Source organism: Macrotis lagotis, chromosome 1, assembly GCF_037893015.1.
Source record: "Macrotis lagotis isolate mMagLag1 chromosome 1, bilby.v1.9.chrom.fasta, whole genome shotgun sequence".
Taxonomy (NCBI): domain Eukaryota; kingdom Metazoa; phylum Chordata; class Mammalia; order Peramelemorphia; family Peramelidae; genus Macrotis; species Macrotis lagotis.
The window spans coordinates 876,295,410-876,433,683 of record NC_133658.1 but is presented as its reverse complement, the minus strand read 5'-3'; the positions used below and the strand labels follow the sequence as shown (position 1 = coordinate 876,433,683).

General features: G+C 38.8%; 1 protein-coding gene across 3 annotated transcripts; it reads right to left on the bottom strand.

Annotated features, from left to right (window-relative positions):
• Nucleotides 1-23,625: 23,625 nt before the first annotated feature.
• On the bottom strand, nucleotides 23,626-127,428 carry FBXO42 (F-box protein 42). 3 transcript variants are annotated; one of them, XM_074218337.1, is made up of 11 exons: nucleotides 127,240-127,428; nucleotides 88,650-88,732; nucleotides 83,735-84,001; nucleotides 80,753-80,869; nucleotides 66,847-66,981; nucleotides 31,528-31,681; nucleotides 30,345-30,455; nucleotides 28,562-28,658; nucleotides 27,793-27,849; nucleotides 27,158-27,274; nucleotides 23,626-25,046 (listed from the first exon to the last, which is right to left on the bottom strand). In XM_074218337.1, exons 3-11 carry the CDS (start codon nucleotides 83,982-83,984, stop codon nucleotides 23,931-23,933), a joined length of 2,154 nt encoding a protein of 717 aa, XP_074074438.1. In that variant the 5' UTR covers nucleotides 83,985-84,001; nucleotides 88,650-88,732; nucleotides 127,240-127,428; the 3' UTR covers nucleotides 23,626-23,930. The 3 variants fall into 3 exon arrangements, with proteins under 3 accessions (XP_074074438.1, XP_074074437.1, XP_074074439.1); XM_074218336.1 differs by lacking the exon at nucleotides 127,240-127,428 and adding an exon at nucleotides 126,774-127,085; XM_074218338.1 differs by lacking the exon at nucleotides 88,650-88,732 and having other exon boundaries at nucleotides 127,240-127,384.
• Nucleotides 127,429-138,274: the final 10,846 nt, after the last annotated feature.

The window sequence follows — 138,274 nt, the reverse complement described above, 5'->3', positions numbered from 1 at the left end:
GAAATCTATATACATTAAGAGAGAAATGAATATATAGAGATATATGAAGAGACAAATATATATAAAGATATATATATAAAGGGAGAAAGAAATTATATATTGAGATGTAATATTAAGAAAAATATGTATATTAGATAAATATATATTAAAGGAGATATATAGATATATGAAAAAACTATACATTAAGAGAGAAATATATATATAAAGAGATATATATATGAAGAGACAAATATATATAGGGAGATAAATATATATCTATATTAAGGGAGAGAGAAATATATCTTTATTAAGAGAGAGAACTATATTAGAAATATATTAAAGGAGTTATATAGATATATGAAAAGAAATATATACATTAAGAGAAATAAATATATATATTAGATATCTATTAAGGGAGAAAGATATATATAAAAAGAGAAATATATGTAGAGAGAAATATTAAGAGAGATATATAGATATATATGAAAAGAAATATGTATATATTTAGAGAAATAAAGAGACAAATGTAGAGAGAGATATAAAGGGAGATATATAGATATATATGAAAAGAAATGTGTATATCTATTTAGAGAAATATATATATGAAGAGACATATATATAGAGAGAAATATATATGAAGAGAGAAATATATATAAAAATATATTAAGGGAGAGAAATGTGTGTTAAGAAATATATATTAGAGAGATAAATATATATTAAGGGAGATATATAGATATATATGAAAAGAGAAATATATATACATAAAGAGAGAACTAAATATATTAAGGGAGATATATAGATACATATATGAAAAGGGAAATATATATACATTAAGAGAGAAATACATATATTAAGAGATATATATTAAGGGAGAGAGAAATATAAAAAGGTAAATATACTTACATGAAAAGAGAAATATATTAAGAGATAAATATAAAGAAAGATTTATAAAGGGAGATATATAGATATATATGAAGAGAGAAATATAGAGAGAGATAAATATATGAAGAAACAAATATATAGAGAGATATGAAAAGAGAAATGTATATTTGGAGAGAAATATATATATGAAGAGGAGAGAAATTTATATTAGGAGAGATAAATACATATTAAGATATATATATATATATATATATATATATATATATGAAGAGACAGAAATATGTATTAAAAGAGAGAAATATAGAGAGACAGAAAGAGAGAGTGCTTTGACCTTTGTCAGAAAGGTGCTGTCTCTGCTTTTTAGTACATTTGCCATAGCTTTCCTTCCAAGGACCAAACATCTTTCAATTTCATGGCCGTAGAGTACAATAATCAAAGACAGTTCTAAAAGACTTGTGATAGAAAAATATCATCCAATGATTTCTCTCTGATCACATTCAAATTAGATCAATGTATACCATGGAAACAATGTAAAGACTAACAAACTGCCGTGGGGGTGGGGGCAGGGAAGCAAGCATGGGGGGGGATTGTAAAACTCAAAATAAATAAAATCCTTCTAAAAAAAAATACCATCCGTATTCAGAGAGAGAACTATGGAGTTCAAATACAGATCAAAGTTTATCATCTTCAAATTTTAAAAGTCTTATGTATTATATCATTTTTTCTCTGTTTTACCTTCAGTTTGCATTTGATTCTTGTTTCACAACATGATTAATATGAATCTATGTTTAGCTATATAGTGGCAGGATTCATCCAGTTATCACCAATTCGGCAGAAGCAATACCTAATTTTATGTTGAGTTCAGGGAAAGGCATTTGTAATCTACGGTTCTCTCTATGGTGGACACCGAGGCAGCCACCCAATGTGGAAATCACAAATTAACGTTCCTTACTCTTTTTCAACTTCATTTGCACAACAGTGTTTTCTAGGTAACCATAGTAATGTTCATTCAGACCACAGATGAAAAAAATTGTGGACTATGCTCATGATATTTATTCATTTCTTAAAGCTCATTATAACTTTTATGAAATACATTTTAATTCCCTCATTTTTGTTACTTCAGTAAACAAACATACAAAGAGAAAAAAGTGCCATACAGAGGGTGATAAGCTGTCATTTGTTTTCGCTTTGTTTTATGCCCCAAATTTTCCCAAGATACTATGAGTGTAGGGGCAGCTAGTTGGCACAGTGAATAGAGCACCAGCCTTGGAGTCAGGAGTACCTGGGTTCAAATCCGACCCCAGACACTTAATAATTAGCTAGCCGTGTGGCCTTGGACAAGCCACTTAACTCCATTGCCTTGAAAAATCTAAAAAAAAAAAAAAAAAAGATACTATGAGTGTGCTGATGTTTCCAGAATGGTGAAACCAAGGGTTATCTTATTGCCCATTTTGGAAGCCACGGAAGTAGAAGGAAAAAAAAGTGTTAGAATAGGTAGAATGAGTGTTGATTTTACATTATGTTCCAACATTAGCTGCTGTGGTCACTTGAGTGCTTTCACTCCATAAGGATATGTTTACTTCCTGGGAGTAATATTATATAAACTAGTTTTGTGTACCTTATTTGAGTATTAAATGAATGAAATTTAAACTATCTTTTGGTATATCTTTTTGTATACTTAAAACAGTCATTAGGGTAGAGAACAGGTTGTTAATTTATCTGAATCCCATCACTAGTTTACCATAATTACATATGTAGAATCTATATTAGATTTCTTTCTGTTAGGGGGAGAGCTGAGGGGAGAGAGGGAGAAAAATGTAAAATAAAAAAAAAAGTGGTGAAAACTACCATTGAATGTTTTTGGAAAAACAAAACATTTAAGAAAAAAAATTATGGCCATATTCACTGTCTTCAGTGATCTTTGAGCTCAAGAATATAATATCTACTACTCTTCCATTTCTTCTCCCTCTATTTCTCAGTTCAGAGGTTATTCCAACAAGAGAGATGATGAGGGTCTGAACTAGAGAGATATTGTGAAAATAAAAAAGAAGATCTGACAACAAATTAGACAATGAGTGAGGAGAGATCAGAAAGATACTGAGGGTATGATCCTGGGCACCCTGGGAGGATGATGGTGCCTTTGACAATAATAGTAAAGTTGGGAAGAAGGGGAAGGCTGGGGGGAGGGGGTGGGGAAAATGATAATAAATTTTGTTTTTGACATGTTTAGTTTGGAAAGCCTATACAACATCAAGTTCAAGCAGGATATGAAGGAAGAGGGTCACATTGTGAAGAGTGATCATAGAGGATGATTAAGAAAATGTCACTGCTTTTGGCAATGAGATCATGAGTGACTTCGGAGATGACTAGTTCTATAGAGTGACCTTGGAGAAGGTTGTTTCTGTAGAGTGATCCTGGATAAGTTGTTTTTGTAGAGTGATGGGGATGGAAGTCAGATTGCAAGGTACTGGGGGGAGTGAGTAGTAAAGAAGGGACAGTGAGTATAAAAAACTGTCAGCTTATGGCAGTGAAAAGAGAAGTATCAGGATTGTGCTTTGAGGAGTTAGGGTATAAGGAAAGTATTAACTAGTTTAGACCTGAACATGTTTGTAGGTTAGAGGTAAATATTCCCAGTGGAAAAGACATTGGAAATGTATGGGAGAAGGGCTAAATTATGAAGCAGGGCCACAGAGGTGGGAAGGAATGGGTACAAACAGGTGAGAGGGCAGGATAAAGTTGTGCCATAGAGAATAGCCACCTCTTCCACTGAGATTGGAGGGAAGGAGAACATAGATGAGAAGATGGATGAGAATAGCAAGAAGCTGCAGAAATAGGGAGGTGAGAGGGGTTACATAGTTTCAAGAAAGTTCAAGACCAGGTAATCTGATGACAGAGAGGACTGAGGGTAGCTTTGGGGACTTGAGAACTGCTGAAGTATGAGATTGCACAATAGATGTGGTAAAAAATTAAATAGCATAGTTAACTTAACCAGGTCTGCCCAATATTCTTATTTCCTCCAGGGGTGCTTGATACCTGGAGAGTATAAGGATAGGAGTTACCCAGAATTAAGAGAAACTTAGAAAGGGTAGAAGTTTGAGGGTGTCAAATGGGGTTTTTAACCAAGGGAACAACATTTTCAGGGTACTGACAAACATTGCCCCAAATAAACCTTTTTCCCATCTCAGGGCTCCTTCCCTCCTAGCCTCATTCTGATGACTACAATTTTGTCCTGGGGTCTACTTCCTTTGGTGACTGCACCTCTAATTAGTTTCATGCATTCACATAACCTGTGCCCCACCACAAAATTTCCTAATCACAGTTGAGTTTATTGAGGAAATGCAGTGTTCTAGGCTTCTTATTCCCCACTGGCAAGAAGAAGAGCCCCTGGGAGCTGAGATGAATCCAAAATACTGGGGAATGGGGATAGGAAACTATGGATAAACAGGGAGCTCTTGGCTAGCAGTTGGGAGAAAGGGCTAGAATTCTGGGATTGGGCTGAAAATCGAGTAGGATTGCTTTAGGAGGAGATGAATTCTTCATCTTCAAAAGAGTCTGGATGATCACTTGTCAGGGATATTATAGAATTTTCTTGTCTAAGTAGCTTAGAGTGGCTACCCCTTAGATTCTGATACCCTGATCTGATGCTTCCTTTAGCTAGCACTGTGGAAGCTTGCCAAAGAAGACTCAGAAGAGAAAGAGCTCTAAAACCTTAGAAGAGTTATTAAATTTGGATTTATAGATTCCTAAGGAATCTGGGAATAGATTTTAAGGTGTCCCAAGAACTTATAAGAGTTTTTTAAAAAAGAACACCCAAATTTCATCTTTATTTTCACTTACCTCTAACAACTGTTCTTAGCAAACACTTTTTCAACAACCCAAAAGGTGACTCTTCACTTGGATGTCAATAGGCGATCAATGTTGAAATCACACTGATTATATACATTGCAGCCAAAGGTGGAGAAGTTCTATATAGTCAGTTATAAAACAAGACCTGGAACTGATTGTGACTTAGATCATAAGCTTCTTATTGCAAAATTCAGACTTAAATTGATGAAAGTAGGAAAAATCATCAAACAATAGAGATTTGACCTAAGTAACATCCCTTATGAATATGAAGTGGAAATGATGAACAGTTTTAAAGCATTAGATCTGGTAGACAAAATGCCTGTAGAACAATGAATAGAGATTCTCAGTATTGTATAACAGGTAGCAACCAAAAAAAAAATTCTAAAGAAAAAGAGCAAAAAAGCAAAATGGCTGTTGAATGAGGTTCTATAAATAGCTGAGAAAGAAGGAAAATGAAATGGAAAGGAAAAAGGAAAAGATCTACCCAAATGAATGCAGAATTCCAGAGAATAGCACTAAGAGAAAGATCTTAAAGTCACCGATAATCACAGCCATGGTTACTGATCTAGAATCTGACATCCAGGAAAATGAAGTCAAGTGGGCCTTAGGAAGTGTCATTAAGGCTATTGGAGGTGAGAGAAGTACAGTTGAGCTATTTAAATTTGAAAATGATGTTTTTCAGGAGTTACAGTCAGAAAAAGCTGGCAAATTTGGAAAACATAACAGTGTCTATCGAATTGGAAAAAAATCAATTTACATTCCAATCCTAAAGAAGGGCAGTGACAAAGAATGTTCAAGTTACCAAACAATTGTCCCACACCAGCAAGGTTAGATTTAAGATTCTGTAAGGGTAGACTTCAGGACTGAGAATTATCAAAAAAGCAGACTGGTTTTCAAAGAGACAGAGGAACTAGAGACCAAATTGCCAAGATTCACTGGAATATGGAGAAAGCAAGGGAGTTCCTGAAAAATTGCTTTACTACATCAAAGCTTTTGTGTGGATCACAACAAAATGTGGTAAGACTCAAAGACAGGGGAATACTAGGTCATCTCACTTGTCTACTAAGGAATCTGCCTGTGGGTCAAAAAATAGAACCCAGAAAAACTAAGATTTAAGGTTTAAGTTTGAAAAAGGAGTATCACAAGGCTGATTGGTATCACCTAATTTAATTTATTTCATTTACATACAGAGTACTGATTGATGTTTGTCCTTCATTCTTGAAGAAGACCAAGATGTCAGGGAGGTGATGCCATGATATGCACATGAATTGGATTTGAGTGAGGTGGAGGATGTGCTAAGTCACCAGCCTCACTTTCTCCTCCAAAACCATCTGGATCTTTTGACCAGTTATGAATCAGAATGACTGGAGATCCCTGGATGTGAGACAAGTGACTTGTCCAAGGTCACATGGCTAGTAAGTATCTGAGCTCAAATTTGAACTTCAGGTCCTCCTGACTCCAGGGCTGGTACTCTACCCACTGATCAAATGTCAGCTTCTAAATGAAGCCTTTCCTGAATTCCCCGTTACTATTGAGAGCAACACCATCCAAACAGGTACCCAGTCTCTCAACCTGGGAGTCATCCTGGATTTCTCATTATCTTTCATCCCCCAAATCCATGCTGTTTGCCATGATCTCTCTTTTTTTTTAAGGTTTTTGCAAGGCAATGGGGTTAAGTGGCTTGCCCAAGGCCACACAGCTAGGTAATTATTAAGTGTCTGAGACCAGATTTGAACCCAGGTACTCCTGACTCCAGGGCTGGTGCTTTATCCTGCCATGATCTCTTGATATTGTCTTTACAGCATTTCTCCAATATGCTCCCTTCTCTCCTCTGACTCTGCCCCCATTCTAGTGCTGACCCTCATCTCCTCATGCCTTGATTTTTGTGATAGCCTGTTGGTAACTTTGCACAGCCCTGCCTCACTTATAGCCAATTCACTTGCAAATCAAGACATTTCCTTCCAGATATCATTAGTTCTCTTTGAGAACAAAAAACAGACCACAACCTGCTGATGGGTCTGCCTGCCTCAAGTCTCTCCCTACTTCAATTCATCCTCCATTCAGCAACTAAAATGATTTTCCTAAAGCTCAGGTTCAGTCATATCACACTTCCCACCCCACCCCTTACTCTTGAAACTCACCATTCCCACCAGGAAAAAACTACAAAATGCTCTGTTTGGCATTCAAAATCCTTCATAACAATCTCCTCCTACCTTTCCATATTTCTTACACCTTACCTCCATCTTCTCTCTGACCTCCTAGCTCATTCTAGAACAATATCCTCCATATACATTTTCTCTGGCTGACCTCCTTGCAAGAAACTCTGTCTTTCCTGAGCTCTACCTCCTGGCTTCTCTGTTCCCTCAAGTTTCAGCTAAAATACCCCCTGCTTCAAGGAGTCTTTCCTAATCTGTCTTGATTCTAGCACTTTATACTGATTATTTCTTACTTGTCCTGTATATGGCTTTGTACAAGTTTGCTTACATGTTGGCTCCTGCCTTAGACTGGGATCTCCTTATTTCCCCCTCTTTCAAGGCATGGGGAGGGGGTGGTGGAGTAATAGTCTTTTAATTTTTGTTATTGTTCATCATTTTCAGTCATGTCTGACTCTTTGTGACCCCATTTGGGAATTTTCTTGGCAGAGATGCTGTCATAGTTTGTTCTTTCTTTCTCCTGCTCATTGTGCAGATGAGGAAACAGAGGCAAGCAGAGTAAAATGACTTGGTAAGTATCTGAGACCAGATTTAAACTCGGGAAGAGGAGTCTTCCTGACTTCAAGCCAGGACTCTATCCACTGCTCTACCTAGCTGCCCCAGCTTTTTAATGATCATTTAATAAATGCTTGTTGCCTTGAGGTTTCTGATCCCCACCCCCTAGCTGCTTGCACCCTCTCTCCCAAAATTACCTAGGATTTATCTTAGATACATTCTGAAGATACTTTTTTATATTCATGTCATCTTCCCATTAGAATGTAGGCTCTTTGAGGGCAGCACTTAGTTTAGTTTCTGAAATCCCAGAGCTTAATCCAATGACCAGTTTATAGGAGATTCTTAAACTCTTATCATTTGTTATCTTTCAAGGCTCTGACCTTGGCCTTCTCCTTCTTTCTACTCTCCCCCTCCCCTTAGTGATGTCATTCACCCATTTGACTTCCATTATCACCTCTCTGCACCCAAATCTGCTTCTTCCCAGACCTCCAGGCCCCAGGTTTTAATCTACCTTCTGGAAATCCCCTCAGCACCTCACACCCAAAATGCTCACAACTAAAGAATTGCCTTCCTCATCCTGCTTCTCTCCTTCCCCAACTTAACTTTGATTATTGACCCCACCCAGGTACATAACCTCAGAGTCACCTTTACCTTCTCCCTCCACTCCCCAACCAAACAGCTGCCAACTCCTATTGTTTCTACCACCACAATAATGTTTCCACCCCTTCACTCCTACTGTCACCACCCTTGTTTTAGGTCTTCACCTCTTTTCACCTAGAGTATTGCATCTGCTCCTAACTGGTCTTTCTGCTTCCACTCTAGGCCTTCTGAAATCTACCCTCCAAAATTGTTGTTCAACTTATATTGAGAAGCTAGTGAAGGTAGGGTTCTGATCAGGTCACTCCTCTCAAAACCTTTATAGCTCCCTATTGTCTAGCAATTTTAATATGGTTGCTTATTGTCCTTCATTCTCATTGAAGACCAAAATGACATCACTATATTAGAATTAAGTTACAGTGTGTCTGACTGTAGGTGGTCAGACCAATCTGAGCTCTGAATGTTCTACTGTAGGTCGGACACAAATAGTTCATGCGAACCCCTGCGGTGGGTTCTCTAAATGTATGTAGCTCAAGTTTCTTTTGAGTTACTTCAGTTCTGCTTCACTCATAGAGTGTAGCACCCTCTCTGATGAGGGCACACCATGCTGGATGATCCTGTGCCAGTGTCTCTCATGCTGCACAATCAATTCCAAAGTTCTTAAAAACAAAGACCCTGAGAATGTCCCTGTCCCTGTATATCTTCTTCTGACACCCCCCCCCTTTAATGATTGCCCTGTGTCAGTTCTCCATGAAATAGTCTTCTTGGCAAGTGTACATTTGGCATTCAAACAACCCATCAGAATTGTGTTTTTTGTAGTATTGTTTGAATGGTTGGTAGTTTAGCTAGAGAAAGGACCTCTGTGTCTGCTATCTTATCCTACCAGGTGATCTTCAGAATCTTCCCAAGATAATTCAAATTGAAGTGACTTGGTTTCCTGGCATGGTACTGGTAGACTGGAACTTGTTTTTAAGTTTTTGCAAGGCAAACAGGGTTAAGTGGCTTGCCCAAGGTCACACATAAGTAATTATTAAGTGTCCACCTAGCCTCCTGAGACTGGAACTTAATATAGGCTCTTCCTGGATGGTCAGCATTAAAGTATTCACTCAGGCATTGTGCTAAGGGTTGGGAACTGATCAAAAGGTAAAAGCATGATTTCTGATCTCAAGAGGTTCATGTCCTTTTCTTTTATTCAAGGCAATGGGGCTAAGTGACTTGCCCAAGGTCACACAACCAGGTAATTATTAAGTGTCTGAGATCACATTTGAACTCAAATCCTCCTGATTCCAAGGCTGGTGCTGTATCCACTGTGCCACCCAGTTGCCCCAGAGGTTCAATGGGAGAAGACAACATGCAAATAACTTCATTTCAAATAAGATCTATGCTGTGAGAATGGCCACTAATATCCAAGGGTGGAAGATGGAAGAGGATATTTCAGTTTTGTAATCATAGCACCCAAAAAAACACATAGTCTGCATCTAAGAGATGGTTAATTGACTGATACCAATACATCTTCCCAGCAATCAAGGCTTTCCCCAATCTGTTTCCCACCTCTCTGCTCAACTATATCTCATACAAATCTTATGTATTCTATAGACCTAGCAAACTGAATTCTTCTCATCTTGCCCAGATCTTTTCTCTCATTCATGTCTTCCCCCATGTTTGGATAAGCCTCATCTCCTAACTATCCACCTATTTCTTCCAAAAGTCTCAATCAACTCAGATGCCTTTTCCCCCTGTGAAAGTGACTTCCTCAAACTTTCTTTTTTTTCTTCAGATTATAATGAAAGTATGCCTTCTTAAAAAAAAAAGATTTTCCAGTCTTAGCCAACAATCAATTCAGTGAAATTCCTAGTCAACACACACACACACACACACACAAAAGGCTCTTTAAACCTCAAATTTTACTTGTATCTCAAAACAGCTATGGATAAGACACTGGGTTTGGAATCAGAATGACTTTCTGAGTTCAAATCCAGTCTCAGATACTTCCTGGCTCTGTGAACCTTGAGCAAGTCGCTGAACCCCGGTTGCCTCAGCTTTCTCATATGTAAAATGATCTAGAAAAGAAAATGGCAAACCTCACTCCAGTAACCCAGTAACTTTACTAAGAAAACCCCTAAAGTGGTCACGTAGAGTTAGATGCAATTGAAAAGCTTTGAACATCTCAAAAAAATTTTATCAGTACTGAAAACTTATAAGGCAGCTAGGCGGTACAGTAGAGAGCACCAGCCCTGGAGTGGGAGGACCCTGAATAAGTCACTTAACTCTGATTGTCTCCACCCAAAAACCAAAATTTATAGTTGACAATTGTCAGTAGTAAGAGCTCTTGATCTTTTTGTATCTATGAATCCCTTCTCAGAAGAATGTTTGTTACAAAATGTTACAAAGAAAACTAATTCTACTGAAATACAGTTGCCAAAATATTTTTAAAACAAGTCCACAGACACCTGGTTAAGAATGTGTATCCCTGCCCCTGCACCCTTGCATCCCTCAAACTTTAGGATTTGGAGTATTTTCAGATTTTTTCACATGTTTTATTTTAACTTTACAAACATTTACAGATTACTCTCTCTTGTACACAATAAAACCTTTCGGTGAAAGAAATAATATAGTAACTTCACCTGAAAATTTATGTTCCATTTCACATTCGTTGAACCCCCCTTCCCCATCTCTCCAATTAAAAACCAAAAGACAGAAATCTGGTTTTTTTGTCTCTTACTGACTCCAATTTTCCATCATACTTCATCTGCCAGAGTCTCTCCTGAACATCTAACTCAGTCTCTCCTTGGACCAGGATTACTTCTCTTCAAACAATCGATCATTCCTTTACTAAGTGCCTAATCTATGACCAACTCTGTACTGGGTGGATTATAAATTCAATTGGGACCCACTTCAAATCTCTCTTTTTATGGCACATGGCTAGGCACATTTATGGAAGTGAATATAGCTCAGGTGACACCAGGAGTGCTGCCCCCATCCCTGCCCCATCCTCATCTCACTGACACCTGGCTCAGATGGACTCTGACTCATTGGGGGCATCCCTGAGCTATATCTAGAAAGGTTAAGAGACTTGTCAATAAATCACTTAACTAGCTAAAGCAACCAAGTGGCAGAGTGGCTAGAGCATTGGACTTGGAATCAGAAGACGAGTTCAAATCCTGTCTCAGACATTTATTAGTTGTGTGGTTTCAGTTCCCCCATTTATCAAATGGGGATAATAATAACCCCCTATCTCCCAGGGTTATTGTGAAGATTAAATAAGATATTTGTAACACACTTGACCAACCCTATGTTGTGCACTTGTGTTCAATTCTTCATGAATCCATTTGAGGTTTTCTTGGCAAAGATACCAGAGAGATTTGCCATTGCCTTCTCCAGCTTTTTTTTTATAGGCAAACACAATTAAATGACTTACCCAGGATCACCCAGTTAGATTTGATTGGTTGGATTTGAACTCAGAAAGATAAAGTTTCCTGAGTTCAGGCCCTGTACACTATGCACTATAATATTTTCTAGCTGCCCACTCAAAATGCCTTATTAACCTTATAATGCTATGTGAATACTGGCTCTAAAAGCTTGACCTCAGGTCTCTAATCCAATTCCAGCCTTCTTTCTCCCATACCACACTACATTTTTGCTCTCTCTTTTCTCAGGACTTGGCATGGGATGCCTTCTGTGACACAAAAGGTGGGTTCCTCTGGGAAGGAACCATCCTCCTGAGACCTGCCCATGTAGTAGAGGGGTTTTTGCTCTTGTGAGACCATGGATGCATAAAATTGTAAAAGCATAAAAATCTCCTATGTTCCTTCCAACTGAGGCCAGAGGGAGCCAGGAGAGAGATTTGGTATTTCTTTCCCTCAATATGTCCTCTGGGAAACTCAGGAAAGGGAGATAGAGATACAAGTTTGAGAGCCAAAAAAATCCCCTGCAGACTTGGGAAGACTCTCAGCTCAATTTGGCTAGTGACACCAAGAATTATCATTTCCACCAGGATTCCTTGGAATGGTACAGAGTCTATCCTGAGATTTGGGGAGACGAGGAGTCAGAATAGTGGTGGTGACCCAGCTTAGGGGCTGCTTCTCCACAGACCACTTACCTGGTCTCTTGGCTTCCTCCCCTGACCTTTGTGTCTCTTATTGATGTAGGTTTGGAGCCAGAGGACTAGCCTCTGTGACCCTAGATAAATTTTCCTATGATTATGGACCTCATCTCCTTCTTTGATAAAATAAGGGACTCCCATGGTCCCTTCTAGCTCTAAATCTATGATCTTGTGATGGTCTAGCCCATGTCTCTGGAATCTGGGACACCCCTGGCCTAAGCCAAAAATGGTTCTTTTCTCAAAGCAGGGAACAGATGGGTTCCCAATCTCAGACCTGGAAGAGCCAAGAAGACTTGGCCAAGACACTTAGGCAGTGATGGTTACACAGGCACAGCAGATACCCCAAGCCAGAAATGTTACATAGGAGCTTTCCCAAGTCTGAGACTGCCATCAGCTAGGAGAGAAGGCAAAATAAAGCCTGCTGTCTCCACCCCTTGATTTATCATTTTTCAGAAGGGGAGAAAAAGGGACAGATTCAGAAGTATCAGGTTTGAGTTCTGGGACTAATCTTAAGCCAGTCTCTTTACCTAGAGGAGCCTTAACTTCCTCTTCAGAAAAATGTAAATGAGTCCTGCCTACTTAACAAGAGAGTTCAAAGGAGACTATATACTGGAGAGCTTCTCATGGCTACAAGGAGATTTCTTCACTGTGAGATGCCATAGTATAATGACTACTGGGTTGAAAGGAAAGAGATTTATGTTCTAGTCCTGTATCTACTAATGAGTGATGCAAAGGGCAGGTCCCTTCTCTTCACTGAGCTTCAGTTTCCCCTTCTGATAAAAAGTAAGCTCTGAGGACAGGGGCTGATTCTTTTTTATCTTTTCTCTTAATAATTATTGAGTGATTGCTTAAATATGTAAAATGAACTATTTGGACTAGATGCCCAGGAAGAGCCCTTTCTCTGACACTTTCTGCAGTGACCTTACATCATGATGGAATGAGTAGTGAGCTTGAGCCCAGATGTGTCCGGTCCAATGCAGTCTCAGACATTTCCTGGCAGAGACCCTTAAGTTAAACCACAAGCTCTCCAAGCCTCAGTCACCCCTCTGCTGAATGAGGATAATCATAGTGGCACACACAGTTGCCTTGATTATTTTTAAATTAAATCTGTTAGGACTGAAGTTGAAAACAATTCCTGGGGTGCCCCCATGTGGCTATTTGGGGAACTTCTGCTTGGCCCCTGATGTTTTTTTCTAAACTTTTCCCATGAGAGCTTGCATCATCTGAATTTTTTGTACTTTTTCCAAATTAAAAAATCAAGCATAAAATGCTCAGCAGATGGGAAGTTTGACCTTGACTCTGCCTTCCTCTTCTTGTCTTTCCTGGCACAAGGTAAGAAGGTCAATCCCTGCTGTCTCATATCTGAAGAAACCTAACTCCAGCTAGTGTCCTTGGTCCTAGTCATTTACGCATTTGATGTGACATAAGGGACCTCAGACGAGCTGTCCTTTCCTCAAGGGCCCCTGAAGACAAATGAGACTGGTTTGGCTGTGTGTGTGTGTGTGTGTGTGTGTGTGTGTGTGTGTGTGTGGACAGCCTAGACCATCACTAGCACAAGGCAAACTACCAGATGGATTGTGTGACCTTGGGTAATATCACTTTGAGCTAAATGTTTCCAGGTCACACTTTCATACTCTGTAAAATTAGGAGACTGGGCTAGATTTCTAAGGTCCCTCCCAGGTTTGATCCTGAATGTAAAACCTCTCTACTGGCCCATGCCTAAAGCACTCACATAAGGGAGGGAATACATATAGATGCACATTTGTATTAATGATTTAAAGGCATAACTATCAAGTTTAAATTTGCAGATTCCACACAATTAGGAAATCTAACCATCTCAAAAGATGACTTGGGATCCAATGAATCTAATGGGCTTGAATATTGGGCCAAATCAAATAATAGGAACATTAGTAGATGATAAGTTTTACATTTGAATTTTTAAAAAAATATATTGATAGTTTTTCTTTTTTGAGGCAATCCAGGCTAAGTGACTTGCCCAAGGTCACACAGTAAGTGTTAAGGATCTGAGGCCACATTTGAACTCAAATCCTCTTGATTCCAGGGTCAATGTCCTCTCTCATTAAGCATCCCAGCTATCCATTCCCTCTAGACTCTACCTCTGATTTTCTGACTTCAAAATCATACCTTAGTAACTGTCTCCTCCTAGAATTTACTCCAGCATCTTGTGTCATCTTGCATTGGAATACCCAACTATCCCTGTGGCTGTTTTATTGTTGTTTAATCATTTTTCAGTTGTGTCTTACCCCATGACCTCATTTGGGATTTTCCTGGCAAAGATACTGGAATGATTTGTTATTTCCTTCCTTACCTCTGAGTTCTTCTTAGAACTTCCATTTTGTCAGGGAGTCCAAACTGATCTGTTACAAATTTCTGGATTTCAGAACCATATCCTATAGAAACCTTCACTCCTTTCCACTTTTTCCACTCTTTTTTGTTTGTAGTTTTCCCTCATCAGAGTGTAACCTTGAGGGCAGAGAATTTTCTTTCTTTTGTTTTTTTCCCAATAGCACTGCATAAATAATAAATGTTTAATAAACATTTATGTTCAATATTATTTTTCCAATCCCATTCTTGAGGGGTATTATTAAAATAAGTTTGTCTTGTACATATTAGCAGAGAAGACCCTTGACTGAGCTTGGAGGACTGGTATAAAATTCAGTAAGATTATAAAATGCCAAAATGTTTGCATTATCTGATATCTGTAATCAGGGCAGGACCCTTACTAATTAGCTTTGGCTCTAGAGGTATAAACAAACAAAATTAAGAAATTTACTAAATGTCTTTCCCTATTTTAATTAGGCTCCCCTCCCCATTTTTATTCATAGATTTACATAAATCATGGAATTTTAAAACTGGGGGGAAAAATATTAAAGATCAGTCTATAATCTAATCCAACCTCCATATTTTCTACAAGTAAATAGACCCAGAAAACTCATAATTAACTATGAGTCAGGATTCTCTTTGCTCAGTTCTGTATATGACTCCAAGTCCAGTTCCAGACAATTTGTCTTTGAACACAAATTCTAGAGGGCAAGAATTGCCAATGCCATCTTCCCCCCGCCCGGGTGCAGCATGAATTAAATATTTAATAAGTGTTTGTGGATGTTGGCTTAACACAGTCTTTGCTTCTGAAGCCCACAAAAGTTCATGAATACACAGGACAGGAAGTCCCAGGATTTGATCAAACAAGACTCACTTTTCCTAAACTCTCCGTTTTTCCATTTCTCAGGCAGTGACAGCTTTCTTCCTCCAACTGTTTCCCTTCTGTGCCCACAGAGAGCTCAGAGAGCCATTACTCCTACAGGAATTTAATACATCTTCATATAACCCCAATTTACAAAGCCTTAAGAATGAGGCAGTCCTGGCATCTTCTAAAGATTTGCCCTCGCCCACTGTGCTTCTTGGAACTGGCTTAGTTTCCAAAGTGTCTAGTTTTGCAGTGTCTTATCAGTTGGTTTTTTTTTTCCTTTTTCAACAACGAATGGTCTGAATTTTATTTGAAAGTGTTAGAATTTAAATATTGAAGTAATTTCTCTGACGGTTTTATGATAAAGAATACTATCTATCCCAACAACAGAGCTGATGGTGTCTGAATACAGACTGAAGCAGAATTTTTTCTCACTTTATTTTTCTTGAGGTTTCTCTTTCTTTAGGGGGAGGTAGTTATGTTTACTTTTACAACATGACTATTGTAGTAATGTTTTTTTATGGCTACGTCTTAACCTACACCAAGTAACTTGCTTTCTCAATGGGGGAGGGGGAAATGGGGTGGGAGAAAAGGAGAATTTGAAATTCAAGGTTTTGGAAGTAAATGCTGAAATTTGATTTTGCATGTTGTATCTAGTGGGGGTAAAATTAAAATGAATAAAATAAAAAAAAGAAAGTCTTAGAATTAATATGCAATCATATGCCATTGTTTTAAGACCAAGCAATTCTAATCTAACTTTACCAGACCCGAAGATAGAATAATTTTCACCCAGTATTCACCAAGAAGGCCATGTGGTGTAGTGGAAAGTGCCTTCAGTTTGGAGCCAAAAGTATTGCCTTTGAATCCCTGCTCTGACTTTTCAAGCAGTGGGAAGACAAGATTGGAAGGCAAAGGACTTTTCAGATAAATCTATATATCCTGGAGCAAGTTATATTACCTCTCCACCCCACCCCCTCAGTTTCTTTATCTATGAAATAAGTGGGTTGGATGAAATGTTCTCAAGTCTCTTCTAGCTCTAAAGCCATGATCTCATCATTCCATTTGTGTAACCTTGGGAGTCACTTGAGAAATGCATAATGTAAACTAGAAAGAAAGTATAGTCATTGTGGTCATCATCAGTCTTTGTAGCAAGTTCAATCAAATCTGAGTTCAAATCAAGTCTCAGAAACTCATTAGCTGGGTGACCCTGTTTGCCTCAGTTTCTTCATCTGTAGAATGAGCTGGAGAAGGAAATGGCAAAGCATTCCAGTATATCTGCCAACAAAACTCAAATGGGGCCATGAAGAGTCAGATAAGACGGAAAAATGAACAAGTTTTGAAAAAGGGCTTTCCTAACAACTATTTAGGATCACAGTAACAGGTTAAAATAAGAGAAGACATATCCAGGGCACTGGAACTCTTACCCAGACCTCTTAACTCCAATATACCTGTTCACTTCAGCATGTTCTCTTAGCTTTGACTACAATCTAAACCTAAGCCATTGGAGAAAGAAAAGCTTGGATTGTAGTTCAAAAAACATTCCTAGAGGAGTCACGATATATGTGTTCTAGTTAGAAGGCTAAGAGATCTTTATGTAAGTCAGACTCTAAACTTTAGAGACTAAAGTCTCAGTTTCATCATACATAAAATGACGCACAAGCACTATCTACTTCACCGCTTTGGGTTAGTTGGTTTGTTCAAGTTTTGTGTATTCCTTATTTACTTCTCTGGGTGTTTTTTCCATGAGTAAAATGGAAACTTCTTGAGAGCAGGAATGATTTTTATTTTTGTATTTAGACCTCTAGCTCCAAACATTCCTAGGCACAGTGTACATGATTAAGGATCTTTGAATTGAATTCCTGGTACTGTTGGACCAGAGAAATTCACCCATCTTGATGACTCTCCTGGGACAGAGGGATCTTATTTATTGAACAATGCCAATTCTGTAGCCCCTGCCGGCTCTCAATAGGCATACCTTCTAGTCTTGACTCTGTGCTTCTGAATGCCTAAATCTTGGTGGGAAGCAGAGCCATAACTAGGAATGCCTAGGCTCTGGGGAAACTCTACTAGGGATAGGGTGGGGTGTGTAGGGAATGGTACCAGAAACCTTCTTACATCAGGACAGCGGACTAGCTCTCAAGGTCCAATTCATAGATGAACTACTGCTCCTAGGAGTAATAGTAATATTTAAATAGCGATAATTATACAGCAGACACTGAGCTAAGTACTTTACAATTATCTCATTTTATCCTCACAACAGCCTTGGATATTTGTGTGTATATGTGTATTATCACCTCTTTACAGAGGAGGAGACTGAAGCAAAGGTGAAGTGACTTGCCCAGGATGATTCGGTTGAGTTCAGTGAGGCTGGATATGAACTCAAACCTTCCTGACTCTAGGTTCAAAGCTTCATCCTCAGCACCTTTCAGTTGCCTCCCTCCTTCCCCAATTTTCCCCTGCTTCCATCCCCTAGCTGAATTGTTCTTGTTACAAACACAGCTACTATTCAGAATTGGAACGAAGCTTAGGGATAAAATCCAACACTATTTTAAATGAGGAAACTGTTAAATTTTTCTGTGTCCAGCTGCTATTTCCAGAATGGGAACTGGTAAAAGAGATGATGGGGAGACAGCAAGAGTACTGGGCTTGGGGTCGAGGATCTAGGCTTTTATTCAGTCTCTGCCACTTTACACATCATGTGACCTGAGGGAGACCCTCGTTTCCTGATCTGTGAAATATGGGGGACATGCCTAACATGCTAGGCAGTAAAGAGACACAGACATACATCAGCTGGCATGTTGGTGAGGTTTTGGAGACCTAACCACTCAGTGAAATGGCAAGAGGCAAGAGATTTGGGGCTTCTTGGAGTGACCTCTTACCACAAGTTCAAGGCTTCCCCCTCCCACCTGATATGCTCTATTCTATACCCTCGGCCCAGCATAGCCATTGTTTCTCCTCCTCACCCTCTCAATCCCAATTCAGATATTCTCTCCTCTATGAACAACAGTCTGTCTTCCCCATTCACACTAACAAAGAACTTTGGGTACATCTCTCTAAAGCAGTTATCAAAGTCTATAGTTATGGCCTGAATACAAAATAAATGGTGTGCGTGTGTGTGTGTGTTTAGGGGGAACGTATCTAACTCCACATATTTATTTCAGAACACCAGAACCAATAATTTACAAATATTTTCAGTCTCTTTTAGGTTTTGACCACACAGCTAGGTAATTACTGTCTGAGGCTGGATTTGAGATCAGGTAGTCCTGACTCCAGGTTGGTGCTCTGTGCCACCTAGCTGCCCCCTCAGTCTTATAGAAAAGGGTCTCTGGGCTGTTTTTGAATAAGCCCCCACATAGCGGCAGACATATGACTTCTGGACTATCTAGGACTCTCTTCATCACATCCCTTTGCCTGGTATGTTCCTCCCCTTCCTCTTGGGGATAGTCTATCTCCATTAAATTATAAGCTCCTTGAAGGCAGGCTCATTTTTTTTTTACCCCATTATTTGTCTCTGTAGTGCTTAGCTAGAGCCTAGTGCAGAGTAAAAAATTAATAGATGTTTATTGGCCTACTCTTCCCTGGTGCAGCCAGACCCTCATCCCTCTTGTTGGATTACTGCCATTCTCTGCCACGAGTCACTGTTCTGATCCATCCTCTGTAACTGTATCTATTTCCTTTCTCAATAAACTTCGGGTGCTCCCCTATCCTCTGGGGATCCTCCTGGAGCTCCTCCTCCAGGACCATTACAAATTCCTCTGGATGGCACACCAGGTACTACCCAACCCACCATTGCAGCCTCACTAGGCAAGTTCCCATCCAGTTCCACTGGCCTTTTTCTGTTTCTCCCCCATGCATTCAAGGTTAGACTTTCCAACTCTCCTCCTATGGCCCTCCTCCACCAGTCTCCTTCAAGACTGAGTCCTTTTTACACAAAGCCTTCCCCAATTCCACCAGCTTCAGTGTCTTCCCTTGCCAAATCACTCTGAATGGTTATCCATCATGTATCAATCTAGATATGTAAGCTCCTAGACCCGTTGTGTTTACTGCACTTTCATCTTGTATCTAGCACTTAAAACAGCACCATTATTTGTTGGTCAACCTTGTTCTAGGTCGTACCAGGATATAGAGAAGTACAGCATACCCTGATATCAGGGGTCCTTATTCTAATGCCCACATCATCTCTCAGATATTCTCCAAAGGGGCAGCCCTGAAGCTTGGAATCCCCCAGTTCTTTAAGGGTGATTGTTCTGGACAGAGATGAAGGACTCACAACTCTTTTCCTCATCCCAGCAGACTCAATGTTCCTTCAACAAACAGCTGTGAAGTCAGTGGAAATGCTTAACTTCAATTGCTCTCATGATATCCAAAACTCTACAAGCTTTTGCTTACAAATAATACAAAATGGTCTTTGGTTTTATAGAGGGCCCGGGAAGGAATTCAACCCCTACTGACCAGTGTAGAGGGGGTGACCCTGCCGTGCTGGTCCTCAGGCCACAGGTAGAATCAGGGAGTCAGATGGCTCTGCCAACTAGAAGGGTATGCCAGGTCTTCAGCCCCAACAGCAGTCCAGAACAGCCCAAGTCAACTCCATACTATGAAGGGAGGAGGGCCTTCAGTGTAATAAAAATAAATGGAAACTTCTCTCCATAGTTCCTTTTTATTTGTTAAATTGCTAAAAATTCGTCAGGGAAACATGAACAAAAAATGAAACTGACACCGATTTAAATCGCAATGAAGTCACTCCTCCGCTTGTGTGCCCAAAATGACTCTCCCAGGGCGAGTCATCTGGTGGCCTGAGCTGTACAGGAAAATGTACAGCACCAGCTATAGGAGAGCTCGCCTTGTGGGCCCTGACACAGGCGCCCCAGCTGGCGGGAGGGCAATGGAATGGGCAGAGAAGTCAACGCCAACAGTTCTCTCCCCTTTTACAAGGAACCACTGTGGGAGTCACTAACTGGTAACCATGCAGAACATGCCTTCTGCAACACATGGTGGGAGGGAGCTGGGGAAGAAGCAGAGCAGGAGACGGGAAGAGAGAAGTCCTGACTTCCTCCAATTTGGGCTGGGGGTTGTTGTGACCCTTTCAGCTGACTTAGGAGCTGGCAAGAGATCACACAGGATGCAAAGCAGCATATATCACCATGCCTGGATCACCACAGGGACAAGGACAGATGGAATGTCACTTGTAGGGGGAAGGAAAGAAGTGAAGCAGAAAGAGACTGAGACAGGTAAAGGGAAGGTATTCATTCTCCACTTACTAGAAGCTTTTTGAATCCAAAGTTCACTGGCCCTTCAAGTTAATAAAACAAAATGTATAAGTCTCAATGCCATTCTTAGGTTACTTTTTTTTATAGTTTCATCTTTTGCTGTAAACCTCAAGCATCCAAAAACAAAGTTATGCAAACAACAGAAGCCTGGGGAAAAAGGTAAGACCAGCTTTGTCTTAAAAGAAAAAAAGGGAGGGGAAGGGAAGGGGAATCTTGTTTCTATGTAGACATATTCTCTGCTCTTCTCCAAAGAGGCAAAATTCCCACTACCCCTATTTGGAAGAACAATGGAGATGTGCAACCAAACCTTCCCACCCTCAACCTCTTCCCAAAACCCATGCTGCATATTTTAAGTAGGATGAAAGAGTTTAAAGTCTTGTCCATGGGAAGGTGGGAACATACTAAAAATCTTGCTACAGAGTCAATGAGGTGAATTTCAAAGTCAATGTGATGCCGGGAATCTTGAAGGCACTCTTGCAGGAATGGAAGGGGTTAAAGCTTCAAGTATAGCTTCAAATTTATCTTAAATATTTAAATACTGATAAATATTCATTTTAGGTGCTCCTGAGGTGTGTTTAAAAAGAAGTTTTGTCTCATTGTTCTCAGTTGATCTTAAGACAAAATTGGCGCAGATAGGTTGAGACAGAGTGACGGTGAAGTCTCCTCTAGCTGAGACTCTGTCCAATGCACCATGGAGACACTCGCCTCGGCTCATCCACCTGATGCGCCACTACTACATGTGGCTTTTAAGTGGTCCTGAGGAGACAACCATCTTGGCTATGTTGGTTTTCTGTTCACACTGTCCAGCTTGACCAGGCTCAAGTTTCTTGACCAGCCCCCGATGACCCTTGACAATGGTGCTGTTGGAGTTTGCCAGCAACCTGATGAAAGGAACATTAAGCAGGTATCCCCTAGTCGATACCAGACTGATGTGTGGGGACAAGGAAGGTGACTTGAAGAGCTGCAAAGGCTGGGTTTTGTTTTTGATAGTGTGTGCCACACCACATACCTTCAGATTCCAAAGGAACCAAGGTAACTTTCTGAGGCAGGAGTAATCCATCCATCCATCCATCCATCCATCCATCCATCCAACACACACACACACACACACACACACACACACACACACACACACACACACACAACCTCTACCCTCCCATTCCACCACCACCACCAAACACCCCTTACCCATCCTTTGACTGTCTCTTCTCTGTGGATATAGGAGCATATAGACCAGTTAGAAATTCAACAGAGCAGTTATGGGGTTTCTTTTAAAGGTGTGATTTTTAACCCTTCTTGGAGATTCCTGCCTCCCCGCCACCCCACTCCTTATCCTCTAGATACTGAATTATGTTTAAATAGGGAACTGGGTGTGGAGACAACTGCTCACAAACACAATTTCATGGATAAAGTTGTTCTCTATTAAGTAACCATGGCTAAATTACTATTCTTTTAGTGTATATATTTTCAATTTGACTGGAGATCCCACACAATCTAACAGTCCTTGCCAAATAGGAACTGAAAAAAGCCCCTCAACAGGTTATCTGGGGGAGATGCATGCTGAGCTTTAATTAGTCAGGTAATACAAGAAGTAGGCACAAGTGAGGATTATTCGGTTTGGATGGAACAGCTTCTCAGACACACATGTCCCGCTGATGGGAAACTTGGTTCCTAATGGGACCTGGCAACAGAAGAGCTTTTCTACCAGCACCAGACGTTACAGGTTGGGGGGCAGTGAGAAAGGAAGATTTTGTCTACTGTACCATGAGAAAAAAAGAGAACCCTTTTTCATCAAATAAATTCCAAGGGTTGGCTAAAAACCAAGCCCCCAGAACTAGCATAAGTCAAGTCTCTTTGATCAACTGCATTTGGGAAATTCAAAAAAGATTAAAGGGGGAGGGAGCAATTCTTCATTAAAAAAAAATCAGATTTGAAATGTTGGGGGAGGGGAACATTTCTTTTTCCATCAGATGATAAAATCACTAGCAATTAGCCTGATGCCATGAAAGTAAGATTTTTGCCAGGACTTCCTGTGTCCAGGTAATGGTTTTAGAGACCGGCCAAGTATCCCATCTACCTGGGAATACTTTATCTCAGAAAAGAATGAGCAAAGTGCCCCTGCAGCACATGACTGATGCTGATGCTGTCTTGCATGACTGAGCTGGGCAGAGCTTCCTATCCAGGTGTCACAGTGGGCTTCATCAGAGCTACCACTTGAATGGAATCTCATCTGATAGCAAACCAAAAAACACAGCTGAACGAGAAAGGACCAAAACAATTTCTGGAAAAGGCTCCTTTCCTATCACCCTAGTAAGACAAACCTTCTCTGAGAATGAGAACTATCTACCCTCCATCTTCTTATATCCTTTACAAATATGGTTGAATACATCTGATGCTTATTGGAAGAAAAAAAAATGTGGAGAAAAAGCAATTTTAAGGTGCTAAAGATATCTTCTGTGTAAAGCCTCTCATGATTCAAAGCACCTCTGAATCCTACACTGGCTTGCTAAGGATGCTGGGAAAAAACCAAGTGCCCCCAAATAGTTCTGAGCAATATGTCATCGTCTTAGGCTTTCAAGCTTCAATTTTACCTTCATCAGCAAAGTGTTGATGTGTAGGGTTTTAAACACCCCCAAATACCCACATTTGCATAGAAATCCTATAAGAGGGAAAGGCAGCTTCCACAAGACTGACATTTTAAGGAAGATCAATGGTGGGGGACGCGGGTTTTGGCAGCTCACAACCAAATATGAGAGATCTCATCATCAGAAACAAGTGACTGAGTCTAAGCACATTGTTCTAAGGTAATTCTCGCCCAGATACAGCACAATGCACCCCCCCTCGCCACCTAAGACCCCGAGTCTGGCCCTGCAGGTCCTTCTCTATCAGGGGACAGAAGCTCACGGCACCCCTCTTGCACCTCTTCTTACCTGGGACTCTTCAGCTCTCTTGGAAGAGAACTGATATTAGGTGACCTGTTCCCTAAATACTTGGTCTAATTACCAGCAGAATAGAAAAAGGCAGCAGAGCCTCTGCTAAAACACAGCAACGATTTTATCTGAACCAGCATGGAGATTTCTCCCCTTTTTGTAAACAGAGTTGGCTATAGAATATAGATATAGATATAGATATAGATATAGATATTTTATATACTTTGTTTTTTAAATGGGGATCTGACCCTAGCCCAGAGCGAGCATTAGATTGGGAATTGGGATTTTGGTTTGTGGGGCTATGTAATTCTTGGTTTGCCCAATTCACAGTTTGAATGCCTGCATGACAGTGTAAAATTCAAAATTAAAAGCCACAGAAAGGAAAAAGGTTCAAAACCAAGTTTTGCCATATTATCTTTTTGCTCGCACAAAGTACAAGGCATTTGTTTTGGGATAGTACTTCACATTCTGTTTCTTGTCCATGAGGCCACCAAAAATGATGAGTTCCCCCCTGCCTTGGACCACTGTGTGCAGACTGGTCTCGGGCGGGCCAACCACAGAAGTGCTGTTAAAGACTTTCCATTTCACGCGCCCCTTCTCCTTAGTGTCTTTAATGTCTAACACATACATCTGCATGGGCTTGCAGTTCATACTCTGGTACAAGGGCTTGCCAACGTTCAGAGACTGTGGTGGATGGTGGCCCAAGCGCCGGGCAATAGGAGGTAAGGAGTGCCCATCCCCCTGGGCAGGCCCTGGGCGAGGAATGGGCACTGTCTCCACGCTGCTCACACTCTGGCTCCCTGGGGACCCAGGGGAAGACACCAGTGGAGGACTCAGCGCTGCAGGGGCTGGTGGGCCCTTAGAGGAAAGGGCCTTGACAGCTTCCAGGCTCCGTCGGAGAGCGCCTGGGGACACCGCTCCGGTGAGAGCACTGGCCATGTGGGGAGGTGTGTGGACTCCATTTGTTTGCTCTGGAGGATTCCGCACACTCCCCACAACTGTCCTGGCGTCCATGCTGTCCATCTGACTGCCGCTAGAAGCGGGTTTTAGATCCCAATTCAGATCCATCGATCCCAATCTTAGGTCTTTCTGATCTGGTAGGGATCCTCGTCGGGGAGCCAGAGAAAGTCCCATCTTTAGGTCATAGCCTTCGGTTGATGATGGGGTACTGGGAGAGATGGCCTGAACAGGGCTGTCCAGGGAGGCCCCACCAACTGCTGCTGCTCCTGGGGATAAGTTTCCCCCATTGAGCACAGGTGAGCCATCCCCCCTGGCAGGGGAGAGGCTCCCTTCCCGGGATCCTGATGGGGTCTGCCTCGGGGCCCTGGGGCGTAAGGTTCCCCAACGACCATTGACACAAGGCGCTTCATCCATATTCCTTACTGGAGACTGGGAGCGATATTCTCGAGTTTCAGGAACCAGAGCCGGTGGTGTGGCACTGATGGGAGATGGGCGGGAGTTCAGACTCGGGCTGAGCGGGGCTCTGCCACTGGGGGCCTGGCTAAAAACCACCACACACTGGCCCACCTGCAAGACAAAAAGACAGTTAGGAGCTCTGCTCCTGTACACATCATTGTCTATGGTAAACAAAAAGGATACCCCAACTTTAATATTAAATATTAAAATCATACTATCAAAAATGTTAAATGAGAAGCAGGTCATATCTTTCATAACTATGGATAGGAGATACATTCTTTTTTTAAAAATTTTATTTATTTAAGGCAATGGGGTTAAGTGACTTGCCCAAGGTCACACAACCAGGCCATTATCAAGTGTCTGAGCTGGTGCTCTATCCATTGTGCCACCTAGCTGCCCTAGGAGAGAAACTCTTAACCAAGGAAGGGTCAGAGACAATTGCAAAAGAAAAATAGATGAATTCAGTTAAAGGAAACTAAAATGCTTCTTATCAAACAAATTAATGTACTTAGAATGAGAAGGGAAGAAGTCAAATGGGGAAAAAAAATCTGTATCAAATTTCCCATATAATAGTTTGATATACTAGATAAATAAACAACCAACATATCTATAAAAAACTAAGAGAGATCCCCAATAATCAAAAGATATAAACAACTTTAAAAAAAAATTCAGAGGCAGCTAGGTGGCACAGTGGGTAGAGCACTGGCCCTGGAGTCAGGAGTATCTGAGTTCAAATCCAGCCTCAGACACTTAAATTTCAAACTTTTTAACAATTATGTGAAAGAATCACTAGTAATAAGAAAAATGAGAATCAAAACCCTGAAGTTTCATTTCATTCCCAACGAACTGGTAAAGATGACAAAAGATGGAGGGCAGCTAGGTAGTCCAATGGATAGTAGAACACCAGTCCTAGAGTCAGGAGGACCTGAGTTCAAATCCAACCTCAGACACTTAATAATTGCTTAGCTGTGTGACCTTGGGCAAGTCACTTAATCCCATTGCCTTAAATTTTAAAAAAGATGACAAAAGATGGGAACAGTCAATGTTGGAGGAGTTGTGGGAAGACAGGCATACTAGTGCACTGTTGGTGGAGCTATGAATCAGCACCACAAACTCTAGTGGAAAACATATGTAATTATGCAAATAAATTGACTAAAATATCCATACCCCTTGACTCAGAGATTCTACTACTAGGCATTATCCCCAAGGAAATCACTAAGAAGACATTCCCATTTAGACCACAATATTTATAGCAGGACTTTCTGCGGAAGCAAAGGAATTGGGTAACAAAGCAGATACATTTAGATTAGAGAATGGCTAAACTGTGGTAATGAATAAGTTGGCTAATTACTATGCTTGAAAAATGACAAACATAAAGAAGAATGAAAAGTTTTACATGGACCAATGCTAAATAACATCAACAGCATCAACACAGTAATATACACAATGATTATAGCAATGTAAATGGAAAGAACCACCAACCAAAACCCACCAAAAGTGAAGGTTGCAAAAATCATAAATAATAATAAAGGTTTTAACGATTAGAGATGAGAAGACATCTCCAATATACTCCTTTGCAGAGATTACAAGGGCAAGTTGATTAGTTTTATTGTTTTTCTTTTTCTTTTTGTGTTCCATTAAAAACATTCTTTGTAATTGGCATAGATCTGTGGGTAGGGAAGGAGAAGGAATACTGGGAGAAATTATGGTGATATTAAAAACAAAAGGCAAGAGACAAAATTTTAAGAAGGCAGTGGGTTCCTTTTCCTTGGAGGTTTTCAAGCAGAAGTTGAATGACCACTTAAAAGGATACTGTAGAAGAGAATATCGACAGGGCTAGGGCTGCCCAACCTTATGCACGATATATTTAGATTTGCCATTTTAGTAAGAGCTCTTGTGGTAGCTCGACTTCATTTACTAAAGCATTTAGTAAACCCCCAGGCGGCTGCATAAAAATGGCCCTGTAGGCCACATGATTTGGACAGCCCTGGTCCAGGCTCTGAGGGTCTTTGGCACTGCACTTTTGAAATACATGCTCTTTCCTGAGTGCATATGCTCTCTCAGATCCCACTGTAGGAAATCAGAGCAGTGTCTATAGTTCAACCACTGTAGGACTGGGATGAGTACCCCTCTATTTACCAAGTTAGGGAGAGACTCCCTTACAGCGCTGAGACACTGGGTTCTCTAGCACCTGACAAGCCAACCTCCCTTCCCAGGCTTACCCGGCAGGCTGGGTGGCACCACAGCTCAGGGGCTCCATGGTCTTCATTCTCTACCCTGAGGGGCTGCCAGGTCCAGGGACTGGAGTGCATGTGCAGTAACCAAGCATCCTTAAACAACTGTAAGGAAAAACCTGAACATCACTTCAGCTCAGGCTCCATGTGGGCTATTTCATGAAGAGGTCCCAGGGATACAGCGCTAAGGGATAGGTTTTCACAAAAACCCACAGCTATGACTTATGAATGAAAGATGATCAAAATTTCAAGTCCTGCCCAATTCCACAAATACCTTCAAAATACCTATTGTATACAAAACACTGCTCAGCAGTCCCAAGTACAGGATGAAAAGAGGCAGTCGTCCAGGTATGATTGAAGTGCCATCCACTATCACCCCCTTTTCTTGCATATTCTAACTTTAAAAGAGCCCTAGAGACACAGGAGGGGATGTCCTATGGACCAGGTGTCCTGGACACCAACCTCAGTATCTTCCAGTCAGGGCTCTGCCAGCTATTGCCTCCCTGCCTCTAAGCTGTCAGGGAAGCCCCACAGGGAAGGTTCTCTCAGTGGTCTGGGGTCAAGGAAACATTTCCAAAGGGTTATAGAAGCAGTGGGTTCTGAGAATTGTGCTCTTTACTTACTGCATTTGGGCCACCACAGCCTCCAAGAATCAGGATAGTTTCATCATCTATGACAATCTGGAAGAACCAAAGGAAGGCAGGAAAAGAAGAAATTTAAAATAATCTTATAAACGCACAATTATCTGCCTTATGCCTTAGAGGTATGTACTTAATACTCAAACCACCCCCCAAGCAGAACATCTGACCACTCTGGTTGCTGGTATCTCCAAAAGTTCCCCATAATTATAAAATTTTTAATTATTTAATATAACAGAATACTGGTGATTCACTTGATTACAGAATCCCAGAACTTCAAAGTTGGATGGGCCTCTGAGGCCTTCACAATTAACATGTACCCAAAAGCAATCTGTACGACAGTGTCCCTGACAAGGTCATTTTTGCTATTCAAAAAGGGAAACTAGGAAATTTTTCCTTACATTGGAGTGAACTATGCCTCCTTATAACCATTTTTGGGGGTTTGGTCATATATTAAAATAGAAATACACATCACATACAATGAATGAAGTGTCTCTTGCCAAAAATAATAAGTGAACCCAAGGCTTTAGGAAAGGCAAAATCCACACCAACTATAAATAAGCGAGATCCATCAGGAGCTGAAAATTTAATGCAAGCAGAAGAGAACAATGAATTCTCCTCAGCTGGAGGCATAATAAAATTGTGTGGTAGCTGCTTCAAGATGCCCTTCCCCTCCCCATGACTTCCTCCACCCTTGTTCCCAACCAAAATATGCTGTAGAACCTGTTGAAGAATAACTGTAACTACTAGGCACCTGAGACTGGCCACCTCGAGGGTGAGGGCTGGGGCCAGAGACATTAGGCTTAGACCAAGCCCACTGCTCCAGGTCGAGGACCCAAACATCATTGCTCCTAGAAGATAAGAACACAATCAAAAGCTGATCATACAAGGCCATGCAGAGTCCCTCGTACTAGCTAGTAGAATGAGTGGGACCAACCTCCCTGAGCAAGACTGTTACAGGTGGGCATCTCTGTGGAGCACAGGGAGCCAGAGCTAGGAGAATAGTTAGAGAATATGTGTACAATCCTCAACATGTTTCAGAGGTGGAAAAGGAGGTTGGAAGGAATAGCCCTTTTTTCTGGGGTCACTCGGCCAGGAAGTAGCAGAGGCAAGACTAGGCCCTCAGCCTCTTGGCCTCCAGTCCAGCCATCTCTCCATGACGTGAAGTTGCCTCTTTCTGGAATAAGGTTATCATTAACTAATACCTAAAGGAACTTATCCAAGAGCAGGATAAATGAAGAATCCCAATTAAAAGTTTTTTGAAAGAATCCAAACTATTTTCTTTTCAAGGCAAAGATCAGAAGAAAGAAAATGAAAACAGCCAGACACCAGGATTCAATGACTTCTTCCTTGAGGAGGAAAACAAAGACAATTTCTCAAAAACTGAAGAAGGTCAAGAGGTTGGCCTACAGCAAGCAACAATTTCAATTTTGTTAATAATAGTTATAGAGAATAGAGAATTCATAGGATCAGAGAATTAAATGGAATTTTAGAGGTCATCTATACAAATCCTCATTTTACTAGAGAAGAGTTGGTGACTCACTCAAAGCCACATTGGTATCCAGTGGTAGGTCTAAAATTTGAACTTGAGTCCTGACTCCAAATTCCCTCAATTGCATTATATTACATTCTTCTTTTTAATGTCAAATAACTTTCCTGAATACATAAGGATGAGCTGAATCACCTCTCCAAGAGTTGGTTCAACATGTAAAGATAGGGAGTGTGCCTGCCTTGGGTGACATTCAGGGGGGCACAACTGTTTCTAGAATGGTCTGACTCTTGGAAAGTTCACCACAGACCACCAGGCAGAGTCGCTGACCAGCTCCTGGAAGCCAGTAATGCAAAGAATGACACGAAAAGATGCCGTTGTCTCTTGGCCTGAGCCCAGACACTGCATGCAGCAATCGGGAAGAGGAGCCCTGCGAAGCTTGTGCAAACGCACAGTTGGTAACTGCTTTTGCTGCCTTTTGGCTTCACTGATCTGGATCATCAGCTGCCCTGTCTTTTAAAGTCATATCCACACTCTACCCTCTCTGCTCCCCATGAAACCTCCCAGCTGCTCACAATTTATTTCAGGATTAAAGGTAGTAATCACTTATTTTTTTCATTACAAGCAAGTATATGGATCAAACTGCTCTTTTTTTATTTTTAAATCTGTATTTTGTTTTTATGTCATCTTTAAATATGCACAGAGACACACAGATTTAACCAGAATACACAGGGGAGGAGATGATGCCCCAGGTCAGGCCTTACTGAGTCTGGGCTCCCGCCCAAGTGGTAACACAGGGCTTTCTGCATGTCCAGGAGGCACTTAATAAATGAACTGACCCATCCGTGCTCTCTGCCCCATGGTCCTCCAGTCCTTACTGCACTAAACCAGAAAAATCCCAAAGATTACTGAGGACTCTGAGGGTCCACTGTCCCTGACCCCTAGAGCTCTAGGCAGTGGACTCCCCTCAGGTCTTTACACCCAAAGCCAAGATCCGACATATGCTTTCGAGTCATTATGACAGACAAAACAAGCTGTACATACTTACATTTGCCGAGATCCTAAAGAACCTCCAAAGACAATCATCTTGTCCTCTATTACACAGGAAGAGTGGCCTGCCATAGGGGGTGGTCCATGCGTTGTCACTATGCAGTTCCACCTATTGAAATATAACAGAAAGGTATCAGGATATCTAGTTTAGATACCAGAAGCGAGTCATCTTAATAGCAGATAGGCTGCTCCCCAATTCTACAGTGCCATATTCCTTAAACCTAAATCTAAATTCTCACTGTAGGAAGTACATATGAAACATCCATATAGCTAGTTCCCAATGCCTTCGACCTGGTTTGCTGCATGAGTCCTACAATAAACAAAGAGCAATTTTTCCTCATTTTACTTCAGTGAACCAATCACAAAACAGCTAACAAGCATTCCTGTGGAAGAGCCTATGCTTAGTATCTTAGTATTTGCTTCATTCCAGAGAAAGGAAATTGTTTTTATTTGGTAAGGAAAAACATTTTCAAGCTGTTAGGAGTCTAGGAAAATATAGGAGGGATTAAGGATTCATCTATTTTACAAATTGCAAGATTCTCAAGGTACAAGGCACACAAAACTAAGAGCAGAACCGAGTTTTATAAATTATTTCAGGACTAAAAGTAATAATAATTCCTATTTTTTCCATTACAAGAAATTTTTACTAAGGAAAATCATTGTTCTTTTTTTATTTTTAAATTTGAATTTTGTTTTTATATATCTTTATTTATGAATATACTTCTTTCCCTTCCAAGCAAACTAATCTTTATGACACAGAAGAAAAATTGGAGGGTGGATGAGGGGATGAAGGAAGGGAATGGGTAGTTCAGCAAAATTAACAGACATATCAGCTGACAATACAAAGTAATGTTCCCACACACAGTTTTTGACCTCTACCAGGAAGGGTGTGAATCTCATCTCTTCTTTGAGGACAGCATCAGCTCTGCTTTTATTCTGGCCATGTACATAGCTGTACTCATTCTAGCTTATCATTTTTCTGGGTACTGGCGATTTTACTGTATTAGTTCATATAAGTGTTTCCGAACTCCTCTGATTTCTTCATATCTATAATTTCTTATGTAAAGAAATATTCCATTAATTCAAGTACCAAAATTTGTTTAGTCTTTCCTCACTGCTAAAATTTTCAGAGGAAGAGGCTCCTGGCTTTTCATCAAAAGCTCTCTTAATGCAAGGCTTACCAATTTTTAGAGGGTGAATAAGTGTGTATTTCATCAAAGAACCTCTCAGGCTGGTGCAGGGGATAAGGGCTGGGCCGTGTCCAGCCCCCAAACAACACAAGCAGGTCCTTGTAGACCACTAGAGTAGCTCCAGCTTTAGGGGAGGGATAAGATCCTAGAAGGAGTCAAAGACATTATGGTTAGAGAACAATGTCTTCTCATAAAAAGTGTTCAACCTGCTCATGAATCATCTTGCCCTGAAGAAGGAAAAATAGAACTAATACCATCAAGTCCAGAAAGCAGGGAGACAAAAGTGAGTTTTGATGTTCCGAGAGAAAACTCAAACTGCCTATCTTCATGATGGCCCAAAGCTTGAAAATAGATCTCATTTATGGGCAAAACATCTGTCAGTTGGTGATAGGAAATTACTAGCTTTCTAACACAACTCTTAAAATGACTGCTTTGGTACTAAGAAAAAAAACAACAATCAACTCAAAACATCTAGTAACATTTTGTCTATGGAGGTCAGAGTTAAAATACTAACACAGCTAGCTTTCACATCAAAATGAAACATAGGAAAGTAAAAATGTTACATATTTTATTTTCAAAAAATATAAAATATTTAACTATATTATCATATTCAATATGGAATAAGAATGATTAAGAGGGCAGGTGATGGGGATCCGGGATAGGACACAGACCAGGGACACTTGCATCTTACATGGTTCAAGGCAATCACTGCCCAACTTCCAAAACAAGGGAGAAATTTGCACAAATTGCTTCATAAATCAACGTTAACACCAAGCAATAAAGAACAGAGTAAGCAGAAAGGGATAAATCTTATAACACATAGGTCTCAGGGATCAGAGTAGATGCTCTTCATTTGTAATTGATCTATCAACTTTGGGTATAATGATCATCCTTTTAAAACAAAATCTTGCTGGGGGTTTCCCCCCTTGAAATAATCAACAAGGTTTCTCTTTTGTAAGAAATAACAAGGAAAGTAATGCTCTCTAAGACAGAGGTGTCACTCCAGAACTCAGAAAGATTAAAATGTACTTGGGAAATGTTTAATAAAATAAAAAAAATATATACTACAACATAGATAATGTTAATTTGCCGTTTCTGAAGTTACTATGGTGCCTGTAGGTCCTATTTGAGCCTGACTGCTAAACCATTTCTTAGTTTGTTCATGATATCAGTAAAATTTGTCTGAATTTGTCATAACTGTCCAGTTAAGAATCTTCTAAATTAATACTTCAATTAAATTACCTCCAAAGAATCAGACAACTGTAGTAGAGAATGAGGAAGGATGGACATGCAAAGGAAGGGGATGCCCTTCTGTCTACATTGTGGCATGGTAATCAGTGATCCCATCCCACTGGTCCCATTGTCAATCAACAGTTCTAAGACTAGTTGGGGCATTTACAGGCATGAATTCTCAATGCCTATTTACTACTGAGGAATCCTCAAAGCAGATTACTGGTGTTCTTCTGGCATCAGTCTAGGTAGGTTCCTGAGAACTATTTTTCCCCCCTCAAATCTCTTCAGATATGACATTTCCAATATACGAAGAAAATCCAACAGACAGATCTAATGATTATGGCTCTGAACCCCCCCCCCCCCCCACAAAATTTTTTCTGGACTACTAAGAAGCTAGCCTAACTATTCATGTTTTCACCACTAGCCACAATTCCTATGTATAGGAAAAGCTATGTAAAGTCAAAACCATGGTAGTATATAGCATTCCATGTCTTGTACTGTAGTATCTAGGCATCATATTCTGGGAGGGACACTGAAACTGAAGCATCTTTGTTGGAGGGAGGCAAGCATGGGGAAGAGTGAGAAGCAAACACCAGGCTTCCATGACTGGAGGGAGCACAGATGTCTAAGCCTAAAGAAGAGCATAATAAATGCCCTTAACATTGGAAAAACTGCAAAGTAGAATCACTCAACAAGCACCAGGTACTGTGCTAACAGCCAGGAAAACAAAGACAAGAGTAAAGCAGTCCCTCTCTTTGAATGGTGGACATTATAATGGAAGAGACAACAGTGACTTATTGTAGCACATATGGAATACATACAAAAGGAATACAAGGCAGTTTGGAGCAGGACACACATGGTCATGGAATCAGGAAAGACTTCATGCAGAAGGTGGGATAAACAAGAATTTCACTCCCCAACCCAGGACTTTTCTTCAAACCCATTCAGTCTCTCTTATCCCAGGTTCCCTGCTCTAAAACAGCCTCATGGAATTAGAGAATATTAGGTTTGAAAGGGAGATTGGAATATAGAACAGACAATATCAGGTGGGGGTGGGTGGGAGAATGTTAAGATCAACTAATCTACCCTCCTTCAATTTTACAAGTTGGGAGACTGAGGCTCAGAGAGGGGAAAGTCACCCAAAGTCACATAGGCATGAGTGGGAGAACTGGGAGAAGAAACAGATTTTCTGATTCAGTGCAAAGGTTTTACAGAAGAAAGTCCAAAAGATAGGAAGGAGAAAGGATGGGGAATAAAAGGCCTCCCCACCAAGGGGTTTTCCTTAATCCAGCTTCTTTTTCCTTTCCTCTGGCCCAAAGGTAAAGTCGGAAAGGGGAAGAGGCATGAATATGCAGAATTGTATGATTTTTTTTAGAGCTCAAAGGGATGGTTTATGAGAATATGTAACAATGTAAAATTTTCAAGGGCAAGGGACTTTTTGGTTTTTTTATCCCTACCACCTAAGATATTACCTTACAATTAGTAGGTGCTTAATAAATATGCTTGCCAATTGGAAAAAAAAAAACCAAGAATTTCACAAGTTGATGGGAAAAGTCCCTTCCGTGCAAGAAGGAAAACAAGTGAAAAGGCAGAGACCGAGCTGGCATGTGCTGTGTACGAGCAGCAAGGAGGCCAGGCCAGCTGGAGTCCAGGTACAGGGTCCATGGGGTACCTGACTCCTCTGCACCACCAGAAGGGTTCAGGCAGAAGAGAAATGACATGAGTGTCTGATCAATGTACATTAGAGGTCCCCTCTAATTCTGGAAAATTAGAACTGAAAGGAAAAAGTGTACAAAATAAAGTGAGAGCAACCAGCAATCACAATTCATGGTTGCCAAAGGGAATAAATGGAAAGGCTTTAAAACAAGTGCACTGACACCTACACAATATTCATAGAATTGCCTCCAGACCCCTACAGTAAAATTTTTCATAATATGTTTTAAGATATCTCTCATATATTAATGATGAATTCCCTATCTGGTTTATTTACCCCTTCCAACTCTGCAGTTCTTCTGAAATCATCTTTCCTCAAGGGGAGCTCTCCCAAAATGCCAATTCTTAATGTTCTAGCTACCATAAAGGGAAATGAACAGAACTTTGAAATGCAAGTGGGTGTCATGGAAGGAAGGTGTGATGAGAGAATCATCTACAAGGTTTGCCTTGGCAGAGAAGCCATTCTGGAGACTTCATTGTTCCAGGGTGATAAGAATTAAACTACCAATGTGACTTCCTGGTTTTCCAGAGCATAAAAGGACCAGATGATGTACCTGAATCAACGCACTCTTCTTGTTTTTTATTTTCTTTTTGCCGTTACAAGGCAGTGGGGTTAAGTGACTTGCCCAAGGTCACACAGCCAAGTAACAATTAAATGTCTGAGGTTGGATTTGAACTCAGGTTTTCCTGACTCCAGGGTTTTATCCACTGTGCCACCTAGCTGCCCCTCACCACATTCTTTTTTTTTTTAGGTTTTTGCAAAGCAAATGGGGTTAAGTGGTTTGCCCAAGGCCACAGAGCTAGATAATTATTAAGTGGCTGAGATTGGATTTGAACCCAGGTACTCCTGACTCCAGGGATGGTGCTTTATCCACTGTGCCACCTAGCCTCCCCCAACACATTCTTCTAACCAAATAACCTGTGTTGTACCCCATGAATATCCTTTCTGTGGTATTGTTAAATAAAGTGCTTTTTATTAAATGTTACACAGTCTAGGGTGCCTCATTTTCTTCTAATTCTGAGCCCAAAGCATCAGATTGTACTGAGTCAGGCCTGGTTCCAGAAAATGAAAGAAAAGCAAAGAACAGATAAGGTATGGTAACAAAATAAAATTGCCAAAGGCTCTTTCTAATTTAAAACATTCCTTTGGAATAAAGAATTTTTAATTTTAGGCTACTGAAAGGGGAAAGACCACAAAAACATGAAAAGGCTCAAGAAAATAAAGTTGATTAAAAAATACATATACTATATAAAATATTTATATATTATACTAACATGATGCAGAACATTAATAATATACATATATGTTTGTGTTCACACATACACATATACTTTACATGTCTACACATGAAGTAAATGGTAAAGTCACAAAAAATTGGACACAACTAAAAAAAGATTGAACAAAAATATTCTAGAATATTTAAATCACATTGGAGAAAATAAGAGCAAAATCAGAAAAATATATCACACTTGCTTTATTTTAATTCTAAATGGCAAAAATATTTAATAAGTGACTAGTTATAGTAAAACGATGGCAGATATGGACAACATACTAAAAAGCAGGCAATTCCTCGTTAACAAAAGTCCCTATAATCAAAACTATGGTTTTTCTGGTAAAATATATGGATGGTTGTGAAAGTTGAATAAATACTTTCAAATTGTGGTAGAGAAGACTTTTAAGAGTCCATTGGACAGCAAGAAGATCAAATCAAATTAAAGAAATTAATTCAGGTTATTCACTGGAAGATCAGAAGATAGTGAAGCTGAAACTTATTGAAACAGACCCTAATGTTGGAAAAAGACTGAAGGCAAAAGGAAAAGTAGGCTAAAAAGGATGAGAAGGATGGATAATGTCCGTGGAGACAACAACCATGAGCTTGGAAAGACGTTTAAGAGATAGGAAGAGAGCAGGTCCTAGTGTGCTGTGGTTCAGAGTCACAATTAGTTAGATATGACATGACTGAACAACATCAACAACAAAAGAGGAATAGTTCCAAAAATCTCAATGCAATTTTAAGCACCAAGAATTTGGGGACACTTAGTATACAGAATCAATTTGATATAATCATTACTATTCCTACAGTTTGAAGAGTTTGAGAGAGACAGATAGACAGACTGTGTATCTACATCTCTTCGGGCATATTAGCCAATCTGAGAGGTGTGAGGTGTTACTGCATATCTTTTAACCTTTTATCAATTGGGGCATGACTTGTATTCCTAAATAAATTTGACTCAGTTCTCTATATGAAAAATGAGTTCTTTTCTGAGTCAAATTTATTTAAGAATACAAATCATGCCCCAATTGATAAAAGGTTGAAAGATAGGAACAGGAAGTTTTCAGATGAAGAAATCAAAACTATCTATAGAAATATGAATAAGTTCTCTAAATCATTTTTGACTAGAGGAATGCAAATTAAAACTGTAGTAACACCTCATACCTATCAGTTTGGCTAATATGAAAAAAAGGGAAATGATAAATGTTGAAGAGGATGTGAGAAAATTGAAATAATAATGCCCTGGTGATAGAATTGTGAATGGATTCAACCAATGTGGAAAGTGATTTCAAACTGCCCAAAGAGCTATCAAACTGTCGATTCTTTGATCCAGCAATACTACTAGGTCTGTATCCCAAAGAGATCAGAAAAAAGGGAAAAGAATCTACATGGGCAAACTATTTATAGTAACCCTTTTCATAGTGGCAACATAGTAGAAATTGATGCACTTCTAAAACCTTAAATAAGATAGGCACAAAAGTAAATTTAATTATAGAAAATCTGGGTAGTTCTGACCTTTCCCATCTTTTGGTGACCTTGTTCCAATTTGCTTTTCTTAGTAACACTGGGAGATTAAATATACTTTTTCTTCAAACTAAGACTGACTAGTTATATTCTGAACTTTCTGTACAAAGACTGCTAAAGTGACTTGTGCTGATCATATAATACTCAACATGTAGCAATCTCAATGATCCACTTTTGAGATAAGGTTTTCCTCAAAACAAAACCTTTTTTAGAAAGAAGGTAAAAAAAGTAGGTGGTGATGGTTCTTCTCAATGATCCAAAATAGAAACAATCTCAAACATGCTGCATTTCCAAAAGTGGTCATAACAACTCTGACTCTACATTATTTCATCTTATTCCAAGTCATTGTCTGAGCTGCCATCAGGACATCAAAGTTAAATTAAATCTTTTTCTAAGTCTGTGCTGGTCAAACACCAGCTGAGATACAAAGCTAGAGAATGTCCTTGTGTGAATCAAATGATGTAATTTCTATGTTCTCTCAACATCAGCTTAAGTTTGAGAGGTTTATCACTTTGTTGGCCATGGCATGAGTCATCTTATTGGCACCCTCAACTGTTAAAAAAGATTTTCCATAGGAAGCTTTAAAATCAGTCCAGTGACTTCACTAGCATTATTCATATTATTATCACAGATTCACTGAGCTACATCAAGGAAATTGTACCTAAAATCAAGAGACCCACTAAACTAAAAACAAACAAAAAAAAAATCAGGAAATATAAATCTTCTCAATGAGGATTTTGAGAGAAATAAAGAGAATAACATCCACAACCATATAACAACAGGCACCGTGCTAAGCACTGAGTCTATAAAGGGAGAAAATGGTTTCTGCCTTCAAGAAGGTCATAGTCCAAGGAGGAGAAAACAGGCAAACAACTATATGCACCCAACTCATAAACAATACCAATATGAACTGATTTTGGGGGAATGGCACCGGTGGGTAGGGAAGAACTGGGAAAAATCTATTATAGAAGGTGGGCACTGGGAGATGGAGCACAGAATGCAAGGTGCGCTGATCGAGAATGGGGAGGAGAGGAAGGGCCTTATTTTCTCTTTGGTATTGGAGACACCAGGCAGTTGCTGGAATTTACTTATTTGAGGGAAGCAAGGTTAAGAGGGCACTTTAGGCAGATCATTTTGGCAGGTGAATGGAATAGGCAGACTTTAGGCCAGGAGGTGAACCAGGGGGGCATCTGTCAATCTCAGATGTGAGGTAACTAGGCTTACCCCAGGGTGACAACAGTGTGAGTGGAGTAAAGGAGACAAACCTGAGAGAACTTGTGGAGATAGAAATAACAAGACTAGGCAAAAGACTAGATATATGGAGAGTGTGAAGAGAGATGGGTCAAGCACTCTTGTGTGCCTGGATGTTGAGATAAGAATAATTGGAAGTTGGAAGAAGGAAGGGTTTGGAGAAAAATGATTAATTATTCTGTTTTGAACATATTGGGGAAAGTCTTAGGGGTTGGATAAACAGACCTGAGTATCATCTAATACTAGGCAGCATTTCTATGGCTCTGAAAGGTTTGAAGAGCATTTTACATAATGATCCATTTAGTCTCACAGCCATCCTGTGAGACAAATGGCATTATTACCTTCATTTTACAGAAGAGAAAACAGGTACAGAGAGGTTCAATGACTTACCTAGGGTCACACAGCTACTGAATGCCTTAGGCTGGGTTGGAACCCAGTCTTCTTGACTCCAAGACCACCTAACTGCCTATCAGTAGAGATGATAATCAAACCCATGGTAGTTGAGAAAATCACCAATGAGACACTACAGAGGGAGAAGAGCTTAACGGAGAACACCCTTGGTTAGTGAATGTGCCCTAGACAATGCTGTTCAGTCAACTTGGTCATGTCCGCTTCTTCATGACCCCATTGGAGTTTTCTTGGCAAAGAAATTGGAGAGGCTTGCCATTTCCTTCTCCAGCTTATTTTGCAAATGAGAAAACTGAGGCAAACAGAGATAGTGATCTAATGATGAAGATATAGCAAAGGAGGCCAAGCAGGAATCATCAACTAGATAAGAAGACAACAGAAGTGCACAGAGCCACACAAATTTAGAAGAAAGTAACCAGATGACAGAACTCTCCCGGCAGAGAGGTCAAGAAAGATATGGATTGAGGCCATTATATTTAGCAACTGAGAGATTATTAGTAACTCAGGAAAGAACATTTTCAGTTGAATGATGAGATCAGAAGCCAGACTTCAAAGGATTTAGGAGGAAGAAGAGGCACTAATTCAAGAAAACTCTGTAAAGGAGTTCAGCCATAAAAGGGAGCAAAGGTACAAGATAATAGTTTGCAGGAGTGGTTGGAATGAGGGTTTTCTGTATTTATAAAGACAGGGGAGACAAAGATGTGTTTGTAGACAGAAAGGAAGCAGTCAGTGGTTGGGGCAATATTAAATATTAGTGAGAGGGAAGGGATGATAGCACAATCTGCTGGAGGAGACAGAATACAATCACATGTGCTTGTAGAGGGATTTGCCTTGGGAAGGAAAAAAACTAACTCTTCATGTGAGACAGAAGTGAAGGAGAAAGGAAGTGGGGAAGAGGACTGGGAGATGAAGAAGGGAGAAAACACATCTCAGTGAATGGCCTCCATTGTTTTTTATTGTAGTGTGAAGCAAGATTCTCAGTAAGTGTGTGGGAAGAAAGGGATGCTTCTATAGAAAGCTTGAGGAGGGAGGTAAAGGTTTAGAATAGCAGCTATTGGGCAGCTAGGTGGCACAGTGGATAGAGCACCAGCCCTGGAGTCAGGAGTACCTGAGTTCAAATCTGGCCTCAGGCACTTAATCATCACCTAGCTGTGTGGCCTTGGGCAAGCCACTTAACCCCACTGCCTTGCAAAAAAAAAAGAATAGCGACTATGGTAAATGGGGTAGTGAATGGGGTAAGGAGGGGAAAAAATACTGTCTTGGTCCAGTAAGTGTCCAATTAAGATTATGTAACATAAATTTGTTATACTAGAATTAGTTGACTATTCCATTTTCCCCTTGTACTATTCCCATTTTACAGACAAGGAAATAAGTTCTGGGGAAAGAAAAAAACCAAGAAATGATGTATCCAAGATCACAAAGAAAATATGTATCTGAGGTCAGATTTTAACCCAGATCTCATCTAACACTCTTTTTAATGATCTCTGAATCATAACTGGAAGGAACCTCAATGATCATCAATCAATAAACATCTATTAAGCCCTACTATGGGCTTAGGCACTGTGTCAAGCCTTGGGGATACAAAAGGAGGCCTAGGGAGGGGGAGGGGAGGGGGGAGAGAGAGAGAGAGAGAGACAATGGTATAATTAGATGCAAAGGATAAAGAGTAAACATAATACCCTCTCCCCCCAAAAAATATAGACCCGCATGAGTTATAAAGGAAAGAGAAAAAAAATTAAAATTAAAACAACAACAATAATAATAGGGACAGCCAGGTGGCACAGTGGACGGGGCACTGGCCCTGGAGCCAGAAGCACCTGAGCCAAAATCTGGCCCCAGACACCCAACAATCACCCAGCTGTGTGACCCCGGGCAAACCACCCCAGCCCCATTGCCCTGCAAAAACAAACCAAAAAAAACCCCAACAACAAAAAAGACCCAAAATAAAATATAATAATAATAATTAATAAATAATAATAATAATAATAATAATAGGGACAGCCAGGTGGCACAGTGGACAGAGCACCAGCCCTGGAGCCAGGAGCACCTGGGGCCAAATCCAGCCTCAAGACACCCAACTGTGTGGACCCAGGCAACCCCCCCCCAAAAATAATAATAAAACAAAATGTGCTCCAGTCTGTGTTCCAACACCTCCAGCTCTGTCAGGTGGATCACATTCTTTATGGTAAGTCCATCACAAAAGCTACTTCCATATTTTTCCACCATTGCCATTGCTGATTGCAACTCCCTCAATTCATACCTCCCCACTACCATATACTGTATTTTCTTTCTCCTTTCACTCTGTCCCTCTTCTTAAATGTGCTATAGGGTAGCTGAGTGGCACAGCAGCAGATCCCCAGGCCCTCAGAGACTGCATACCACCCCTTAGGCCCAGCATCCACCCGGCCCTATGGTCCCAGACAGGCCATCCAATCCCAGTCCCTTGCAAGAAGTAAAAAAGAAAATGTGTTATATCTGGGTTTTTTTTTTTAGGTTTTTGCAAGGCAAATGGGGTTAAGTGGCTTGCCCAAGGCCACACAGCTAGGTAATTAAGTGTCTGAGACCAGATTTGAACCCAGGTACTCCTGACTCCAGGGACGGTGCTTTATCTACTGCGCCACCTAGACGCCTGAAAATGTGTTATATCTGACCACCCCCCCCACAGTTCATCCTCTGCTCCATCACTCACATCCCCCCCTTTCCCCTGTCCCCCACCTCTCTCCTTCTTACTCCAGATGTCTATACTCCATTGAGTATACATACTGTTTCCTCTCCTAGCCACCTCTGATGAGAGTGAAGGTTCCCTCATCCCCACCTTGCCTTCCTCCCTTCCATATCATTGCAATAGCTCATTGTAATTAAAAAAATCTTATTATATGAAATATCATAGCCTATTCCACCTCTCCTTTTTCTGTCTCCCATTACATTTTCCTTTTAGCCATTGACTCCATTTTTACACTATATTATATCTTCAAATTCAGCTCTCTCCCGTGCTTCATCTATAAAAGCTCCTTCTACCTGCTCTATTAAATGAGAAGGTTGATGTGAGTACTATCAGTATCATTTTCTATGCAGGAATACATGTAGATCATCATTATTAAATTATTAAATTCCTCATTATTTTTCCCTTCTCCTCCAATTTCTATACTTCACCTGAGTCCTGTATTTAAAGATCGAACCTTCTGTTCAGCTCTGGCCATTCCAACAGGAACACTTGAAATTCCCCTGGTTCATTGAAAGTCCATCTTTTTCCCTGGAAGAGGACATTTGCTGGGTAGTTTATTCTCGGTTGCATTCTAAGCTCTTTTGCCTTCTGGTATATTATATTCCAAGCCCTACAAGCCTTTAATGTAGTTGCTGCTAAGTCCTGTGTGATTCTGACTGCAGCTCCATGATATTTGAATTGTGTCCTTCTGGCTGCTTGTAATATTTTCTCTTTGACTTGGGAGTCCTGGAACTTGGCTATAATATTGCTAGGGTTGGTTTTTGTTGGATCTCTTTCTCAGGGAGATTGGTAGATTCTTTCAATTTCTATTTTGCCCTCTGCTTCTAGGATATCAGGGCAATTCCCCTGTAGTAATTCTTTGAAAATGATGTCAAGGCTCTTTTCCTGAACATGACTTTCAGGTATTCCAATAATTTTTAAATTATCTTTCCTGAAACTGTTTTCCATATCAGTTGTTTTTTCAATGAGATGTTTTACATTTTCTTCTAATTTTTCATTCTTTTGGTTTTGAAGTATTGTGTCTTGATTTCTTGTAAAATCAGCAGCATCCCTCAGTTCCATTCTACATCTGAAGGATTTGTTTTCCTCAGAGAGCTTTCTTATCTCCTTTTCCATATGGCCAATTCTGCTTTTTTTTTTTTAGGCTTTTGCAAGGCAAATGGGGTTAAGTGGCTTGCCCAAGGCCACACAGCTAGGTAATTATTAAGTGTCTGAGACCACATTTGAACCCAGGTACTCCTGACTCCAGGGCTGGTGCTCCATCCACTACGCCACTTGGCTGCCCCCCAATTCTGCTTTTTAAAGCATTCTTCTCCTCAATAACTTTTTGAACTGTTGCTGGTTTTTAACATGTTATTTTCTTCAGCATTTTTTTGGATCTCCTTGACTAAGCTGCTGACTTCTTTTTTTCATCTTTTCTTTGAGCTCTATCATAGCCTGAACCCAATTTCTGTTTTTCTTGGAGTCTTTAGATGAAGGAGCTTGTACTTCCTCATCTTCTGACTGAGTACTTTGATCCCTCTTGGGAATCATAGACAAAGTATTTCTCAATGGTGTTCCTCTTTTTTCTCTGCTTACTCATTTCTCCAGCCTGTGCCTGGTTTGGGGGTAGGTACTTCCTGAGCTTTTGAGTATTATTGGGATACCCCCCAGGATCTCCGTGTGTGAGGCTCTGTCTTCCCTCCTGATCTGTGAATGACCACAAGCACACCCCTCTGCAACGAGGCTGAGGTGAGGGGGATGGGACCCTGCTGTTCTATGGGAGGCCTAGACTGTGATCAGGACCTGAATGTGGTCAGAGCCCCAGAGTCCTGTTCCAGGGACAGAGGACAGAACTCGGCAGTCTCTCTTCATTCCCCTCCCTAGGCTCAGCACTCACACCTGGAGGCTCCTGCTTACAGCTCACCTGACCTGGGCTGCCAGGCTGCTGCTCGCTGAGTGCCCTGAAGGCTGGGCTTCAGTGCTTGCTCTGGCAGAGGTCCCCACTGATCTTCCAAGTTGTGCCCGATGCTCCCCAGGGTGTAGAACAGGAAGCTGGCCCCCCCTGCCATAAGCCACAGCTCCCAACGCCCTGGGGCTGCCTCTGGGAGGCTGAAGTCCCTTCACTCTGGTGGCCGCCCCCTAACCCTGTGGAGTGGAGCCTTTCCGCTCTTTTCCAGGTTACCTTGGGCTGGAGAACTGCCTCACTGGATCCCTCTGTGGGTTCTGTCTCTCGAAAATTCAATTAGAGTCCTTATTTTATAAGTTCGGAAATATCAGAGAGAACACCTAAGAGACAATCCTCTCCTGTCACCATTTTGGCTCTGACCCCCCCCCCCCCCCCGTACCTAGAATATTGGTGTTAAAAGAGAGTGGTTTCTGCAACCTAAGAGTCACTGAAAACTCCCCCCAATTTGACAGTTGAAAATGGCAAGAATGTATAATGAGTTTTATTGCTTTTTACAAAAAAAGCCCATCTTCTTAGCACTTGTAGTTGTTTCCTAAGGCTACAAATTGTGAAGCAATATGGTCTCATCGCAAATGCAGTTGAACCATGGGTCAATAAAATGACTGATGATGTGTGTGAGGTAGCCACTTTGGCACTGAGGAATTTCTCTTATGTGATGACACCAAGAATATGTATGACTAGAAAAGGGGTTGGGTTCCTTATAGAAAAAGAGCTTGCAGGTAGGTAACCTGAATATTACTTTTTTGTGTACACAGAACATGAAAAGGCTCAGAAGAAAACTTCCAATGAGCATGCTGTAAGAGTGAAGGTGAGTGCTCACATCAGTGAGAGCCCAAATACATCCATATAATGTCTTTAACTTTGTTTTAGAAATGAAATGTGAAAAAAAAAACTTAAAAAGAAATGAAATGTGTTTCCTAGAAAATCAAGGGAACAGTCCTACATGAGTCAGCCGATAATGATAGGGTCTAAGAACTGGACAGTTAGAGAGTCTACCTAAGTACACAAAGGGTAGACGATACAGGAATGATTCTAAACAGTGTGACTCATCCCTGGGTGTTCCACTAGAAAGCACTGAACTGATATTTGCTGAATCCCATATAATTAAAATGGAAACAGCTAGCCCCAAGTGCAGAGGATGGGAGACAAGCTTTGCTATAAGTTCCTTTGGCTGTTGCCAGGAGATAAAAGGACATTATTCTTTCTGATGATTTTAAACTACCAAAAATATATGTTGGAGGAATTTTACAAAATATTTAAAACTTAAAAGGAAACTTGGAAAGGCTATAATTCAACTCCATCATTTTACAAATGGGAAAATAAAAGCCTAGAAGACTTAAGTAATTTAGCATTAAGGTTACACCTAGTAGCAGAACTAGAATTCAAACTTAGGCCTTTTCACCCCTAAATCCAAGTATTTTTTGTAAACAGAGCATTGGCCTATAACATTCTCACTTGACTAGATTAAAATGTAATTGGGAAATATTTAATAATTATATCCTGAACTTCAGTGTCACCATACTAATTCTTTTTAGTCAGGATTTTGTTTGCTTATTCTTCCAGCCCACTTCTTGACTTTGGATTTTATGTTAGTATTGGGCTCTGCACACTTCTTATGCAGGAGGGAGACAGGATATCTGAATTGAGCTTCTGCCTTCTTATATCCTTCTGCTTTCAGAGCTACAGATGGAGACTTGCAAGGTTTCAGTCCCCCCAAAGGGGTGTGAGGCTGGTGGAGTCCTACTCATTGATCTGGTTTGAGCTCTTCAGGTTCCACCCCAGGTCTGAATTTCTTGATGTGTTTCTGGTTCGGAGTTTCAGCAGGCTGACTCTGCCACAACTGATCTGCTAAAAGCCTCCTCAAGTCCAGAGCACCTGGGATGCTGGCTCTCCCATCGTCTGAAACGCTGCCCCCTACACCAGGAATCAGAGCACCCACAGAGTTACTCTTTGGCTTTCAGAACTTGTTCCAGGCTAAGTACACAGCTAGGGTCACCAGCCCTGGATCCAAGACTCAGCCCAGGGAGGTGGGTTCCTGAGATCTCTTTCTGACACCAATGTCTTTCAGACCACTGCATCCACACACTCCTGGTCAAACCCACTATTCAGAGTCCACAGATTTCTCTATCAGTTTTCCTAAGCTACTGTGGACTGGAGCAATGACTGCTGTGACTTCCTGGCTCTTCCAATAAGAATTCAGTCTGGTGTATTCTTCAGATCACTGAGAGGAGACTGGGAGGAGATCTAGACTCTAATGCTTTCTCTTACTCTAATATCTTGGCTCTGCCTCTCCATGTGTATTTCCAAAAATATATCCCAATAAAAAATTGATTTTTAGCCTGAAAGCTGTGGAATCTTTATAGGGCTTCAAAACCATCCCTGCTTTTCTCCAATACTAAATCTTTTTATATCAATGATTTTCATAGTGTCAATGAACATTTATTTGAAAGTTTCTTGAGGTAAGAGTGACTTAAAAAAAAAGTCTACTTTCTTGGTATCATTGTCTATATTTGAGAAGAAATGAACACAGAACAATAAAAGCTTTGGGGATAAAAATCAATTTAAAATAATCCACAATCTGTTTTGTGTGGTTCCTAATTCATTGGAAATGTAACAGAGATAAGGCTGAGTGATAGAGGTGAAATACTGATAGAACCTAGGCTGTGTTTCAAGAAAATTTTCCACCAAACATTAGTCTCTGTGAAATGTAATAATGATGGTTTGGTTTTGCTAGCCTGTAAATACAACAGTTCAGAGACAAGAAAGTCAAATAATTCTGAGAAAGCATTTTTTTAGAATACATTTATATCAGAACTTGAAAATGTGTTAGAAAAAGCAACAGCAGAGGGCATAAGATAAAACGGCTTCTAGTTCCTAGGGAATTAAATGCTAGTTAAGACACAACTCAGAAAACAATAGAGCTCTTAAGGGAAAATTCTAAGTTAACAATTTAGCTATTAGGCATGGGGGAGTACATATCATTCTCTCTCAAGAGTCACAAATCATTTATTAGTTAGATAAGAGACATGGAATCATCTCCTGGAAGGGAATCAAAGAACAATTCACCTATTTCAATTTGCTTCCTTTACAGGTGAAGCCCTCTAATAGAAGGAATCTTTAGTCAATCAGTCAGTAAATCCTTAGAAGTGCCTATGATGTGCCAACTGCTTTGAGCATTAGGGATATATAAGACATAATAAGCAAGGACCCCTCCAGGAGCTCACAGTCTATTGGAGGAGATGACGTGAACATAAGTCATAGACAACACAAGAGGAAAAAGGGATGCCTCAGGATTCAAAGGAGTTGAAAAAGGTTCATGTAGAAAGGAGCCAGAGAAGGCAAAAGACAGTGATGACAAGGGAAATAGCCAGGAAAGCATCTGGAGCTAGGAGATGAAATGTTTTGTTCAAGAACCAGGTCAGGGTCACAGGCAGCAGTGAATGGCAGAGGAAAGATCCTGTAGACAAGGGGTTGGAGCAGAGAACAGAACAACACTGGGAGGGTGGAAGGGACCTGTAGCCTAGTGAGGGGGATCTGTCCATTAGGAAAGTCACCTGGATGAAAGAGTGGAGTATGGGCTAATACAGCAGGCAGAACCACCAGCAGGTTAGTGGAGGATCTAGGCATGGAGATATGAAGGACTGCACGAGAGGGATGGCAATGACAGAAGGGAGGGGAGGGGAGGGCTTAGAGAGGTTATTTTAATCCTCAAATGCTCTTAGAATGCTTACCTGGATCCTTTCAAGTTTTCTTTAAAATGATTTTATATTCCATTATTTCTATTTACTATATTAAACAATTAAAATAAATAATTATCTGTTTTAAGACTGTCCAAATCAATTTATGTTCTTAAAGTAGCATTGCCTTTGGCCATTATCTGTCACTACCTGCCAAGTCAGTCAAATTGTTACTATGCACTTTCTGAGCTCTTTTGTTCATGTAGCAATAGATCCACAGCATTACATTTCTACATAAAAGTACTGTAATCTGAGTATTTCATTTCTAACATATTTCAATTTTTCATTTCTGGTCACTTTTTAAAAATAGTTCAGAACTGATTATGTCCCATATATTTTTCTCATTATTATTCTTTCTTTTTGCTAATTCTGATCTTTACCCTGATAAATTAGTGGTTTTGCTGTCAGGAATAACTTCTAAATTAGAAAATATTCTTTTCTTGTCTTAAAATAGATTTCACCTTAAGTTATTTGGTGCTTGTCTGATTCTTTTCTCAAAGAAAGTGTTCATGACATCAAGATATGGACTTTCTGTGTAGTCTACAAGTCTTTGGCTGTTAGTATCCCACCCACCCCCCTTTTGTAATTGAATCATGCTTTCTCATGAGCTTTATTTTTCATCTTCATCTTTTTTCATTTTGCACTGAAGTCATGAGGTATCAGAATATATGGAGGTCTTGAAGAAAGAGGAAAGTTGAAATTAAATTCAGCATGCATCTAGGCTAGTACTGGAGCCAGCTGAAATTTGCTCACAAGAGCCAAATGTTAAATTTTCAGTATGAGCATCTACATTCACAAATCGGGGCTTGGTTTATTGTTCTGTGGATTGTCAAGGTTTAAGAAAACAGAACATAGTAATAATGCAGATGGAACTTAAGTATGTTGTACTTACACTCCTCACCCAGGAGCATCTGTCATTATACCTCCAGCTGTCTCATCAGAATTCCTTAGAGAGGCAAAAAATATGTGCAGTTGATTTTATCATACATCCAAAAACAACATGAAACATTTATGTCATGGGATCATCAGTCATCTCATATTATAGTAATGACATGTATTTGCAAAATGTCTACCATGAAATAATTTCAATTTGTGTACCAACACTAGTTGTGGAGCACAAAAAATTCTATGAAATCAATAAAATCTTCCCAAGTTGCACAGACGTGAATTTTTAATAACATTATTGGTCTCAATTTTTTAAAATCCAAATCCTAGTTAATAGAATTTCATTGAATTCAATATAAAATGTGGAGTTACTTGGCCATACAAGAATGTATGAAGGGCGGGGTGGCGTAGTGGAGTAGTGGATAAAGCACAGGCCTTGGAGTCAGGAGGAGTACCTGGGTTCAAACCCAGTCTCAGACACTTAATAATTACCTAGCTGTGTGGCCTTGGGCAAGCCACTTAACCCCATTTGCCTTGAAAAAAACCTTAAAAAAAAAAGAATGTATGAAGAAAAAAGAATCTCTTTTTCAAAAGATAAGCACTTTCTAATTATCACTTAGAAGCTAAAACTAGAAATGACTTTAAAAAAACCAGTTTAGAAACATCAATTTTCTAGGGCCACAATCAAATATATTGCATACTATTATTATCTTCATTAAATTGGTAGTTGCAATAACAAAAATTCACTGTGATCATTAATACAATTGGGGGGGGCTGTCTCCCTTCTCAATTAAATTTCATGAGGGAGGGGAAGCTCTAGTTGTTGATTCTACTTCTTAGAATTCTCCTAAATCCTCTTCAATATAGCCGATCCCAAGGTCATCATTGAACCGTAACTACCCTCTTCTCCAAAGTTATCAATGCTCTTATCATTGTCAAATATAATGACTTTTTTTTAATGCTCATCCTTCTTGTCCTCTAAGGATTCACTTTCTCCTTTTGGATATTTTTCTCATTGGGTTTTCTGAATTTGCTCTCTTGGGTTCTTCTTCCTATTTAAAATAGCCTTCTCTTCATTCAGGTCATTTCATAACTCTAGGGAGGCCCCTAAGCTCTGTTCTAGAGTCTCTTCTCTCTATCACCTCCCAAGCTATGGTAGAGCCTTCCAAGCTTCTACTGGTCTAATCACTTGGCACACTGTATTGAACTCTAGTAGTGATGTCATTCATTTCAATCCTCTTCAAGAATTGAGAACAACCAACGAACCATACTATCTCACTTTTTATTCTCTTCAACTACCATCTCTGCATGATTCTCATCTATTTATCCAGTTAGTTTCTCTCCTGAGCTGCAGTCCTGCATCATCAACTGCTTGTTAGACATTTCAACTTGATGAAAGTTCTATAGGGACTTCAAACTCAACATATCCACAAGTGGAACACATTGCTTTTTCCCAAAACCAATCTTTTGAAGTCCTCTATTACTGATAAGCAATTATCAATCTTTTCCACCTAAGTTTGGCAACCTTAATGTCATCCCTGATTCTTCTCTCATCCTTCCTGAATCCACATAGCTTATCAGTGGCTGAGTCTTGTGACTTCTTTCTTCCCTTTTCTCATTAACATTTTCTCCTTGTAATTCACATAGTCAGCATTTTAATTCAAGGCCCTCAACAGTCCTCCCCTGGACCACTGCAATAATTGCTATGAGGACTCACCTCAAGTTTCTTCCTACTCCAATTCATCCTAGCTACTAAAGTGACTTCGTGTGGTGTCTCATGTAGTATGGGTTTGATGTCTCAAAACTCCCTCTTCTAAACTTCTATGGACTCCTAATACTAAGAGGATCAAACAAAAAGCCCTCCATTTGACATTCACAGTCCATCACAACCTGGCCCCTTTCTAGTCTTCCCTCCTCTAACTCCAGGGTCTGCTCACCCTGGCCTACTGGCTCTTCCTCACAAGATAATACATCACTGTGTCTTTGTACTGAATGTCCAACATGCCTGCAATAGTTTTCCTCTGAGAACCCTAGGGAATGTTAGAAACAATAAAACCCCATGAACTGATGAAGATCTTGAGCCCACTCCCTTTCTCCATCACACCATGTTACTGGCAACAAAAGTATGCTAGCAGACCCAAGGAAGGGCCCAAATCACCAACACCCTCCTTTTCCAGTGCCTTGGAGATCTGAGCTCAAGGTTTCACAAGTTTGGGGGGGGGGGGGATGTGATGACCAGTGTTCTATGCTTCAAAAGATCTCTTGAGGGAGGAGGAAGAACAGAGAAAAAGAAGGAGGACACATGTCTGAGTCTGAACAAAAAAGCTCAATTCCGTATCCCAACCACCCAGAGCATTGGAAATTCAAACTATTGAAATCAACCAAGTAGTTCTCTGAACTACCAGCACTGGGTGAGAGAACTGAGGAAGCAGGATACTACATGGGGAGGCTAGGCAATACTCCACTAAACCTGAAGAAAAGAACCCAACATTCCACTGGGGTCAGTTCTGTCTGCTCCAAAGTCTTCTGGGGCAGAGACTTCGTCTGGTAACAATGAATTGCCCAGGATGGAAAGAGATCCAGTCCACTGGAAAACTATCAAGAAGCAGGAAGAATCAGAAAGTAAGCGATGAGGGAAAATTAGGGGAGGAAAGACTCAAATTACTAAAGATCCCAAGAAGAAAACTCAATGCTCTCAAACATAAGCAGGGAAATTAACAAAGATGCCATTATGAGTTCCAGATATAGAAAATAAATCCAGGCATCTATAAATAAATACTACAAAACAACCCTTGATGAGACAGAGGACCTTGTGGAATTTAAAAAGAACACAGAACCACAACCTGTTGCTTTTGAGTGGTTCAAAAGAGAAATGAAAACTATGAGAGCAGAATTTATGGTCTAGATAACAAAAATAATGAGAAGAATGGAAAAGTTTGAATCTGTTATGGTAAATCTTACCAAGGAAACACAAGAAAGAACAACTGGAAAAGCAAATATGCAGAAGTGAAGGTCAGCGTAGAAGAGAAGCAAAAATTATTAATATTAAAAGAAAATATGTTCTCTGTCCATGTACAGTAATTTCAAAAACAGGATGTATATGGAAAACCTAAAGATCATAGGTCTCCTGAATATGAAGATATGTCAAGAAAGCTGAACACTATAATACCGCCCCCCCAAAAAGAGAGAACTATTCAAAAATTCTAAACAGTTATTGCCATCAACGTCCTTGGCACTGTCAAATAGTGCAACATTAGGAATGGATGTAGTTTTACTAGTGGAAATAACATCAAAGAGGATGAATGAACACATGGTTTGCTGCTGTTTCCTAAAAACCAATAGGATAGTACTTTTTTATCTGACTCAGAAGTGAAACTTGTTCCATATATGGTCTGTCCTATTAACATGTGACTCCTACTAGAAAGTAGTTGACTTGCTTTTCTATTTGTATCCTCAGTGATTAGCGCAGTGCTTTGTATAAAATGTTATCTCAGTATTATCTGATAAATTTTTAAATTTTAGCTGTTGGATGCCAGAGGACAGGAGTTCAAATCCAGCCTCAGACTCCTGACAGTTACTGTGTGACCTTGGGTGAGTCACTTCCCTCTGACTGCCTAGCCTCCAGTCCTCCTGATTCCTATCTGGCCACTGGATTCAGATGGCTCTGGAGAAGCCATTATGTGTTTGTCATCACCTCACTTCCCCTTGACAATGAAGGACAAACATTTTCATTATGTACATACAAAGGAGGTGCTAAAAAAATTTTTTTTTGCAAAATTGAATGAAAATTGTTTACAGATAAAAAATGGTGCTAATCTGGCATTTTAAGCAAGGGTTCAAAGAAAAATCTCCCTTTCCTAAAAGGCCCAACTCAGTTGCTACCTTGTCTTTAAGTCTTTCCCCATCTCTGACCTCTCTAACATCCCCACATTTCTCATAGCCCTTTGCCACCATCATTTGTGCTAATCTCTCTCTGTAGAATTTTGTAGTTATTTGCATAGAGGTAACCCTCTCCCCTGTATGGTGAGTTCCTTATGGGCAGGAACTATATTGCTTTTTCCACCTTCCTTGCCCGGTGATCAACACTGGGCCTTACACCCAAAGGGCATTTAATAAATATCTGCTGAAAGAAAAGTCGGTCAGTCCTACTTAGTGGAGAAAGACCAGGGTCAGCTTGATGTAGTTCCATCTTGTTACCTGGCCTATTTGGCTCTCCTCAGTTTATCCAAACTTTTCAGTTGAGTCTTTTCACATATGAGCAAGCTGTCACATGTTCATTACACTGAAAAATCAAGCTTGCTCTCAGGGAAAAGGTAGGACACAGAATGGTGCATATTATAAACTATCAGACACATTAGGATATTAGATTTTGCTTAATTGTGTTTTTTTTGGTAACAACAGAGTCATTTGAGGTCAAAGAATATATTAGATAATGAGTGGGTATGAAAAATAGAAGGAGAAATCAATAAAACATTTTTTAAACAATAGAAATCCATATGTATGTTGAAAAGGTTCCAGTGTCCATTTACAGAGTAAAATATCTGCAATAGATAACGTGTTGGGTCCAAAGTCAAGGAAACCTGAGGTCAAACCCAGCCTCAGATACTCACCTGCAATGTAGCATTAGGCAAGTTCTTGCCTGACTCAGTGTTTTCATCTTTAAATTGGTGATAATAATAGCACCCAACTTCCACAGTTGCTACAAGGATTAAATGAGAAAATATTTGCAAAGTGCTTTGTAAACCTTAAAGAGCTACCTAAATACTATCAATCAGTAGCAGCATCTAGAACTGCTCTGGCTCCATTTCCAATCAGGGCAAAGGGCCTGATGGATCTCCTTGGTTCATAGAATAATACTTTCCCCAGTCTCAGTAAATGGAGATATGTGGGAAAATCAGTTATCAGCTAAACAGGTAAAGACAAGACTCCATACTATGCATACATGGTCTAGAAGGGAGCTAACAACACAACAAAGAACACAAACTCTTCTTTTTTAATTTAACCCAATTCTTGTGTCTTTGTCATAATTATCAGTACACAAAAGTACTTGCTTTTTAAGCCCAAGATCCTCACAGAATACCAAGAAACAGTATTTCAAGACATAACATCTTAAGGAAAACAAGTCATGTCTTTAAAATTAAGTATAAGCACAAACATAATACCTTTGAAAACTTTCTTTTTAGGGATCACAGATAATTTCATTATTCAAATCCTGAACCATTGATCAATATAAAACACATAGATCAGATATTTCTAGTTGTGTTGTTTTGCAAATGTTCTGTTCCCTTAAGGCTTTTTAAAGGTAGAAGATGTTTCTAATCCTTATCTAACTTCCACAGAAGTAAAAGATTATCTGGATCTATATAGTCTTCTCTTCTGGAAGCAAAAGTGAAATTAAATTGCCTACCACAAGGCGGGAGAGAAGGAGAGAAAGAGAGGCAGAAAGAGAGAAGCAGAGAAAGAGAGGCAGAGAGAGAGAATCATAGAGAGACACAACATCTTCCCCACATCTCAAATTGCAATATTAACTCATCACCTTGGTTATTTCCTGCTGTAACCGCTCCCTAAAACATTTAAATGATGGAAGGAGAGCAATGTTGCACACAGCAATGTTGCTATGGCTAATTAAGGAGTTGAGGGAATTAAGAAAGGGGGTTATCAAATTTATCCATTCCAGGTCCTCATTAGCCTAAAGATGTGCAAGGCCAGAAAGTAGAAATAACTGTTAGGCTACAGTGAATTCAAATATAAAAACTGATTTGTGGGTAAAAGATGTTATGTGCTCCTGAATATATCAATTCAACCTATACTCCCACAAGCAACTTGATGAAATATTGGACTTACTGTCTTTTTAGTCATTGTATTGAGATAAATATTTTCTCAGGAGAAAAGAAAAATCAAATGCCAGAAAAGTGTAAAGCCACATTTTGAGGAATGGTTTGGGCATAGAATATACAGGAAATTTGAAGTTATGGTGCCCAGAGCAACTATAACAACCATAAAGCATGTTTACAGTGAATTCCAATTACAGAGATCTTGAGGAACTAAAACTGCCTTTAAAAATACCAGGGGCAGGGCGGCTAGGTGGCATAGTGGATAAAGCCCTGGAGTCAGGAGTACCTGGGTTCAAATCCGGTCTCAGACACTTAATAATTACCTAGCTGTGTGGCCTTGGGCAAGCCACTTAACCTCATTTGCCTTGCAACCCCCCCCAAAAAAAGGGGCACTCAGCTCTTGATTTATGGACACAACCAAAAAGCAGGGAGCAATGTCTTCAAAGGGGACTTCCAGGCCTTCTACCTACAGAACAAGCAAAGTACATGTGAAAACATTTCCCCCCCTCAAGATAACACTTCCTTATGTCATTCGAAAAGTAGCCAGGACACCATATCCCCCAACCCTCTTCTCCAGAGTCCAAGACTACACAGACATACTGCCCAGATCCTCCCTCTTTATTGTGTCCCAATGGTAGGAATGCCTTGGAATTCAATTCAACTGGGCAAAGCCCTGTGTTAAGTATAATTGGCTCTGAAAATTGGCTGAAGGTGGCCCTGGGGAAATGAGAGCTTTGCTTTCATTGACAGACAGTCATTTACCAGTTAAAAGGTATCTTAGCCACATTATCCATCTATGCCTCATGAAAATCCTGTGAGAGAGGAAATATTTGTTCTCTCTGTTTTGCAGATGAAGAAACTGAGCTCTCAAGAGGGAAGGGGACCTGCCCACCACCACAGTGGCCTGAGCCTCAGGCCCTTGGCTGCTTAACAGGGTCAAAATCCTCCCATGCAAGTGACCACCAGGCAAGCCTCCACCAAGAAAGAGATCCAAAGTGTGTTGCTCCATCTGATCCCAGCTTCTTACTTTTTTTTTTAAGTGTTTGTAGGCAATGGGGTTAAGTGGCTTGCCGAAGATCACAGTTAGGTAATTATTAAGTGTCTGAGGCTGGATTTGAACTCAAGTCCTCCTGACTCCAGGGTCTGTGCTCTATCCCAGCATCTTATCTTAAAAAAAAATTCAACAGTATTTTGTTTTGAAGGGTGAGAGATAAAAAGAGTTATGTTCCAATTTCATTTGAATCAACTAAAACCTTGGGGAGCAAGGGTAAGGCATCTTGAAGGAGGCGGGGCTTGGAGGCAGGAAGGTCTGGACTCAAGCCTTCCTTTTGACACCTACAAAACTGGGCTTGTCCAATTCTCAGGCATAGTCTTAAATTTTCTTCCAAAACTCAAAAGTCAACAGGTTACTTTGAATTCACTAAACCACATTAGACCCAGGGATTCACTATTACAAAAAAGGGTCATTAAGACAATTCTTAGGTGCACATCAAGGTCAGTGGAGCAAGCTCCCACTAGCATTGAAGCACTGTGTTTTTGGAATGTCCATACAACTGTCTACCAAGAACTTTTTAAATAACATTTTTGAAAGCTGTTATAAATATCCTGAAAAAATCTAAAGAAAAAATACAATAAAAATAAAAACACCAGTCCACACTTCTGATCTGAAGCTCAGGACATTCACATTTTTTCTGGTGCCTCAGGACAAGCAAAGAGTATCTTCCAAACAGCAGCAAAAATGGTCTAGTTCTGGAAAGTGACCAGTTTAACTCTCAGTTCTTCTCCATGTCAACTCTTTCCTTCGTCACTATCAATATGGGTGAATCCTCTTTGAAGAGCCAAAGTCTAGCAAATGGGAGAAATTCCTGTAATCTCTGAGAAATCCATGCAGAAGAATATTCTCTCAGATTTCTAAGTATGACAAGGTTGAAGCAACACTTATCACTCCCTCCTGACTAAAGTCCACTTGGTAACCCAGTGTGACGTGATTTTTGCTTTTCCAAGGAAAAAGAAAAACAATCCCCAAAACAATCCATGATAAAGCAAGATGATGAAGTTTCAGAAAATCTATTCTCAGTCAAATGTCAGGAGTCTCCCCTCCTCATGCTGGCTGTGTGTGAGCTTGGGCCAGGCACCAGGCCATCAGCTAGAAGAGGGTTGGACCAGGTGGTTCCTAAGGTCCTTCCAGGCCTAAGCCTCATGACACATTGGAAAGAGTCCTAGATCCAAGGCAGACAGCCTAAGCTCTCAAGCCAGCTTTGACACAGTAGTCACTTACTGATCTGTGGGAACTTATTTTACAAGGATTTCTTCCAAGTGAAAAACAGAAGAGACAGATGGTAGAATCAAAATTTTTAAATCCTTAAGGTAAGTCTGTAATGTAATTGATCCCAGAGGCTATAATTATAAGAGGATATATTTCAGGACTGGGGAGGTGAGACTGCCATCTCTTACTACAAAGGGACAGAAAGCACAAGGGAAAAGCAAAGCACATCGTAAAGGAAATGAGACTGAATGCAAAAACCAACCCATATGTGGTTTAGTCAACCTGAATGTGCAAAGTATCAGGAAAACTATGTGTGTAAAAAGAAACTCAGGCAAAAAAGCAGAATCCCAGAACTTTTCTCCAGAAGAAATCAAATTTTAAAAACATGAAATAATCTACCCTCAAATGAAAGCAGATATCTGTTAAACCAATAAAACGATTAATCCTTCATTCCTCTCAAAGTCCTGATCAAACATTCACCCAGGAGGCTCAGTTTTTATTTTTCCTATAAAAGATAAGATCTGGAAAAACCTTGAGAAGCTGGTTTCCCACCAGTTGTTTGAAGAATGTAAATACAGGTAATGAAGGGATTACAGCCAGGTACTACTGACCTCCAAAATGGACATGAATGGTACCCAAAGCTGTTGAATTTGCTCAGGGACATTTCCATGTAGTTGCTGGGGGTGGGGAGGGGAATAAAGAGGGCAGAAGTGATCAAACATCCACCATGTTAGCCCTAGAAATAGCAACCTTCCTTTCCCAGTTGGTTGGGACAAATTTTAGGGCATAGAATTAAACTATTAAATCCAAGCATCATTTGGAATATATTGGAATAAAATACCATATAAAATGGAAGTTTCCTGATGGTTTTATAGCAGCAGGAGAAACACAGAACCAAAGAAAAAGGTATTGCAGTGGATAGAGCACTGGCCCTAGAGTAAGATTTGAGTTAATATCTGACCTCAGACACTTAATAATTGCCTAGCTGTGTGACTCTGGGAAAGTTACTTAACCCCATTGCTTTGCAAAAAAAAAAAAAAAAGAGTATTTGTGGCAGTTAGGTGGGGCAATGGATACAGCACCAGACCTGGAGTCAGGAGAACCTCAAATCCAGCCTCAGACACTTAATAATTGCCTAGCTGTGTGTCCTTAGGCAAGTCACTTAACCCCATTGCCTTAAATAAATTTTTTTTAAAAAAAAGAATCTCCTTGTTAAGGTGGTAAGGAAAGATGACCACAGCTTTAGGATCCCAAAGGGAAGGGGTTTAAGTGAAGATCATGCCTTAATCTTAGTGCAGGGCTGGGCTTTCATCTAAGAGATGGGCACACTTTACAGGCATGCACCAAAAAAGATGTGAAAATTAGACCTATGAAAAAGTGTTAAAGGAATGTTAGATGTCACTAGGATAAGAGGGAGTGATGGAAAGAACACCAGCCTTAAAATGGAAAGAGAGGACATCTGCATTTCAGTTTTTACCTTTATATGACTGCATCTCAGTTTCCTCTATTCTATAAAATTCTTCTATCTATAAAAAAGGGGATACTACTGCTTATCCTTTATATAAGGAATGAGAAAACCAATGAGCACTATAAATAGAAGATTATTAATATTTTAATATGTTGGAATATATTTAAAATACAACCATCCTGAGGGTGGAGACACTTTGCTGTTTTCCCTGTGTATCTTCAGACTCTCAATCTTTCACTAGGGTCATAATCAAAGCCTTTTCCAAGAAAATGGAACCTACCAGTTAATTAAAATTAAATAGTTAACTTTGGGACCACAGAATTTTAGAATCTTAGAGGTTAATCTAATCTATCTTTTATTAGGAAAACTAGAAAGCATATGTTCAAAGTTACACAGTAAGCTTAGAGTAGAAGTTGACAAATAGCATCTCATCTAGATGAGTTTTCCCTCCTTTGAGTGAACTGCTCTATAAGAAAGGTGCTGAACCAGAAATAAATACTGTATGGATTGAAGGGGGGGGGGGGGGGGGAAGAAAGTGGGGAAAAAAGAACCAAATCTTGAGAATGAAAGCTCACAAGGAAAAATATAGTAGGAAAGCTGGCTCTTCTCCCACAACTAGTAAACTCAGATGATGGCTTAAACTTTATAGGCTATTTTATTACTTATATAACATTCTGTGGAAAGTTTTAAATTAGCTCCCTTTTTGAGAAAAAGCTAAAAGTCAATTTTTTTTTAATTGGAAAAACCTTACAAGTGCTCCATATCAAATACAGATATCAAATGTTCACTTTGGAACTTAATCATTTCCAATAATAAGAAGTGTTTAGCATAAAAGAAAATTACTGGCTATCAATCAAATACATAGAATTTTTCTCAGTCTAGAGAAAGAGAAATGCATAGTCCTGGCAGCAGTTGATAAGTGTTCTTTCATCATCACTTTCCAAGGTTTTCACACATTCTGTTCTCCATAACCCATTAAACAGGCTGAATCTAAACAACATCTTTATTTACATAAGAGGGAAAAGAGAAGTAGAGAAGTGCAGATATGATCAGGGAGGTCAAAACTGCTTACAAAATGGTTTGACAGTCAAATGTATACAGTTGAACATGGAAAAATTTCCATACTTTCACAGGCAACATTTTCCAGCATGAAATCAGATTATCTTTGAATAGCTACAAAGTGTTATTAATGCTAATAAAATTATCTATTCTTCTCAAAATACACCCCTAGTACTTAGTAATCGGGACTTCCTAGTTCATGAAATGTTTTCCCTTCAGAAATCAACTGTAATTAATCTAATTTTTTATTTAAAAATCCAGGTGGAAAGAATCATACCACATACCAAGATTTTGATGAATTAACATTTGGAAGATATTGAGAGCAAGAACCTTTGAAGAGCACACCTAGGCTTTGAATTTCTGTGATTCTGAAACAATTTCTCTGAGATTTGTTTGGGCTCAAAAATAATACTTTTGGCCAAATCCAATGGCCAAGACTTATCTCTTCCAATAACTGGTCATGTGTGCTGCCGAGGCAAAGCTAATGACTGAATGGCTGTGGACTTAAAGTGTTGATTTATTTTTGAAAATAGAAATAAAGGGAGTGGCTAGGTGGCGCAGTGGATAGAGCACCAGCCTTGGAGTCAGGAGTACCTGAGTTCAAATCTAACCTCAGACACCTAATAATTACCTAGCTGTGGGCCTTGGGCAAGCCACTTAACCCCACTGCCTTGCAAAAAAAAAAAAAAAGAAAAGAAATAAAAACATCACATAAATGAAAATATACAACTGTCTGCAGATAGGTTTTTATTGATCTGTTTAACTTCTATTTTCCTGGACTATAAAATTCAAAGTTAAAACACGTTCAACTTTCATATCATAAATCACAACATTCAAAAGTTGGAAGGGATCTAGTCCAAATTGTACCTTTTCCAAGTCATGAGTGTAGCCAAGGCTGAGATTTTTATGGCTATTTCTTCTCAAAGGGATAGGATCTGGAAATGCTAGTTATTGAGATACTAAAGTGAAAAGGAGGGTTTCCTGCCCACAGTCTTGTGAGGAGTCTTTATAAACTCATTCATTCAATAAGCATCTATCTTCCATGCAGATGCTAATGATTTTTATTAAAGAAGAGATCCATGGGGCGGCTAAGTGGGGCAGTGGATAGAGCACCAGCCCTGAAGTCAGGAGTACCTGGAGTCAGGAGTACCTAAGTTCAAATATGGCCTCAACCACTAAATAATTACCTAGCTATGTGGCCTTGGGCAAGCCACTTAACCCCATTGCCTCACAAAACTAAAAAACAAACAAAATGAGTAGATCCATGTTACTCAGTCCCCTCTCAAACTTCAGAGCCTCCTTATTTATAACAGGATGAAATAGAAATTTTTTAAATATCTTAAAAGATTCTCTACAGCCTGGCCCATTCCTGCCTTTCCAGTTTTCTGATATTTTACATTCCTTCACATATTCTAATAATTCAATGTCCCTGGTTCTCCAGAATGCTCCTCATTCATGACATTCTATCTCCTAATGAGGAATATAGGAGTGTTTGGGTTCCACAAGAAGGTGAAGAGAGAATTATTAGTTTACATTACAAAGACTGGGGTCAGCCTGTATAGTTGCCCATGGGCAGGTAGTAAATTAAGACAAAAGACTCAGCTTCACCTGATCAAAAAAACCTAAGATTAGGCCAGGTCTGCCCACCTAGTTCTGAGTTAACTAGGGTCTACTTCCTTCTCCTCTGTGCATGCTCAAGGAGGTAGTGGTTCTTGCTCATTAGTATTGAGCAAGGAGGGGAATAACATAAAGAAGTGAATTATATCAATTAGATTGTGACCCCAGCCAAACAAAGACTGAGAAGAAGGGGCAGGAACAAAAACTTTTAGAATGCATATAAGACCTAACATTTCTGGGATTCCTCACCCCACTCCCGGTAGAGAGGTGTGTCATTTATTAAGATGTCTCAATAGGGGCAGCTAGGTGGATAAAGCACCGGCCTTGAAGTCAGGAGTACCTGGGTTCAAACCCAGTCTCAGACACTTAATAATTACCTAGCTGTGTGGTCTTGGGCAAGCCATTTAACCCCGTTTGCCTTACAAAAAAAAAAAAAAGATGTCTCAATAAAAACCATTTAAATCACTCCATACTAAGTATTCATGAGCAATTTATAACATCCTGATTTCCAGACCTTCACAATGGACTGCAATCTCCTCCTCACCTTGCTGTCTTAGAATTTAGAATTAAGACTGTCTTAGAATTAAGACTCATCTCAAATAGAATCTTTTAGAAAAGTTGTTTCTGCTGGAGTCTTCCCTTCATCTATTCTTTTGGTAGGCAGATAAAGATAGACAGACAGATCATCTGTATCTCTTTATATTTAGATATAAGTTCTTTTTTTTATTTGCTATTTTATTTTTCCAATTACAAGTTATGTTAGTTTTTCAACATTCATCCAACTTGCATATTTATAAATTATACATTTTTCTAATGCCCTCCCCTTGGCAGCAAACAATCTGATAAAAGTTGTATATGTACTTTTGTGTTTAACATATTTACATATTAGTCATTTTGCATATGAGTGATTAGCAAAAGAAAGAACCATGGGATAAGAAGGAAAACAGAAAGTTTTTAAAATGGTGAACATAGTATCCATTTAGATTCTGGGGTTTTGTTGTTTTTTATTTGGATGTGGATGGCATTGTCCATAAAGGTCTCTCAGGTTTGTCCTAAATCTCTGAACTGCTGAGAGGAGCTGCGTCAACCATGATAATTGATTAATTCGCAATGTTGTTAGTGTGTTATAACTTCTTTTATTTGAGGGCTAATGTTTTTGCTTCAACACAATGTCTGATATTTGCTTGTTGATCTATTGATGTATTTCTGGCATATGTCAAACACCATGTGAGGAACTGAGTGAGTCGTTGTTTAGGTAAAAGAGCCTCTGTCTTCATGAACCTTACAATCTAGGTCAGGGATAAGACCAAATCATAACTGAGGAAGGTAACATCTGATACTAAAATGACACTTTTAAGATATACACAATCTTCAATGGAAGCTTTACATATATTATTTCATTTTATGCTCATAGCAGTGAAATGGGTGCCATGCAGATGGCGAGAACCAGAACTGAGTTATAAGATGGAGGTTCACTCAAGGTTTACTTGATCCCAGTATTTGCCACTTGGGTCAGTCAAATGGGACTAAAATTCAATTCAATCTTGAAGCACACACATCACTTGGATGCAGCAAACCTGGCTTCCAGTCCCATTTCCCCTTCATCACCATTTACTAGCTGTGTAGGCAAATTACTGACCCTCCACAGATTACAGTTATCTAATCTATAAAGCAGTTCAAGAACTAGAGCAGATGATTTCTTAGGGTTTGTTTCTGTTCTGAGATACGAGATTCTATGATTCCCCAATATAAAACAAAAGAAAAAACAGGATCAAGAGCAAAAGCTAAAATACAAACTCATCTTGGTTAAATCCATTATAGTTACATCCTAGCAAGAACCATAAGTCTATTTGAAGAATGACCAGATAGAACAAAGTTCACAGATTTAGTGGTAGAAATTATATCAGAGGTCATTCAGTAAAACTCCATTACCAAACAAAAAGAAAACAGATTCAAAAATGTTAAGAGACTTGATTAAGGTCTTGATTGGTATCTACTAAATGGCTCAGATTCCAAACCCAGAACTTTTTCCCAAAAGAGACCTGAAAGACCCAGCTATTTTACATATCAGTCACAAGACTTTAAGCAAGTCATCAAATTCTGCATAGCAGATCTGAATTAAGAAACTTGCTTTAATCTAAAACCACTTCCCTTCTCACTCTTTATTTTCTGGACTCAGACTCCTTCATTTGATGGCAATGCCTCCCTGGTCTGCTTCCAGTACTGACTGCACTTTCACTCACATTCCTGACTCACACTCTCCTTGCTTTCCATGACCACTTTCAGACTTTCCCTCTGTGACCATCACTAGTAACAAGCTATCTGCCTTTGAGATAGGAACAATCCATTTTTTCATTTACATAGTTATACTCTCAACTCCCCAAAAATTCTAGTTTCTCAATCTATTCAAATTCTATTCTATTGTAATTCAGATCCACAGAGACAGCCATACCTTTCATCTTGCCATCCCCCACAAGTATTCCAATTCCAAGTGGTAAACAATGAAATTCCTTTATCTGATCATAACCTTCTATCAACTCTATCCTTCCTTTTGCTCAACATCCCCTAAACCTGTTCTTCAACCTCCCCATGACCTCCAATCCCTCCACCCCCTCAGTTCTTTCCCTTGGCCCTCTTCCCTAGTTGTATCTCTGGGTAAATCACTTCAAACCTGTACTATCCCTACACTCAAGTCCTTTGCCCCTTTGTCCTGTCACTAAAAACACTTTGAAGTAATCCCATTATTCTTCTCTCCCAATTCCTGTGTCACTGAAGTGAGTTGGGAGAAAAGTCATGAGGCCCAGTTGATTTTGTCCATTGCAAATTGATGCCATATAATCTGAATTGGACCCTCCCTCCTTTTAAACCTACTCAATCAATTTGTAGGAAAAGAAATGAGAATTTATCTCAAAGGTGATTTCAAATTTTTCCAGCAAACCTCAAGCTTCCCAGGATGTTTCTCCTTCTTAGCTGAGCTCCTTCCCTCACATTTCATTTAAAATGCTTAAAGAACTGAAACCATGAGCCAAGAACTCCTTCTTCTCTTTTCCACTCTATTACCTCTCCTAGTGTTTAAGTCTTCTCTCTGAACTCATCTAACATCCCTGTGCAGTCCTAGTCTCTTTCCTGAGCCCCAATCACCCCTCAGATCCAACGTCTCTCCTCCCCTTCCCTAGTGCCCCCTGTTCTTGAGTGCAATACCAGGAGGCATCTTCACCAGCCCTTGCTCCATAAGACATAAAGCCTCTTCTGCCACTGAAGGCAGTTTACAGCTCAGCACCACACTGCGATCCATGAGAAGGTGCCTTACTCTTCCTAGGGGCTGATGCATCTGAACCAGTGCTCCAGCTCTCCACTACAGACACGGCTCTGGAGGAGACCTTTGCTTTCTATTTTATGTTGTCAACCTACTTTAAGCTTCCCTCTCAGGATGTGAGATCCTTTAAAGCACTGACTGTGTTTCTGCCTTTCTTCATATTCCTGAAGGAGCACTTAATGCCATTGACTAATTTTTGAGAATCAAGTGATAATGTGAAAATGTCTCATGTGTGGAAAAGTGTAATACAATTCTTAAGTTATTGTATTTTAAATCTTTTGTCATCATTGATCTCATTCTTACTTTTTATGATGAGGTTCAGATTACAAGAGTTTGAGGATAAGTGACTTTCTATTTAGTGTTCTTTGAAACATTGTAGAGGGGCGGCTAGGTGGCATAGTGGATAAAGCACCGGCCCGGCCCTGGAGTCAGGAGTACCTGGGTTCAAATCTGGTCTCAGACACTTAATAATTACCTAGCTGTGTGGCCTTGGGCAAGCCACTTAACCCCATTTGCCTTGCAAAAATCCTAAAAAAAAAACAAAAAAAAAAAAAAAAAAACCCACAACACTGAAGAGTTGGAAAAAATGCCTGCTTTTTGTAGTACCTGAAAGAGAATTTGGGGATGTAATCTCATCTTCCCTAGTCTCACTGAATTCATTACTGAAAAAACTCCTCTAAAACAGATTAACTGAATCATTCTATTCCCACATGATCTTGATCTATTCTGCTAGTGTTCTATAATTTGAAACTTTTTCATTTCATATAGTTTGGAGATTATAAATACTTTATGTGCTATAAAAACAAGTTTCTTAAATTTTTATGGATCAGTTAGATCTAGACAAATGGGGTAATGGTTCTGATTGTGATGATTTTTCCAATTCCAATATGGTTTACTTAATGAATTCTCAGAAAACATGGTTTTTATTTGTAATATGAAATTTATCCAGGGCAGTGAGCTACTGGTATACTATCAGTTATCTAATCATTCTTTATAGACATCCAATAAATGCTAAATTTTTGCAGCCTACAAAGATATGTTGCATAATTTTCATAATTGTATTGCATAATCTACTTTATTATTATCTCATGCTCATCTTTTTTCAATAGGATTCTACTAAGATAATTGTTATTATTTCATCATTCTTCTGGCTCTTTCACATACCCTGATACCAACTTAATCCCCTGTTCTGGGCCTCAAAGATGATCTGATCCAACTCCTTCATTGGGCAGATGATGAAACTATGATCTCCAGCTTTAACAATCTATGAATTTACAAATTAATAAAGCAAATACTACCAAGGCCATCTAGGAACTTGGTGGTGTTAATGTCTCTACTAAGACTTCATGTTTCCCATCAAAGGAGCCCACCCTTGGTTTTAGCATGTCAACTCCACTAAACCAACTCTGCTTTTGAAGATCAAGTACTTAATCTATCTGCTGGTATTATGGAGAAGAAGGTGCACCAAGAAACAACATAAGAAGTCTGTGGGAGTCCCCTCCCCACTCTCAGCACCAAACCCAGTGAGTCACACTCATCACAGGCAGATCAACAACTGCATTTTGTTCAGAAGGAGTCACTGACGTCTCAGGTCAGAATTGATTTTGGTCAGCACTCATGACAGCATACAGAAACATTTCCTCAGGGAATCTTCTCATGGGATTGCTGTCTGAATGATATTCTCACAGGACTATTTTCTAACAATGTTACTGATTAATAAAGAAGAAATTTCAAAGGTTCAATTTAGAGAATGGAGGTTCTAAATATGGATAAAGAGAGTCTCAGGGAAGAAAAGAAGAAAAAGAGGGAAGGAGGGAAAGAAGGAAGAAAGAAAAAGGAAGATGAAAATATCCACTTATTTAACACCTACTAGGAGCTCGGGGCTAAGCACTCTGAAAATGTGACCTCAATGCACTGGCTCACCCAGAGACACTGTACTTCTAGACCTTAAATGAAGGTCTAGAAAATGAGTGCTAGCAGATCTCTTTGAAGCACCCACTCCCCAGGGAGTGCTGTCTAAAGCTGCAGACAGAAAGGGGGAGAGGGGGGAGATGACTCAAATCTTTGCTTCTTCCTTCTCATTTGCCTCCAGTTCCCAGCCCAGATCTGGCTCACCTCTTCTGAGTCTTCTCTTAGTCTCCTTGCCTCCAGTTTCTCTTCCCTGATCCATCATTGCCCTCACACAGCCTGGTACTCCCCCTTCCCCTTCCACCTACCCCCCCCTATTTTTCTGACCTCTCTAACTTTTCTTGTCATAGTCAAGAGTAGCATGTTATGAATAAAGGGCTGGCTTAGAGATCGAAGACCTGGGTTCAAATCCCAGCTCTGCCATTGACCATTGGTGTAGTGATAGGAGCAAGCCCCTTAATCTTCCTGTGTCTTTGTTTCCTTATCTAAGAAATGAAGAGAGTGCCCTACAACACCCTGAGTTCCTCTAAGTCCTCAACTCCTAAAGGAGATAGACTGGGTCCTTTTCCTTCTCCTCTTCCTCGGGCCTTACTTCTAGGAGTCATCTGAGAGACAGTGTGATGGAATTGAACAAAACATTAAAACTAAATGATGTTCAAGCCAAGGAGGAAAAAGTCTGAGTCTTTTTGCTGAAATCTTGGCCCAAAGGGGCTCTGTGGCAGGAAGAAACCTGCTGCGAAATATTCCCACACTCAGCCTCTTAAAGAAAGACAAGCAGAGACAAGTCCCTCGGCACTCCCCAAAGATCTGGGCTCCCAACAACCCAAGACACTCAGAGATCTTAGCCCTGAGACAAGAGCACCTGTCAGCCGGCGAGGGTTCTCACGGCTCTGTCATTTGAGGCCCAACACAAAGCAGTATTACATACCCATAAAAGACCTTGAGAAAACAAGATTGTCTTCACACAACAGTCGAGAAATCCTGGCAAAGACCCAGTGTTCAAGATAAAATTGTGAATTTATCCATACAAAAATTCAGCAGGTAAATCATTCCTGGACAAAGCTGCTCTAAGGAAAAACCTACAGCCTGCAGAGTTGTAGGAGGTCCCCACAAGTGATACTAAAGTCACTGTGCCATCTCTCACCTGAAGCCAGAGGTCGGATCCACTCTTTACTATTGAGATCAAGTCTCCAGAGGTCATTGAAGGCAGCATTGCAGCTGCTCTGGGTGCAGCCTCCAAAGACATACATGGATTGATTAGCATCATAGTAACAAGCACCTAGAAAGAGAAAAGAGAGAACAAAGATAAGAAAATATTGTTTCTCTCTACAAGTAACCAGTCCTGGAGCATACTTCAAGGACAGAACTGGAATTCTAGACCTAATGTTAAAATTGTATTCAGAAAAAGAAAACAGATACCTTTCTCTTTATCTTTAAATACACACAAATTTCCTGGAAAATGCATCTCCAGCTCAGGAAACCTCATTTATGCTATTCACATGAATTTTAATGACTTCCCACTATTGAGAACTTCAGAGCTTCACAAAGGTATCAAATTTATTTAAACACCAAGCAAGGCTACATAGTGATTCCTGAAACAGATAAACACTACCGCCAAGGAAGCATCAGAACATAACTTAATAGCTTCCAAAGATAGCATTTTGTATGTCCCTTTTGACTGGCCAGAAAGTACAAAAAAATGACAGTCCATGAATGTCAGACCGGAAAGGACCAAAGACATCATCCTCATGCTAAAAATAGGGGAATGAGCAAGGAGGAAAGGTGGGGCAAGCAGTAAAAGTGAGATCTTTAGTCAAAAGCTCCTGACTCGCTGTTTCAGCAAGTCATTTCTCTCCTGGGACCAACTATAAAATGCAAGAGGAATGTCCATAGTCAAGTGTCAAGAGTACTGTCCTGGTTCTACCACCTCCTTCCTTTGTGTCCTTTTAATATAAGTTCCTCAACATCTCTGGGATGCAGGTGATTTTTCTATAAAATGAAACAAACTAGACCTCTCAATCTAACTCTATTATCCTAAATGAAGGACAGCCCCATCTTTTTGAAAAATCTTCCTTTGAAAAACATATACACTGGTGACCCAAATTATTAACAAGAGAAACAAGACCATTTTAAAATAAGTCCTGTGGAACTGTTTATCTGTCAAATCTATGGAGAGGAGAATTTATGATCAAAGAAGAGTTAGAGAACATTATGAAATACAAATATGGATAAGTTTGATACACTAAATAGAAAGGGCTTTGCACAAACAAAACCATTACAACCAAGATTAAAAGGAAAATAGAAAGCTGGGAAACATTTTTACAGTCTATGTTTCAGATAAAGGCCTCATTTCTAAAATATATAGAGAATTGAGTGAAATTTATTAAGACTACAAGTCATTCCCCATTTGATAAATGGTCAAAGGACATTACAAGCAATTTTTAGATAAATTAAAGCTATAGTCATATTAAAAAGAATGCTCCAAGTCACTATTAGAGAAATGCAAATTAAAGTTCTCTGAGGTACCACCTCACCCCTATCAGATTGGCTAATATGACAGAAAAATGATAAACAATGGAAGGGATGTTGGAAAACCAGGACACTAATGCATTCTTGGTGGAATTGTGAACTGATTAAAATCATTCTGGAGAGCAATTTGGAACTATGCCCAAATGGTAATAAAAATGTGCATACCCTTTGATCCAGCAAAGCCACTACTAAGTCTATATCACAAAGTGATAAAAGAAAAAGGAAAAAAAGATCCATACATACAAGAATATTCATAGCAGTTCTTTTTGGGTTGGCAAAGAATTTAAAACTAAGGGGATGGGGGCAACTAGGTGGCACAGTGGATAGAGCACCGGCCCTGGAGTCAGGAGTACCTGAGTTCAAATCTGACCTCAGACACTTAATAATTACTTAGCCGTGTGGCCTTGGGCAAGCCACTTAACCCCATTGTCTAGCAAAAACCTAAAAAAAAAAAAAAAAAAAAAAAAAAAAAAAAAAACCTAAGGGGATGCCCATCAACTGGGGAATGGCTGAACAAGTTGTGGTATACAAATGTAATAAAAATTAAGGTGGATTTCAAAAATACCTGGAAAGACATGAACTGATGCTAAGTGAAGTGCGCAGAACCAGGAGAATATTGTTTACCTTAACAATATTGTGTGATGACCAAGTGTGACAGACTTAGCTCTTCTCAGTAGTAAAGTGATCAAAGACAATTCTAAAAGACCTGTGTTGGAAAATACTCATCCGTATTCAGAAAAAGAACTATGGAATATGAATGTAGATCACATATATTTTCACCCTTTTAATTTTTTTCTTTTTGCAAGGCAAATGGGGTTAAGTGGCTTGCCCAAGGCCACACAGCTAGGTAATTATTAAGTGTCTGAGGCCAGATTTGAACTCAGGTACTCCTGACTCCAGGGCCGGTGCTCTATCCACTGGGCCACCTAGCTGCCCCTCTTTTAAATTTTTTTTTGCTATTTTTTCTCATGGTTTTTCTTTTCTTGTTCTGATTCTTCTTTCAAAGTGTAACTATTATGGAAATATGTATAACATAATAGTATATGTATAACCTATATCAGATTACTTGCTATTGTAGGTTGTGAGGAAAGGAGAGAAGGGAGAAAATTTCACAAAAATGAATAATGAAAATTATCCTTACATGTAAGTGGAAAAAGAATTAAAAATAATCAAATTAAAAATCAATCCTGCAAGGCTGTCACACATTTAGACCAGTGGAAAGACCCTGGAAACTAGAGGGCTGTGTAACTGACCACTAAAGAGCAGGTGGTAGAATAGTTGGTTCAAATAGTCACAAAGGCCCTAAGAAGGTTTTAAGTCACCTTGGTCTGTTTACTAGAACTTACCAGAAAACCAATGGAGCCCAAAGACCTGGATCTGAGTTTTTCTATTAACTAGCTGAATAACCACAAACTTTCTACACCTATTTCCTCTTCTATTAAATGGGGTTAAAAATACCTATAAAAGGATAGCATAGCATAACAGAGGACCAGCCTTGAAAAGTCAGGAATACCTGACTTTGAGTCAGGTTCTGTAACCATATACAAAATTAAGTTATTTTTAATGGCCTAGACATTTTCTAAAACTGTAAGGTACAAAGACTTTCCACAATGGGTGTTGCCTTCACCAGTAAAAGCAGAGACCAATACCTGGAACCTCTTAAAAAAGAGGGGGGGAGAGGTGAAGAGAGAGAGACAGACAGAGACACCTTGGGCCCCAAGGAAGATATTTTCAGTGGCACTTTTCTATAATTGCAAAACATTGGAAACAATGGAAAGAACAATCACAAGTACATAACCAAAAAAGAAATCAAAAGGGAATGAATGATGCAAGATTATGTATAATAAGAATGGCTTAAAAGATAAGCTATGAGAAGATGCTCCCAAATCACACCTTCATGGAAGGGAAAGGTTCACAAGTGTTACACAATGAATGTGATTTTATATTTTTTCAAAGTATTGCTCAGTTGTACTGATTTTTTCCCCCTTTTTGTCTTGAAAAAATATTGTTATATGAGATGGCTCTCTGGAAATGAGAATGAAGAGAGATTATTAAAGATAGCTATGATGATGTAAAAAAACAACAGAAAAAAATTTTTAAATCTACTACTTCCCCCATAGACTTGTAGGCACTTCATAAACATTAATGTATTACAGAAATGAGAAGTCATATTTTTATTACCACTGAAAAGTAAAATTTTTATGGCAGATGTTAAGGCCCATCTATATCTATATCTATGAACTACATATAACAAAAAAAGAGGCAATAGCTCTGGGAAAGATTACACTCCTACTAAGCAGAAGGAAAGAAGTTTGGCCGCAGTCAGTTAATAGGTATGGGAATAAAGCTTCACAGCACTTTCTCACTAGAAGTCTCATTTATTCATTATCCTTTGGAATGTAGAATGTGTACATCAGGGTTATATTCAAACTCTTAAGATGTCAAGAGAAGTGAAAGGCATAAACCTTTCTTCCTTCCTTATTTGCTCATATCACCAGGAAAATTAAAAACTGTGGATGTAACTAGATCAGAACAGTTAGGGGTTAAATAAAAGGAAAGGGGAAAGGGAAGAAAGCAGAGGTTCAATGGACTATGGCTTTAATGACCAGGAAAAAAACCCTCTTTGGACAGAATCTGTTTAGCAAGTCAAAGCTTCTTAGACTTACTTGAGACTCTAGAACCATTTATTCAACTTTAGATAAAGAAAAAGCATTCCATTGATTTTTACTTACCAAATGCCACTACCATAATTCTTTACTTACATGAATGACCCTTTCTAACTCAACCCATCCACCAGATCCCTTCAGTAATTCTTGAACTAGTAAGGCAAGTCAACATACTAGGATGAATTAGAGGCAATAAAACAGTGTGGTTAGTCACATATACAATAACCTCACTCAATAGGGGAAGTAGTTAAACCTTTATTGTTGAGAAGTCTCCTTTTGTTTGGCTTGAAGTTTGTCAAGTAAATCAATTATAATGTAAGGGCAATTAGGGCTGCTGGCTCATCATTGAACCATTCAAAAGGAACCTTGGATTTGTAGGTGTGAAACATTATCTGTTCATCCACAGGTCCATTTCTTGGTTCAAGCTCCAGACTTAAATCAATCTTCCCAACATTAGACCCCCATTTCCAAATAGGGCATTTCAATCTGGATGTCTCACAGCAACCCTAAACTCAACAGGTTAACATTTCCTGCTAAATCTGATTTCTCCTGAATATTTCTCCCTATAAGTACCATCATTCACTCATTTTTTCCAACCAAGAAACCTGGGGGGGGGGGGGGGGGGGGCAGTGTCCTCCCTTTTCCTTAAAACACCTGATACATGCAATCCGAATATAGTAAGTCTTTAATAAATGTTTACCTGACTGTAAAGGATGAAAGTCCTAGCAATTCCTCTAATCATAACTTAAGTGTTAGTAAGTATTAGTAATATTGATGTTAGAAAGCATTGGTCCAGTAAAAAGGATGCTTCTTACTTGGATAGGTCAAATTCAATCTCAATTAACAGGCCTGGAATCCTAGTGGCTTGAATTCAGAGTCTTTTATAAAGGTAACTAAGCCTGACAGTAAGATAAGATTGCTTTAACTCAGACCAATTAGTACCTTGAATAAAAGGTATTCATTTTCCCATGGTAATTCTAATGGAATTTGAAGATAGCTCTCCCAAATGGTTTAGCAGTCTTTTCATAGCCTGTGAAATTATAATCTGTATCTTCAATATCACATTTTGCACACAATCAAAATTTTAAAAACTGTTCATCTTTTGCTTCCTCAAAAATCAAGTCTTGGGGGCAGCTAGGTGGCACAGTGGATAAAGCAGCAGTGGATAAAGCACTGGCCCTGGAGTCAGGAGTACCTGGGTTCAAATCCGGTCTCAGACACTTAATTACCTAGCTGTGTGGTCTTGGGCAAGCCATTTAACTCTATTTGCCTTGCAAAAAAAAAAAACCCTAAAAAAAAAATTCCTTGAGGAAATTTAAAAAAAAAATCAAGTCTTGGCTTGATACTTCCTTCAACCAGCAAGAAAGTACAGAGCCTTTATTTTTCCAAGAGGTGGCTAACATTCTTCTCCTCTATTTGGGTTGAAAACCCGGTCAGTCATCCAGCCAGGACCCATGACGTCCTTACAGCATGTATTTTTAATCCTATACGAAAATAAAACAATCAGCATTTTCCTGACTCTCTGAGCAAACAAAGGTTTCTGGAAGAGGAAGGCACAGTCCAATGAATGTGAGGACTAATGGGATTGACATAGCAAGTTTCACATACTGCATTTTCAATGACTAGCAGCCATCCATCAACAGAGTTAAAAAAAGGAAGAAAGTCATTTTAAACAGCTCTGTTTAACAATTTGAACATAATAGAATGAAGAGCCAGATAACCACCACTAATAAGCTTAACTATTTATAGGAAATAAATATTAACAGTGTTATGTTTCTTAAAAAAAAAATCTAAACAGGGGGCAGCTGGGTGGCGTAGTGGATAGAGCACCGGCCCTGGAGTCAGGAGTACTTGAATTCAAATATGGCCTCAGACACTCAATAATTAGCTGTGTGGCCTTGGGCAAGCCACTTAACCCCATTGCCTTGCTCCCCCCCAAAAAAAATCTAAATATCTTGTTTGTAGGAGGGAAAAGGACTGCAAAATTTAAATAGATCTTAACAATCTCAGTACAAAAACTATCATGTATTTGATATCAAAAAATGTGAAAGTTCAAATTCACTCAACTAAATAGAACATTTTTTCCTTTCATATTCTATTCCAAGACCAGACCTCTGGCACATGTTATAAAGAATTTCCACAAGATAATACAATATGGGTGTATAATTTAGCATGGTATAATGGAAAAAATGATGGCTTGGTGTTGCAGTCAGAGGACCTGGGTTTAAATACTATCGGATTACTTTGGGCAAATCATTTAACTTCCTTAGAACTCTTTCCTCTTTTATACTGAAAGTTAGACAAATGACACTTTGAAGTATGAACCATCTAGGGCAGAATCAATATAACTTACTAAGCAACAATTTCCAAGAATAAACGAGAAAGGCAAAGAAAAAGTTCTAACTACTCAGTGTATCTTTTCTATTCTTTTCTTTGTAAAGCAAACCCACATCTTGCTTTCAATAGGTTCTTTTCAGAGTAACCCTGGCTTCTTCAAACATCATAACTACAAAAGGCAATCTTCAACAATTCTCCCTCCAGAATGTATCCAAAGATTTATGTGATTACTCACACTGCAAAACTTATTAATATTGTAATTACTTCATACATGTCTAATGCCTTTACACTTAACTAAATCATCTTCTACTCTGGTATTCTATATGGTATTTATTATATATTTAGTATATAATTACATTTACTAAATTACATAAACATGACTTTTGACACTCAAGATGTTAAATCCTTTCTCTTTTCCTCACTGACTGTATAGAAATGTTCTCAGGCATTCATCTTTTCACTCCAAATATGAAGCTCTCATGAGTCTTGCACCCAGGCAGACATTTATAATAAATATGGAATGACACAAAGAAAAGGCAGGGTTAATTATTCAGTGTGGTCCTGTTGCTTACTGCAAGTCCAAGCCTTGGTGAATGAATAAACAAGTATGCAAAAATTGAATCCTCTCCTTTCTTTCAAAGCAGGAAAGGCTGTAGAATTTATAGGTCTCTGAGCTAATCTAGGCAGCCTTTATTTAAGGACATCATGAATTGTGCAACTCACAAAAAAAGCAATTAAAAAAACAGTCTTTCCAAAATGACAGAAGGGTCCCTCTAAGTCAAAGGACCCTAAAGTTTCTTTTCTGAACAATGACATGAAATTGCTGGGTGGATGTAGTTGCTAATCACCCATTCTTTCACACATTACAAAGACTACTCACTGTAACAAGGAGTGGGAAATGAGCCGAATAAAAGATAATTTATGGCAGCTCCTCTCAGTCAGCATCAGAAAAGAGAACAGCAGGGCTATGTGCCATAGAAAAACAAAACAAATGCCATTTGAGATGAAACTAATCTGAATTTTGTCTTTGGTAATAGTATTCATTTACAGAGGTTATCAATGTCATCTAAATATTGCTAGTTTTTCTTAAACTGGTAAAGAGTTGTTAATCCTGACTTTTATCAAAGCATTCTTGTAAATCAGTTTTCAGTACCAATTAGGGGATAAGGCTGCACTATGACAAGAGTACACAGCACTAGGATCCAAAAGATTAAGTTACTGAAGTCTCTGTACTCATTCCCCTTTTTTTTTAATTAGGAATGACAGAAGGAACTAATTTAGGATCTAATTTAGGAACTAATCTAAAAATCATTTCTAAAGGTTCTTCCATTCGTGATATTCCATAAGTCTCCAAGTTTTATAAACTGACTTCCTGTTATATGAAGTAACTTCTTATTTGACCTCAGACTATTTTCTGAAGCTTCACGGGCAGACTTTCAGTTCTAGAACTTTGCAAACAAGTTCATGTTCAATCTTTTTTGCACAGTTCCCCATTTGTCTCCATCCAATGCTAAAGTGCTATTTGTTTTAGTCTTTTTTCCCTAAGGAAATTCCCCCAATTCCTTGATCATTGTAGCTGCCTTCCTTTAAGGCAAAGCTTATCAACCTGAGGTCTGTGAATTTGACTTTTAAAAAACATTCTGGAAACCATATATCAACACAGTGGAGGTCCTTTGTAGTTCTATGCATTTTATTTTATAAATTTAAAAACACAATTCTGAGAAGAGTCCTAGGCATCACCAGCCTACCAAAATGATGTGTATTACCAAAAAGATTACAAATCCCTATCCTAAATCTTGACCTTCTCCAGCTCCAAATCAGTCTGTAGGGACCTGACAGTCATGGAAGAGTTGATACAACAGGACTTTGTATATTTAAAGTAACAGCTAGCATTCATATAGGACTTTCAAGTTTGCAAAACACTTTAAAAATATTTTCTCAACTTTTCTTCACAACCACACTGTGAAGCAGATGTTATTATTGTGTCTATTTTACAGATAAGGCAACTAACACTAAGAGAATTAAATGACTTGGCCAAGATCACACAGTTAGGAAACATTTGGAAGAGACCTGAAATGATATTTGTCTTTCATTTTCCAAGAAGACCATGACATCAGGGAGGTGATGTCATGACAAACATGTGAAATGGATTTGAGTGAGGGGGTGCTGGGCTAGGTCAACAGCCTCAATTTCTCTTACAGAGCTGTCTAGGTCCAGTGACCAGAGGAGGAATCAGGATGACTGGAGATGGCCCTGATTGTGAGGCTGACTTGCCCAAGGTCACACAGCTAGTAAGAGTCAAGTGTCTGTGGCCAAATCTGAACTGGTGCCCTCCTGACTCCAATCCAGTGCTCTATTTACTGCACCACCTAACTGCCTATGAAATCAATAAAGTCAATACGAAGAAGCAACAAAACTCTGGTTGCACATAAATGTCAACATTAGACTCAAAATACTAAAATTAAAGAATATTCTTCTTTCCTTTAGTCATCAAAAAACAAATTTTTGTAAACTTTTTTTTTCTTTTGAGGGGAGTGGGGGGAGTTTTCTTGGATCTGTTGCATCCAAATAAAATTTACTAGTAAACTGCTATTTTTAAACAATGTATTTAACCATAGCTAACTCTCTGGGCCTTAATCAATAAAATGGGGGGGGGGGCAGGGAAGGGGAAAATTGGTCTAAGATTTCTAAGGGTTCTCCCTGGTTTAAAATGGTTTCAATACTCATTTACAATCAAGCTCACAGGCTCCATTTAGACCTGTTTGCAACCCAAGTTCTAGATATCTCCTTGACATTTCTCTCCATGCCATTTATGAACCAGACTATTTCATTATATATTCCATCTTCCAAAACACAAATAAAAATTTTAAATGGTATTGGTTCCAGCAGGACTCCCTGGATGATTGTAGAGTTAACCTGTCTCCATCTAAAGAAATACCTGTCTCTATGATTATTTCCCAGTTGATTGATTATGCTGTGTTTTACTAACTGTAGAAAAATTTATTTCCCTTTAACTCTAGAAAGTTATTGTTGTGTGTGTGTGTGTGTTTAGGTTTTTGCAAGGCAATGGGGTTAAGTGGCTTGCCCAAGGCCACACAGCAAGGTAATTCTTAAGTGTCTGAGGCCAAATTTGCACTCAGGTACTCTAGATTCCAGGGCTGGTGCTCTACCCACTGCGCCACCTAGCCACCCCTAATGTTTTTCTAAAGAAATCTTTGGTCCGAAATCTTTTCAAAGACATTCTAAAGAGTCTAAACTTCACTGATTCCTCTTTTTATTTACCATTTCCTAGAACTCTGAAAGGTTAATACAGCACTTATTTTACAAAAAATTGTTACCTTTGCCTCAAAAGATTATGCTTAAGCAATGACTGTTTCTATTTTTTTTTAGTTTTTTTTTTTTAAGGCAAACGGGGTTAAGTGGCTTGCCCAAGGCCACACAGCTAGGAAATTATTAAGTATCTGAGACTGGATTTGAACCCAGGTACTTCTGACTCCAGGGCCAGTGCTTTATCCACTACGCCACCTAGCCGCCCCTATTTTTTTTTTAATTATAGGTTCTAATAACTCACCAAATATGAAAGAGATCCACTCATGTACAGTTCCTGGGATCCTCTGAAGCTCTTCTCTTGGAAAAGAGGCACACTTATCAATCCCTCTGACACAGTGGTCATTTGTATAATTTATGTTAAGTCTCCTAATTTTCCCTTTTAGGTCTTCCAATTCCATTCAAGTCCTATTGGAATGCCTGCCTAAGGTCTGGAGGGGATTATGGACTCTCAAAGATAAGGCCAGTGAAAGGCAGATCCTATCACACTGGAGAGATGAGCACCACAAGGGAAATCCACCTGCAACCTAGGGGTCATCTTAGCTAACTGAGAAGCGGCTAATCACCAGAAAGCAGCCACTTACTTCTCCTCAGCCACAAGGATGTGTGAAGAGTTTATTAAGCTGTAGCAAGATTGTGAAATGTATTGGTAGAAGAGGGACCCACAATAATGAAATGATAACTCCTAAAGAATAATTCCTTCAAAAATCTGAAATGGAGGTCAATTTGTTGTGGTTTATTTAATTTTATCATGTCTAAAAGGGGCAGCTAGGTGGTACAGTAGATAAAGCACTGGCCTTGGAGTCAGGGGGACACAAGTTTCAATCCACCCTCAAACACTTGCCACACAGGTAGTAACCTGTGTGATCTTGGGCAAGTCACTTAACCCTCCATTCAGGGCCATCTCCAATTATCCTGGTTCATATCTGGCCACTGGATCTAGAAAGCTCTGAAAGAGAAAGTGAGGTTGGTGACCTAATAGAACACCCTGCACTCCAATCCAATTCATGTGCTTGTAATGGCATCACCTCCCTGATGTCATTGTCTTCTTCAAGAATAAAGGATAAACGTCATCGTCATCATCATCATCATCATCATCATCTCAGGTCATCTAGGGTTCTCTAACTGAATTGCCATATTTGCTTTCCCTACAAGTATCTTATTTACCAGTTTGGGGGATCCCTTGGAAAGCATTCTTCATGTCTGCTGATATGAAGCTGCTGATCAGCTGCCCTGGACGCTAAAAAGGGAAATAATACCAGGAGGGAATCAGGTCACATGGGATCAGATTAAAACCCAGACTTTTGGAAGATGAGGACATTTGGGGCATTTCACCCCTGCCAGTCTCACCTTCCTCATTTGTAAATTTATATGAGATACAAGTACTATTTGCTTCACAGGATCACTGAAAGGAAATTACTTTGTAAACCTTGGATACAACAGAGCCATGAGGTGAGTTATTTCTGCTCTCATTCTATCAGTATAGTAAGAGACCAACAGTCTAACTAAATTTTCCAACTAAAATTTTCCAAAATATTCATGTCTATCTTTTTCTAACTTTTGTCATCTTACTGTTTAGGAAAAAAACTAAAAGTATACTGTCAATTATGAAAAATATTGGCAACAGCCTATTATATCTCTTCTTTTCCCCTCTCCCAAAAATAAAACTGACTCTTATTATGACAGGTAATTCAGAGGGGCATGTCTGCACCCACTTCCTCTACTAGTAAACTGGCCTTGAAGTCAGGACATCTGGGATCAAATACAATTTCACCTATATTTCACATAAATGACAGTGAGCAAGGTTGGATTTAACAGCTTTGAGAGTCTGTTCCATCTCTAAAGCTACTCTCAATTAAATTCAATCTATCTCCTTTCTAACCAATATACACTACAGTCTGAAGCACTGATAAACCAGACCATCTCTAGAGGAGTATATCCAAGTAACTAAGGGTCCTGGCAGCCAAGTCACAAGACAGCAGCTGAAAAAACTACAGTTCTTCAGGCTGAAGACTGACAGGGAACATGCCAAGTTGTCTTGATGCTTCTGAAGCACCGTTATATGAAAGGGAGAAAAAAATCTGCTTGTCTCATGGGGTAGAACAAAGGGGAAGCTGCTGAGAGGCAAATTTCAGTCTGATATGAGAGAAAATGCCCCATTTTGTCCAAAAGTAAAAGACTACTTTTGGAGTTGGTAAGTACCAAAATACTGAAGATTTTCTAGAAAAAAACTGAAAGTTCACCACTAGCCCAGAATACTACAAAGGTTATTTCTGCTCAAATATAAGTTGGATTAAAGGATCCTCAGAAGTCCTTCCTAGTTCTAAGATTATTTAAGGCCCATATGCTGTTTATTTAACTGCTCTCTTCACCCAGTCCTTCTGTCCCACTCAATATTTAACACGCTTCCTCCCCAAGGACCAGCAAATTTCTGTCCCATACCTCAGAAGGTTTCAAAAGCAGGGGAAGGGGAGGGTAAGCAAGGGAAGGCTACTCAAGGAAAAGGGAGGATGAGAAGTTTTACAATGGAACCACAGAAGAAAGAATAAAAAAAATTCCTAGCCTTATAAAGCTACATGTTTCTTCATGGGTCATCTGGTATAATTTTGAAGATGACCCATGAAGAAACACCATGAAGCTTTATAAGGCTAGGAGTTTTTGCTAAATGTTTCTGGGTTCTAGATTCATTTAATAAATCATGTCTAAAAGGGTATGAAACATTTAGGATTTTGGAAGGCTCATATCCTAAAATACACTAAGAGTTTATTTACATATTTAAGACAAAACTCTGTTCCCAAGAGAATTAATAACCAACAGGGCTAAAAGCAGAATGGGACAGAGAAGAGAATATGGAATACTTGACTCCATTTCTTAGAGCAACATAACCTGATTTTTCAATTTTGTTTCCTAAGTATGGATAATAAGAATAACTAAATCTAATTCTTCTTATCAATGTCTATGAATAACCTATGATTTGCTTAAAAGATGAAAAGAGTAGCCTTACTTGCTAATGACCAGAAAATCAATTAATTGATCAAAAAGGTTTTATTGAGCGCTTACAATGTCCCTACCACAGTGCTAGGAAAAACAGGTATACATCTTTTGGATTCTTTGTCTTATGTGATTCCACAAAAAATTGACTAATTCTTTACTTCAGAATCTAAGCTTGCTCCCTCCTCTGCCAAGAAATTCAAGACTTAAATATTTTTTCAAAACAGTAACTTAGTTCCATATGCCTTCAAGAAAAAATATCATCTGTATACAAAAATGTATATATAAAATTCTCATATATACTAAATAAAATACTAAAGATTTATTAGCTTTAACTACAATAATTTCATTCAAAATTTAATAAATATAATACACAAAATGACTTCTTTCCCCCAAAGTATATTATAGCACTGAAGCTCTAAAAATGAAGACTATAGTTCTCACTCATAAAAATACCAGAATCCATATGGGTACTCACAGATGCTTAGGAAATGGTAAAGATTTAAATCAAGTTTTCTCCACTACACTCTTCTTCTAGCAGAGTTCACAAATGTTACCTTATACAATTTGAGGCTTCCTAATACTTCTATGTTCCTGTCTAGTCTGTTCTACAACTCTTGACAAAGTTCTATAAGTAGACCACAGAGTTCTGAGGATCACTAACTAATCAGCTCTGGTTCATATGAAGTTCTGATTAGGGATCATTCCTTATTTATAGATTATCTAGTTCAAGTTTACTTTTAACTACTTTTAAATTTCACTTATACTCTTCTCTTTGTATAGTCAAAACCTTAATGTTGATTCAGTTCTATTCAGCAGTTGCTTCTAAACATACCTTAGTGACTGTATTAAACTTTGTTTACATAAAAAAGCCTCAAAAATATCCTCAAATATGTTCTTTGTATTTTGTCAATGTTTATAATGGGAAAGGTTTTAAAATCTTAAACAACTAAACCTATAAGCTCTTCAGCAGAAAAGTACTAGGGGAGTCCATGAAACAAATGGAGCATGTCACTGAAGTAAAGCAAAAGAAGGGAAAGTCAGGCACATGGTCTTTTTTCACTCAACAAAAACAGAAAGTTCTCGTTTCATGTGCTCCTTACTATAAACAAAACCTGTAAACTGAGGCAGCCTCTGGAACAACATTAAATTCTAGAAAAGGAAGCACTATTCTCTTATTTTTTTTAGTTAAGGACTTACTATGTGAGAACCGTTGAGTGATGGGGGTTCCAGGATAGGGATAGGTTCGACTCTCCCACTGAATGTTTCCCTCCTGGACAGCTTTAATAAAGCCATGATAACACTGGTGGGCCACACCTGTAGACAAATGAAGGGAAATACTTCAGTGGATATATAACATGACTTAAATTCAAAGATACATAATAGAATTTTAACATGATTAAGACTATTAATCATTTAGCTGAACTTCCTTCCTTGTTTCTACATCTAAGAAATTGAACTCAAAAAAACTTGAGCAATTTCCCAAGTTCAAAGTTAGTTAAAATGAAAGATAGGACTAAGTCAAAAATATCCTGACCCTCCTCATCATTAGGACTGAGAAATGAAAATAAATAAAAAAGACTGAGAAGTGATAGAATTGTGAGGAAACACAAATTACCTTTTTAAGAAGTCCACATTTTCCATCGCTACTAAGGATGAATCTAGAGAAAATGTGTGTAAACTAGATTTGTCAGTGGTAAAAATGTAAACCCTAGACTTTAAGACAGCAAATTTCAAAATGTTCAGTGAAAAGTAGGAGCCCTAGTCTAAATCTAAAAGAGAAGATGGCTCAAAAGGGATAGAATTTCAAAAACAAATGCCTGAATTCTCAGATGAAGAGATCAGGGCTATCTATAGTGATATGAAAAATTGCTCTACATCATTGATTCAAGAAATGCAAATTAAAATATCTCTGAGGTACCACCTCACACCTCTCAGACTGGCCAATATGACCAGAAAGGACAATGATCAATGTTGGAGGGGATGTGGGAAATCTGGGACACTAATACTTTGTTAGTGGAACTGTGAACTCATCCAACCTATCTGGAGAGCAATTTGGAATTATACCCAAAGGGCAATAAAACTGTGCATACCCTTTGATCTAGCAATACCACTAGAGATCATGAAAAGAGGCAAAAATCCCAGATATACAAAAATATTCATAGCAGCTCTTTCTGTAGTAGCAAAGGATTGTTGGAATGCCCATCAACTGAGGAATGGCTGAGCAAATTGTGGTATATGTATGTTATGGATCACTACTGTTCTATAAGAAATCATGAGGAAGGGCAGCTAGGTGGTACGGTGGATAGAGCACCAGCCCTGGAGTCAGAAGGACCTGAGTTCAAATCCGACCACAGATGCTTAATAATTATCTAGCTGAGTGACTTTGGGCAAATCAATTTACCCCAATGCCTTGCAAAAACAAAAAAGAAAAAAAATCATGACAGATGGGACTTCAGAAAAGCCTGGAAAGACTTGCAAGAGCTGATGCTGAGTGGAATGAGCAGAACCAGAAGAACACTATACACCATGACAGCAACATGGGGGTGATGACCAATCATGATGAACTCACTCATTTCAGCAGTACAATAATCAAAGACAATTCTGAAAAATTGGTGATGGGAAAATACCATCCATATCCAGAGAAGGAACTGTGGAGTTTAAATGAAAACCAAATATTTTTATCTTCAATTTTTTTAAAGTTGATTTATGTATGTCTTTTTTTTTGTTTTCTTTCTTCCATTTGGATTTGATTCTTTCTCACAACATGATCAATATGGTTCTTTGTCTAGCATTGTTATAAATGTAGAGTCTATATCAGATTGCCTTCTGTCAGGGGGAGGGGAAAGGGAAGGGACGGAGGGAGAAAAATGCAAAACTCAAAATCTTGAAAAAATAAAATGACTGGTAAAAACTACTGTTGCATGTAGTTGGAAAAACAAAAAAATAAAATATTAAAAAAAAAGCCTGATATTCATGGCATATCTTAGGAACTAGGACTTCTCAGGTTTTTTCTAACTCTGAAATTCTTTAACTCTCTATATATACCAGAAGGAGACTACATCAGAAACTGTGACACCCTACTAAACTCAAAAGAACAAGAAGCTAGCTGACCTGGATCTTGACTTAAGATGATGAGAATCTCAAAACAATTTCCCACTTCAAAGACAGTGAAAAAAAACTGTCACCCATAGCAGGATTTCAAAGTTTCCTTTCTTTCTGGGAGGCTGAGTTTAACAGATATAATAAATTAAGATTCTGCTGCCTTAAAGGATATTTAGAGCCCCCCCATCAAAATGACAACAACTCCATGCACATCCATCTTGTCTCATTATTTCCCAAATTCCTTTTAAGGGGAAAGCTAGATTTTTCCCATTTCCAAGCCAATACCCTCCTTTGGTGCCCTCTTTTCTCACAACCACCGAGACACAAGGGGGTAAGTCTCGCTAGATCTGTCCTTGGCTGTCCATAGAAACCCAATGCCTGGGACACCTGGGCAGGACAATAGCTGAACTACATGTCTTAGGACTGTTTGCTGCTCCTTGGAGAATGCTCTCCCACAGCCTTTTAACTGCCATGCTCATGCTTTGATGCAGTAAGTTGGCTTGTTTCAATATTAATTCATCTGATCTTGCTAAGCCACATTGAACAAAGGGGGTCTGGGAACCACTGGATATTAAACGATACAAAATTTTGAGTTAGTGGGAAAGTAGGAGGAAAACAGAAGGCAGGAACATGTCTAACCATCATGACATAGTGAATAGGCTGCTTTTCTTCATGTTGATGAAATGATCTTTGACAGTGAAGAACAGGGTCTAAGTTGGAATTGACAATGTTCAATTTATCCCTAACTTTACTCACTGAAAGAAATGTACAATTTATCAGATCAAGCTGTTTCTTCCCCCTTTTTGGGTCTCGGTTTTCTCATCTATAAAATTGGATTCAATGATCTCCAAGGTCTCTTCCAGTTTCTAATTCAAGAGTTTCTTATGTCTAATACTACCCAGACTGAATCAATACTGAATAAATTGCTCACAGGTCTAGCCTATGGATGGAAAGAAAATATGTAACTGAAGAGACCAAATAAATTAAGAGTCAACAGTACCTGACACTGAAATTTTTAAATGAAAGACAGATTTGCAAGGATCTAATTGAGTATGTTTTTGGTAGCAAAGATCATACCTTTGATAAGTCGGTACCACTGTTTGCAGACAAGAGCTGAGGTTTTGTGCTCCTGATAGGGTGAGAGAAAAGACAGGATATACTCCAGAACCTCTTCAGGTAGCTCAGACATAGACCTGTTATGTCTTGTCTCCTCAACCTCCAGTTCAGGGCGGGGTTCCTCATCTTGCTCCATTGTACCCTCCACTCCAGCTTCTTCTTGGTCCACAGCCATGAAGCTGTCATCCTCACTGTCCGAGGAACTGGCCATGGCATTCCCCTTGACAACTGCAATGAGAAAAGTCAGTTAAATACACAGTTGTATTCTGGAACAGCTCTTATATGAGTCAAAGTCATAGCTTTGAAATTAGTTTTATTTTTTAAACAGTTTTATTCAGGCAATTTTCAGATGAAGAAATTAAAGCTATTCATGGTCATGAAAAAATACTCTAAATCACTATTAGAGGACTGCAAATTAAAACTCTGAGGCACTACCTTACATTATTAGTTAATATGACAGCAAATTTGATTGACTAATAAGACAGAGAAGGGAAATGATAAATGTTGTAAATGTTGGAGAAAGATGTGAGGGAAACTGGAACATTAATACACTGTTGGTAGAGTTGTGAACTGATCCAACAGTCTGGAGAGCACTTTGGAACTATGTCCAAAAGTCTGTAAAACTGCAAATCCTCTGAACCAGAAATGCTACTGCTAAGTCTGTATCCCAAAGAGATCATAAAAAAGGGGAAAGGACCCATATATACAAAAATATTTATAGCAGCTTTTTTATAGAGGCAAAGAATTGGAATCTGAGGGGAATGTCATCAATTGGGGAATGAGTGAACAAATTGTGGTATATGAATGTAATGGAATACTATTGTTCTCTAAGAAATCAAAAGCAGGTAGATTTCAGAAATACCTTGAAAAACTTACATGAACTGACGCTGAGTGCACTGAACAGAACCAGAAGAACAATGTACACATGAACAGCAACACTGTGTAATGATCAATTAATAATGGTCTTAGCTACAGTGATCAAAGACAATTCCAAAAAACTTGTTATAGAAAATGCCATCCACATCTAGAGAAAACCCTATGGAGTCTGAATACAGACCAAAGCATACTATTTTCACTTTCTCTCCTTTCACTTTGTTTTTTCATTTTTCTTTCTCATGGTTTTTTCCCCTTTAGTTCTGATTCTTCTTTCACAATATGACTAATATAGAAATATGTTTAACATAACTGTACATGTATAACCTATAACAGACTGCTCACTGTCTTGGGAAGGGACAAGGAAAGAGAGAATAATGTGAAGTTCAAAATTTTTTTTTCAAAATCTGATTTTTCTTCCACAGCATGATTAATATGGGAATATGTTTAACATGATTGGGAATGTTCACCCTATATCAAATCATATGCTGTCTTAAGAGAGAGGGAAGGGAAGGGAGGAGGGAGAAACTTTTACAAAGACGAACAAAGTAAACTATCTCTACAGGTAATTGGAAAACTGGACACTGGAAATACTATATTAAAAAATACTACATAAAAAAAAGTTTTATTTATATTTTTCCCACTTGGCTTATACACAGCTTCACTTTGCACTTTGAAATTTAAAATCTATATTAGGAATCAAAGAATCAGTGACGACTTCTGAATGAATTTCACCAAAAATCAGTTACTCTGGGTTAAATAAGACTTTAATGCCTGACACAGTTCTCCAGCAACACTTCTAAGGAAAGGACTAAAGAAAGAGGTGGCAAAAGAATCATCTTCCACCTTACCTTGGCTGGTGGAAAGGGTATATGTGCCTAAAGACTATGTGGGGAGAGGAGATGGGGATAACAGTCAGCATTCTGCCTTTTGCCTATACTTCCTCACAGAAAACAAGCATACTCAATGTACTAGAGTGTATTACTGTTTCTAATACACTCAGAAAATGTCAACCACAAAATAATCCAATCACAAGATATTTTAATCACAAGATCATAAGATTTAGAGCTAAAAGAAAACTTGGAGATCATCTAGTACATGGTCCTTATTGTACTGATGAGGAAAATGAAGCCCAGAAAAATTCATACAGGTATAATAACTACAGAGCCAGAATTCAAACCCAATTCTAATTAATAGAGGGGATTGATTTAACTCCAAATCTAATTCTTTTTCCATTACACCATATTGTGTCTAAACAATATTTACTTACTGAAACCAAATAAAGACTCTTAAAGATAAAAGTACTTCAGGTAATTTTTCTACCATGCTTACACAATCTTATAATGGAATTACAGGAAAGGTCAGGGACATGACCAAGATGGTCCCTTTAAGAATGGTGACAAGGTAGAATAGAGTAATGACCCTGGATTCAGGAGAACCTGAGTTCAAGTCCAGTCTCAGACTCTGAACACTTACTGTGTGACTCTGGATCACTTAATGTCAACTGCCTCAAAAAAAAAAAAAAAGAATGGGGGGCAACTAGGTGCTGCAGTAGATAGAGCACCAACCCTGGAATCAGGAGGACTTAAGTTCAAATGTGATCTCAGATACTTAATAATTGCCTAGCTGTGCAACCTTGGGCAAGTCACTTAACCCCATTGCCTTAAATAAAAAAAAAAAAAGAACGGTGGCTGCTTATCTGTTTCTTATTTTATAACTCCCAAACTACCTTGCAAAATGAGGAAACTTTTCTTCCTTGAGCTTGAAGCTATGATACTAATAAATGACAGCATCACAATTCAAACACAGGCACATACAGTAACAAGGATCATTATGTAAGCAAGATGCATACATACAGGAATGAAATCCCCAATCAATGTGTACATCCTGTCTAAAAACCTGCTCCAAGTCAAAAGAAAACCCTTGAAAATGCCCTTCCAACAAAAGAGAATGTAGATTTTTTCATCTGCAATTACAGAAGTGGCAATGTGACTCCTGATCTATGAAATTTGGACTAAAAATCATTGCTAAGGTCTCATTCAGGATTAGATACCATGATTTACTGCTTCTTATGTCTTAACATAGTTCCTAAGGCACCATGCAACATGAATAGTGCATATAATGTTAATTATATATAATAAAAAATTTCTCTAAGATTTTCACTTTAATGCTACCTTGAGTATCAAAATATTGTGGAAAGGACATAGAATATGGAATCAGAGAACCTATGTTTGAATTGTGATGCTGCCATTTATTACCTGAAGTTTGGATAATCACTTAACCTCTTGAAGCCTCAGTTTCTTTAAAATGAAATCAATAGGGGCAGCTAGGTGATGCAGTAGATAGAGCAACAGCCCTGGAGCTCAAATACGGCCTCAGACACTTAATAATTGCATTGCTGTGTGACCTTGAGCAAGTCACTTAATCCCACTGCCTTGCAAAAATGGAAAAAAAAATCTATAAAATGAAATAGCTGAAAGAGATGACCTCCAAATCCATGATTCTCTTGATTGGAATTTTACTGTTTTTCACTAGTGAACTTTAAAAAACTCAATCTCAAAAGATTTAGAGTTTTAAAATAAACCTCAAAGATATGTCATGACTCTTGAACAGGGATTCTTAATTTGTTTTGTGCCGTGAACTCTTTGGGAGTTTAGGGACACCTTTACAGAATAAAATTTTTTAAATATGTAAAATAAAAAGAAAGTGAAAACCAATTATCTTAAAAACAACAATAAGTTCATGGGTCCCCATAGGAATCCCTTCACTAAAATGGCAATTTTGTTCCTCCATTTATATAAAAATATTTAAATAACGGTCTTACACAAAGCTGCCACAAAAAGAATATTGAGATGCACCCAAATGCATGACTCTGAAATTTTATGGTCAACAATAATTTACACAGCACTCCATTTTGAATCCACTGATTAAATCATGAAATTATTTCTTACACTCAGAAGATACATAAGACATTCTGATGCTGTGAGTTATGAATTTCCTTTGTTTTCTCCAAATTGTACAAAAAGTCGCCAGTAAAAAAGACACTGCATTTAAGATCTTTAATTGACTAACCTGATGCATGTGATTTTGTGATTGTTATGCCAAGTTTAATAGTGGACTCCCTTCTGAGACAGAGGCAGATAAACAAAGCTCTGACCTAGATCCACACATTCCAGGTTCAGACTCTTCTGCCCCTGACTCATGTCAGCAACTGCGTAACTTTCCTCTACCTCTGCAAAATAATTTCCTGCCTAATTAATAAATGTTATGCTACAAATTAAATATTATCTGTACTGAAGAGCTTTTGAATATTTTGAAGAAGAATGGATGATTCAAGGAAATATTCAATTTAAAGAAACTGGGAATAGATTCACTTCATTGTGAAAAGTAACAAGATGCTGGTGGTCTCTAAGAATTGATTCAATCATTTGGAAGTAATCTGAAATTATGCTTTTACAAAATGACAAATCTGGTCCCTTTGACCCAGAGATCCTACTACTATACCCCAAAGAGGTACAACAAAACATTTATAGCAGTATTATCTGTGATAGCAAAGAACTAGAAACAAAATAGATGACTATTTATTTTGGAGAAATAGTGAAATAAACTTTGATAAATAAATGTAATGGAACATTATTGTATAGCAAGGTGACACAGTAAATAGTGCTGGGTTTAGGGTCAGGGAGACTTGGGTTCCGATTCCACCTCAGATAATTCCTACCTGTGTGACTCTAAGCATGTCACCTCTTCTACCCTCAGTGCTCCCATCTGTAAAATGGGGATAATAATAGCTCATCCCTCTCAGGGTCATTGTAAGGATCAAATGAGATAACCTAGGTATAGCATGTCAAACTTTAAAGAAATATATAAAAGTGAGCAACTACTACTCTATGTAAGGAATGTAAAGAACACAAAAAAAGTATGGGAAACCATCTATGAACTGCTGTAAACTGAAGTACAGAGAACCATAATATAACAATAAAAACTATGATAAAATGAATACCTGCAATTATAATGACCACGTTTAGTCCAGAAAAAGAGAAGCAAATGGAAAGGCTTTCCTTTCTTCTTTGCAGTGGTGAGAGCCTGTGGGTGTGGAATACAACACATATTATCTGACTTTGTTTTGCAGGCCTGCTTTGTTATGCTTTATTATAAAAATATGACTTACAGGTGAAGGGAATGGGAGAAAGTGTAGCTGATGAAAAATCAAAAGTTATTAATGAATTCTAATTCTAAAAGAGTTAGTTTCTCCTGTTACCCACATCTTGCTAAATGTGTGCTTTGATATCTGTTCAAAAGGTATAGAATGTGAAGTTCTAACATGGGGAAAAAAAAAAAAGAAAACACACACACACCAAAAAAAACTCTGCACTTTCCCCTGCTCTGTACCAAACAACTGTTTTAGAAACTGTCTCTTCCCAGGTCCAGTGACTGCAGCTGTTCACCTTGCAGACACCAGGACTACAAGGGGTTTTTTAGAGATAATCTGGAGTAATTCTTCGAAAAGGAGGCGGAGGCCACCAGGGCAGAGAGGCAAGCTGCACAGAGAACACCCTCCCCTCAACTATGACAAAGGTTGCCTAGTGAAGCCATAGCTCAAGAGGCCAGCAGAGAGGCAGTGGGTAGGTGCAGCTCCCACAGGGGAAGGAGGATGCACACATGGAAGAGATTCCTAGCTTAAGCTCTTATTCCTGCTAATTTGGCACTCAGCAAGATTGCTCACATGTTGCTGAAGACTGCATGTATTACCAGCACCTTCTGCACTCTATTCACCTTGTCCAAGATCTCGCAATGGCAAAATCGAGACTTCCAGAACCATGGAAGGAATCTGAGTAGCACTGTGGTCCAATAGATACGTCAAAAAAAAATTCTTTCTACAGCATAATCACCAAATTGTTGCCTACACTTTGCTTAAAGACCTCCTTTCTCTGAAGGAGGACCATTCTACTTTAGAATAGTTCTAAATGGGGGGCAGCTAGGTGGCACAGTAGATACAACACCAGCCCTAGAGTCAGGATGTGAGTTCAAATCCAGCCTCAGACAGTTAATACTTATTTAGCTGTGCAACCTTGGACAAGTCACTTAACCCCATGCCTTAAATAGATAAATTAAAATTTTTTAAAATTTTTAAAAAAGAATAGTTCTGAATTGTTGAAAAGTTTTTAGCTTCTATCAAGCCTAAATTTAGCTGAATTTCTTGATTCACAGTAGAAAATTCTTTCCACTCCATAATGCTGCCTCTTGAATATCTACACATATTAGAATTTTAGAAAAAGCCTTTCTGGAGGGAGGGAGGGAGGTAACAGATCCACCCTGTACACAAATGAGTATGATTCAAGATACTATATAATGAAGGCAAAGTTGAGATCCAGAAAAAGTAGGAAAAAATGAAGAGATCACTTTCACAGCAAAGGCCCTCAAGAGAAGGCTTCAGAAGTGTTTTCTGAATTGAGTCTTAAAGAAAGAAAAAAAAGAATTTCAACAAAGAACTTCTATAAACTAAAAGAGTTCAAAGGAAAAGATGACTTAGAGCTAGAAGGATCAAGAGAAAATATTACATGATATGTAAGCCGGGTTTTGAAGAAGAGGTAGAATTTCATTCCCAGAAGAGGAGACAGAAGTAAATTCTCCAAAAGAAGGGGGGCTTTTTTCTTTTAAGGAAGGAGATTTCAATGAATCTTAAATTAAAAACCACTAACTACTCTACTATGGAAACACTGTCACTTAGAACACAGCTGCTGTTCTTCACAGAGTAAAAAAGTAAGAGACACAGTCTCTTAGCAGGTGTTTCACCAAAAGCCCAGATTGTTTCATACATAATCTACTGTAACAGAAGCACTCCAAATCTGGAGGCTGCTAAACTACCAGCAGTCAATGTTATGACAAAGGGAATCTGGAAATAGAACAATTTGGCATGATTTCTGTTATTATTAGCAAACTGCTAGATACTTAATAGACAGAGATGTATCCCTAAACTTTTTGTTTTTAATAACAAAAATCAACTATAGTTGAGTATTTCCAAATGGCTAAAATTCTATTGTATTTCCTCTGGTTGTCAGTTCTACTGTAAAGGAAAAGCAAAATATATGCTCCAAATACCTGATTTGAGCTCTTGGTTTATTATTAGTTAGCATTTTACACAATGAATTGCTTTTATTTTCTCAGCTGTGGATCAAAACTACTATCTTGAGTTTTTGTCTCTGCTGCTGCCAGGTAAGGAATGCTTTTGGATAGAAGCCCCCCATCCTAAACTTAATGAACTCTACACTCCCCCTGCTTTTGAATTCTTTGCCCCCTTGTCCTATCACCATTCTTATCTTTTTTTTTTTTTGGCAAGGCAAAGGGGTTAAGTGGCTTGCCCAAGGCCACACAGCTAGGTAATTATCAAGTGCCTGAGGTCACATTTGAACTCCTGACTCCAGGGCCAGTGCTCTATCCACTGCGCCACCTAGCTGCCCCACCATTCTTATCTTTAAAAAATGTCAGATCTCATTTCTTCCACTATCCAACTCTTCCACTTTTACTCATAAATTGAAGGAAACAAGAGATTTCTCCATTTCACTGACTGAATACCTCACAAATCCATATTCATCCAACCTCAATTGAGTCCTGCAGTCCTCAACTGCAGCTAAGTATCCCCTACCTTATCTTCACCACCTTCACCTATCCTAAACTGAAAATTTTGCCTCTTACTTCACTGTAAAAATTTGAGATAATTCAACACTGGCTCCCTCTTCTCCCACTTCCTACAACTTAAATCCCCTTTCTTCCTTTCCCCAAGTCTTTGAAGGAAGTAACTGTTCTCTATGGCCCCATCAATATCTCTCTATATATGCATTTGATCCCCTTCCCTCTCAAGGTCTTCTGCAGTTCAGTCATCCCAAATCTTCCATCTCCCTCATCAACTAGTTCCTTCTCTATTTGTTTAAACATGCCAACTCTGCCCCATCTTTCAAAAATCTTCACTAGACTCTACCATGCTTCAAGCTGTAAATCCAAAAACTCTCCAAACTCGTTAAAAAATTGTGTCTATTCGGGGCAGCTAGGTGGCGCAGTGGATAGAGCACCGGCCCTGGAGTCAGGAGTACCTGGGTTCAAATCCAGTCTTAGACATTTAATGATTACCTAGCTGTGTGGCCTTGGGCAAGCTACTTAACCCCATTTGCCTTGCAAAAAAAAAAAATAAAATAAAAAAAATAAAAAAAAATTGTGTCTATTCATCCTATACTTTCTCTCTTCAACTTCCTGCAATACTAATTTCAACGGAATCTCAACTGAAACTGTTCTCTCCAAAGTTAGCAAAGATCTTTTAATGGTCAAATTTCATCATTTCTTCCCAGGCTCTAATCCTTCCTACCCATCTACTTACTACTTTTGACACCACTGAACACCCTCCTCCTAAATACTTTGTCCTCTCTGGATTTTCATTCCTATCTGGTTTATCTCCTACGTATTTGATCACTCCTTTTCAACTTCTCATCATCTACACTACAATCTTAGGCTTTTAGGTCTCTTCTCTTCTACACAAGACATACTTAACCTTTGTGCCATGGATCCTTTTGATAATCTAGTGTAGCTTGGGAACTCTTTCTCAGAATTATGTTTTTAAATGCATAAAATAAAACAAAATTACAAAGGAAACCAAATGTATTGAAATACATTTTAACAATTCTTTCATGGGCTAGAGATGATATCAAAATGGTAATTTAGGAGTAGCAGCCCAACTGAACTCTCTCAACATTCCCCTCCAAATCACTTTAACATAACCTCAAATCAAATTTTAAAGTAGTAAAACCAACAAAAAGTTCAGAATGTAATATTTTTCTGACCTAAGAAAACTTAAGAGATAAAGAGGAAAAGTCAGTAGCACCAGGGTGGAGGCCTATCCAGAGCCTATCCCAATCAAGAAATACACTGGAAAAATAAGAAAACAACAACAAAAAAATTTGACCATAAAAAGCTACTACCTTAGCAGGTAAGACCAAGTCATAAACTCAGAAAAATAGCCACCCAAAGAACTTCAAAGAAAAATGCTAACTGGACCCAAGCCCAACAAGAATTCCTGGAAGAGATAAGGAAAGAGATAATAACTGATGAATAACTTACAGAAATGAGAATAATGCAAGAAATGAAAAGAGAATTAACAGCTAGGTTTAAAAAAAGGGAACAAGGGGTGGCTAGGGGCACAGTGAAAAAAACACCAGCCCTGGAGTCAGGAATACCTGAGGTCAAATCCAGCCCCAGACACTTAATAATTACCTATTTGTTGTGGCCCTGGGCAAGCTACTTAACCCCATTGCCTTGCAAAAATCTTAAAAAAAAAAAACTGAAAAAAAGGGAACAAAAAACCTGAAGACAATAACACCTTAAAAACCAGAATTGGTTGAACTGGTCAAATGGCAAAAAAGACAAAAATACACTAAAAAAGGAACTCTTTAAATAGCAAAATAGATAAAATAGGAAAAAAGTACAAAAATGCACTAAGAAAATAACTCCTGGGGGAGCAGAGCCAAGATGGCAACTAGAGGGGATCACATCTTAGGCGCTCTCTTATAAAACTTATAAACTAAGGACTCTAACTAAATTTTCGAGAGACAGAACCCACAGAGGGACCCAGTGAAGCAGTTCTCCTACTCAAGGTAACCTGGAAAAGATCAGAAAGCCGCTGCTCTCAGGGGTTGGAGGGGCGGCCTGCCAGAGCAAAAGAACTTTAGCCTCCCAGAGGCAGCCCCAGGTGTGCTGGGAGCCCGTGGCTCACAGCAGCTGGGGAGTTTCCTGACCTACACCCTGGGGAGCACCCGGCACAAAGTGGGGAAACAGTGGGGGACATCTGCCAGAGTGAGCTCAGGGCACACAGAAAGCAGCGAGCAGAGAGCAGCAGCGTGACCAAGGCAGTCCCAATCCAGGGCATGAGCCCATTGAGCTAAAGGAGGGGAGTGAAGAGACAGAGACTGCAGAGCTCTGTCCTCTGCCCCTGGAACAGAAAGCTGGGGTTCTGACCACATTCAGATCCTGATCACAGTCTAGGCCCCCCCCCACAGAACAGCAGGGCTCCCCCCATCTCAGCCCCGTGGCAGAGGGGGGCACTTATGGTCATTCATTCACAGACCAGGAGGGAGGACAGAGCCTCACACACTGAGATCCTAGCCGGGTGGCTAGGTGGCACAGTGGATAAAGCACCGGCCCTGGAGTCAGGAGTACCTGGGTTCAAATCTGGTCTCAGACACTTAATAAATACCTAGCTGTGTGGCCTTGGGCAAGCCACTTAACCTCATTTGCCTTGCAAAAAAAAAAAAACACCCTAAAAAAAAGTTACTGAGGAGAAGAATGCTTTAAAAAGCAGAATTGGCCAGATGGAAAAAGAGATAAGAAAGCTCTCTGAGGAAAACAAATCCTTCAGACAAAGAATAGAACTCTGGGAGATTGATGAATTTACCAGAAATCAGGAATCAATACTTCAAAACCAAAAGAATGAAAAATTAGAAGAAAATGTAAAACATCTCACTGTAAAAACAACTGATATGGAAAAACAGATTTAGGAAAGATAATTTAAAAATTATTGGAATACCTGAAAGGCATGATCAGGAAGCCTTGACATCATTTTCAAAGAATTACTACAGGAAAACTGCCCTGATATTCTAGAAGCTAAGGGCAAAATAGAAATGGAGAGAATCCACAGATCCCCCTGAGAAAGAGATCCAACAAAAACCAACCCTAGCAATATTATAGCCAAGTTCCAGAACTCCCAAGTAAAAGAGAAAATATTACAAGAAGCCAGAAGGACACAGTTCAAATATCATGGAGCTGCAGTCAGGATCACATAGGACTTAGCAGAAACTACATTAAAAGCTTGTAGGGCTTGGAATATAATATACCAGAAGGCAAAAGAAGTTTAGAATGCAACCGAGAATCAACTACCCAGCAAAACTGAATGTCCTCTTCCAGGGAAAAAGATGGACTTTCAATGAACCAGGGGAATTTCAAATGTTCCTGTTGGAATGGCCAGAGCTGAACAGAAGGTTTGATATTCAAATACAGGACTCAGGTGAAGCATAGAGATTGGAGAAGGGGAAAATATGAGGGACTTAATGATGATGAACTGCATGCATTCATGTATAGAAAAATGACACTGATAATACTCATATGAACCTTCTCAATTAACAGAGCAGGTAGAAGGAGCTTTTATAGATGAAGCACAGGAGAAAGCTGAATTTGAAGATAAAATATGGTGTAAAAATAGAGTCAATAGAAAAAAGGGAAATGTAATGGGAGAAAGAAAAAGAAGAGGGGGAACAGGCCAAGATATTTCATATAATAAGACTTTTCTTTATTACAATGAGCTATTGCAATGATATGGAAGGGGGGAAGGCAAGGGGGAAATGAGGGAATCTTCACTCTCATCAGAGGTGGCTAGGAGAGGAAACAGCATATATACTCAATGGGGTATAGGCATCTGGAGTAAGAAGGGGGGGGGGACAGGGGGAAGGGGGGGTGATGTGAGGGATGGAGGAGAGGATGGACCATGGGGGGAGAGTGGTCATATATGACGCATTTTCTTTTTTACTTCTTGCAAGGGGCTGGGATTGGATGGCCTGTCCAGGACCATTGGCCCCAGAGCCAGGGATCTGTCTGCTGCGCCACTCAGCTACCCTACAGCAGAGTCAGAGTGAAAGGAGAGAGAAAATATAGTACATGAAAGTGGAGAAATACAAAAGGAGGGAGCTGCGATCAGCAATGGCAATGGTGGAAAAATATGGAAGTAACTTTTGTGACAGACTTATAATGTGATCCACCTGCAACAGAGTTGGTGGTGTTGGAACACAGACTAAAGCACATTTTTTATTATTATTTGGGGGTGCAGGGCAAATGGGGCTGGGTGGCCTGCCTGGGCCGCATAGCAGAGTGATTGTTTGCGTGTCTGAGGCTGGATTCGGACCCGGGTGCTCCTGGCTCAAGGGCCATTGCTCTGTCCACCACCCAGCCACCCCTACTATTATTACTATTTTATTTTAGGTCTTTTTTTTTTTTGGTTTATGCAGGGCAGTGGGGTTGGAATGGCTTGCACATCACACAGCTGGGTGATTGTTGGGTGTACAGGGCCGGATATGGGCTTGGGTGCTTCTCGCTCCAAGGCTGGTGCTCCGTCCACTGCGCCACCTGGCCATACCTACAACTAGTAGTATTATTTTTTTAATTTTAATTTTTTTTCTCTCCCCTTCACTTTATTGCTCAAGTGAGTCTATATTTTTTGGAGGGAGGGGGTATTTTGTTTACTCTTAAACAAGAATATTTTATTAATGTATAAAAAAATTGTACAAAATGAGAATAAATAAATATTAAATTAAATGTGAAAAAAGAAAATAACTCCTTAAAAATCTGAAATGGCCAAATAGAAGCTAATGGCTCCTTAATACATCAAGAAACAATAAAGCAGGGGCGGCTAGGTGGCGCAGTAGATAAAGCACTGGTCTTGGAGTCAGGAGTACCTGAGTTCAAATCCAGCCTCAGACACTTAATAATTATGAAGCCGTGTGGCCTTGGGCAAGCCACTTAACCCCATTGCCTCGCAAAAACTAAAAATAAATAAATAAATAAATGGATAAGTGGATGAATGAATGAATGAATGAATAGCTAGATGGATAAATAAATAAATATAAGAAATGATAAAGCAAAGACAAAAGAATGAAAAAATAGAAGAAAATGTGAAATATCATTAGAAAAAAATAACTGACCTAGAAAAGACTGAGGAAGAATAATTTAGGAATGACTTAACTACCTGAAAACCATGATCAAAGAATAGTTCAAGAAATTATCTAGGAAAAACTGCCCCATATCTTAGATCCAGAGTAAAATAGAAACTGAAAGATCACATCCTGAAAGAGATCCCAAAATGAAAATCCCCAGGAAAATTACAGCAAAATTCTCAAGCTAACAGGTCAAAGAGAAAATACTTCAGGCAGCAAGAAACAATTCAAAAGTCATGAAACCACAATCAGGATTACATAAGATTTAGGGGCTTCCCCATTAAAGGAACAGAGGGCTTGGAATATGATAGTCTAGAAAGCATAGAAGCTAGAATTTCAATCAAGAATCATCTTTGTCCAAATACTTCTCCCGTTCTTTATAGGTTCTTTCTGACAGCAAGTTTGTTTTCAATAGATAAAAACAGAAATCACAAATATTTCTAACTCTTACTTTGAATTGACAACAGTATTCCCTGACCTCAAAAAGAAGAGAAGATAGAAAAGATAACATTCTCAATCAAGAAGAAATTCATTAAGAAATAACTACCAGGAATTCTGCTATAATGAAAATATGGGTTCCTAAGAAGCATCACACTATGTTAACTCATTCAATAAAAACCACATGAACTTATTGGGGAATAAGGACAGGGACACAATGCTCGAAAATTTCATGTGACACATTAAAAAAAAAGATAAGAACTTAATTTTAAAAAGCATAATTTTATATATTAAGCAATTAAGAACTACACAAATGTACAATCAATTGGGTCTCTTAGCTTGACAAAACCCCAAAGTTAACTTGTAAAAATAGATATCTGAAAGGTTGTAGTTTATAAGTTAGTATAAAGTGGAGCAATTTTCTTAGTTCTTTCACTATTTCTCAAGGAAGCAATTCAACTGAAGTAAACTCAAAATTTACTAAAGCATTTAGTAAACCCACAGACAGGCTGCATAAAATCACACTGCAGTCTGCATCCTCAGATCACATTTTGGACAGCCCTGTTCTAGGCCTAGATTCATTCTCACCCCCTCATATTCTCTTCAATATATATATTAGTCATGCTGTAAAAGAAGAATGAGAAGAAAAAGAAAAAACATGAGAAAGAAAAACAAAAGGCAAATGTAAAAAGTGAAAATAGTATGCTTTGGTCTGCATTCAGGCTCTATAGTTTTTCCACTGGATGTGGATGGCATTTTCCAACACAAGTCTTTTAAAATTGTCTCTGATCATTGTGTTGCTGAGAAGAGCTAAATCTATCATAGTTTTTCATCACATGATGTTGCTGTTAATGTGTATAATGTTTTCCTGGTTCAGTATCAGTTCATGTTAAGTGTTCCAGGTTCTAACAGAACAATATTACTCCATCACATTCATATACTACAACTTGTTCAGCCATTCCCCAATTGATGGGCATTACCTCCAATTTCCAATTCTTTGCCAGTTTGGATTCATTTTCACTGCTACTTCCAGATTCACAAGTCATGGTGGGAGAACTGGACACTTGACTCCCCAGATATACTACACCAAGCTCTCCAGCTACCACCATCACTCAGTCTTTCCCATCCCCTTGGGCTTAGGTTTTTCTACTGTCTTGCTCAACAACTTCAATGCTTGGTTTAGAAATATAAATGAAATTCAAATGAAAGTGAGGCAGGATCTGAGAAGGAAGATAGGATCAATGAAGAATAATCATAATATATCTAAATAGAAATTGATGAATGGGATATTTTGTGAAGAGAAATTAAAAGAAAAAGAAGAAAGAGTGACTGGAATCTCAGAGAGGGGGAAATGGAGTGGAAATAGCTGGTTTCAAATACAGATCATTAATGTTAAGCACACTCATCTTTAACCTCCTTGTAGGGAGTGAAGGGGAGATAGGGAAATGTATAAGGCAACAGGATGGAAGAAAATTCACAATGAAGGGGTGTGATGAGGCCAAAAGACACAAATCTCTACAAATCAGTCCATGAAGCATCCATAGTCATAAGCAAAGGCCTGGTGGTCACTCATCAGAGCAAGCATTGTTTAAACAGAAACTGAAGTAGGATATTTCTAAATTTCTTGCAGAAATCTATGTGATTCTTAGAACTGTAGAATGTTCCTTGTGACAAGATCAATGCATCTCACAAGCATGCTTTTCCTTTATTTGAGACAGAATGGGGAAAGAGTCTAACCTAAAGAACTTATTATAGGGGCAGCTAGGTGGCACAGTGGATAAAGCACCGGCCCTGGAGTCAGAAGTACCTAGGTTCAAATCCGGTCTCAGACACTTAATAATTACCTAGCTGTGTGGCCTTGGGCAAGTCACTTAACCCCACTGCCTTGCAAAAACCTAAAGAAAAAAGAAAAGAAAGAAAGAAGAAGAAGAAGAAGAAAAGGGTGGGGGGCCAGCTAGGTGGCCCAGGGGATAAAGCACTGGCCCTGGAGTCAGGAGTACCTGAGTTCAAATCCAGTCTCAGACACTTAATAATTACCTAGCTGTGTGGCCTTGGGCAAGTCACTTAACCCCACTGCCTTGCAAAAACCTAAAGAAAAAAGAAAAGAAAACAAAGAAAAGGGGGGGGGGTTAATGATAATATCTAGAAAAAGCTACTGTAAAAAAGTCATCAGGGGAGGCTAGGTGGTGTAGTGGATAAAGCACCAGCCTTGGAGTCAGGAGTACCTGGGTTCAAATCTGGTCTCAGACACTGAATAATTACCTAGCTGTGTGGCCTTGGGCAAGCCACTTAACCCCATTTGCCTTGCAAAAATCTAAAAAAACAAACAAAAAAAAGTCATCAAAACTTTTAAAATATTTTTTATATTCTATATTTTCATCTAAAGATTTGGGTTTTGTTTTAATCCAGAGGACACAATCAATCTTAGCCTTTTTATATACATTCACCAGTTATTCTCCCATTAGCAACCTCCCTTCAAAACTTCTCAATTTCATGTGGCCTTCCTGCAATTTATACTGACTCTTCCAATAAAAATATGCCATCTTTTGGAGTCAATGGGTGATAAAAGAAAGTACTGGGAAGAAGAGAAAGGAGAAGAAGGGGCTAAGATATTTTACATAAGAGTCAAGAAAAAGCTTTTACAATGGAGTGGAACAGGGGAAGGTAAGGGGGAATGAGGGAGCCTTCATTCTCATCAGAAATGGCTCAGAGAGGAAATACCATATACACTTAATAGGGTATAGAAATCTATCTTACCCTAGAGAAAAATGAAAAGAAAGGAATGGGATAAGGGGTAACGGGGGAGAGAAGGGGGGGAGTAGGTGATAGAAGGGAGGGAAGACTGTGGGAGAGGGTACTCAGATACAACACACTTCTAAACAGGGACAGGATGAAAGGAGAGAGAGAATGGAATAGATGAGTTAGAGAGGAACAGAGTGAAGGGAAATACAGCTAGTGATAGCAAATGTGGGGAAAATATTGAAGCAACTTCTCTGGTGGCTATGATGGGGATGGCAACTCAACTCATCCCAGAGACAGAGCCATTGGAATCTGAACACAGACTGAAATACACTTTTTCTCTCTCTCGCTATTCTTGAGGTTTCTCTCTCATAACAAGATTATTGTAATAATATAAAATAAACAAAAAATAAAATAAATAAAAATGTGTCATCTTTCATGCACTAAATTAGAGTTGAGGTGCAGCTGGTGGCACAGTGGATAGAGCACCGACCCTGGAGTCAGGAGAACCTGAGTTCAAATCCAATCTCAGACACTTAATAATTACCTAGTTGTGTGACACTGGGCAAGTCAATTAACCCCATTGCCTTGCATAGATAGATAGACAGACAGACAGATAGATAGATATGAATGAATAAATAAACAAACAAATAAATAGGCGCTGATACACTGCTGTTTGAGGTTGTTCTACCAGGAGTAGACTGCTTTCAATCATTTACTCAAGGAGCCCAATTTGGTACAAGTTTGTGAGGTTTTTTTTTTCCTGTGGGTAAAAGTAAGTGGCCTAAAGACTGGGCTCCTAAATACTGCCTTGACCAAATGAATTATCTCTAGAAACTGGAAAATAAGGAATTTGAAAAATCACACAAAAGTTCCAAAGGGCATTTAGATGCCTAAATAATGAGTCTCCATACTAAAATGCATATTTGGGGCAATTGTGATGCTCCATAATTGACAAGTAAGTACCAGAATCTACAGATCATTCCAATTATTTCCTTATAGGAATTTGCAAACTGCCAGCCAGCTAAATGAAAAACTTCCACCAATGGCTAATCACTGAGAGAAATCAGATAAGAGGGAGCCCAAAGCAATTAAGTACAAATGTTAGGAAATCTGGTCAGGGTACAAATAAAAAGATGTTATTCTACTGAAGTTCCATCCATCTCTAAAAATCCTCTGTTCTCATGATAAATATCACTAAGTCAAAATTTCCAAATCCCAATATCAAAAGTTCAAAATTATTGTGAGACAGACCATACCAAAATTCTCAACCATTCTAAGTCAATCCTGAGATTCAATCTATGGCCTACAACAGTTTTAACAGGACAAAGTGATTTGGATTCATTCTACTTGACAGATCATAATTTTAATTTTCAAATTTTAATCACAACATTCACCTCTCCCTACTATCCAGACAGCATTCTTCAAATGGAAAACATTCCCAAGTTTATTTACCAATCTCCCAATACCCAAAGGGAAAGAAACAGAGGTCTATAACTTAAAACTTAACTTATAAGTCATTTTCATTCTCCATATGCAATGAAATTAGATCCCAATCAGATTTTATAGTACACATACACATACACACCACTTCAATCTTAAGTCTCTTATTTAAAGTCCATTCCCCTCATCTTAGACAATTATAACTTTTCTATGAACCTCTGCCAGAAAACACAAAATGGGGTCAGTCCTGCAAAAAATCTGATCAGGACACCCATCTTATTATCCCTTTCTCTCTACTGACAGTCACCTCTCTAGAGCATGCTCAAACCTCTTCACACCTGAGTGATTGAGATAGTCTACTAGAGAGTCTGTCTGTAAGTCTCAAGTCTCTCCCTATTCAGTTACCAAAGTGGTTTTCCTAAAATGGAACATCTGATGATGTTACCCTTCACCCGCAACCCCAGTAAACTCCAGTAGCTTATCACCTCCAGCATCAAATGCAAAGTCCAGTTTGACATTCAAACCCTACTTCCTACCTTTTCAGTTTTCTTACATTTTACTCCCTACAATGTACTCTTCAATAGAGTGCACTGGCCTCCTGGCTGTTCCACAAATAAGGCAATCCATTTCTCATCTTTGCTTTTTCTCTGGTTGTCCCCAATGCCCAGAATGTTCTCCTCCTCCTAATCTCTGCCTACTGGTTTCTTTAACATTCCAACTAAAAGTCCTTCTTCTATGGATCCCTCTGAATTCTGATGTATTCTCTCTGGTAATTATTTCCTGTTTATCCTATTTATAGTTTGCTTGTACATTTTTGTTTATCGTCTCTCCCATTAAGATTGTGCGCTCTCTGAAGGTAGGAATTGTCTTTTGCCCCATGTATCTCAAGCTTTTGACATTGATCTGGCACAAAGAATCCACCTAAGAAAAATGTTTACTAACTGAATTGAACTGTCATAGGAACTTCAAATTCGTTTTTGAGCACTCTTTTGCTCTGCAGGTATAGATTATTTTGTACATAGTCTACAAAACTATTTGTTATGATAATATTTAGCAAATATGTAGCAAAAAATTTCTTGCTTATAAATAGCAATAGTTAGGTCCAACTATAAATATTAATATTTATACAGCTTCAGTGTTCTTGAAATACCAAGAAAGGCAGTGTATAAAGGCATTGTGTGACAGTACTATATCAAAACCAAGAAGGAAAGCCTACAATTAAGCCCCAGCATGGAGTCCCTTGCTTTGTTCTCACAACTCATGAATATAATACCAAGCAAATGTTAAGATGGCTTACACTAATTTCCTGCATGAACTTTCTAAAACTCAAATAAAATATAATTTTCTAATCCAAAATATCCCTTAAATGAAAATAATTAAAACAATCACATAAAATACAGAAAGGGGTTGAAGGAAAGTTAGCTGCAACAACAGAGCTGCTGTGGACAGAAATGCGCCCACCATTTTAAAAGGTTTGAAGAAAGTGCAGAATATTGATCATTGAAGACTTCTCAATCTGTAGAAAATTTGATCTGTTGATTTAACATACCATTTTAAAAAAAATCCATTAAAACTTGGTTTTTCTCTCTCATTTCCAAAAACCATTTCCAAAAAATAAATTGATTTTTCTGGGATCAATAAAATGAACAGCAATAAAGAAAAAAGGATTAGAGTAACAGAAGAACAGATAAAGGTAAAATTTTACTGCTTTTTTTGGCATGATGCAATAAATGGGGCCATAAGCACTGTTATCTTAAATGAGACTGAATGAAGTCAATTTTGAAAATGTCCTTTTTCAAATCAGCAAGAAGTAATATTCTTCATTTTCTCATGAGAGAGGAAAGAAGCCTCAATTTGGACTCAAAAGGCTTGGGTTCAAATATAGGATCTCAGGCAACTCACCAACTCCCAGGGCTTCAACTGTAAGAGTGATAATGATATTGGCTTGGATGGTTTTACTTTATCGTGGTCATTAAGGAGAAACTATTAAAATGATCTATTTATATCAGTTATCTTATTCTTAAATCAAAAGGTGCTAAAAAATAAATTTAAGAGGACTAAGATGCTCTTTTCTTAAAGTCTATAAATATGACCAGGACTCCCCCATTTTCCTTGCATCCATCTTTCCCTAAAGTTATCATATTGCATCTCCTCTCCTTTTCACAGCCAAAGAATCGGAAAGGGTGGTTTCTACTTCACTGCTTTCATTTCCTCACTTACCACTCCTTTCTCTATCTCTTTCCATCCATCTTCCAAACCCACCAAACTTATAAACTGCTCTTCCCAAAGTTACCAACTATCTAAACTGCTAAAGTCACTGGCCTTTTCTAATCCTTACCACCCCCTTTTCTCAACCATGCCCTCTCCTTTTGGCTTCCCTTTTTTCTCTTTTCTTTTTGATGACAGACACCAACTTTCCAGCGACCTTGCTTCAAAATCCTAGCATTATCCTGGACTACACCCTTTCCCTTTTCTCTCAGTTGCCAATCCACTGGCAAATCTTGCTAATTCTACTGCTGCAACATCTCCTGCATGTCTCTTCTCTCCAGGAATATAGCTTTCTAGCCCTCTTGTTCAGGCTAGAATTTTCATTCATAACCTCTTCACCTGAACTACTGCAAGCCTTTGAAAACATTTTCTCCCCAACCCATTCTCAAGACAGTAGTCAAATGGATATTCCTAAAACATAGATCTGATCATGTCATCCTACTCACTTATTAAAAACATCTTTAATGACTTCCTATTGTGTCTAGAATAAAATACAAAATCCTCAACTAAACGCTTCAAGATTTCCACAATCTAGATTCTATCTACCTTTCTGGTCTTGTTTCATATTATTCCACTTCTCACGGTCTCCTGCCACAGTCAATCAAGCCTGCCAGAAGTTACCAGTAATTGCCATGACATTGCATAACTTTTCATAAGTAGTCCCTAGTAGCCAGAATACATTCTCTCCTTCCCTCCACATAACAGATATCCAGCTATATCTCAGGTTGTCTCCTATAGAATGCTTTGCTAATCTTCAAATTGTGAGTGATCCCTCTTCTTGGACTTACTCTGAATTTATTTACATACTTATTGCATTTACCAGTAAATATAAATTCCATGAAAATATAAATTATTTTTTTCTTCTTTGTATCCACACCTGGGTACAGTGCTTTGCAGATAAGTTACTTAGCAAAACTTTGTTGAAATGGATTTTTATACACATTAACTTAACAGACTGAGAATAACCTACATCAAGTCATTCATAAAAAAAAAAAAACACATTTCTGCAAAATTATACTTTGGTTGGGAGGTTAATTCATTTGTCCAGCTTTAGAGCAGAAAAGGTCAGCTAGTCTAATCCCAAACACGGATCAGAGAGGGGACTGATTTGCCCAAGGTTATAAGTTGGTAAATGACAGAGACAGGGTGAAGTCTTAATTTAGAATCCTCTCTATTGCCCCCCAAGTGGTTAAGAATCCTGATACTTAACACAACAACTTCAGTTCCTATTTAACAAGTAACATATGTCAGGAGTCCTAAATTCAAATTCTAGTATCCATCAAAATTACCAGATTTCAGGGAAAATGTGACAAACTCTCAATTGTATGGTACAGAACTACACCAGAAATTTCAGCAAAAAAGTATTTTTGTTCATCTCTACTGAGTAAAAGTTAAGCTCAAGCCTGCTTAAGACTGAAAAGAGTAGGGGCAGCTAGGTGGCGTAGTAGATAAAGCACCAGCCCTGGAGTCAGGAGTACCTGGGTTCAAATCCATTCTCAAACACTTAATAATTACCTAGCTGTGTGGCCTTGGGCAAGCCACTTAACCCCGTTTGCCTTGCAAAAACCTTAAAAAAAAAAAAGACTGAAAAGAGTAAAACAGAGTGGATCAATTAGATGCTGCTACCAAACTGAAAGATGGAATTGGAAAGAAAAAAGGTGTCCCTTTTAAATTGATTCTAAAGTTATGACTAATATTCTTCCAGGACTTTGCTGGTAATTTGGAGGAAAAGGCTATTAGTATAGTCTATTCTAAACAACCTATTTTAATATAACCTTTATAGCAACCCACATATAAGAACAGCATCAGATAAAAATAAGCTCCCTTCCCCCACCAAACCAATGTGTTCCGTATTACTATTCTAGGTTACAACTTAATGAACTCTAAAATTAAGTTCTCTGCAGTGCCCACAACCAAAACTGATATAGAGTCAGAAAACTCCTCAACAATTTGGACACAATAAATTTAAAATAAAGATTACCCCTAAGCTTTTAACTGCTATCTTTTCCCTTGTAATTTGTATCAAGCTGCATAAAGAGAGGTGAAAGAACTACAATACCAAGCAGTAGAAATTAGAAATTCTCTAGACAGAACTGTATTAAGTACCACTCAAGAATACTACTTGTCAAAAGACATTCAGGAACAAGAATGCAAATGATGACTCTTTGGAGAAAAGCAGTCATACACAGGTCAGACGAGGCAAATCAGATCTCTCAAGCACTGAAAAGAAATATTTTAAACATATTCTCATAAGTCCTATGGGATTCTGGAGTCAGTCAAACTGTTACATCTGCCCTTCCAGTTCATCTCACTCCAGCTCTGAATAAACATTCATAAGCACCCTGATGCCCCAAAATTAATTTGTTTTTACAGATGTTGCAATGACAAAAGAAATACATTTGTCCAATTTTATTACATTTATCAAGGTCAAGGACAAGCAATAAAAACCTTTAAAAAATTGCTGCTGCAGTGGAGAATGCCATCTGTATCCAGATAAAGAGCCGAGGACTTTGAAACAAAGTTCAAGGACTATTCCCTTTAATTTAGGAAAAAAACCAGATATCTTATTGTCTGATCTTGTTATCTCTTAGACTTTTTGTCTCTTCCTTAAGGATGTGATTTTTCTCTCATCACACTCAATTTGGATCAATGTACAACATGGAAACAAAATAAAGGCTGACAGATTGCTTTCTGTGTGTGGGGGAAGTAAGATTGCGGGGAAAATTGTAAAACTCAAATAATAACTTTAATAAAAAAATAAATAAAATAAAATAAATTGCTGCAGCAAGAATCTTCAACATCATGAAGTTCCAAAAGCAGACAACATATTTTCCAATTCATGGTCTCCAGAACCTCACCCAAGGTCCTTAACAAAACCCTGAATTAAATTTAATGTAGGAAATGCCGTTCTGAAGAAATAGCAAGAGGTGCTACAATTTACAAAGGCTAGAAACAATTTCCACCTCTTCCAATAAACTATATTTGAAAAACTATTTTAAAAAAGAAAAATAATGTTTAACTAGCATATTAAAACTATAGCCTTTCACTTTTCTAAGATTACTTCATTATGAAAGTCTCCAACTGCTACCATTACCAAAAAAAAATCAAATTTTATGCTAAAGACAGAAAAACAGATTCTATTTTTCCTTCTATTCCCAACATTGCTAAAATAACTCTTTTGATATTGTCACTAGTAAATGAAAACATGTTTCTGTTTGACAATGTTTATCAATCTCACAGCAGGAAGTCAGGTTCATTAAACCCTTTTATTTATTAAATAATAAAACAAACTGAAAAATTAAATGAGAAGCATCATGATGCTTTCCAATAAGTATGGAAAATTAAGCATTATCTATTATTCTGAACAAGTCAGCAGGATATAACAATGTGCTAATAGTTCTTTGCCCACTGTAAGCATTTCATCACATTAATGTAAGTGTGATAATAAGTGTCCATGTAAGGTTGATTCCAGCAACTAGTTTATTCCTGCTAAGGAGAATCAGATCCAAAACAGATCCCCCTTATTGAATCCTCTACCTTTTGAAGGATGGAACGTTCACTCAGGCAATTCAAGAAGTTACAGGCTACTTTACTCTCCTTTACTCTCCTCTCTGCTACTCTATTCTATTCTCTTAGTAGAGAGAAAAAGTTCAGCTTTTGGATAATTGAAATCCCTCAACACTACTTTATCATTCCTCTTGTGGACATTTTTTTTTTTTTAGTTTTTGCTAGGCAATGGGGTTAAGTGGCTTACCCAAGGCCACACAGCTAGGTAATTATTAATTGTCTGAGACCGGATTTGAACCCAGGTACTCCTGACTCCAGGGCCGGTGCTTTATCCACTGCGCCACCTAGCCGCCCTGGACATGTTTTCTAAGTGTAGAATAGAACCTGTCATCTACTAATAAATGAGGAATTTAGAAATCTCCTGTACTATGCAGTATATTCCAATTATACCATATTATTATATTCCAAATGGAATTATTATATCTATACCATATTCCAATTAAACTGACTTTAACCCCCAAGGTTTTCTGTCATGCTTTCTCTCCAAAATCCTGGATTTCTTCACTTAATAAATCTTTTTAATATACAGTGCTATTCCAATTCCCTGTTTTTACCTATTCTGGTTCCTCTACGGCATATCCATTCAGAGCCATACTCCAATCATATATTTTATCTCACCAAGTTTCAGTGATAACTAAAAGAGTGAAATCTGCCTTTCTGCATTAGGACTTCTGACTACTCTTCCATTTTGCCTAAATAACAGGAATTTGCATATAGATAATTGATGTCATGGGTTTTTACTGTTGATTCCTTTCTTGAATTTTGTTTCCTCTCATGTGACAAATAAATCCTTCAAAGATAATTTAATATTGTACCTCCATGTCAGAAATCTGAATTGTTTAACATAAGCCATTCTAATATCTTAGACAACTGGAAACAACTGGCTTATCAAATGGGTAACTGCTAAACAAATTCTACTATATGAATGTAGTACAATATTACTGTGTTTTAAGAAATGACAAACATGATGAATACAGAGAAGTATGGAAAGATTTACATGACCAGATGCAAAATTGAGATAAACAGAGACGGAAAAATATACATAATGACTACAATGTAACATGAGAAACCAACTTGACTACAAAGAGATATGAAAAGATATTTGTAGAAGTTTAGGCTAGAGGGGTATCCACAGTCAAGTTAACAACAATGTTTTCATTGCACTGATTGGTTTTGCTAATCTTTTTCTTTTATTAAAAAGGTTTTTTGTTCTAAGATTGGGATGAGGAATACTGAGGGGAAATCTAGTGATACAAAAACAAAAAATATCAACAACAATCTTTTTTTTTAACACAAGGAAAGCATAACTGTAAATCATGGCCCTAGAGAAGACACAAGGAAATATAACAACTTCCTTGTGTTAAAAAGATAGGGACAGGGCAGCTAGGTGGCACAGTGGATAGAGCACCGGCCCTGGAGTCAGGAGTACCTGGGTTCAAATCCGGTCTCAGACACATAATAATTACCTAGCTGTGTGCCCTTGGCAAGTCACTTAACCCCACTGCCTTGTAAAAAAAAACTTAAAGAAAAAAGAAGCAAAAAAAAAATAGGGAACTATGTATGCTACATACAATGCCAGAAGCAGTTGGTATGTCAGTTGGATTTGCTTGATATTTTTCCTCCTCTTTACTACATTTGAAGATGACTGGGTTGGAGAAAAGGAAGATATTAGAAGTGGAATGTAAAAAGAAGAGGAATCAGTAAATTATTTTCTAATCTATCTGCCTCCAAAACATTATATGGCATGACTATAACATTAGAAGATACTGACTAATACTCTTTCCTTTTGCATTTGGAAAAGTATTGTCTCTCCACTACAGTGTGAACTCTTTGAGAACAAGGACTGTCATTTTAAAATTGTAAACCTTGTATTTAGTAGTGTGCTTAAAAATTCAAATGACTAACAGGTAGGCAAAATACAAAATTTCACTGATTACAAAAATTCTTCTGATGCAATAAATCCCAATACAAAGGGTTCCCCTGAATCTCCTTTTCCTTATTTGTAGATTAAGAAGTTTAGACTAGATGACTTCTGAGGTCCCTTCCAAATTGTTATCTATAGTTCTATGACACACACGCATATATATATATATATATATATATTTAAGCTCCTATAAAATTTCTTGATAGATCACATAAGATCACAGATTAAGAGATGGATGGGATCATATAAGTCTTCTAGTCTACCATGTAATCACAATGATAACAGTTGAACAATCTTTAGCATCTGAATACCTAGTAAGGCATAAAATGAGGATAGCAAATAACAACATCCTACATAAAATTCAAGCCAAACAAAGCATCCCAGTAATTGGAGAAATTCTCCTTATGTTCTTATTTGCAGGTAACATAATGATGCAAATCAAGTTCTAGAATACTAGGTTAGCAGTATCTAGAGGAAAAAAATCAAACATATAATCCCCAAATTACTACACACCCATCAGTGCAAATCATGGAGAAAAGCACTACAGAAGGGGGAATGGGGCCCAGAATTGGAATGTATAAGTTTGTCCCATTTGGGAAACTTTTAATGATGCTAAGTCATCACTGCTGTTGCAAAATTCCATCTCTTTAACATAATATTATCTCCAGAATGCTATCTAGATAATGCTATCTATATACACAAATCACAGCACATGCAACTTTATAAGAATCAAAATTTTGAGACTAAAGATGCAAGGAAATATGCCTATTGTTGCTGTTTACTAGTAAGTTTCTGTTTACCAATAATGGATTTACATATAAAGTTTTATAAAAGACATCAAGAGGGGTGGCTAGGTGGCTCAGTGGATAGAGCACCGGCCCTGGAGTTAGGAGTACCTGAGGTCAAATCCGGCCTCAGAAGACACTTTAGAATTACCTAGTTGTGTGGTCTTGGGCAAGCCAATTAACCCAATTTGCCTTGCAAAAACCTAAATAATAATAATAATAATAATAACAACAAGAACACAGGATCATAGATTTAAAGCTGGAAGAGAGTTGACACCATCTCAATTCCCTCAATGAGGAAAATGAGTCACAGAAGAAGTAAGCATCAGAAATGATATCTGAACCCAGATCCTCTGACTCAAGAGCCAATGTGCTTTCCATTGTGCCAAAAGCAGGTGGGCTGATCCCAATGAGTAAAGGGCTAACAGCCTAACAATGCTACACACTGGTATGCACAAAGTATTAAAAAACAAAAGACCACCTCAAACACATGAGCAGATTGTTCAGTGAAGGATTTATGAAATACGAGAACTGCACAGAATAAGAAGGTGTAAACAAACTGCCATCTATGTCAGAGGTAGAGGTAGTGCACACATCAAGTAGAAGAATTCATAAAGTCATTAAAGTAAAGAACATGAAATAAGCCTTAAAACTGAATATTTCTCTATGTTAATTTTTTATCAGTACTTATTTCACTGGAGGGGAACTTTTTCTCCTTACTTTTTCTCAACATTCACAATAAAAAGATAAAAGATAATGTGTCAACCTTTCTCAATAGTCTGGCCTTCAACAATGTTCACAATACCTTATGTAGTACTTCAAGATGCCTGATGTTCTATTTCTGAATAGGCATTTTTTTTAGGAGGAAAGGAAAACCTTCGTAATAAAATATTTGCTGGTTAGCTTTATAAATTACTACTTCCAGGCAGCTAGGTGGCGCAGTGGATAGAATACCAGTTCTGGAGTCAGGAGGAACTGAGTTCAAATTTGACCTTAAGACACTTAATAATTACCTGGCTGTGTGACCTTGGGCAAATCACTTAACCCCATTGCCTTGCCAAAAATAATCCCAAATAAATAAATGAATGAATTACTGCTTCCTATCTCAAAGAACTATATGGGTTTTTTAAAGAATTATATGGTTTTCAAGATAAGATCCAAATGGATACAGGATTTAGACATAAAAAAACAATATTATAAGCAAATTAGAAAATCAAGGACTAGTTTACCTGTCAGATCTATGGAAAGGGAAGCAATTTATGACTAAGGAAGAGATGGAGAACATCATCAAGAACAAACTAGATGATTTCAATTACATTAAATTAAAAAGCTTTTGCACAGATAAAACCACTGTAACCAAGATTAAAAGAAAGGTAGTAAACTGGCAAACAATCTTTACAACTAATGATTCTGACAAAGGACTCATTTCTAAAATATACAGAAAACTGAGTCATATTTAAAAAAAAAGCCATTTCCCAGTTGACAAATGGTCAAAGGATATGCAAAGGCAATTTACAGATGAAGAGATCAAAGCAATCCATAGCCATGTGAAAAATTGCTCTAAATCATTAATTATTAGAGAAATGCAAATTAAAGCTTCTCTGAGATACCACCTCACACCTCTCAGACTGGTCAATATGACCAGAAAGGATAATGAGCAATGTTGGAAGGGTTGTGGGAAATCTGGGACACTATTACACTGTTGGTGGAGTTGTGAGCTCATCCAACCTTTCTGAAGAGCACTTTGGAATTATGCCCAAAGGGCAACAAAAATGTGCATACCTTTTGATCTAGCAATATCACTACTGGATCTATACCCCTGAAGAGATGATGAAAAAGGGTAAAAACATCACTTGTACAAAAATATTTATAGCAGCCCTGTTTGTGGTGGCAAAGAATTGGAAATCAAGTAAAAGTCCTTCAATTGGGGAATGGCTTAGCAAACTGTGGTCTATGTATGTCATGGAACACTACTGTTCTATTAGAAACCAAGAGGGATGGGAATTCTGGGAAGCCTGGAGGGATCTGCATGAACTGATGCTGAGCTAGATGAGCAGAACCAGAAAAACACTGTACACCCTTAACAGCAGCATGGGGGTAATGATCAACCTTTTTGGACTTGCTCATTCCATCAGTGCAATAATCAGGGATAATTTTGGGCTATCTGCAATGGAAAATATCATCTGTATACAGATAAAGAACTGTGGAGTTTGAACAAAGTTCAAGGATTATTCCCTTTAATTTAGGGGGAAAAAACTGATATCTTATTGTCTGATCTTGTTATCTCTTATAATTTTGTTTCTTCCTTAAGGATATGATTTCTCTCTCATCACACTCAATTTAGATCAATGTACAACATGGAAACAATGTAAAGACTGACAAATTGCTTTCTGTGGGGAGGGAAGTAAGACTGGGGGAAAATCTGTAAAACTCAAAATAAATAAAATCTTTAATAAAGGCCTAAAGAAAAGAATTATATGGTTTTACTTAGCATATGCCTAAAGACTTCTGGAAATAAAGAAAATTATTCCTTAACAAACGTAAGTCTTACAACTAAACTAAAATCAGAGAATGAAATACCTCCAGATATTCAGGGTGAACTGGAATGATTTTAAAAATATGTATTGGGGTGGCTAGGTGGCATAGTGGATAAAACACTGGACTTGGAGTCAGGAGTACCTGGGTTCAAATCCGGTCTCCGACACTTAATAATTACCTAGCTGTGTGGCCTTGGGCAAGCCACTTAACCCCATTTGCCTTGCAAAAACCTTAAAAAAAAAATGTATTGCATATATTTAGACAGGGAACTAATTCAACAGGCTTCTGACTAATCATCCTAAACCAAGATCAAAAAATGTGCTATCTTATTTATACTGAGAAAACACTATTGAAATACAATCACCAAACTCAATTCTTTGGGCCAAAATTTTTAAACAATACTATAATCAGTATTATCAGAGAATTTGAGAAATTCCTGAGTCCTCTCTGCTGGTTTTACAGTTATTATGACTTCAAAACATATTAACAAGTTAAATTAACTACAAAAATGATAATCAAAATTAAAATAACGTGCATACTTTTCTATGTAAAACAATGACCAAGGAGCTTCAAATCTTCTAAAAAACAACAGAATGTTCAACAAATAGTAAAAAATAAAATGTTTTAAAATTTTTCTCCATATTAAAATTTATCTCCAACAGAAACAAACAACAAAATTAGAAGAAAAATCATCAAAGGAGTTTTTATTTCAAATAACTCCAGAAACAAATAAACCCTCAGGAAGATATGACCAGTTCTTTGTTTTTGATTCTAGTATAAGAATTTCAAGGATTGGGCAGACAAAGAGAATTCTTACTTATCTCTTTATAAAGACTACCTTAACATTTGTTGCTGGAGCACTAACAATTTTCCTTTAAAAACAATTTAAACCATTATCAAAGTTAAAAGATATTATCATTCCTTTCTGTGAAGAAGACATAAATTGTATCTGGTGAACATACTTTTAAGGAGGATTACTTGTTAGTGTCATTTTTTTTTTAGGTTTTTGCAAGGCAAATGGGGTTAAATGGCTTGCCCAAGGCCACACAGCTAGGTAATTATTAAGTGTCTGAGACTGGATTTGAACTCAGGTCCTCCTGACTCTAGGGCCGGTGCTCTATCCACTGCACCACCTAGCCGCCCCTGTCATTTTTGTTTAAAAATGTATCAATAATTTTAAGTTTAAAAACAATGTTGCAAGTTCATGTATGTTATAGCTTTCCTTTTAAAAGTAAATAATTGGGGGGGGGGGGCGGAGCCAAGATGGAGACATGAAGGGATGGAGTCTTAGGAGCTCTCTGATAAAAACTCATAAACTAAGGATTCTAACTAAACTTTCGAGAGACTGAACCCACAAAGGGACCCAGTGAGGCAGTTCTCCTACTCAAAGTAACTTGGAAAAGAGGAGCCCCCAGGGCATGAGCCCATTGAGCTGAGGGAGGGGAGTGAAGAGAGAGAGACTGCCCAGCTCTGTCCTCTGCCCCTGGAACAGGACTCTGGGGCTCTGACCATATTCAGATCCTGATCCCAGTCTAGCCCCCCCCCATAGAACAACAGGGCGCCCCCACCTTGGCCCCGTGGCAGAGGTGGGGCACTTATGGTCATTCACAGACCAGAAGAGAGGACAAAACCTCACACACTGAGACCCTTGTGGGAGTGTCCCAAAAGCTCAGGAAGCACCCCCCAAAACAGGCTTAGGCTGGGAAAATGAACAAGCAAAGAAACAAGAGGAAGACCATTGAGAAATATTTTGCAAATGAGCCCAAGAAGGACCAAAATACTCAGTCTGAAGATGAGGAAGCACAAGCTCCTGCATCTAAAGACTCCCAAGAAAAACAGAAATTGGGCTCAGGCTATGATAAAGCTCAAAAAAGACTCTGAAAATCAAATGAGGGAGTTGGAAGAAAAACTGGGAAAAAGAAAGGAGAGAGATGCAGGAAAAACATGAAAATGAAGTCAACAGCTTAGTCAAGGAAATCCAAAAAAATGCTGAAGAAAACAGCATGCTAAAAATCAGCTTAGATAAAATGGATAAAACAGTTCAAAAAGTTATTGAGGAGAAGAATGCTTTAAAAAGCAAAATTGGCCAGATGGAAAAAGAGATAACAAAACTCTCTGAGGAGGACAAATCCTTCAGACAAAGAATAGAATTCAGGGAGATTGATGAATTTACCAGAAATCAGGAATCGTATAATACTTCAAAACCAAAAAAATGAAAAATTAGAAGAAAATGTGAAATATCTCATTGAAAAAACAACTGATATACAAAACAGACTTAGGAAAGATAATTTAAAAATTATTGGAATACCTGAAAGGCATGATCAGGAAAACAGCCTTGACATCATTTTCAAAGAATTACTACAGGAAAATTGCCCTAATATTCTAGAAGCAGAGGGCAAAATAGAAATGGAGAGAATCCACAGATCCCCCTGAGAAAGAGATCCAACAAAAACCAACCCTAGCAATATTATAGCCAAGTTCCAGAACTCCCAAGTAAAAGAGAAAATATTACAAGAAGCCAGAAGGACACAGTTCAAATATCGTGGAGCTGCAGTCAGGATCACATAGGACTTAGCAGAAACTACATTAAAAGCTTGTAGGGCTTGGAATATAATATACCAGAAGGCAAAAGAGTTTAGAATTCAACCAAGAATCAACTACCCATCAAAACTGAATGTCCTCTTCCAGGGAAAAAGATGGACTTTCAATGAACCAGGGAAATTTCAAAGGTTCCTTTTGGAATGGCCAGAGCTGAACAGAAGGTTTGATCTTCAGATATAGGACTCAGGTGAAGCATGGAGATTGGAGGAGAGGGGGGAAATATGAGGGACTTAATGAGGATGAACTGCATGTATAGAAAAATGATACTGATAATATTCATATGAACCATTTCAGTTAATAGAGCAGGTAGAGGGAGCTTTTATAGTTGAAGCACAGGAGAAAACTGAATTCGAAGATAAAATATGGTGTAAATATGGAGTCAATAGGGAAAAAAGGGAAATGGAATGGGAGAAAGAAAAAGGAGAGGGGGAATAGTCCAAGATATTTCACATAATAAGATTTTTTTTTTATTACAATGAGCTATTGCAATGATATGGAAGGGGGTAAGGCAAGGGGGAATGAGGGAACCTTTGCTCTCATCAGAGATGGCTAGGAGAGGAAACAGCAAATATACTCAATGGGGTATAGACATCTGGAGTAAGAAGGAGGGGGGAGCAGGGGGAAGGGGTGGGGATGTGAATAAAGGAGGAGAGGATGGACCATGGGGGGAGACTGGTCAGATATAACACATTTTCTTTTTTACTTCTTGCAAGGGGCTGGGATTGGATGGCCTGCCCAGGACCATAGGGCCAGGTGGATTCTGAGCCTAAGGGGTGGTATGGGGGCTCAGGGCTTCTTGGCCCCAGGACCAGGGATCTGTCTGCTGTGCCACTCAGCGACCCTACAGCAGAGTCAGAGTGAAAGGAGAGAGAAAATATAGTACATGGTAGTGGAGAAATAAGAAAGGAGGGAATTGTGATCAGCAATGGCAAAATATGGAAGTAACTTTTGTGATGGACTTATCATAAAGAATGTAATCCACCCACGACAGAGTTGATGGTGTTGGAACAAAGACTCAAGCACATTTTTTGTTATTATTATTTGGGGGAGGGTGCAGGGCAAGTGGGACTGGGTGGCCTGCCTGGGGCCACATAGCAGGGTGATCTTTGGGTGTCTGGGGCCGGATTCGGACCCAGGTGCTCCTGGCTCAAGGGCCAATGCTCTGTCTGCCACCCAGCCACCCCTACTATTATTACTATTTTATTTTATTTTGGGTCTTTTTTTTTTCTTCTTTTTGGTTTTTGCAGGGCAGTGGGGATCGGGTGGCTTGCATACCATACCTACAATTATTACTATTATTTTTTAATTTTAATTTTTTTTCTCTCCCCTTTACTTTTTCACCCAAGCAAGTCTATCTATATTCATGGGGGGAGGGGTATTTTGTTTACTTGTAAACAAGTATATTTTATTAATGTAAAAAAAACTATTTGTACAAAATGAGAAAAAAAGAAATGTCCCCAAAGTTATTTTAATCATGAAAAATTTTACATCAAATAGCTTTATGATATTAAAAAACGTTACCTAAAAAAAAGTAAATAATTACAGGCATTTTTTAAATGGGTTTTGTTGTCTACCATTCAAATATTTGCTGAGTATTTCTCAGTAAGAGTAGAATAATTAAATTGTTCTAAAGCTTCATGGTCTAGCAAAACATCCACCACACTGAAATTGCTATTAATTGTATCAAGAAAGAAAGAGAAGGATAAATTTTATAATGGAATCAAGTAAACAAAATGATCTTCTATGTGGAAAATTGAAAGGACAGAAAACAAGGATCAAGGCAATTGCCAATAAGGAAGTCAAGTTTACAAAGCAATGAAGTAATGATGAAATGACAAATTTTTAAAAAGAATGCCAATATAATCAAAGGGCAATTTTTGAACTCTTAAGTTAAAAAAAAAGAACAAAAGTTCTGAACAACATGTCTTCAACTGAAGTTATTCTGCAAGACAGCAAAATTCTAAAATTAAATCCTGGTAAATCAATATTTCATATGACTGTAATTCAACAAATATTTATAAAACACCTACTATGTATGTACAAAAACTGGAATTGCAAACATAAAATAAGAACATCACCCCAGCCAGACTTGGCTAACAAGAAAACTGGTTTTTGCCTCAAGGTGCTGACATGAAACTAAGTACACTTCCACCAGGCACTGACCATGGTAACATGCTTCACAGTCTCCAGATGGCCAGAGCACAGCCATTTCCTATTGGACTCTGGGAAAGCCTGATTCCTAATTCAATTGTCCCCTGGATCTCCACACATCACAACTCTCCAAGTGAATCAATCTGTCACATTTCCACAGTTTTTTAAGGCCTTCTAAGTGCTTCCTTAGACAATTTTGTGAGACATGCAGTGCATATGTTAAGGATAAGAAAATTCAACCTCAAAGATATTAAGCCATTAGCCCAAGATCAAAAGGATAATTTCAGAGCTAAGATTTGAATTCGGGTTTCTAGTCAAATCCAATCAGTCAACAAGTACTTATTAATCACTTACTACATGCCAACCACATAACCCTCCCCCTTATTTCCACAGCTCTCCATATGCTCCCCCACCCCACCCCAGTCTGCACTGAAAGGTTCCTGCTTGGTCACCCTGTCTCTAGGCTCTCCCTACTCCAAAACATCCTGCCACAGGGCTTGCCAGGCTGTCATTTTCTTCCAGGGGTTCCCCAAGACCTCTAGGACCATATAGAAATTCCTTCCTTTAGCACTGAAAGCTTTACAACCTTCCTTTCCAAGCTCATCAAGCATTATTCCCTCTCTCTCACTCTATGGTCCAGATCCAGATAAATCAGTCAGATTACTGTTTCTCATATAAAATATCTAAAACATCCAAATATGTATAGGACATTAAAGTATGATGTGTGTGAATTGTGGGGACTAAGTGAACCACACAGACTCCATCTTGTGACTCAATTCTGGTTCCAGTTCTGTTCCCTTTCTATTCAAGTGTGTAGATCTGGGCCAATTTCTATCTTGTGAGAAAAATTGATGGGAATTATAAAGCAAACTTTATACAGTCCTTCATGCCTAAGTTATTGCTTCAAGGTCCTTCATTAACGTTATGCTGGTCAGAAACCCAGTCAGATCCAAAGATTGATGCAAGGAGCTTTTTTACAATATATATACAAATATATAATATACACACAAACAACTCATGTGTTATCTGAAAATGGTCCCTATACTGATCAATAAATTACTGTTACCTTATTTAAGTGAATATAGACACTTAGAAGGTAGTAGGATATATCTTTTTTTTCTGATTTTAGAAATTGTACCTTTTCACTCTACTATCCAACTTGGAAAGTCTCTAATCTTCAGTCCAATAAGAAATCCAATTATCCAATCTTGTATCCTGGTTTATATCTTATTAATTATTGTCCTCTAATGAGTAAAAATCTGTCTCCCTGGGGCAGCTAGGTGGCGCAGTGGATAGAGCACCAGCCCTGGAGTCAGAAGTACTTGAGTTTAAATCTGACCTCAGACAATGATTGCCTAGCTGTGTGACCTTGGGCAAGTCACTTAACCCCAATGCCTTAAATAAATAAAAAAAATTTTAAAAAATTAAAAAATAAAAAAAAATCTGTCTCCCCCTACATTTGGGGTTCTATACCAAGCTGAGGAGGTCTGATCCCAATTTGATATGTAATTGGTATACACTGCTTAATAAACTGATATGATCCTAAGCTCAAATCTGTTTCCTTAGTTATTTGAGATTTTACCCATCATAGATGTTAAGCTGAACTATATATAGAAAAAAGAATGGATTTATATTAAAAAGCTTACTGCTCAGTTGACATCAAAAATAATTTATTTTTTTCCTGTTTTGGCATTGTCTATGGTGAATATATTACTTGCTAAAAAAAACTTACCATTATGTGATTGTTATATTGTATAACTTCCAATTTCAAGTATTCAAAAAAAAAGAAACAAAATGTTCCTGCTTGATCAAATTAACCAAATTATGAACAATCATGATTTAAATTTACTCTATCCCTCCAAGTCAGGCACAGAATTTTTTTTTTTTAATGGTGATGTTCAATCACCTTACTCAATAAAAGAATTTATGTATTTTTTAAAAGTAAAATTTTTAAAAGTTTGTCATCTTTATCTCATCCTTTCTTAATTTCTATCATGTATGTACTTTGTCATAACATATTAGTGTAATAATATATAATCTATAAATATACAGTAAGTGCATGCTTAAAAATGTTATTGCTGACATGAGTGCAACCAAAACAATCTGAAAAATGTTGTTCTAAGACAGACATTGCAAATTCCAGGTCAAGACCTAAGTCTGGGATGACAATTTGCTTATAACTTCTAAAAATCTCACTAAATCCAGCCTTTTATTTCCATATTCTCTATTCTTAATAGACACATAAAGCTTTAGGACAAAAAGGAATCCCCTAAACATTAGCAATATTCCTAATGAAACATGCTGTGAAACTAGTAGTCTGGAGACTGAGCACTAAAGAATCAAAATTTGTATGGATTAGCCACTACAGGCATGATAGCAAAGGTCTGAATAAATGAGTGTCCTCTAGAGGAAGGAGAATTCAGAACTCTGGGTTTAATGTTAATCACTACCTGAATTTTCCAAACCTCAAAAGGCTTTTTGCACTTAGCTATCACATAAAGGAAAAATATTTAACCTTAGCTCTTAAAAGTTCACAATCCTTAATAAATGAGATATTTCTACATTAATACAGAATTAGTAAAAATTACTTTAAGTCTTGAAACCTATAGAATGTCATTGTTATAGGTAAAAAAAAAAACCCTAACACCATGTGATATATAAACCACTATATATACAAATACATAAATCCTTCAGGAGTCAAGGTCAAAAAATTCATCATCCAGGAATGCTGATAATTTGTTATTATGTTTCTGTACCTACAACTGAAATAATGTTCATTCTAAAAACTAATTCACATAATAATTATCTGAAAAGATAAATATCAAGTTAACTTTTATATCATTGGATAGTAACTCTAACTTGAGATACCTAGCCAGTCTCAGTCATTCTCACATTCCACCCTGACCATCTTCTTTGTAATCTCCAGATCACAGGGCATACTCTGGAGGAAACATCACCCTTTGAGCTTTAGAACTCTTACCCCAAAACCCTATACTTCCTTGATTGATAAATGACCCTTTCCGTCCAGTCAGTCCCAGTCTTGTTTCATACATCCCAACCTGGTCATCATCTTATCACATACAATATAATTTTACATTCATACACTAATGAATCGGGATACCATAAGGCCTAGGCTAGAAGTTCCAGTATTTTATAGATGAAGTCCCCCAAACAAGATCTCTGGAAGTAGCAAAGTCATATAACAAGGATAGAGAGCAAAAAAATGGCTAAGGTAAAATAACACTAAAATAATGTTTAATCCATGGCATCTTAAATATTTGCATATTCTGATGTTGAAATGAATTGAGCCTAGTAACTAATTTCTTCATATGACAACTATTTAATTCAGGGTCTCATCAAGAAACCTGATAGCCACAGTTATGCAACTATGAGCAAATTCCTCCTCCCACTGTAGAATATGTCATGTTCCATAACTTATCTCATGACAGTTCTACTTATACCTAACATATACAAAGCACTTTAAGGTTTGTAAAGCACTTGACAAATATTTTATCATCATAACAATACTGAAAGATGCTGTTATTATGCTATTTTAAAGTTGAGCAAACTGAAGCAAACAGAGGTTAGCTGACTCACCAAGGTCACACAGCTAGTAAGTGTCTGAGATCCATTTTTAAGTCGCGTCCTCTGACTCCACATTGAACATTCAACTACATCACATATCTCCCTCTAAACCAGAAGCATCAAACTCAATGGCCTCTGGCCTGAACCAGATTAAAATGTCATTAGGATATATGTAACCAAATAAATAAAAATACAACATAGACAATGTTAATTTGTGGATAGCAGGCATCTGCTTCTATTTGAGTTGTATACCACTGGTCCAAAGGATTTACATTTATCATTTTTTTTAGTTGGTTTGTTTTTTTGCAAGGCAATGGGGGTTAAGTGGCTTGCTCAAGGCCACACAGCTAGGTAACTATTAAGTGTCTGAGGCCAGGATTTGAACTCAGGTACTCCTGACTCCAGGACCAGTGCTCTATCCACTGCGCCACCTAGCCACCCCAGATTCACATTTATCTTAAGCTCTTTAGTTTATAGAACACTTTCTTCACAACTATGAAGTAGTACAACTATCAAACTCTTCCATATCACAGATAAGGAAACTGAGTTTTACATTTTAAGAAAGATATCCAGTCTGAAAATCATCTAGGCAGAGCAAAGGCCACAAAACCATTCCATGTGACAATCAAAGACACAGGAGTGTTTGGCCTAGAAAAATAGAAGATTGAGGAGGGACATTCAGCCAATCAATCAATAACCATTTACTAAGTATGAAGCACTGGGAAAACAAAAAAAAAATGGCAATATAGTCTTTGCCCACAAGTAGTTTACTACATTCAAACAGAGGAGATAAGAAACACATCTCTAGGTATAAACCAAACAAAACTGAAAAGTAGATGAGAAGCAATACTGAAGGCCAGAAAGAAGAGTAGAAACAGCAGAGTATAACTGATTCCCCCCAGAAAAGAAGGAGTTCCAAGAGGCAAAGATAAGAAGGGGGAGCATGCTGGGCATGACTAACAGCCAGTACAAGAGCACAAAGTATAGGAAATGCTAAGTGAAGCACTGCATAAAGGTTGGGACCACTAGACCATTGAGTACATGGGACAGAATATGTGAGAAGCCTGGAAAGTTTGGAAGGGGTCAGGTTTTCAAAAAGTGTAAATGCTCTTAGAAATGGGAAACCTCACTGAGTTGGAAAGAGATGAACTGGTCAGACCAGCATTTAAGAAGATACAGTTGGCACCTGGATGAGAGACTCAATAAGGAAGTCACTGCAGTGGTTTGAGTGGGATGTTATAGCAGTATGAATGGAGACAAGGAAGCATAATAAAAACAATATGGTGACAACATTTGGCAACTGACTGGTATGAGAGGTGAGAGGGAAGGGTTGCATCCACAAAACTAAAGTTAAGAGCATAGGTAACTGGAAGGTCTAGAATATCCTTCACTTAAGAAATGGAAAAGAGGAATAGGTATGTTTGGGCAAAAGAGAATGAGCTTTGTTTTGAGTACAATGAGTTAGAACTGTTGACAGGATGGTCAGCTTGAAATGTCCAAATAGCCGTTTGGAAGTGGGTATGGAGTTCTGGAGAGATGTGAAGTTCTGGGAGTCATTTGCACAGAGATAAAAAGTAATCTCAGAGAGTCGATGAGGGTACCAAGTGAGGGACTACAAAGAAAAGAAAAACACCCAAGACAGATATCCCCACAATTAGGGAGTATTGCTATGGAAGATGACTGAGGTGGCAGAACAAAGTTCAAAAGAAAAGCTTAGAAAACATCACAATCAGCAAAACACTTGTTCTATTAAGCATAGATACAAAAAAAAGGGGGCTCTAAAGAGAAAAATGCTCTTATCTTCAAGAGAAACCAAGGAAGTAATCCTGCAGAAAACACTATAATCAGAGTATTGTTGTTCCTGGAAAACAACCAAAAGCTTTAAAAAATGATATTCAAACATAAACTATTATGTTATTGCAAATCTAGCAAATTATTTTTAAAATCAAAGTTAATGCTATTAATAAAAACATCTCAGTTTCAATCCTTTAAGCAGCATTTTAAATATTCTTTTCCAATGGAAAAACTGCTCTGCATATAGCATAAAAAAAATAGAATATTCAAAAGGTGACAAGCTATTAAAAGAGTCAATTAAGATCCAGAAGGAAATACAAAAGTCTAGACTTAATGTCATATTGGTGAATTTCTTAGGACATTTTGAAATGAAAACATGCAAAATATTAAACACCCTAAGAACAGTATTATCTGGATCTAAGAATTTTTCTGTCTTTATAGAAACTAGAATTATCTCAACTCTATACCTGACAAATAAATTACTGTGCCATTTAAACTCCAGAATAGTAAAAGTTTTATAAATGGTTTGTGCTTTGCAGAAATGATTAAAGTCTCACATTAAAAAAAAAATCTAAAACTTCTTAAAGTGAATAATGAAGACAATCACCCACCTCTAGTGCAGAACAGAATGACACCATTGCAAAACTGAAAATATGTAAAGAGAAAAAAAAATTTCACAAGTGAAGCTCTAGGACAAATTTAACTCAGGGAAAATTTTAATTCAAATCAAATTCAGTTTTCTATTAAGTATATGAGTCAGAAAATGCAAAATCAAGGTTACAAATGCACCAATAACTTATGAATTTTACAAGACATAAAGGAATGTCACAAGAAACTATTTTAAAAATAGGTTGAAATGTGAGCTAATACTGGACAATTTTAAAGTATGACTTAATCCGTCTGCAACTTGCTTCCCTCTATATGTAGCAAATTTTTACAGCATTTAAAAAAATGAAAATTTTCCTTTCTCTATCAAAAACAGTACTTCACCAAACCCTAAAAAAAAAACCATTCACCACTGGAGAAAGGACTGGGTCAGATGATCTCCATGGTCTCTCTCCTAGCTATGAGTATAATGTTTTTGGAACTTCAATTATAAGTGCTTAATGAATATTTTACTATTCTTAACCCTAAAATAAAATAAAACCTTTAGCATCTTTGTAAGTATCTGTTCTACAACTGATAACACAACTTGCTAAGGTAAAGTCAATTAACAGTAGCAGCTACTTAAGTTGAAGTCACTACACTCTAGTTCTTAAGTTCAAAGGTTATTTTTTTCCCCACCAAAAAAATCTCACCACCTTACAGGAGTGAATTTCTACTTATTCTCAGAAAAGAGATACCAGATCAATGATACCCCACTCTTCAATAAATATGGCCAAATAAACACACACAGTGAGCTTCTTATACTACATCACCTCAGCAAGCAGTCATCCAAGTCACATTAATTGTGGCAATGACAATGCTTGCCAGTATTTGCTGGCTTAGTATAAGAATCACTCTAAGAAACAGTCTAAGGCTCCTATGCATTTTGAGACTGCAAAATTTTTGAGGAGGGAAGGACAACAATGATTAAAAGAGAAATCATATGATATAATCCCAAAAGGTCTAAGAATTTAAAAAAAATAATTTTTTCAAAGGAGTTACTTCCCACTGAAAAATAGACATTTCTGTAATGAACTTGAGTACCTGTTTGCCAGCTACAAACTCATTCTTCCCATCCCCTTCCCAACCAAGTATTTTTAGGACAAGATTATAAAATAACTCACTGATAAAACACTTTCATTACTGTTGTTGACTGATTTAAAATAGGCAAAAATTACACAAATCTACATAGCACCCTCTGTGGTAAGAGCATTGGGTTTAAAATCTGAAAATCTGAGTTCTACTCCCAGTCCTCTCTGTATGACCTGGGTCAAATCACTTAACTTGTGAGATCATAGATAAATATTCTTGTCCATAAAATGGTCTCTTCTAGCTCTGAGTATAATATCTTAGGAATAACTCTATGTGCTCATCCCTGTGGATAACTGCCAATCTCTGGAGCCTCCTGGCCATTCCATTAGTAAGACACTAGATCTCTCAGTCTCAGAGAATTTTTTTTTTTGGTCTGGAATACTTTCCTCCCTTTGCTGTGACTATTAGCCTCCCTAGCTTCCTTTAAGTCCCAACTAAAATGTAAGATTCCACAGGAAGCTTTCCCAAACCCTGGTAATTTCAATGCTTTCCCTTTTTAAATTATTTCCTATTTATCCTGTATCTAGTTTGTATTGTATGTATTTGCTTAAATGTTGTCTCTACTCCCCCCCCCCATTAGACTATAAACTCACTGAGGGTAGAGACTGTCTTTTGCTTTTTTTTAATTTCACAAAGCTTACTTAGAACAATGGCTGGCACATATTAAATGTTTTTATTAAATGTTTATTTAATGAGTTGAATGAAATGAATACATGCAGATCAGCTACTTATCTGTAACTTAAGAGTCTCAGGAAGCTGCCTAGGATGCTTCTAAATTAGGAGAGTCTGGTCTTTGGTCACACAATTTGAATGCATTATAGAAGCAGCACTTGAACCCTAAACTTCCAAGATCAAACCTGTCTCCTCTATACCTGGCTTTCGTTCAGTTGTGTCTGACTCTTCATGACCCCATTTGGAGTTTTCTTGGTAGAGATACTGGAGTGATTTTCCATTTCCTCCTCTAACTCATTTTACAGTTGAGGAAACTGAGGCAAACATGGTAAGAAGTGACTTGCTCACCAGGGTCACACAGCTAGTAAGTGTCTGAGATCAGATTTTAATACAGGAAAATGAGTCGTCCTCACTCTAAAACCAGGTCATTAGCCTCCTAACTGCACTCTGTTTCACCAATGCTTCCGAAAAAAAGTTCAGAAAATCTATTTTTACTCAGGGTTATGGACCACACTCTGAGCTATAAAGAAATAAGGTACGATGTCTTTTGTTCTATATATAAATGAAGATTTTTACCTTCTTTTATAAGTAATAATGGGATGCTACGCCCTTAAAAAAAATTTCTGTTTATTTTCCTTTTTTGACTTTGAGTGAAAAAGATCCAGTCAGAAAGATCCAGAAAAGAAAATATTCCCTCCCAAAAGCCAGGATGCTAGAGAAAGAATGAAGGTATGGGTAACAAGAAGTTGCACCAGAACCTGATGTTTCAGCACAACTATGCGATATTCTCAGCAAGTCAGCACAATATTAAAACAACCACATTGGTGTAATTTGCTGCATTCAGGTATTCTCTTAACAACAGGCAACAATAAATCCCTAAGAATATTCAGATCTCTATAGAAGACTTCATTTTTGAAAGAAGAAAAGAAAAAGTCAAGTTGTAAACACCCTGATGTGAAGAGGCATTCAACCCAAACAACTGTCATTTTGACAACCAAAAAGATGAAGTGACATAACTCACTATTAATATGAATAAATTATATAACTGTCTCATAATTTTTCTAAATTTCAAACAGAAAACAAAGTTACAAGGTATAAAATGAAACAGCACATGATCACAAGACTCAGTAGCTGAATCAATCTGCACAAATGACTTCACTCAAAGTTAAGAATTAGACAAGACAGAGCTAACCATAAAGCTTGCGCTGTCGAGATTTTAAAATGTTAATTCCAAATAATCTCTATTTTCCAAAAAATCTTTTGCCCCTTCAGACACATGATTTCCTGAGAATTAGAAAAATTACAAGCTAATTCAATATTTAAGTAAATTATTTAGAACGGGCTTAATACACATTGATTAACTTGCTTTTACATTTTGCCACAGCATAATTCCAGTCCAAGTGAAATGCCAGGGAGATTCAAGATTCATTTTCACTATACAGCTACAGAAATACAACTAGACCTCATTAGCACTGAGAGGAAAAGGGCTGTTCCCCCAAAGCAATAACCATCAGACAATGTTGGGATCCTGATACACTGAAAGATTATCTCCATCTGGAGCGGCCCCTCTATTCTACCAGGGAAAACTTAAATCCAACATTATCCCAATTAAAGAAAATAAAAGGATATTTCCCTAACATCAGGCAAATCTAAAGAATTAGCAGACAAAGAAAGGGGTTAATCCTCCAACAGCATCAAAGGACCTCAGAAACAAGAACTTCAGTTAAAACAGAAGGTCTCAACATTCCTAGAGGCAAGACAAGCAGGACCTTTCAACAGTTATTTCTACATTTCCCTAATTAGTTCCCACCCTTCAGCAACACCCCAAACTCTCTGCCTTGCTTTGGCCCAGGAGAGCTCCCGCTCCCATCCCTCTCCAAACAAACCAACCAACCACTCTGAACAGGTTATCTGGGAAGGTCCTAGGAATCATAGGTTTGGAGGCAGAAGGAGCTCGGAGGTCCAGAGGCTGCCCTTTTTCTTGGGGCCACTGGCTTGGAGTGGGGCCCTTCACCCCAGAGCCAATGTGAGATGAGGGCACTACGCTGATGGGGGTGCCTTTATTCCCCCGGCAGGGCAGGAAGGCTGTGTCCAGCGGCTGGCTGGCCATTTTGTGTGGAGGTGGATGCGACCCCCACCTTCCCTTCATCGTTTTGTCCAGAGGCTGGAGGGAGGAGGAGGAGGACCCCGGATCCAAGAGTCACTCCCAATACTGGGGGGCGCTGACACCTTGAGAAGGGGGGGCCCACAGGCAAGGAAGGGGTGGCCTCATCTTCAAAGAGAAAAGGGAGGGGCCGGGCCGCGGGGAGGGAGAGTGCCAGGGGGCTGCGGCCTGCCAAGGGGAGACACTGGGGGGCAGGTTAAGACCCCAGAGACTGGGAGGAGGGGCTGCACCTCCGGGAGGAGACGGGGAGGGGGTCCTGCACCCTCCAAAGGAGGCAGCTGGGGGAGGGGGCTGCACCTCCCGGAGGAGGCCGGGGGAGGGTCTGCAGCCCCCCAGGGGAGGGGAGCGGGGGCCCCGCACCCCACGGGAGACGGGGCAGGGTCTCCCCCACGGGGGGGGGGGGGTCCGCCGGCCAGGCCCGCAGCGGGGAGTGGCCTCACCTGGCCCGGCCGCCGCCCGCTCTGTCTCCGCTCCGCGGCCGCGCGGACCGACGGACGGACGGACGGACCGACGGGCCGGGGGAGGGCAGGCGGGGAAGAGGGCGCCGCGCTGCGTCCGGCCTCGGGCCGCGCTTCTCCCGCGGCCGCCCGCTCACTGCCGCCGGGCCCCCGAGCTCCCCGGAGCCGCCATCTTCCTCCGCTCAGCGCCGCCGCTACCGTCCCCGCCGCCACCGTCCCCGCCGCCGCCGCCACCGCCGCTCCGGCCCGGGGAAGACAGCCCGACCGCGCATGCGTCAAGAGCCGCCCGGGGAAGGCCGGGCGGGCGCGGCGCGCGCACGCACGCACGCACGCACGCACGAGGCCCGAGCGAGCCCGCCTCGCGAGGGGCGGCGGGGCTCCGAGGGAGGCGCCATGTGAAGAAGGGAAGAAGGACGATGAGGTCAGGAGGAAGGGATGATGCGTCCGAGACCTTCTTCCCGTCGTCCCTTGCTTTTGTTATTGTCCTTTATTTAGAAAGGAGATTCCTCCAGAGAGTGGAGCGGAGGAGCGCCCAGCCCGGGAAATCCGAAATCTCACCCCACGTTGGGGCTCGGTGTCCTCGGCTGCAAAACCAAGTCCGTCCAGCTGCCCTAGACCCATGTTCTAGAAGAGCCTATGAGGTGAGCCGAGCTGTGGACCGAGGCCCTGACCTTCACCCACGATAATAAAGGCTGCCTACCTCTCAATTACTAATGATAGCAAGTATCCTCAAATAATAGTCCTATTAGGGGCAGCTAGGTGGCCGGCCCTGGAGTCAGGAGGACCTGAGTTCAAATCCGACCTCAGACACTTAATCATTACCTAGCTGTGGGGAAGCCACTGAACCCCATTTACCTTGCAAAAACCTAATAATAATAATAATAGTCATTTTAATAGCTCACATTTATTTAACACCTAGGCTATGTGCTAAGTGCTTTATAATTACTATTTCAGGGGTGGCCAGGTGGCACAATGGATAGAGCACCAGCCCTGGAGTTAGGAGGACCTGAGTTCAAATGCAGCCTCAGACACTTAATCTTTACCTAGCTGTGTAGCCTTGGGCATTCATTTAACCCCATTGCCTTGAAAAAACCTAAAAAAAAAATAATTATCTCAGTTGATAATAAAAATAGCCAACATACAAATTGTCATTTCAGTCATGTCCATTCTTCCTGACCTCATTTGCAGTGTTGTTACAAAGATACTGGAGTGGTTTGCCATTTCCTTATCCAGCTCATTTTACAGATGAGGAAACTGAGGCGAACAGGGTGAAGTGACTTGCCCAGGGTCTCCCAGATTATTGCACTTATTACTTGCCAGGTTCTTTGCCATTATCATCTCCCTTGATTCTCACACTGGGAGGGAGGCATTGGGGATCGCCCAGGATCACACTGGGAGTATCTGCGGAAGGATCTGAACTGGGAATTGTGTGACTCCAGACTCTTCGGGGCCCTAAGGCCCAGCTTGGGCCGCTGAAAAGCCTTTTCTTATCTCTCCAAACTGTTTCCTATTTAACTACTTTGTATCCATTTTAATTCCCTTATCTTGTGGTTACATTGTATCCACTTTTACAACTCTTGTTCTCTCCCCTCCCCCAACTAGGATGTACAGTAGAAATTCTCTCTTCATTCCTCCCAACTGATCCTGGGGCCAGGTACAAGGGCAGGAAAGCTGGAGGGCTTTCAAGCCTGCCCATGAGCTTGTGAGGAGAGATTTGTGTTACTCACTTTCAGCTACTGCTACAACAATTTAACAGTTATCCTTTCAACACCGACTCTTCTCCAAGGAAATCTCATAGAAGGGGAAAACAGGCTCATGCAATGGTAAAACTTACACAGGATATATTTACTTTTCTACAAGCTTTGCTCTCACCTTTGTAACACCTCTAAGATTGTTTTTACAACTGTTTGTCAATAAAAACATCTATTAATGAATCCCTCTACGCATGTTTATGTCAGATACCAAATACAAAAGGAAAACAAGAAAAAAAGGAAGAAACAGTCTTTACCCTCAAGGAGCTCAAACTGGAAGGTTGAAGGCCAGCTCCCAAGACATGGGCATTTGGTGGTCTTGTGATTGTCTTTCTATGATACTGTCATTTGTTGTTATTGGGTCATTTCCATAGTGTTTGGCTTTTCGTGACCTCATTTGGGGTTTTCTTGGCAGAGATATTGGAATGGTTTGAAATTCTCTTCTACAGCTCATTTTACAGTTGAAGAAATTGAGACAGAGTTAAGTGACTTGTCCAGGATCACATAGCTAGTGAGTATCTGAGACTGGATTTGGACTCAGGTACTCCTGACTCCAGGTCTGGCATTCTAGAAACTGCATCACCTAACTGCTCCTAATAGTATCATTAGTTCTAGAATATATGCTCCTAGACCTGGATATTGTCTAACTCCTTACAGGATAGAAATTCATTCTTATTTCTGAACTGACATCACATAGTTGCCTGGCACCTTATGATGATGTTTGTTCTTCACTCTCACAAAAGACCATGACAGGGGCAGTTAGAGGGTGCAGTGAAAAGAGCCAGTCCTGGATCAGGAGGTCCTGAATTCAAATGTGGCCTACTTAGCTGTGTGACCTTGGGCAAGTCACTTAACCCCCATTGCCTTGCCAAAAATAATAAAAAAAAAAAGAGAAGACCAGGGAGATGATGTCATGACATGCAAGTGAGTTGGATTTGAGTGAGTAGGCATCGTTCTGAGTCACCAGTTTCACTTTCTCCTCTGGAGCCATCAGGGTCCATTGGCCAGATATGAATCAGGATGACTGGAGATAGCTCTGGATGGGAGGCAGTCTAAGTTAAGTGACTTGCCCAAGATCTCACACAGCTAGTAAATGGCAAGTATCTAAGGTCACATTTAAACTCAAGGTCAAATTCAGGGTCAGCACTCTACTCACTGCAATCTAGAAGGTATCTAAAGAATGCATGTTGGCTGACTGATTAATCACCAGTCTGATGGCAGAGTAATGAATTTCTCAGCCTCGGCAATCCTCAGAAGCCATCTTATAAATCTAGAGCTAAGTTCTAGTGACGTGTATGTTGAGCAAGAATGTTCTTCTAGTGGCACAGGAGGACTATAAGCCAAGGAATACCAGTTATCAAAGAACTCATTTTGAGGGTTACCAAAAGGACAATGAAAAGGCACAAGGTAGGTGTAAGAAATTCTTCAGTAGAATGGGGATAAAGAATGGCATGGGGCGGCTAGGTGGTGCAGTGGATAAAGCACTGGCCCTGGAGTCAGGAGTACCTGGGTTCAAATCCAGTCTCAGACACTTAATAATTACCTAGCTGTGTGGCCTTGGGCAAGCCACTTAACCCCATTTGCCTTGCAAAAACCTTAAAAAAAACCACAGGTAACAGCAGGTACCTTTTTGTATCAGAAAACAACTGGAAATTGAGGGGAACCTATTAATTGGGGAATGGTTGAGCAAACTGTGGTATATGTATGTGATAGAGGTCTATTGTTCTGTAAGAAATCATGAGGGATAGGGTTCCAGAAAAGCCTGGAAAGACTTGCATGAATTGATACTGAGTGAGATAAGCAGAACCAGAAGAACATAATGCACACTAACAATTTTAGGGGATTTGTGATGGAGAATACTGTCCACATCCAGAGAAGGAACTTTGGAGTTTAAATGAAGACCAGTGCTTATTATTTTCAATTTTTAAAAGTTGTCATATAGTATGTCATTTTGTTATCTCAAATGTTTTCTTTCTTCTTGTTTGGATCTTCTCTCACAATACATTCAAATTTGATCTATGCTTATCACGGTTGCAAATGTAAAGCCTTTATCAGATTTCCTTCTGTTGGGGGAAGGAGGGAGGGAAGGAAGAGAGAGAGAGAGAGAGAGAAATTGTAAAATTCAAAACCTTACAAAAAAATGATTGGTAGAAACTACCATTGTATATAATTGGAAAAACAAATAAAATATTTATGTAATAAATAAATAAATAAAATACCAGCTTGGAAAACTAAAAGTGATAACTTATGACTAAAAAAAGCTTTATATTTTAAAAGTAACAGGAGAAAATAACCCTAAAACATGGAATTACTTTTTAATAGAGCATTTAACCATACACAAATTAATATTGTTACTTCGTGTAATCACTAATAAAGAAAACGTACTTAGTTAATTTTTTTTTTAGGTTTTTGCAAGGCAATAGGGTTAAGTGGCTTGCCCAAGGCCACACGGGAATAGGTAATTATTAAGTGTCTGAGGTCAGTTTTGAACTCAGGTCCTCCTGACTCCAAGGCTAGTGCTCTATCCACTGTGCCACCTAGCCACCCCCTTAGTTAATTTTCTACAAAAAACAAAAAAAGATGATCACCCCAAAAAATGGGTCTATCATTTATTGAGAGTTGCAAAGTCATGATCCACATAGTCTATCTGTATAAAACCAAAAGAATTAGAGGTATTATCCAAGCATGTTGGGTGAACTCCTTAGGGAGACAATGTGTATACAGCATGATACGGTGGAGAGAACTTTAGCCCAAAAGGTAAAGGATCTGAATTCAGATCTTTCCTTTGATGTTTACTAACTGAATCATCTTGGGCAAGTCCCTTAAATTCTTTAAATCTCATTTTTCTCATTTGTAAAATGAGAGGATTAGGTCAAATGTCTTCTGAGTGAGGTCCATTCTAGCTCCAAATTTAGGATTTTAGGATTTCTGGGAAATCACAAAGAAGCATGATATAAGATGGGCAGGAGTGGCTGAATTACAATCTTTACATTTGGAAGGAATACATATATTTATAAGATCATAGATTCCTTGAACATTAGGGCTCCAAGATCTACTGCCTAAAATTAACCCAGTAGCAAGAAGTGCATCTCCCTCTACTGGTCATATTCAGAACTTCATGAAGAGAGCAAGATTGAGCAAAATCAGTAAAGATCTCTAAAAATAGATGGTTACATCCACCTGAAACCCATGGGCTTACATAGACTTGGAGCAATCTTAGTGGCTATCCTGGATAAGAGTTTATATCCCCCTGACATGGTCTTTCGGCAGTTAGGTCTGGGTGTACTTTGATTATGCTCCCATACAGGGATTACCCTGGGAAGTATCAGTATCCCATTTTGAACTCCCTATATAGGGGTAAAGAGATTATAAATCCTGTATAAGCAATCAAAGCCAGAGTACACAGATAGGATAGCAATAGGCTTTAGTCCACCTCACATAAATGCAAAAATATGTTCAAAGACTCTGAACAGCCCATAAACAATGCAGCAAAATACATGAAGGACTCATACACCCCATAAATAATCAACACACTTCTCTTCATGAATCTCTCTTTTCAAAATATTCTAAAGTTATTCAAACTCATGATGTAATTTTGAGTATTAGACTCTGAAAAAGAAATAAAAGTGAGGTAACCACTGGACATTGCAACTAATCCAGTTTAAATTCAAAAAGGTCAGGGTTATTTTACCTTAAGGTATTTGATTCCTCCAGATAGGAAATGACCTTAGGGCTATTATTCTACTCCCTCTTCCTTATCAGACTCACACCAACAGAAAAATAATTATATTCATATTGTATAAAGGTCCCTTGTTTCTTCCTATCATGGACTTGATCTACCCCAAATCTCAGGACTATATATATCATCCTTTTCTCTCTCCAGGAAGTCTCCTTCCAGAAACTCTCCTCTAAATGGAAGACCAGATTCCAAGACTCTTTTTTTTTTGGTTTGGTTTTGGTTTTGAATTTTTTTTTAGTTTTTGCAAGGCAATGTTAAGTGACTTACCCAAGACCACACAGCTAGGTCATAATTAAGTGTCTGAGGCTGGATTTGAACTCGGGTCCTCCTGACTCCAGGGCTGGAGCTCTATCCACTGCACCACCTAGCTACCCCCAAGACTCTTGATCTTGAGGATTCTAGAGAAACAATTTCAGAGGCAGACCCTGCCCAAAAAGAGGAAAAGTACCTTTTGGTTCTGGAAGGCTAAATTCTGGAATCTAGAGCTGAAACATCTCCTTTTCTGATATTTGATCTTAACCATGTGGGTGTTGCACATAGTCATTTGTTTGCTCTGATACCTTTCACTCAAATTTTATCATCACTTGAAGACTACAATAGACCTTTCAAAAAGTAATATATTGGGGCAGCTAGGTGGCAGTGGATAGAGCACTGGCCCTGGAGTCAGGAGGACCCGAGTTCAAATCCAACCTCAGACACTTAATAATGACCTAGCTGTGTGGCCTTGGGCAAGCCACTTAACCCCATTGCCTTGTAAAAAGTGACCTATTAGGGGGCAGCCAGGCAGCACAGTGGATGGAGAACCAGTCCTGGAGTCAGGAAGACCTAAGTTCAACTCTGACCTCAGACAATAATTACCTAGTTGTGTGACCTTGGGCAAGTCACTTAACCCTATTGCCTTAAATAATTTTTTTTTAAAAAGTGACCTCAGACCTTAGAAAGTTAACCTCTAAAAATAACAAAAACTCCTACAGAAGTTGAGATTCAGGAATTCTAATTGTATGACTTTACTGCATACCCATGTTATAGCAGCAATCTGGTCATAACAATACCCAGATGGAGAGACCAGGTCAAGGGTAAATACACTCTTTTATGTGGTAGCCATGGAGAAAGGAGCCATGCTTTCAAGGTCTCCTTGAAGAACTATGGAATTGATTGATAGGAGACATTGAAATAGAACTATCCAACAAGGTGTACCCATATCAGAGAAAACCTGTGCTCTATGAGCAAACAGAATGATGGTAGCTCCAAGAAATATGAGATATGAAAAATTAGGGGCATTTCCACTCCAAATGTTAGCCCAATCTGTGGTAGAGCTTTCTGAGCTTGTACTGGTCTGATCAACCACAGTTGGATCACTCTGTACCTTGACCCCAACATAGTGATTTCATTTTGGTCCTTTTCCAGAACAAAGAGACAACCAACCATATAGGTGCCAGGCAATGCATTAAGATCTGTACTAACATTCTCTTATTTAATTCTCACAACTCTATGAGGTAGTTGCTATTATTATTCTCATTTTACAGGAAACTAAAGCAAAGAGAGATTAAGTTATTTGCCCAGGGTCACAGAACTAATAAGTATCTGAGGCAGGATTTGAACTCAGGTATTCTTGAGTTCAGGCCCCAGATTCTGTACCCTCTACTACCTAGCTGCTTACCCAGAAATGGGAGTAGTGGAGAGAAATCACAAACTGACAAGTTAAATATAATGTAAACAAAACTTCCCAACAAACAGAACCCTCCAAAAATGGAATGGATTGTCACAGGAAATAGTGGGCTCCTAGTTGGTATAATTATAGAATCCTGAGTTTATTGAACACCAGCAACTAGCATAGTGTAAAGAAAATGATAAACAGTTAATAAATGCCTTACTGTTCATTTAATCATTCCTTCATCCATTCATTCACTCATACGAAGAGACGATCTCAAGAAAGCAAGAAGCAGGCAAGCTGGGAGAATGAAAGGGGAAGAAGAGGCCAAGGTCTTTGATATCATCAGTCATGAAAGCTTATGGAAAATTATGTCAAAACTTGGTTGCCTGGAGAAATTCATCATATTGTACATCAATTTCAACATAGCATGCATACCCAGAGTTCTTGATAGTGGACGATGACCTCAAGATTTCCCAGTCACCAATGGAGTGAAACAAGAATGTGTCCTTGCTCCTGTGCTTTTAGCATGATGTTTTCAGCCATGTTATCAAATGCCTTGAGGATGAACACAACATCAAGGTCAGTCACTGCACTGATGGCAAATTCTTCAACTTGAAAAGTCTACAAGTCAAGTGTAGGATGCATGATCTTCTATTTGTCTATAGTTGAGCACTCAACTCAGTGCTTTCTCTGAAGTTGAGATGATGCAACAAAGAATGGATCAATTCTCTGCTGCTTGTGCTAATTTTGGTCTAACAATTAACACCAAGAAAGCTCAAGTGTTCCATCAGCCAGCACCACACTATCCATATGTAAAATCATCAATTACAGCAAATGGAGAAGTTTTGAGTACTGTGGACAAGGTCACTTACCTTGGCAGTGTCCTTTTGAGGGAGGTACATATGGGCAATGAGGTTGGCACACACATTGCCAGAGCTCAGTCTTTGGTAGTCTCTGAAAGAAAGCATGGGAGAAAAGAGGTATTAGACTGACTACCAAACTGAAAGTCTACAAAACTATTGCACTGACCTCATTGCTGTATACCTGGATAGCCTACCAGTGCCATGTCAGAAAGCTGAGTTGCTTCCATTTAAATTGTCTTAGGAAGACAACATTCATTTCATAATCATTATCATCATCATCTTTATCAATGTAAGTTCCTTGAGGGAAAGGATTCTTTTACTTTGGGGATTGTTAAACTTTTGATTTTGTGCCCTTAGAGACTGATCCATATTAGGAGCTTAATAAATATTTATTGACTGACCATTATGAACGAATGGTTGGTTCTTGTCCTTCCTCATTGAAGAAGACCAAAATGACATCACTATATTTGAAGCAAATTACAGTGTATCTGACTGTGACTGTTCAGACCAACTAAACTTGGAGTGCAGCACCCTCACTAATGAGGACACAGGACTGCCCAGCATAGTGTGCCCTCATTAGTGAGGGTGCTGCACTCTATGAGGAAGGCAGAATTGAAGCAGCTCAAAGGAAATGTAAGTTTAGAGCACCCACCCCAGGTGTTCATGTGGACTATTTGTGCCCGACCTGTGGTAGAGCATTCCAAGCTCATGTTAGTTATTATGAAATCAGTGTTGGTAATTATCATAATCATAATAATGGCAGTAATAAGAATGATCAGGGATGAAACTCCCTCTACTAGTATAGATTGCAGCTCCTTGATACCTCCTAATTCTGACCTATACAATAATTTTCAAGGACAAGTCCTTCTAAAAATCCTCCAAAGAAGAACCACCCAATATACATAACATCATTTAAAAAAATATTTCAGGGGTACATCTATATCAGAAACCCAGGCAATATAATAAATATTTATTAAGACCTCTAGCATATAAAAGGGAGGTAGGACAGTGGAGAGGTAGGAGGAATCAGTACAATGTAAGGAACTACAGAGAGTCAGAAGTAGGTAGGATCAGGAGGGGTCAGCCTGGAGGTCTCCCAAAAATGGAAATACCAAAAGGACATCACCAATAGAAGATATCACAAAATCATATGGACTAAAGAGTCCCCAGCAACCATCTTCTGAAACTCATATCTGAATAAGAAGCTCTCTCTCTAACAAAAGATCATCTAGCCTTTCCTTGAAGATCTCCAGTCATAGGGAATTTATTACCTTCCCATTCCAGTTTGAGGTGGCACTAATTACTGGACAATTCTACCTCAAATCACCCCTCAGACTGTCCAGTTGTTATAATCTCTGCTTCCTGTTGTGACCAACCCAGCTCTGGTCCTGTTATGATCAGTCCAACTGTGACCAGTCAAAAAAGTCCACAATAGTATATTTATATCACATAAGATAAATTATCAACATCTAAATGTATATATTTACACAAATGTACATACATAAGTTTTAAAGATAATTTTTGTTTTTTATTGTATACTCATTTCCCTTCCCTTCCCCTAATAATAATCAAGCAATACTGACCAATAGAGCTATAGAATCTGATGGTACATGCAATATTCCATATTCACAGTTCCCACCCCCACCCCTCTACTGAGAGGAAGGAAGTGTTTCCTCTGGGACCAAGCCTGGGCATTGCATTTGATCTGAGGTCAGCTGCCTTTTATCATTGTTTTCATTTCCATTGCTGTAGTCATTATGAATGTTCTTCTCTCATTTCTGCTTCCTTCACTTGGCATCAGCAAATGCAAGCATAGGCTATAATTAAGCACTAAATTATATATAATATGGACCACAGCAAAATAGAAGTTCCAAGGAGATATGAGTTGAATGAAGGCTGGGGCACCTTGGGAAGATTTCATGAAGGATGTGGGCCTTGAAGGAGTAATAGGATTTGAAGAAGTGGAAAGGAGAGTATACATTTGTAGGAAGTTGCAAAGGACCAGGTGGTAAGTGGTCATCCGTCCATTCATTGGCAGAGGGAAACGTGAGGCTGGCTAGCAAAGTATGGAGAGGTCATGCATCTAGTCTTAGAAAGGATCTTAGCATCAAAACCCATCCCCCTCACGAGGAAACTGGTAATCAGAGAGTGACTTCCCTCAAGGTCAAAGAAGAAATTGTTTTTAGCTTTCTTCTAAAACCCACAAGGATATCCACTAATCTGGCTATCCAATTATCATCCCTCACTCTTACCACATGACCAGCCCATCTTCTCTTTCAAATGTACAATTCCTTGATGGTAAGTGATATGTCACCTCACTTCTAAAGAAATATGTTGAAAACCAAATTATCATCTGGTCACAAATTTCTCTTCTCCTCTCAATATCACAGGCATATATACTTCCAGTCTCCCATTTAACCAGTTTTGAAACCTTGGAGTCATCTCTTATTCAACCATTTTCTTCTTCCCCCATATCCCAATGAGGCAGCCATCATGTTCTGTTCATTTCCCCATGTAATGGGTTACCATTCATCCTTCCTTTTTGAAACAGAGAGAAATAGATTTTCTTAAATTTCCTTCAGACCACTATCATTTGCTCCATGATAAATATCACAAAAGATAGGGAGCTCTGGTTTCTTTAAATCACTACAGTTTAGTAGAGTGGAGAGAGTTTTTGATTTGGTATCTAGGAAACTTGGGTTCATCCCCCATCCTTATCATTTATTTGCTATGTGATCATAGGCCTCAGTTACCTCAGCTATCGAATGGGGATAATAATCCCTGTAGAACTTGACAGCTGCTGGGAGGATAAAATGGATAAATGTTAAAGCATTATATAGGCAGCTAGATGGCTCAGTGGATAGAGCATTGGGCATGGAATCAGGAAAACCTGAATTCTACTCCTGCCTCAGATATCTATTTTGCTGTGTGATCCTGGGAAAGTCCCTTCACCTCTATCTGCCTCAGTTTTCTCATCTATAAAATAGCATTGTTAATAACAATTATCTCC

Bases quoted from the DNA above. Each gene is read 5' to 3' on its own strand.
- FBXO42 (XM_074218336.1), bottom strand. The intron at 66,982-80,752 runs GTAAGTCCTTAA...TTCTCTTTCTAG, and splicing joins CACTCAACGGTTCTCACATA to GTGCTTGTTACTATGATGCT. The intron at 31,682-66,846 runs GTGAGAGATGGC...GACTCCTTCTAG, and splicing joins GATCCGACCTCTGGCTTCAG to GATCTTATCCCTCCCCTAAA.